General features: G+C 33.8%; 21 protein-coding genes and 1 non-coding gene across 30 annotated transcripts in view; 9 read left to right on the top strand and 13 right to left on the bottom strand.

Moving 5' to 3' along the window:
• Positions 1 to 1,420, top strand: part of LOC140982783 (uncharacterized) — a 5,305-nt gene extending 3,885 nt beyond the window's left edge. For all 4 annotated transcript variants that reach the window (XM_073449482.1, XM_073449481.1, XM_073449480.1 and 1 more), the window contains 4 exons: positions 131 to 304; positions 443 to 628; positions 793 to 906; positions 1,038 to 1,420. In XM_073449482.1, coding sequence (XP_073305583.1) covers positions 131 to 304; positions 443 to 628; positions 793 to 906; positions 1,038 to 1,367 — 804 coding nt within the window. In that variant the 3' untranslated portion in view covers positions 1,368 to 1,420. The remainder of the gene's footprint in view (positions 1 to 130; positions 305 to 442; positions 629 to 792; positions 907 to 1,037) is intronic.
• Position 1,421: 1 nt separating this feature from the next.
• On the bottom strand, positions 1,422 to 9,225 carry LOC140982930 (U-box domain-containing protein 45-like). The gene is made up of 12 exons (XM_073449720.1): positions 9,039 to 9,225; positions 8,455 to 8,543; positions 7,913 to 8,098; positions 7,575 to 7,682; positions 6,258 to 7,441; positions 5,264 to 6,049; positions 3,899 to 3,939; positions 2,848 to 2,969; positions 2,717 to 2,757; positions 2,374 to 2,472; positions 1,813 to 1,977; positions 1,422 to 1,704 (listed from the first exon to the last, which is right to left on the bottom strand). The coding sequence occupies exons 2-12, from the start codon at positions 8,503 to 8,505 to the stop codon at positions 1,689 to 1,691; spliced, it is 2,799 nt and encodes a 932-aa protein (XP_073305821.1). The 5' UTR covers positions 8,506 to 8,543; positions 9,039 to 9,225; the 3' UTR covers positions 1,422 to 1,688.
• A 7,524-nt stretch (positions 9,226 to 16,749) lies between these two features.
• On the top strand, positions 16,750 to 21,059 carry LOC140983663 (proteasome subunit beta type-5-B-like). Its single transcript, XM_073450802.1, has 8 exons — positions 16,750 to 16,905; positions 17,294 to 17,422; positions 17,536 to 17,665; positions 19,133 to 19,239; positions 19,734 to 19,868; positions 19,941 to 20,044; positions 20,472 to 20,572; positions 20,691 to 21,059. The coding sequence occupies exons 1-8, from the start codon at positions 16,765 to 16,767 to the stop codon at positions 20,816 to 20,818; spliced, it is 975 nt and encodes a 324-aa protein (XP_073306903.1). The 5' UTR covers positions 16,750 to 16,764; the 3' UTR covers positions 20,819 to 21,059.
• Positions 21,060 to 24,098: 3,039 nt separating this feature from the next.
• LOC140983236 (receptor protein kinase-like protein ZAR1) lies at positions 24,099 to 27,198 on the top strand. The gene is made up of 2 exons (XM_073450193.1): positions 24,099 to 26,118; positions 26,330 to 27,198. Exons 1-2 carry the CDS (start codon positions 24,585 to 24,587, stop codon positions 26,968 to 26,970), a joined length of 2,175 nt encoding a protein of 724 aa, XP_073306294.1. The 5' UTR covers positions 24,099 to 24,584; the 3' UTR covers positions 26,971 to 27,198.
• Positions 27,199 to 34,285: 7,087 nt separating this feature from the next.
• LOC140982816 (mannosyl-oligosaccharide glucosidase GCS1-like) lies at positions 34,286 to 43,697 on the top strand. Of its 2 annotated transcripts, XM_073449544.1 has the most exons (22): positions 34,286 to 34,626; positions 34,726 to 34,799; positions 35,335 to 35,586; positions 35,889 to 36,057; positions 37,089 to 37,175; positions 37,299 to 37,367; positions 37,479 to 37,575; positions 37,837 to 37,919; positions 38,888 to 38,995; positions 39,799 to 39,917; positions 40,089 to 40,196; positions 40,294 to 40,367; positions 41,052 to 41,177; positions 41,357 to 41,424; positions 41,875 to 42,021; positions 42,086 to 42,136; positions 42,281 to 42,337; positions 42,504 to 42,653; positions 42,746 to 42,837; positions 42,944 to 43,053; positions 43,135 to 43,198; positions 43,296 to 43,697. In XM_073449544.1, the coding sequence occupies exons 1-22, from the start codon at positions 34,342 to 34,344 to the stop codon at positions 43,438 to 43,440; spliced, it is 2,535 nt and encodes an 844-aa protein (XP_073305645.1). In that variant the 5' UTR covers positions 34,286 to 34,341; the 3' UTR covers positions 43,441 to 43,697. The 2 variants fall into 2 exon arrangements, 1 of the variants encoding a protein (XP_073305645.1); XR_012176355.1 differs by lacking the exon at positions 43,296 to 43,697 and having other exon boundaries at positions 42,504 to 42,636.
• A 1,256-nt stretch (positions 43,698 to 44,953) lies between these two features.
• LOC140982343 (signal peptidase complex subunit 1-like) lies at positions 44,954 to 46,685 on the bottom strand. Its single transcript, XM_073448824.1, has 2 exons — positions 46,537 to 46,685; positions 44,954 to 45,409 (listed from the first exon to the last, which is right to left on the bottom strand). Exon 2 carries the CDS (start codon positions 45,407 to 45,409, stop codon positions 45,128 to 45,130), a length of 282 nt encoding a protein of 93 aa, XP_073304925.1. The 5' UTR covers positions 46,537 to 46,685; the 3' UTR covers positions 44,954 to 45,127.
• Positions 46,686 to 47,599: 914 nt separating this feature from the next.
• Positions 47,600 to 49,515, bottom strand: LOC140982342 (large ribosomal subunit protein uL22y). Its single transcript, XM_073448823.1, has 7 exons — positions 49,378 to 49,515; positions 49,246 to 49,282; positions 49,121 to 49,161; positions 48,294 to 48,524; positions 48,118 to 48,220; positions 47,919 to 47,986; positions 47,600 to 47,804 (listed from the first exon to the last, which is right to left on the bottom strand). Exons 1-7 carry the CDS (start codon positions 49,378 to 49,380, stop codon positions 47,763 to 47,765), a joined length of 525 nt encoding a protein of 174 aa, XP_073304924.1. The 5' UTR covers positions 49,381 to 49,515; the 3' UTR covers positions 47,600 to 47,762.
• On the bottom strand, positions 48,784 to 48,916 carry LOC140983677 (small nucleolar RNA snoR74). Its single transcript, XR_012176470.1, has one exon. It is a non-coding gene; the product is annotated as a small nucleolar RNA snoR74 (small nucleolar RNA).
• A 1,148-nt stretch (positions 49,516 to 50,663) lies between the features above and the next one.
• LOC140982341 (uncharacterized) lies at positions 50,664 to 60,269 on the bottom strand. 2 transcript variants are annotated; one of them, XM_073448820.1, is made up of 21 exons: positions 59,914 to 60,269; positions 58,602 to 58,687; positions 58,391 to 58,492; positions 57,724 to 57,830; positions 57,539 to 57,639; positions 56,826 to 56,913; positions 56,083 to 56,171; positions 55,612 to 55,751; positions 55,347 to 55,512; positions 55,089 to 55,224; positions 54,832 to 54,928; positions 54,219 to 54,348; positions 53,729 to 53,788; positions 53,488 to 53,606; positions 53,176 to 53,300; positions 52,536 to 52,760; positions 52,238 to 52,398; positions 51,853 to 52,016; positions 51,552 to 51,634; positions 51,391 to 51,476; positions 50,664 to 50,974 (listed from the first exon to the last, which is right to left on the bottom strand). In XM_073448820.1, the coding sequence occupies exons 1-21, from the start codon at positions 60,127 to 60,129 to the stop codon at positions 50,831 to 50,833; spliced, it is 2,625 nt and encodes an 874-aa protein (XP_073304921.1). In that variant the 5' UTR covers positions 60,130 to 60,269; the 3' UTR covers positions 50,664 to 50,830. The 2 variants fall into 2 exon arrangements, with proteins under 2 accessions (XP_073304921.1, XP_073304923.1); XM_073448822.1 differs by lacking the exon at positions 58,602 to 58,687 and having other exon boundaries at positions 59,914 to 60,052.
• Positions 60,270 to 63,693: 3,424 nt separating this feature from the next.
• On the top strand, positions 63,694 to 68,376 carry LOC140983153 (peptidyl-prolyl cis-trans isomerase FKBP53). Of its 2 annotated transcripts, XM_073450075.1 has the most exons (11): positions 63,694 to 63,808; positions 63,909 to 63,982; positions 64,183 to 64,424; positions 64,587 to 64,720; positions 65,268 to 65,628; positions 65,828 to 66,022; positions 66,438 to 66,657; positions 66,762 to 66,846; positions 66,922 to 66,963; positions 67,045 to 67,093; positions 68,005 to 68,376. In XM_073450075.1, the coding sequence occupies exons 1-11, from the start codon at positions 63,697 to 63,699 to the stop codon at positions 68,084 to 68,086; spliced, it is 1,596 nt and encodes a 531-aa protein (XP_073306176.1). In that variant the 5' UTR covers positions 63,694 to 63,696; the 3' UTR covers positions 68,087 to 68,376. The 2 variants fall into 2 exon arrangements, with proteins under 2 accessions (XP_073306176.1, XP_073306175.1); XM_073450074.1 differs by having other exon boundaries at positions 66,922 to 67,093.
• Positions 68,377 to 74,209: 5,833 nt separating this feature from the next.
• Positions 74,210 to 76,212, top strand: LOC140982929 (uncharacterized). Its single transcript, XM_073449718.1, has 2 exons — positions 74,210 to 75,540; positions 75,810 to 76,212. The coding sequence occupies exons 1-2, from the start codon at positions 74,210 to 74,212 to the stop codon at positions 76,210 to 76,212; spliced, it is 1,734 nt and encodes a 577-aa protein (XP_073305819.1).
• A 1,752-nt stretch (positions 76,213 to 77,964) lies between these two features.
• LOC140983068 (AT-hook motif nuclear-localized protein 1-like) lies at positions 77,965 to 81,567 on the bottom strand. The gene is made up of 6 exons (XM_073449965.1): positions 81,270 to 81,567; positions 80,732 to 81,090; positions 79,735 to 79,802; positions 79,150 to 79,281; positions 78,880 to 79,041; positions 77,965 to 78,523 (listed from the first exon to the last, which is right to left on the bottom strand). The coding sequence occupies exons 2-6, from the start codon at positions 81,081 to 81,083 to the stop codon at positions 78,233 to 78,235; spliced, it is 1,005 nt and encodes a 334-aa protein (XP_073306066.1). The 5' UTR covers positions 81,084 to 81,090; positions 81,270 to 81,567; the 3' UTR covers positions 77,965 to 78,232.
• A 6,103-nt stretch (positions 81,568 to 87,670) lies between these two features.
• Positions 87,671 to 92,319, bottom strand: LOC140982283 (65-kDa microtubule-associated protein 3-like). Of its 2 annotated transcripts, none has more exons than XM_073448742.1 (13): positions 92,150 to 92,319; positions 91,454 to 91,541; positions 91,131 to 91,337; positions 90,539 to 90,790; positions 90,247 to 90,456; positions 89,995 to 90,150; positions 89,671 to 89,830; positions 89,439 to 89,584; positions 89,270 to 89,357; positions 89,081 to 89,154; positions 88,924 to 88,998; positions 88,497 to 88,800; positions 87,671 to 88,377 (listed from the first exon to the last, which is right to left on the bottom strand). In XM_073448742.1, the coding sequence occupies exons 2-13, from the start codon at positions 91,523 to 91,525 to the stop codon at positions 87,941 to 87,943; spliced, it is 2,181 nt and encodes a 726-aa protein (XP_073304843.1). In that variant the 5' UTR covers positions 91,526 to 91,541; positions 92,150 to 92,319; the 3' UTR covers positions 87,671 to 87,940. The 2 variants fall into 2 exon arrangements, with proteins under 2 accessions (XP_073304843.1, XP_073304842.1); XM_073448741.1 differs by having other exon boundaries at positions 89,439 to 89,590; positions 92,150 to 92,317.
• Positions 92,320 to 95,355: 3,036 nt separating this feature from the next.
• On the bottom strand, positions 95,356 to 97,312 carry LOC140983576 (putative pectinesterase/pectinesterase inhibitor 24). Its single transcript, XM_073450667.1, has 2 exons — positions 96,258 to 97,312; positions 95,356 to 96,085 (listed from the first exon to the last, which is right to left on the bottom strand). Exons 1-2 carry the CDS (start codon positions 97,282 to 97,284, stop codon positions 95,406 to 95,408), a joined length of 1,707 nt encoding a protein of 568 aa, XP_073306768.1. The 5' UTR covers positions 97,285 to 97,312; the 3' UTR covers positions 95,356 to 95,405.
• Positions 97,313 to 100,680: 3,368 nt separating this feature from the next.
• Positions 100,681 to 106,439, bottom strand: LOC140983086 (DEAD-box ATP-dependent RNA helicase 7-like). Of its 2 annotated transcripts, XM_073449989.1 has the most exons (15): positions 105,833 to 106,439; positions 105,087 to 105,221; positions 104,510 to 104,650; positions 104,302 to 104,413; positions 104,094 to 104,164; positions 103,820 to 103,974; positions 103,572 to 103,683; positions 102,459 to 102,560; positions 102,304 to 102,364; positions 102,040 to 102,208; positions 101,866 to 101,962; positions 101,687 to 101,781; positions 101,307 to 101,440; positions 101,036 to 101,155; positions 100,681 to 101,005 (listed from the first exon to the last, which is right to left on the bottom strand). In XM_073449989.1, exons 1-15 carry the CDS (start codon positions 106,325 to 106,327, stop codon positions 100,947 to 100,949), a joined length of 2,058 nt encoding a protein of 685 aa, XP_073306090.1. In that variant the 5' UTR covers positions 106,328 to 106,439; the 3' UTR covers positions 100,681 to 100,946. The 2 variants fall into 2 exon arrangements, with proteins under 2 accessions (XP_073306090.1, XP_073306089.1); XM_073449988.1 differs by having other exon boundaries at positions 100,681 to 101,155.
• A 3,175-nt stretch (positions 106,440 to 109,614) lies between these two features.
• On the bottom strand, positions 109,615 to 110,079 carry LOC140982928 (uncharacterized). The gene has a single exon (XM_073449717.1). The coding sequence runs from the start codon at positions 110,077 to 110,079 to the stop codon at positions 109,615 to 109,617; it is 465 nt and encodes a 154-aa protein (XP_073305818.1).
• A 2,127-nt stretch (positions 110,080 to 112,206) lies between these two features.
• Positions 112,207 to 116,171, top strand: LOC140983087 (cytochrome P450 704C1-like). Its single transcript, XM_073449990.1, has 6 exons — positions 112,207 to 112,740; positions 114,437 to 114,652; positions 114,748 to 115,035; positions 115,112 to 115,432; positions 115,514 to 115,717; positions 115,803 to 116,171. The coding sequence occupies exons 1-6, from the start codon at positions 112,459 to 112,461 to the stop codon at positions 115,992 to 115,994; spliced, it is 1,503 nt and encodes a 500-aa protein (XP_073306091.1). The 5' UTR covers positions 112,207 to 112,458; the 3' UTR covers positions 115,995 to 116,171.
• A 192-nt stretch (positions 116,172 to 116,363) lies between these two features.
• LOC140983088 (alpha-L-fucosidase 1-like) lies at positions 116,364 to 117,606 on the bottom strand. The gene is made up of 2 exons (XM_073449991.1): positions 117,351 to 117,606; positions 116,364 to 117,162 (listed from the first exon to the last, which is right to left on the bottom strand). The coding sequence occupies exons 1-2, from the start codon at positions 117,530 to 117,532 to the stop codon at positions 116,472 to 116,474; spliced, it is 873 nt and encodes a 290-aa protein (XP_073306092.1). The 5' UTR covers positions 117,533 to 117,606; the 3' UTR covers positions 116,364 to 116,471.
• A 240-nt stretch (positions 117,607 to 117,846) lies between these two features.
• LOC140982676 (cytochrome P450 704C1-like) lies at positions 117,847 to 121,811 on the top strand. The gene is made up of 6 exons (XM_073449317.1): positions 117,847 to 118,380; positions 120,077 to 120,292; positions 120,388 to 120,675; positions 120,752 to 121,072; positions 121,154 to 121,357; positions 121,443 to 121,811. The coding sequence occupies exons 1-6, from the start codon at positions 118,099 to 118,101 to the stop codon at positions 121,632 to 121,634; spliced, it is 1,503 nt and encodes a 500-aa protein (XP_073305418.1). The 5' UTR covers positions 117,847 to 118,098; the 3' UTR covers positions 121,635 to 121,811.
• Positions 121,812 to 122,003: 192 nt separating this feature from the next.
• On the bottom strand, positions 122,004 to 124,856 carry LOC140982675 (alpha-L-fucosidase 1-like). Its single transcript, XM_073449316.1, has 3 exons — positions 124,208 to 124,856; positions 122,991 to 123,230; positions 122,004 to 122,802 (listed from the first exon to the last, which is right to left on the bottom strand). Exons 1-3 carry the CDS (start codon positions 124,762 to 124,764, stop codon positions 122,112 to 122,114), a joined length of 1,488 nt encoding a protein of 495 aa, XP_073305417.1. The 5' UTR covers positions 124,765 to 124,856; the 3' UTR covers positions 122,004 to 122,111.
• Positions 124,857 to 133,393: 8,537 nt separating this feature from the next.
• On the top strand, positions 133,394 to 137,067 carry LOC140981980 (3-ketoacyl-CoA synthase 5-like). The gene is made up of 2 exons (XM_073448393.1): positions 133,394 to 134,452; positions 136,479 to 137,067. The coding sequence occupies exons 1-2, from the start codon at positions 133,493 to 133,495 to the stop codon at positions 136,974 to 136,976; spliced, it is 1,458 nt and encodes a 485-aa protein (XP_073304494.1). The 5' UTR covers positions 133,394 to 133,492; the 3' UTR covers positions 136,977 to 137,067.
• A 1,228-nt stretch (positions 137,068 to 138,295) lies between these two features.
• The window catches only part of LOC140983651 (3-ketoacyl-CoA synthase 5-like), a 2,762-nt gene continuing 2,657 nt past the window's right edge, over positions 138,296 to 138,400 (bottom strand). The window contains exon 2 of the mRNA XM_073450788.1: positions 138,296 to 138,400. This exon is cut by the window's right edge and continues 372 nt beyond it. Coding sequence (XP_073306889.1) covers positions 138,296 to 138,400 — 105 coding nt within the window.

Below are 138,400 nucleotides of genomic sequence, written 5' to 3'. Positions count from 1 at the left end.
GCTTATACAGTTGAATTACCTTCCCCTTACTTGTTACTACCAGGTGTTCCAGGGGTGAATTGGGCTCGTTATCTGAGTTTGAGAAACATATTTAAAATTCAAACGCTACAGAAGTGCTTTTTTCTGTTAGGTAATGGAGCAGTTAGTTAACAGATTGGACGTTGCGATGTTCAATGCTATCCTACGTGAATCCGCTGAAGAAATGCCAACCGATCCTTTTTCTGATCCCATTAGTGATTGCAAAGTCCTCCCAATTCCAGCTGGAAAATCAAGCTTTGGAGCTGGTGTACAGTTAAAAAATGCTGTAAGTGTAGAACTAACCGATCTTGGTTGCGGATCCTCATGGTTTGATATCAAACATTTCGAGTTCAGACCGAGCCCTTCTGCTTTCAATATAGAGCTTAAAATTATTGATTTTGCTTTTTTTTTACATTTATTGTAGATCGGGAACTGGTCCAGATGGCTCACAGATCTTTTCGGCATAGAAGATGAGTCGTACGAGGACACTAACATTCTTGTTGATGGCAACAAACCAAAATCTTTCAAGGCTTTCAGGCTCCTCCATGCATTAAGTAATCTTATGATGCTTCCATTTGGAATGCTTGCTGATGCGTCCACCAGAAAAGAGGTGACTCACCATCAAATCAAATAATATCATCTATGTTACATTTGATCACGCCCACATGATCCACATAGAGTGTTGGTGAAACACACATGCATTTCATGATTCTAGTGAACCCGAATAGCATAGAATCTTTGATTTGTAATCATCTATGGTTTGCTCATGTGAAGGTTTGCCCGACATTTGGTCCAGCCCTAATCAAAAGGCTTCTGAACAATTTCGTTCCTGATGAATTCTGTCCTGAACCGATGCCACGCAACATAATCGCTGCCCTTGATTCCGAGGTTGGTACTTCCTCGTATACTCATTCCATGTGATACCATCAAATTTTCATTGCCATGATTCAACACCTTATTGCGTGCATTCTCTAGAGGAGTACAAGTTTTTCTCAACTTGAGTTTTTTTCTCCGTTCAGGATATTTCTGACTGTCACGAAGATATGGTCACATCCTTTCCTTGCACCGCAACTCCCACAAAATATTCACCGCCCGCAGCAGCTTTGCTAACTTGTGTGGGAGAAGTTGGAAGCCAAGTGCTTCAAAGTAGCAGATTATCAACACTCAAGAAATCATACGCTAGTGACGATGAGTTAGATGAACTCGACTCACCGTTGACATCAATTATTCCTGATAGCTTCCTCACTTCTTCTGCTTTAGCTAAACTCAGCTTGATGCCAAAGGAAAAGGGTGGGAGGAATGTTGTCAGATATCAGCTGCTTCGGGAAATATGGAAAGACGTTGAATAGTAGAGATATCTTTCATTGTAAATTATGATACGTGAGTAAATATTATAAGACAATAAATTAATGTGGACTGAATTCGATCCAGCCCCTTCATCGTTCTTCGATATTCAAATGATCAAAGTGTATATTATCTCATAAATTGTGCATTTTAAGTAAGTCATATTTGAAATTTAATGACAAAGCTGTGTCAAGCAACTGGAGTTCGAAGTGTTTATTCAGCTTATGTTCGAATCAACAGGAAGCAATCCCAATTTTCCTTACAATTTTGCTTCCATCTTCTTTTCTGCTGGATTGATGCAACCTAAATTGGACCCGAGGATTGTTTCATCTACTTTTATTCCTGCAAAATTAGCAAAACGCAAAATGTGGCACGCGTTTTAACAAGAATAAACTTGTCCAGGGCATGTAGTTTGACATGAGAAAAATAGCTCATAAAGAGGAGAATTACATCTTCCACTGTGAACCATCTAAAGAGCTCCTTAACGCGTCATAGTGCCCACAACCAGAATACAATACGCGGATTGGATTCTCCTTCCCATATTCTTGGCCGTATTCAGCTATAATCTTGACAGAATTAGTCCTCTTATCCAACATGTGAACAGTTATTGGAACCCTGAAAATGTTTTTCCTTTATTGTAAACATTTTTCATCTAATAGCCCACACTGAAGAGTTTTTGCCTTTTTGTCAACTATTAGTGGGTTGCAACCATTATGATGATGATGATGATTATTTACCAAAAGGTTGAACAGTATAGCTACTTCATCGGCATGTAATTCATATAGTTATATTCTGTGGATGACTGGTTCTGTGCTCTTGTTAGCAAGTAGGACTATTAGCCGATGCACAATCGTAGAAAATAATGGATCCCAAGAGCCTAAAGATGTGGTGCAGTAATGAAGTAATATTCAAGAAGCTCGCAAGAAAAATTTTATTTTATTAAATTGAGTGAATTTTCTCCATGCAAAGAAGGAAATATAAATGCAAACAAAAAACTTTGAGAGCACGTACTGTAAAACATGTGATGACATGAGAAGCTCAGGTTCCCCACCCCATACATGGGGCTGTCGCATCTGTGCAACATAAGTATCAAAATCACCTTCTACAAACCTGAAGATGAAATGTATTGAAGTTGTTATTCATGGATAAACAGTGCGAAGTTGCTACTCTATACTCAAGATACAACATGCTCGACAACATATTATCAAAAATGTTGTTTTGAGTGTTTCACATTTGAACTACTTAATCTTACCTGGAGTTGAAATGCAAAGTTAATGGATACATAACCAACAAAGGTAAAAAAGTCAAAAGTTTTCAGCGCTAATCCTTGAATTTTCCATGGATCAAATCATACCATTCAGAATCCGCACGCCTCTTGATAAATTCATCTGCGACCTGCAGAACCAAGGAATCCCAAGTAAGACATGCAATTATAAGCAACTGAATTCCCTCAAAACAGCAGAGCAGAAAGAAAGGATTCTGTACCGCTGCTCTAAGCTCATCTGCAAGTTCCCTTTCACGGTTTTCTGTCGGAGATGCCTTTCCTGCTCGTAGACAAGCGCCATGAACCACCGACCGGAACAAACACCTTCCATCACCAGGTATACCTGCAGATAATGCAATTTACAAGTCATTTTAAAACCTGATTACCGACCTTCAAGAAATTATAAACTGTGCGAACGATAATTGCAAGCGAAAAAAACAAGGATTAAAAAAGGAAAAATGAATAAGAACGCATTATTTGATGCTTTCTTCTTATTCTTCAAATTCATCTACATTCATCCACTAATATTAAGATAACTCTTCTTAGCATACCAAAAAGCTCTATGCATGTCATTTCAAACCAAGATATTAATCATAAATTATGTCAATCAAATCTATATAAACGTCTCATCGACTCCAAAACTTCAAATTGTACGAAGCCAAAAATACCTCTTTATCAGTTCTATTGCCAGAAAAATATTGATCCAATAATTTGGACAAAATCCGTTCATCCAAATTCAACGTTCAAGAGCTTAATAAATGAATATCAAGTTATGAACATAAATATTCTTGATCATTAACTGAAAAAAGAAAAAGAGCAAAACACACATAATTTTGTCCAATTCACCAGCAGTAAACAAAACCCTTCCGAAACAATATATTCTTAACCAAAGAACACCAGATATTCATCACACTCCTGAGCCTAGATTCATGTTAATTACAAAAATTTCCAAAAGCCGACAAAGAAATGGTCCATTGTCGAGCTATAGATCATCAATAATGGAAAAAAAAAGGCTCAAAGACGAAATCCATGCAAAAGAAAATTGAACCCAACGAAAAGAATAAACCAACGTAAGCAAATGAACTAAGCTTCCAACAAGCAAACCAAATATAAAAACCAAAAAAAAAAATTTAATAAATACAAGAAAACCGTAAAACATACGAAAAGTCTTGAAACTGTTACCGAGTGAAAGGTTCGATTTAAGCATAGGAAATTAAAGCACTTAGCAACGAAGCAGCATAGAAATTACGAATCTTTTTTTTCTACGCATACATTTAAACGACGTTGATGAGTCTGATGAAGAGTGGGAGGAGCTTTCACACGACGTCGTGGAATTCGATCAGCATATTATTTGGCTGTAAAGCGGATTATTCAATCATTTTCAGTTGCAGAATCGAATTCGATTCACCGAAAGATGGAAGCTGTGCAAACAAGATGGATGAATGGACGAGTGAAAGTTCCCATTTATGTCAAATTTCTTTTGAAAGGACACTTTATTTTTATAATTTATAATTTTTGGGCATCACGTGGATTCTAGGAGCGTCAATTCGAGTTGATCGAGAAATTGAGTAAAAGTTGATACATTGTACTATTTAAAAATTCTTTCCAACTTAATTCAGTCCAAGAACTCGACTCCAACGTGAAAGTATAAGGGTAGAAAAATAAAATATATTTATTAAATTAAATAAAAAATTATTTAAAAAATAAAAATGTACAAAATAAATATTAATTATGAAAATTTATTATATATATATACAATAAATATGTTTTCAGAAATACAATATATAAAAATATAGATAATATTTATTAATTATATTTTTTTAAAAAAATTTAAAATTTTCGGATCAACCCATAATCCAATCGAATCCGATCATTTTTTCGGGTCAGCTATCGGGTCCAACCCGATCTGATCCGAACCCGAAAACCTCAAATCCAAATTTGATTTTTTTTTTTAAACCGTGTCGGATTGGTGAGTCAAATCTGATTTTAATACCCTTAGATTTCTCTAATGTTAACGTAAGTTTGACATAGTAGTTGTCAGATAGAAAAATTGATGATTTTCTTATGACAGATTTATATCAAAATGGTACATTGTCTTAAACCCATTTAAGACAAATTTTACTCAAATTTTAAAATAATAAACTAGTTGATTTTTCTTTGTGCAGAATTTGAAATATTCATGTCTGTTTTGGGATTCTTGAAATGTGATATCTTCATCTGCGACAATTTCTATGTGGGGTTGACTAACCTGTTGTACTTTGCTAGCCAAACTGAACCTTCCTAGTAATCGAATTATTCCACACGCACTCAAAGAAAGGCTCATTTCAAAACTTGGAAGAATCTTCAAGAGAATAGTAGAATATTTGAAATGGTGAGGAAACGAGACATTTATCACGCAAGCTGCTCATGGAAACTCTGCCCCGAAACAAAATCCAGAGGATTTACAACCAAATATTCACACCTAATTTTAGCTACATTTTCTTGAAAACATAGATCTAGGGACTGGAAACAATGCTAGATACTCCGGTGATTAAAGTAGCCTGTACATTTCTTCTAAGAGATTCGTGATACTAGAAAAGCCAAGGCATAAATTACAAGGGAGGACAACTCTTTCCAGAGATAAGGCAGCGATTTTTTCAACACTGGTACACAGAAAAGCTCTTGTTCTTCCACCAACTCAATGCTTTACCGACTTTTCGCCGCGAGATTGACTTGCATAATGGCTTTGAATTTTGAGAAGGCAAGGCGATCTCACTATTCTCAGGCATCGGTCGAGTAGGAACAGGTGAAGGATCTCGTTGCCTTTGCTCCCGGAATAGCATCAGAAGCTTTTGGGCTTTCTGTTTACCTCTAAGTGTCCCATTTACGGAAATCGACACTAATGAAGGTATCACCCCTTCTTGAAGAACCATTTCACAGCACTTGTCACTCGTATTACATAATATCAGAAGACAAGCTGCTGCTTGTTCTTGTTCTACAGGCTCACCGATATCCAAGATAGTAGCAAGCCCGGTAATAAGCCCAGGAGAGGCAATGATTTCATCTATTGCAGATTTACTCGAAGCTAAGTAAATTAACATGGCAATGCACTTCTCAGTTGAAGAGTGGTCACTGGGATGTGTGATAAGATTTTGAAGGCCATCAATGATACCAGCTCCCAGAAGGTGAGGGATATTGGTCGAATAACTGGAAATGTTGTATAGGGTGTGAAGGGCATCGATCTTACATTGTTCATCTGTTTCAAGTTTAAGGACGGAGATCAAGAAATAGACAGCTTCCTGTGTAGTCCCCATAATGGCTTTGGCCTCCTCGAGGCAGGAAAGATTTAGGTAAAGGGCAGTTGTTGCTCCAACAGAATCGGTATTAGCTATCATTTTTTGCAATATTGGAAGCACTCCTGAAGCCAATAACAATTCTTTGTTTCTGAAAAAGCATGGAAACTACGTAAACACGATGCTCATAAAATGTTATTTAAAGGCTATATAAATGTCTGCAGTAATACTGTATGTATAGCTCATAAATTTTTTCTGCAGTATCGAATAAATTTCAGCAACAATTGGTTGAAAATTCTTTAAAGAACTCAGGTTTTTCAAAGGAATTTCAAAATCACTTGATATGGATGCTCGTGAACCTGTTATTATTTACAGCAAGATTGAAGAGAGCCATTGCCCCGATTTCTTGAGCCATCCTGTTCCTGTCAGAGACAGCAGCGTCCAAGAAATGCAGCAAAGCTTCCACAAAACCATTAGCCCCCATATAAACCCTGGCTTCTTCATCATCTTTTAGCAAGTGCCTTAGCTGCTCCACCACTTTGCATTTCTCCATTAAGTCATCATCTTTCTCTAAGATGGCCAAACAATCGTGACATCGTTTGAAGGCATGATAATCTCCACAATCCCCATCTTGCGCGGAAGTGGCTTCCAGTTCATTTCCTTCAGCCTCCTCAATGATACCACTGTCATTCAAAGGTTCAACCTTAACACCCTTGAACTTGCATGATTCTAAGCTTTCTAACAACTTTGAGTTTGCAGAGTCGCTTTCGGACAACACTAGCCTCCAGTAGTTGAGATCCAGTGATTCTGGTGGACTGTCTGGAACAGGAATCTTATTGATTTCACACCAACTAGCCACCAATCCTTTAACACAGTAATTGGGAGTCAAAGAAAGATGAGGGAGCTGCTGCTGAGTTTTAGGACAAGTGTTGTGACCGTCACTAAACCATTTTTCTATACAAACCCTTTCATATGTTTGCCCCGAAGCTATGATAACTGGATCATACATAAGTTGTAACGATATAGGGCACCTTAACTCTTCAGGAGGCACGGGAATCTGATCTGATCTCCTGAAGTTTGGCTTGAAATTGAAAGAACTGAGTTTTGAAAACTGCCGATCAAAAGCAAAACCATTACGCCCAAGCATGTTACCATCTTCAAAAGATCCCTGGATAGTAGGGGAGCAAGGTGTTGATCCTTGTGAGTCATTGTCATCCGAAAACTCGCCCCTGAAAACCTTTGAGTACTTTCTCATAAGATGCATGAGATAAGCTATGATAGACTCCTTCCTTTTATCGTCGTCAGATCGGGCTCTTTCCACGAGTTTCTTCAAAGCTCTTCTCTCTCTAAGTGCTGCTCTTGAAGAGGTGATACCAAGCCTAGATGCAGCCTGATGAAAAGATTCAAGCTCCTCGTTGTCATGAGAATTACTGTTGAAATTTCTCCCTTGTTGAAGCAATCCAATAATGTCATCACCTGTTTGCTTCTCAATTGGATCAAGAGAAAACTCGATCCTTCCAAGTTCACCTAAAATCTCAGCAATCTGGAAAAAAACAGACTACTAAAATTAAACAATTTTCTAATGACGTAATGTACCATTTGTACCAAAAAATCCAAGAAATCTTCTCCGATACATTGTTTTTTAAAGTTAACAGAAGAACAAATTTCAGAATCACCTGACTGCCAATGGCTGGTGGAACGATGTCTTCCACCCGTTTTAAACTATCTTCAACTGCACATCGTGCTTTCTCAAATTTCATAACCACAGAATCTCCAGTTATTGCCTAATGAAGAAAAGGTATGGAGAATTAAGCCCCAACCAATTCGATGGAGGGATTGATTAACAAAATTCACATATTCGTATTAAACATAAAATGAGCTGACTCGATAAATTTTGATGGAATACAAAAAATGGGAGATTAGGCGGTGGCAGCTACCATTTCCAAATTCACATTTCTTTTTTTGCATGTTTCAGCTAAATAACCGTACAGAAGTTAAAAAGGGTGAGACTTACCAGGTAAAGTTTACTACATTCTGCGCAATGCTGAAGAATAGTCTTGGTCTTTTCAAGTGCTATGTGCAGAGCACATAGTGCTTGAATACCAGATGTGCTCCTTGGTCGAGCCGCCTCTAGATCAGGGAATATTGTCAATACTTTCGCATACACGGAACATAGGTTCTTGCACATCTCACCATGTAACTAAACCAACAAAACTAAGGTGAAAAAACCCACCAAAACTTTCCAACATATAACAAATAAATGGACTAACAAATGGCACAAAAAAAACTTGAAATCCAAAGTTTATTTGCCAATTGGCAAACAGCACGTCTAGGAAAAATCGAGATGTTCCTGCTGAGAATGCTGTTAAATGAATGCTTTATGCGACGAACGAGACAAGATTTTAAGATCAAATCAAGACTTTAAACTCCAGTATCATTTAATGCTTCCACATTCTTGTAAATAAAATCATTCGGCAATATTCAACCCCAACTAATTTCAAAAAACATGGTCAAAAAATAAAAAATTCCTCTGCATTTATGAGTCCTGATCCATACCTTCGGTTCACCAATGGAGAGTAAATTATCCTCAATCTCTGAAGCGTCCATGTCCAGCAAGATAAAACACAGGTGATCTTTATGTAGACCTGAATTTTTTTTTTTTTAAACACAAACAAAGAAGGAGAATATCATTACAACGAAAATATTCTATGGAATTTACCTAGAATGTAATAATTATCATTATTCTACGTTAACTAATTATTTGAAATAGCATCCCGATAATGTTCCCTATTACTCAGCATGACAGAGGAGATTCAAACAAAACCAATCAACCCAGGAGCATCAGCCCTCAAAAGAAAAATAAAGAATGCTGAATCAAAAATTCTAGAAAAAGAAAAAAGAAAAAATAAGAAAGCACGAAATAAGAAAAATAACATTTAAAAACCAGCAAAAATTAATGGCTGATTATTATTCGTACTCATTTTTATTTTCCGGAAAAATGGCAAAGCTTAATCTTCTGCTTCTAATAAATGAATTCAAGGAAAACACAAGCATTGAATACGAGATTAATGCAATATAAATTGTCAAAAAAATTCCGAAATCGTATAAATGCTTCAATTGTGCAATCCGAAAAAACATACCAGTTTAATGAAAGACGATCCTCGGAGGTTTCATGAAATTAAAAAATTTACAAAATGTGAAAAAAATCAACAGTAGATTCCTCGTACAGTCACAATATTTTTTCTAGATTTGGCATTCAGATTTTATTTTGGTGGCATAAAGAACAGAGGAGGGAGGAGGAGGATAATAACGAGCTGAAAATGGTAAGGCTATTATATAATATTGTTGATAAATAGAAGGATGGGAACGGAAATGCAATAAATTAAGTTAGGGGCAATTTGTTAAAACTTGATAAAATGTGGATTGTTTTGTGAATATGTTATCTTCGGAGGGCATTCTGCATTTATAATCCCGAGATTGGTTCCCGTATCCCCGGCCGACGTTGCCGGCCCCCGCTTTGTCTGCTTGTGGATTTGTAATGAATGCTCCCCAAGTGTCCCATTTGACCCCGTCGACTTACTAATTAATTTGACTCGCATATATATATTAAATTTACAGTTTATAATTATATATATTTTTATATCGAACATAATAATATCAGTAAATTTTTATTTGAAATTTTATTAGATTTTTTAATTTTCTGAAAATAATGGTATTATTGAAAAATGTACTCGGGGAAAGAAAAATTGGTGTTTTTTGGAATAAAAGTAATTAATATGAAAATTATCATTGATTCGCTTTATCTAACCTTTCTTATGATATAGATGTATATGTTGGTTGATTTGTCTCATCAATATATTTTTGAGTGAGCTTATCATACGAGATTTGTTTAGTATGATTTATGTTACTAACGTTATTTGCCGATTATTACGTTAGTTTAGTTGTTTATCTAATGTCTATCGAAAAATAGAGACGTTATAAAAAAAAAAACAAATGTAGATGTTAGAACTAATTGTTAATTTTCATTGTTTGACCGATGAATCTTAAACATAATTGAAATTGTTTATTTATAAATATATGAAAAAAATTAAAAAGCGAAACAGATCAGATTGTTACTACTATTATTATAATATATTTGAATTATGTAACTCATTCTACTATAGTCCTCTTGAAATTAAAATTATTTTTAAAATTTCATCAATTATATGTTAATATTGAATAACATTTCCACCACTTTTTTGTGATTGTAATTGCGGATGGCCTAAAAAATCTAATTCGGATGGGCAATTTTGCCAATGATCCTGTGGCCCTCACTTATCCACGTGGCGTTCGAATATTAGTTGTTTTTTTTCTTTATAATAATATAATTATATATTTGATTACTGCAATAACCACGATGTCCCCGATCCATTATTGTCGGAGGATTCTGTAGTTTTGCTCCAATCAGGTGAGATAGAGTCCGAAAAATCACGCTTTGCACGTGCAGAAATCAGAAATTGCCTGGTGAGATTAATTTTGGCGGTAGAAAACCAAACGTTCACTCATTTAGACTCGTCTCACGGATTTACTTTTTTATTAAATATATTTCGATTTATTGTATAAACTTTTTTAATTTATTTTTTTTATAAACTATTGATAATGATTACGTATATAACGCATATTGTATTTTTTAAATGACAAAGAATCAATAAATGTTAGAATAAATTTTAAGGAAGTCACCGGAATTTGGAGTGTGGAAATGTGGGATATGTTATTTAATGAATAATTAAATTTTATGAAATTATTTTTTTGAGTGCTTGTAATTTATTGAATAATATTTAATAATATAGTTAAGAAACAGAGATAATACAGACAACGAGTTAAGTAGAGATGAAAATAATAACGAGTGACAAACCTCAAAAGTTAGCATTTGATCGCATTCTCTTAAAAGTTACGTTAGCTCATACAATCTTGTTCTAGTATTTTACCCGAAAGAGGATGTATTTGGCTTTTCCACGTAGAATGGATTCAAAGGTTCATCATGAGCATAAAGTCCTTTTTTTCCTATGAAATGGTGGATCCAATATTATTACATAATCATTGATAATTACAGAATAATTCACCTAAGAATTTTGATAATGTTTGTAATTAAAATTACAGATTATGGATAAAATATGAATTAATCAAGATTGAGTACCACTACTTAAGCAAATTGAAATGTTTATTCAACGGGTAATTCGGAACTACAAAATAATAGTTCGTAATTGCTGAACAGGATCGGAACTTTCGAACCCATAACAAGACGTCCGAAAGCAACTCGGGGCTTTCGAAGTATCGTGTCAAATGAGTATTGACACAAAGAAGTTTGTACCTTCCGAACCTAGGATCGGACTTCCCGAAGTCATGTGCACATTGAGATGTCAATACGAAGGCGACACGTCACTGTATAACGAGTTTGGAGCTTCCGAACTCCACCTAAAAATAGGCTATGCAAGATTCAATTTTCAACAGCGACTCAGGAATTTAGCTATGAGCCTATCGTCCCCAAAAGACTAACTACGGACAAAGATATGATACAATTGTCTTAATTATACTTGTGGATATTAGTTAAGTTAAATCATGAATATAAATTTATATAATGTTGGTTATGATATCTAGGACGGAGGGTACACATCTAGTATTCTAAGACAATGTAGATGTATGTAAATACTAACTGAAATATTCAGCTAATTATGCATTATTATAATGTGTTTCATATTACTTGGCATATGATTATAATGCATGTTTTATATCATTACAAGAAAATCGCCAAACAACAATGAATTTTATCCGTTGTTTTTGTGTGAAAAAAATGTTGCTTAAAACAGTCTACGGTTTTTATCCATTGCAAAATCTTTGTCTTTTACTTAAAACATAATGGTTTTTATTTATTGTCTTTGAACGGAATTAAGAAAAAAAAAACTATTTTCAACAACAATTCTTTTCACACAAAGAAGACAGATAGGACTTTTGACAACATTATTTTAACAACAGGTTTTTTTTTTTTTTTTGCCATACAGACAATGAATAAAAACCGTTTTATTTTTATATTTAATTTTTTTGCTTTTAAAATATTAATTAAACTATTAGTTTAAAAATAGAAAAATGTAAAAAATAATAATGAGTACCAATTATTTTTATAACATACAAATCGAAGCAATAATTATTTTACATAAGCTAGACTATGACCCAAAAATGTTCAAAAAATACAGCCTTCGGTAACTAAATTAACACCATCAACATGACCACACAAAACCCATCCAACATATATAAACACTAAAAAAATTCCAAATTCCAAAATTTCGTCTGTCCTACCAAAACAAAATCGGCTTTCAACTCTCTCTTTTCCCAAAAGTTCACCAAAGTTTTGAAAATACTAAGAAATTTTGCAGATACTGTTAGGTTTGATTATTTAATAAGGTGGAGCCTACGTATTAAATAAAATAATAAAAAACTCTCATCTCAACATCAAAAGTTTTTTAACTTCGATANCTTTGTGTGAGTTAGAGAAATTATTTTCTCGGTATACTCGGGTTGGGAGTGTGAGAAATATTGAGTGTATTGGTGTATACACTTGTTGTAATATTTCTTCCAGTTATAAAAGTTGCAGTGCTCCGTGGACGTAGCCTATATTGGGTGAACAACGTAATTCTTTGTGTTCTTGTTGATTATTTTATTCCGCATTTTTGGGTACTATTATCATCGTGCACGGCATCGCTTCGATGTAATTCCCCAACAACTGGTATCAGAGCCTTGTTGTGAAAATTCTTAAGAATTCTGAGTATGCTATGTGGTTGCAGCTTTGTCTGATCTTCCACATCAGAAAAGATTTTTTAGATTTTTTGCTAAGGCTAGAGAAGTGATGGCCGGAGATGATGGATCGGGACCGAGTATCAACAAGTTCGACGGTACAGATTTTACGTTCTGGCGACTACAAATTATTGATTATTTGTATAGCAAGAAGTTGCATCAACCTCTATCTGGAAAGAAGCCGGAAAAGATGGAGGATGATGACTGGAAGCTTCTTGATCGACAAGTGTTAGGTGTAATACGATTGACCCTAACGAAGAACGTGGCACATAACGTGGCGGAGGCAAAAACAACGGAGAAGATGATGTCCATTTTGTCGGACATGTACGAAAAGCCATCGGCAAATAATAAAGTACATCTCATGAAGAAGTTATTTAACTTGAAGATGAGAGAAGATGCATCGGTGGCTAAACACATCAATGAATTCAACACGATTGTTTCACAGCTGACATCGGTTGAAATTAAATTTGATGATGAGATTCGGGCACTTATTCTTTTGGCGTCTTTACCAGACAATTGGGAACCAATGCGGGCAGCGGTTAGCAACTCTGTTGGAAAAAGAAAGCTACAATTCAATGATGGCAGAGATCAAATTCTTGCTAAAGAAGTTCGCAGGATGGATTCGGGTGAAGGAACATCATTGAGATCTGCTCTAAATATCGAGAATAGAGGAAGGGTAGAAGTGGCGAAAAGAGTTTTAACCAATGACATGGTAGATTCAAGTCAAGAAATGAAAAAGACAAAAGCAACTTTGAAAAGAATGTGAAGTGCTGGAGCTGTAGTGAGACTGGTCACTTGAAAAAGAATTGCAGATCAACAAAGAACGACGCTAATGTTGTTACTGAGGAGGTACATGATGCTCTGCTATTATCCATGGAAAGCCCTGTTGATTCTTGGGTTATGGACTCGGGAGCTGCGTTTCATACCACTGATAATCGTGATGTATTCGATAATTACATTGCGGGAGATTACGGAAAAGTTTTCCTGGCTAATGGAAAATCTTTGGAAATAATTGGTATGGGTGATATCCGGCTGAAGATGACAAATGGATCTGTCTGGAAAATTAACAAAGTAAGGCATGTACCAGAGTTGACACACAATTTGATTTCAGTGGGACAGCTTGATGACGAAGGTCATAAGGTGACCTTTGGTGATTGTTCCTGGAAAGTGAAAAAGGGAGCCATGATTGTTGCTCGAGGAAAGAAAACTGGAACACTTTATATGACTTCCAGTTTAAGAAATAAATTAGCGACTGTGGAAGCCTGGAGCTAATTCAAGTCTATGGCATAGTAGGCTTGGGGATACGAGTGAGAAGGGAATGAAGATGCTTGTTTCAAACGGAAAGCTACCGGAATTAAAAATCGTTGAACACAAGCTGTGTGAAGCTGTATTTTTTGGAAAGCAAAAAAAAGTGAGCTTTTCAAAAGAGGTTAGAGAACCGAAATCAGCGGATTTGGAGCTAATACATACTGAAGTATGTGGACCATCTCCTGTGACATCCCTTGGAGATCACTCAAAATATTATGGCACTACTGTTGACGATTCGAGCAGGAAATTTTGGGTTTATTTTGTAAAAATAAATCGGATGTTTATGAGACCTTTAAACAGTGGGAGTTAGCCATAGAAGATGTGATGGATTCACTGTCATCCAATCATATGTAAGAGTTGTCAGAACTTCTTGAAGGTAAAAAAGTTTTACATAGCAAGTGGGAGTACCGGCTAGAACATGACGGTAGCAAGCGGTACAAAGAAATACTTGTTGAAAAAGAAGTCATTGGTTACACTGATATTTTCTCTCTGGTGGTAAAGTTAACTACTATCAGGACTGTACTTGGATTGATGGTAAAAGAAGATTTACATCTGGAACAGTTAGATGTAAAGACGAGGTTTCTTCATGGAAAACTAGATGAAGAAATGAATAAATCACAGGGATTTGAAGTACGAAGGAAAGAGAAAATGGTGTGCAAAGTTCAGAAGAGCTTGTATGGTTTCAAACAAGCTCCAAGACAGTGGTACAAGAAGTTTGATGGTGTAATGAATAATGATGGTTTTCTGAGGTATCAGGCTGATCACTGTTGTTATGTGAAGCTTGATGGTTATTATATCATACTACTGATATATGTAGATGATATGTTGATAGCAGGAGCTTGTCTGGAACAGATTGATAAACTCGAGAAAGAGTTATCAAAGGAATTTGCTTTGAAGGATTTGGGTGCTGCAAAACAAATTATTGGAATGAGGATCCTTAGAGATCGGGTGAATGGATTCTTGAAGCTTGAGAAGATTCCTGGAAGCAAGAATCCAGCTGATATGCTCACGAAGGCTGTTATCATTGAAAAACTGAAGTTGTGTTTGACTTCAGTTGGTCTCCTGGACTAACAAAGGAGGTATGAGCTGCTGCACTGATGGTGTGAAGACATGATTGAAATCAAGTCTTCAAGTGGTAGAATTGTTAGGTTTGATTATTTAATAGGATGGGGCCCACGTATTAAATAAAATAATAAAAAACTCTCATCCCAACATCAAAAGCTTTTTAGCTTTGATAAAAAGAGAGTGCATAGAAAAAAAGAGTGTATTTTTTTCTTGAGTGCGGGAATTCTCTTGTGTGAGTTAGAGAAACTATTTTCTCGGTATACTCGGGTTGGGAGTGTGAGATATATTGAGTGTATTGGTGTATACACTTGTTGTAATATTTCTTCCAGTTATAAAAGTTGCAGTGCTCCGTGGACGTAGCCTATATTGGGTGAACCACGTAATTCTTTGTGTTCTTGTTGATTATTTTATTCCGCATTTTGGATACTTTTATCATCGTGCACGGCATCGCTTCGGTATAATTCCCCAACAGATACCACAACACAAATAACAATAATCGAAAGTTCTAAAATAAATTGATGTTTGCTTGTCTATATGTAATATATTAAACTTAAAATGTACATAACAAGTACAAGTGTCTCAAGAAATACTATCATATTACGACATATTTGTGAATTGTATATCCCAAGATTAATCAAGTCCGAATTCGAATTTTCGTGTACCATCTAAATTTCTATAGACATTTTTTTTTCAAAAAATATTACTATCGGAGTACATAGCGAAATCGATAATTGATTCATAAATCGAGTATAAGTAGGTATTTGATTTGAATTGTTTCGAATCTATATAAAAAAAAAAATAGAGACCAAGACAATTTAAAAATGGCACTCTACGAGCTTTCCAATGATGTTACTCCCAATCCAAAAAGTTGAATCGAATTGACAACATTGATATGAACAAATTAAATTTCTTGCAGGTGGCCGTACAATGTTGGACTTCGAATATTAAATACTATTTCACCTTATAATACTATTTTTTTTTTCGCATTCCCAAATTAAAATTTGAATTAATACCCAATTTTTTTTTAAAAAAAAAAATTGATTTGCCTTTACTCGAGTTATTGCCGTGGGGACATTTTTTATTCTACTTCAATCCACTAGTATTAATGTACATCCATTTGATCCATGTGATGCCTTAGAAAAAGTAGGTTGCATGCACCTTCTTGGCATGATTGTGCTTTCTTTTCTTTTTTTTTTGGGTCACAATGTGACATTATTATGGATTTAAATTTTATATATACAGCTATGTGCATAATTCGATCACTATAATTATTTTATATCCGATTCATTATGTATTAGATTTTTTATTATTTTTTTGGAAAAAAATTTGTTTGATTAAACGCTTTATCTTTGGATGAACGGACGATTTTAAAATCCATCGATACAATTTTTACTGATTAGTATTTTTATAAACATCTTTACAATTACACTAAACTTAGCGATACCAACCTCTTTATTTTAGTATAAATAAAATTAATTATAAAAATATTATACAGATATATAACGCGTGTGTCGGTATACTAGTTCAAATTAAGTTTTAATAGGAATACAATATTGGGGTCCAAGCCTGAAGTATATGGATCCTACAGAACACGTCTTACAGGATTGAGCCCATCGTAAAACGATTATTCAATATAGGCTCGGGTCGGATAAAATTAGGCCCAATATGAAGCCCATTTCTGAGTGTATTGCAGCGGAAGCAAACTTTTTGTTCTCCTGCTATACATTGCAACTAGATTTTCCATTTCGCCGCCAGTTATTTTCTTCATTCACAATCGATTCTTCGGGAGAAACTTGCAGAAATCAGGTAAAATTGGGGGCTAATTTTCTGATGATATATCCCGCAAAGTATTCATGTATTTTTAATTGCAATTAAATACCGATTAGGGCTTTTCTGCTTATACGCTGCTTGATCTTGATCCATGGGTTCATCGTAATTTTGCTACCTAGTATATTACTTTTTTTTTTTAGCTTCACGTGGTCCGATATTCGATTTGGATGAGAATTTAAGTTAGTGCTGACGATGGTCTCTTTGGATTATGCTAGAAGGTTTTAGGATTTTTTCTATGTTGAAGTGCTACTTAAGAAGTGGATTTTTTTACGGCTAGAGATTTTAATATTATGAATGTAAGGTTTTAAGCTCTGAAATTAAGAATGGTTAATTCTCCCTATTTTTTTCCCTTCTGTTTGTAAAGGGAACAATGACGAAGATTGATTTTAGTGGGCTTGATCCATCCGCTCCGATTAGGCGAAACGTGGATGAGGATGAGTTGCGGAACGAGATTCTGGGCACACCCTCTTTTAAACTTCCAACTACTGCTGATGTGAGTTAAATTTTTTATTTGTTTTAAACTTTATCTTGTGTTTTTGAAAATTTCATCTATAAGAAATGTTCAGTAGTTGAATTTTACTAACTAATGTATTTGTGTTTTCTTAGTTTGATGGCTTTCAGAAGGCCGCAGTACATATGGTGAAGCCAGCAAAGGGTACAACAACTCTTGCGTTTATATTTAAAGAAGGTGTTATGGTGGCTGCTGATTCTCGTGCAAGCATGGGAGGATACATATGTGAGCCCTAATCTATTTATTTATCTGATTGTTTGGTTGAGACATTGGTGTTAGTTGTAAGGGAATCCAACTTACTAATCTGATGATTGTTTCCAAGATTAAATGTTTTTTTACTCGGATTTATAATTTGCCTTGCATTCAAAACTGTGAATCTAGTGATTGAGCATAATTTCATGAAGCACCTCCTACATGGATACTAACACTCTGAGTAAGTGGTTGCTGTGTAAATGGTGAGGCTCTTGGTGTATTCCTAGATATCGGTTTTTAGTTGTTAGCTTTGATTCTTAAGATGATTGGATAAAATATTTTTAGTAGTTTATACTTTAAACATTTAAGGCCACGCACATGTTTGCTGAAATGAATTGTAATCCATTAGAAGTATATTTTTTTACTAAAGGAAATGATCAGATATTCTTAGTTTTGTACCTGGAAAAGTTTGGGAGTGCTAGAAATCATATTTTTGTGGAACTCAATAAGTTAAAATTCTTCTTAGCGTAATTGAACAATTTTTGCTTAACCTCTAGAACTGATAGAACTGCTGATTGGACCTTAATGTGATTTTTATTTGACATATATATTTGTGCATTTATGTTTGTGTGCTTCCTCTGCATTAGTCTCAATTCTGGTCTCTTTTTTGCCTTCATGGCTGAGATCAAGGTTAACGCTGGACTAAATGGACGCCCATCTCTTATCGTCGATCCTAAGACCATTGGATCCTCAAATGCAATCATCCATGTTTGTCGTAAATTCTCGATACCTTTTACCCTATTGAGTTAATAACAACCTTGTGATCCTCGTCCGATAATGAACGAGATTCCAAGACAGTGATTTGATAGGTATTACCCCTATCAAGGTGCATCTTCTTTTCGAGTGTTCATCGCTTAATAGCTTCAAAGTTAAGTGTGTTTGATTTAAAACAATTATGGGATAGGTAATTGGGAAGTTTCTCAAGGTGCGTTTGAGAGAGGACATAAACACGCTGCAAAAAGTGGTTGATATCTACAAGAATTAGAGGGTTATTTTCTGAGACCCGAAGGCGACTGGTGATGGTGCTTCTGACCAGGTGAGCCTAAAATCAAGGACAAAGTGCTAGAAGGGTGCCGAGAGGGTGTCCCGACGTAGCCTCTCCGACGCTCAAGTCAGAGCCAAAAATTATGAATAGAATAGCTAAGGCGACCACTAAAATGAAAGTAGGAACTATTAGTCTGTTTTTATTTGTATGACACATATTTTGAAGTTGGATCTTGTAATTTTCTTTTTTGTATTTTGTTGTGCACACGCAGTTAAAAAGATAAGATTCAATTGTTAAAACCATGTAAATTTTGTTGCTGATGTTGTGGAACCATTTTCATGATTTGATCTTGATGGAAATCTGTTCATCAGAACTCTTGGTGTTAAACTATGCATGATTCCTCTCCATTCAATGGCCAAGACTAAGTTTTTTTATCATTTTCATATTAATAACAGCATCACAATCTGTCAAAAAGATAATTGAAATAAATCCCTACATGCTTGGAACAATGGCTGGAGGAGCAGCTGACTGCCAGTTCTGGCACAGAAATCTGGGAATTAAGGTACTACTGTTAAATGGTTTCATCTGGTCATCATTTTAATAGTTTTGTTGCCAAGTTCATCTTTTGATGAGTAAGCAACGTGATATGGATTGTTTATCTATCATTTGACTGAATCAGGAATATTTATGTTGTGCTTGTACTTCTGCTGTTATTAAATCCTGTAAATTGGATCATAGATTATTGCATATGGACGTAAAAGTCTACCATATGTGGTTTTCCCTTTTATTTTATATTTTCCTTTCACTCTCTCTACTAAGCAAGAATGAGAAAAAAGACTGGCACAACATGAAAAAGATCTCATTTGCGGAGGGAAGGACCTGGTCATCCTGAGTTATTCCCTGCCATGGTCTTACTGCATTACAATACTGCTTACCATATCGGTTTTTTGAAAATATTCGTTGCGGAAATGTTTTTATGTGGGCGTTTTTTGTGTACTCCTGCTATTTGAGACCCCTATGTTAGAGTACTAATGAGAGTTTTATTTCATAATCCAGTGCCGATTACACGAACTGGCAAACAAGAGAAGGATTTCTGTCACTGGAGCTTCAAAGTTGCTTGCAAATATTCTGTATTCTTACAGAGGAATGGGTTTGTCTGTAGGAACCATGATAGCTGGCTGGGATGAGAAGGTATACGATGAATTATTGCAAACTGTTGTCCTTATCCTAAATATTTTTGTCACCCTCTGCTATTTGGTGCAGGGTCCTGGGCTTTACTATGTGGATAGTGAAGGCGGACGCCTCAAAGGAACTAGATTCTCTGTTGGGTCTGGTTCTCCCTATGCTTATGGTGTTTTGGACAGTGGGTGAGTTGTTCATGTCTTTGCTCAAATGTCGCTGTTCACATTTTTAATTCTTTTCAGATTATCTCTAGTTAGTCGGTGTAGAAGTATATGTCAACATCCACAAAGAAAGTAGCCACCCTCCGGTTGTCAGGGTGGTAGCTGCTAAAACTCATTTGGCAGATTGTTAATTGTCACTTTATTATATTTTTTTACTGCTGAATTATGGACTAAAGAACGCTGTGCGTGCATCAAGTTAATCATCATTCTACTCCTGTTGCTTATGTCCCAAGTTTTATGTTCAATTTTTGCGCGTGCGCATTGTTTCTTGCAATTTTATTCTCACTGATCAGCATAATGAATCAACCGTTGTGCATCTATTAACACATCTCTAAACATCACTTTCGCACTCTTTATTCTAATTGTGTTTCATGTTTTGTGCATTATTTAGATACCGCTTTGATATGTCAGTTGAGGAAGCTGCAGAATTGGCTAGACGATCAATTTATCATGCAACATTTCGTGATGGAGCCAGTGGTGGTGTTGCCAGCGGTAACAAACTTCGCCCCTACACCCCAAAGACCCTGTCTTTCCTCTCTCTCTAATGTTTACCCTTACTATATTTATATCTGACTCTGTTCTAATGACCATGACCTTCAATATGTTTCAGTATACCACGTTGGGCCAAATGGATGGAACAAACTATCCGGCGATGATGTTGGAGAGCTTCACTACCAATACTATCCTGTCGAACCCATGACCGTGGATCAAGAGATGACTGAGATATCCGTGTCCTAAAAGGGGGAGAAAGGAAGCAGTATATTCTCCACTTCTGAGCACTTGCAATGTAGTTTAATTAATCAGAATGCCATAGATAATCGCAGACAGGTTGTCCGTAACATTTTGTTTCGAATTAAACAACTTCCTTTCATCATGTCGTGCAAAACGATAGTCGTTTGAAGACTGTTGCGCCTGGAGACGTTACTTCATGCTTGCACACCGAACCATTCAAATTAAGAAATGTTTTTAGAACTTCGAAGTGCTTTCTCAACTAGGATTCTTTCCGATGTATCATTTTTTGGAACAAAAACTAGGATGCTCACGAGTCACGGATACCGTATATAAATTTTCAGATCAAAGATACGAAATAGAACGGACAGGACCAATATTGGTTTCTGTTTTCAGGAAAAACATAAAATATTGGTCTCAGTTTATGTGAAATGATAACGAAGGTGCAATCTGTGTCCGATACATTTTTTGTAATGAAATCTTAAATTTCAAATACAAGTTCAATTTCATTATGATGGCATGATTAAAGAATTGCAGTCCATGACTGGGATGGAATAATGTCCATGGTAGCCTTTGCTTGGTAGATAATTCAATGTACGTCCACCTAAATGAAGCCACTTACATATGAGGTCTCATAAAATCAAATGCATGCTCGGAGAAAAGTCTTTATCACTAAGTAAAATATATTTCCCCCTCCATATTTCCCTTTTACTTCAAGTTAATATAGAAATATATCAATCATTATAAATCTACTTCAAAATTAGTGATACTTTTCCTCATCCAAATTCTAATGTAATACTATGTATTGGTATAAAAACGCAAAAATTCACATGAGACAGTCTCACGGATCAATTTTGTTAGACGTATTTTTTAATCATTGACTATTATAATATTATTTTTTTATGTCAAAATATTATTTTTTTATTATTAATATGTATAAGATCGATCTGTCTCGTAAATAAAGATCTATAGGATCGTATCACACAAACATAAGAATTAGAAAGGACCATCTCTCATTTTTTTTAAATCCGATATTGGGATACAATAATTGACCTTATGGATTGAGCGATCGAAACATAGCTATTAGAATGATGTATAATTTTAAAATTTTGAGTTATATTATTCTAATCAACTACATCTTTTAATAAACCATTAAACGATAAGTCTTATCCTAAATTTACACGTAATAAATCAACATAAATTTTGAGAATCTATTGATACCCCGTTTAATCTGACACCATGAGTTGTAGTCTTCATCTCTGCTTATCATCACGTGCAATCCTACCCTAATTTATAAATCAATAATCACAGGTAATTAATTGATTTCTACATTCCCAGTAGCCATCACTCAACTACTCCCATGTACTCGCACAATAATACACACACTATCAAACAGAGAACACACACTGCTCACATACTATTGTTAGCTTCTAAGCATGTTTTCATGATTAATTACTCCACCTGATCGTTCTACTCCCCAATAAACAATTCAAATTTAACTATTACAATATAGTATAGTACTGTTATTATTAACCTTTTGATTAGGGGAAAATCGCCCCTCCTTAAGTTTATTTTTATAACAAATTAATAATAAGGTTTTTATATATAATTTTATTTAAAAAGATTTTATATCACTCTCTTTGAACATAAGACATTGTCATTTTTTCTAATGATATGAAACCCATAACCGTTAATCTTCTATGTATATTGAGTAAATATTCGAACTAATACTCTTGACCTATGGCCGACCATTTATTTTAACACCAATAGCAGCAGACCAACCACATAGGATTGTCATGACTCTTGAGTATATCTCTGAGTAACAATTATCAAAATAATTTTATGTTTTGTATCGATCTTTCTAGCTTAGAGACAAAAAATATCAATTCATAATGCATGAGCATTACTCGTAATGTTATTTCACTCATAGCAATGATCTTTTTCGATTTTCCCAATACTCGATCTCAGCACCTCCAGGTCAAACACATGTTATTGAATGTGAATAGCAATTGATCTATGTCCAAAAGATTAGTAGACTCATAATAATAATAATAATAATAAATGTTATCCCTATAATATAAAGATGATAGCAACACGATATATATAATATATGGCCCCCTTTAGCAAAAATATATGTACAATGAGGCCCAGCATATGGCCACACTCAGAGGTATCCCCCAATAGTAAAGACAACCCATAACCTATTACAACACTTCTACTCTTCGTCTTCTTCGATCTTTAGGGATTTTTTTTTCCAAACTTTTAATTAAATTTTTTTTCCAAATTTTTTATATGGACCACACCCTGACTTTTGGACAACTTACAATCTCGCCTTATCTTAATTTTTTTACACAATTGGTTTATAATATACACGAGATACTACCATTGCACAAACTTCGTTTATACCTTGCATTAGTGATGACGGTGTAAATCATGTTTAGGATCATCATATACAGATAGAATCGGACTTGATCAGAAATGATAATATGACCATGAGTACACACGTTATTTGCAAGCAATCGTGTGAAAATATCCGAAAGAGCGTTAGGCAGTACATTCAAACTTAAAGTTTTATTATTAAGTGTTGCATCTAGCAGCATGTGTGTGCAATTGAAATGGAAGAAGTTAAGCGCAACTCCAACAAAGTTGTTGACTTGATCAAGAACATTTCGTTTGAACAAGTTATGCTCAAACTGTTTTTAATTCCCTAAGGCCTCCCTAATGGAGGGGACTCTAATTTTTTTTTTTTTTTTCAGTGGACTCTCGATTCTTCGTTTAAATTTTGAAATCGTAGTCAATTTTTTGTACTTTTATTCCATTTTTTTAGCGAATTAAAATTAAGAGATATAGTCAATCAAATTTTGATGTCATGATCTAATTTTTTTAAGTAAAAAATAGCACCATCATTTTTCAAAATCAATTCATTTTTATATAAAAAATTATCATAAATATATAATATAATTTAATAAACATATAAATCACTCAGAACTACCACATTTCATCGACTTTTTACTTTTTTAAAAATTATTAAAATATTTTTTTCTAAAACTTTTAAATTTTTAAATAATCGTAAAGAGATTGGGGACACCAACATTGGTTATGATAGCCATGCATAGCTATGTGAAGATCAGATTAAAGCCAAAAAAAATAAAAAAAATAAAAAAAAAGACGCAAGCAAGGAAGAAACATAAATCCATGAAGAAGAGTTGCTTGTAATAACTTCAACATCATGGTTCCTTCGGTGCTGGAGGATTTAAATAAAATAAGTGCACACTTAACCCCTAAGGCTAAGACTGAAGAAGCAAATCTTGCTTTTCCTTCACCACTCCCTCCCTTCCACTCTCAATCCAATCCAATAAATAAATCAAGAAAATGTAGTCTTTCTGTTGGCAGATAAAGTTGTTTTCTTTCTCTGTTTTGGTTCGCAGGGACCCATTAATTGGACCCTTTCTCCTTCTCAACTCTTTTTCTCATAAATTCTTCAACTGCCTTCACCAAATCCAGCTCAACCTGAACGTTTGAATATTCAGAGCTCGATAATTCAACAGAAAAAAGAGTTCTTTTTTTTTTTTAGTTATGTAATACGGTGTTCTTTCCAAATTCTGGTTTTTGGGTTCTGAATTTTCTTGATAATGCAGGGGAAAAGGGGTTGCATTTACTTTTCGCTTCTTTAGAAAGAGTTTTTTTTGTGCTTGGAGTGTGTTTCTTTTTTCTCGAAATTTGTGGTGTTGTTTATGCCCATTAAACGCTGAACGCCTGCTTGTTTACATACATAATGCTGTGCTACAGAAAGCTACAATATTTGGCTCTGTATATGCTGAATTTCTGTTTATACTTGAATTCTGGCGTTTCTTTGACTTCCGATGGCCTCGCTTTACTGTCTCTTAAGTCTGCCGTCGACTCCGACGGCGCCGCCGGTTTTTCGGACTGGAACGAGGATGATGCAACGCCGTGTCATTGGACGGGAATTTCTTGCATGAACATTTCAGGTTCGTCTGACCCGCGTGTTGTAGGAATTGCGGTCTCCGGGAAGAATCTTCGGGGGTATATTCCGTCGGAGCTCGGCAGTTTGATTTATCTCCGGCGTCTCAATCTCCACGGCAACAGATTTTATGGGTCCATTCCGGATCAGCTGTTCAATGCGTCTGCTCTGCACAGCATCTTCCTCTATGGTAACAATCTCTCCGGTTCATTACCGCCCTCTTTGTGTAACCTCCCACGCTTGCAAAACCTTGACCTTTCGAATAATTCTCTCTCGGGACCGCTCCCGAAGTTTCTGCGCGACTGCCGTCAGTTACAGAGGCTGATTCTTGCAAGGAATGGATTTTCGGGTGAGATTCCAGTGGCGATTTTCCCGGAGCTTGCGAATTTAGAACAGCTCGATTTATCAGCGAACGAGTTTAATGGCTCAATACCGGATGACATTGGCGAGTTGAAGTCACTCTCAGGCAGTTTGAACTTGTCTTTTAATCACTTTACAGGTGAAATACCAAAAACTTTAGGTGATTTGCCACTTACTGTGAGTTTTGATCTTAGGAACAATGATTTGAGCGGCGAAATTCCACAAACTGGATCTTTCGCTAATCAGGGTCCAACTGCATTTTTGAATAATCCGATGTTATGTGGTTTTCCATTACAAAAGTCTTGTAAAAACAATCCAGCCGACGCACCTTCGGTTCAGAGCACCGGTTCAACTCAAAATGAGGGTGTCAATGATCGAAAACGGTTAAATTCAGGGTTGATCATATTGATATCCATGGCCGATGCATTGGGAGTGGCGTTTATAGGATTGGTGATCATTTATGTGTACTGGAAGAAAAAGGATTCTGGTGGATGTAGTTGCTCGAGGAAAGGGAAGCTTGGGGGAAATGATAAAACAGGACCATGCATGTTTCCTTGTATCCATTGTTTTCCGAGTAATGATTCCGAAGTGGAGTCGGAAAAAGGTCGCAGTGGTGGAGCTAGTGGTGGGGAGGGAGATCGTGCTGGGGAGGGAGATCTCGTGTCTATTGATAAAGGGTTTAGCATTGAGTTAGACGAGTTGCTGAGGGCGTCAGCTTATGTTTTGGGAAAGAGTGGTCTGGGAATAGTGTATAAGGTGGTACTCGGAAATGGCATTCCTGTGGCGGTGAGGAGATTGGGAGAAGGCGGAGAACAACGGTATAAAGAGTTTGTGGCGGAAGCTCAGGCGATAGGGAGGGTGAAGCATCCGAATATTGTGAGGTTGAGGGCTTATTATTGGGCGCCAGACGAGAAGCTTCTCATCAGTGATTTCATTTCTAATGGGAACTTGGCTTCTGCTCTTTGTGGTAAAATCTTGAATTTTTGCTTGTGGTATCGATACTTTGCATTTATTTCCCTATGTCATATATATGTTTCTTGAATCTTAGGTGTGGCATGAATTTTCATTTCTTGGTGTTAATGATTTTGAATGATTCACTTTTTAATCAACTTTGGCAGCAAAAGTTCTCTTATACATAAATGTATAGTTATTGAAAGTTTTCTTCCTTTTTTCTACAGGGAAGACGGGTCTGCCATCACCAAACTTAACATGGTCAACAAGGCTCAAAATCGCCAAAGGAGCCGCCCGAGCTTTAGCTTATATACACGAATGTAGCCCCAGGAAATTCGTTCACGGAGATGTAAAACCATCTAACATCCTCCTCGACCCTGATTTCCAAGCTCATATTTCCGATTTCGGCCTCAAACGTCTCATCTCAATCACTGGAAACAACCCTTCATCTTCCGGAGGCTTCATTGGTGGATCCCTCCCGTATCTAAACCCGACTCAACCCGAAAAACTAAATAACTACCGAGCTCCAGAAGCCAGGATCCCCGGTAGTCGACCTACTCAGAAATGGGATGTCTACTCTTTTGGGGTCGTCTTACTCGAGTTGTTGACTGGGAAATCTCCTGAGCTCTCGTCTCCCACAAGCTCGACCTCGACAGAGATTCTAGACCTCGTGGGGTGGGTGAGGAAGGGATTCGAGGACGCAATCCCGTTATCCGAGATGGTCGACACAATGTTGCTCCAAGAAATACATGCCAAGAAAGAAGTGCTTGCCGTGTTTCATATAGCTCTTGCGTGCACCGAGGGAGATCCTGAACTGCGGCCGAGGATGAAAATCGTCTCCGAAAATCTCGAAAAGATCGGAATTTGAGGATAAGGGCATTTTTTGCTGCGAGATTTCTGGTTATATTGATAAAATGTTCGTCATATACTAACTAGTTTCATTACATGATACGTGATGAACATTCCGTCAATATAACAAAGATCGTGGTCGTTTACAACCAAATCATGAATGGACAAATTGAATTTCCTATTCCTTTTCAATTTCACTGTATTTCTAAAAGAATTTGTTTGCCATTAAGTGTAGAAATTCCTACAATTTTCTTTAAATTTGTGTCCATTTCGGTGGAAGACCGGCTTATATATATACACTAGAAATAATGCACGTGCGTTGCACGTAGGAAACATATGTTGAAGTAATAAAAATTTGAAATAAAATTAGTTAACTCAACAAAAGATAATGATAATAGTATGGTAAATTTTGATAATTCTTGTTAATTAGCATATGTAACTAATTTGAAAAAACAAAAAATAAACATATTTTTTTAATTTTCAAAAAGATTTGAACTACTAAAATTTTTCTCATATCTTTTTTATCATATTGTTTTTTTTTTGTTATTTGGCATATTCTCTCAATAATGCATATATTTTATTATAATATTCAATTATTATAATTTTTTTTGACAATCAATGATATGAAATTTTTTATTTACATTGTTGTTTGATTATTATTATTTTTCATGTAAATTGACAACAATTTCTACTGGATGCTTTTACTTTCTTAGTCACTTTTAATTTATTAGACATTTATACTTGATAACATATCAACTACACATTATTATTAGGGGTGAGCAAAATTTCGGTTAAACCGAATTAACCGACCGAACCGAGTCAATTCGGAAATTCGGTTTTCAAATTAAAAAAATCGGTTATATCGGTTAATTCGGTTCGGTTACGGTTTTCAAAATTTTGAAATTGGCTAATCGAATTAACAGATAAAATAAATACTATTATTTAATAAATTTTTATTATTTATCGATTTTAATATATTTTTAAATTTTTACTTTTTAATTTTAAAATCAGCCTTAATTCTAAAGAAAAATTTGTGAGGTATGTGATTTTATTTTTTATGCATTTGTGTAAACTGTAGTGTTAAAAAAATTACATATATAATTAAAGTTAAATCACGAATTTTTTTTAAAATAATAGGTTAATCTGGTCACCAACCGAATTAACCGATTTTAATTTGGTTCGGTTTTCATCGGTTATGAAAATTAATTTGGTCGGTTCGGTTATTGCTAAATATTTCGGTTCGATCTGATTATGGCTAATTCGGTTCGGTCGGTAACAAAACCGACCGAATGCTCATCCTTAATTATTATAATAATCTATCATTACATAAAAAGTACTGATTGATTGATTTTAAAAAATATTGATTAAATGTTGTCATTTATTTGCAATTTATAATAATAATATTTTTGATAATAAATCATCTTTTTACTGACTCTTATGACACTTATTTTAAAATATTTCATATCAACTCATAAGTATAATTAGCACAATCAAATTACTAATGTCATATTGATATTACCTCCAGAAAAATAATATATTTAATTTTTCTAATTGTTTAAATATCTTAACGGGAACATTTGTGTACTCTTATCTTGAGAAAAATTCATTGTATTTATAAAGTTTGAACGGTAAATATAATTTTATAGTATACATTTAATTTGAAAATTGAATTCATAGTATGACAAACACTTCTTACATTTCTATTTTTTTGTGTAACCCAAAATTTTTAATATTTTTTCTCTTTTATCTTCTCCAACTCACTGTAAAAAGTTTTAAAAAAATATTTATATCTAGAAAAATATTTTTATTTATTGTTTTTCTTGTGTATATATTTTGTTATATGTGAACATGTATTCTACTACATTGTCTTAAATGTCATATATCTTTACTATATAATTTGTGTACATTGAAGATGAATAAGTTCATTTTGTAGTTTTTTATTATATGGACTTAAGTTGATATATTAATATGTGATATACATAGATATAAGAATTTTTAAATTCAATTTATTCACAATGATTTTTCATAACAAAAGCCAACTCAAAATAATAAAATTTAGGATTCATAATTATTTTAAATATGATATAAAAATAATATGTGGAGATTTTTTTTTGACATTTTAGTTGCAAATTACAGTGATAAATGCATGTAGGTGCACTATTTCATTGTGGCAATTATAACTTTATTTAAATATCTTATTTCTCACTCAAAGATCAAAATTTGTTTATTTCTTATTTTGATTATCGACAAACCCAATATTTCATTTAAACGTTTTTGTTAATAATATTTACATGAGTTTTATTTTTTATTTATCCAATTTGAAAGAGATAAATTATAATTCAATATATAATAATATTTGAAAACTGTAGAATGCTTCTAAATTTAAAAATCGAGTAACATGTAAGGGATCAATTCAAAACTAAAAGTTGATGCAACCTGTTTCTTCTAGCTTTACAATCGAATAATATAGGATCGAACGTTTGTCACTTTACCAAAAGCAATAACTGATGGTAACTATGCAAGTCAAATCTTTAATTAAATCACACAACAGCTCAAGCGACTACCCATCGTAGACAATTATTGTACCAAACAATCTATCTCCTAATAATTGCATCAATTGCAATCAATGAAAATCAAAGTCGCGATCTTGGCTCTGATACCAATTGTAGGCTCAAGCGTTTACTGTTATATCAAAACCTATAGATTATGGTAACAGTGCAAATCAAATATTTTAAATAGTACAACAGTTCAAGCACAACAATTTAATTACTCTACCCAACATGATCAATTATTGCACTCAACAAATAAGTTTATGCAAATAACCTTTTACTATATCATATGAATTTATAAGACATTTGAGTAGAATATATACTTGATATTCTACATAAGTAGTATGAAAAAAAAATCATTTTTCATTTATTTGAAAATTTATATCTTAAAATAAAAAAATCACACACACACACACACACACACACACATATATATATATATATATATGTCAAAGTACATCATTTTCTGATTCCGAATAACTATGACATTATTATTACGTTACAATGATAAATAAATTATTATTTTTAGTTTATCATCATAGTCTTTATCTCAATAAACACATTTTCGAATGTAGGATGTTAAATTTAATATTGACATTAGATAATTATAGTATTAATTCTAACATTCTTTTTTATTCTTATCAATATATTACTTTTTATATTTTCAAATATATTAATCTATTTATTATTGTATACAAAGTATAATAATTATTTGGTTAATTGATCACATTTAAGATTAGATATTTAGAAAAAATTCTAATATATCTTTAAAGACCAATAGATGATGAAATTAAATTTGAAATCAAGTGAAAAATTAAGAAAATGTAGAACATTACAGTGTATAAACTTTCGCTTTGTACAGTGACAAAACATAAGGTGAGACCAAGTGAAATACTTATATATACGAGTCTCATTCAACTTAGTCCCATTATAATATTTTTATTAACCAACTTTGTCTTTCGTTTTTATTTAACTAACTTTGCAGTGTGACTCATTCAAGCATTAACTTTTTATTTTTTTTGTACACAGTGGCCTCCACTCTCACCGACTTCAATCTTTAGAAGTCGTTATTAATAGTTTATAGGTAATAGACAATTATTTAGTTATTATTTTCTATCTTTTGATTAATTGTGTAATTTTTTATGATCTACCTAATTTATTTTTAGAATTTTTATTGAATTTTTATAATCATGATTAGAAGTGATGCACGCAAACAGTATAAAATTAATATGTTTTAAAATGTTAATATTGAAGTGTCGAATAAATGTATTAAATCATTATTTAAGAACTTTTAGAAAAACAATATACATCATAATTCAGATTTAAAGATTAACATACAAATAAAGAATTGCGATGAATATCTTATAAAATAAATGATGTTAACCCAAAAAGATTAAATATAATTATTGTAAATGAATTTTTCTTAATTAATTAGAAAATTTTCAGCAAATGCGCCAAATTAATTAGAATGTTTTCAATATAGTATGTCGATAAATGTTTTTCCATATGAGTTAGTGATTGAGTCCTTATGAACATTTAAAAAAAATGTTAGTAACGATGTCTTATAATTTAAAATATTAAATGAAACAAATTTTCAAGATAAAAAATTAATTAAGAAATTCAAGAATATGTGATTACTCAATTAGTTTAATTGACACGCTCTTTAGTTTGCTGATTTAATAGATGTTAAATCCACAATCACTGAGTTTGGCAATAATTTTTGTAGAATGAAATACAATTAAAATAAATTACTTGATTGTATATGTTATAAAATTTTGTATATTTCATATATGTATGATTTATTTCATTTATAAGGTTGAAATTTTATATATTATGATATAAGATTTGTTATGCATCTTAACCTCGATAAATTCATTAAAAATTTATTTGTTTATATTTTTATTCTTGTTACCACATAATTTTGGTTTCGCCCCAGACTTTGTGTATTCGTTTGCTTGAATCTACTGTTCTACATTTTGCTAAGACTCAGAATATGTCAAACATGAAAGTAGATATTAATTTAAAGATATGATAATACTTATTTATTTCAATAAATGTGTTTATTATTCACAATACTGATAAAAATAAGTTAAAAATAATATGTTTACGAACATATATATTGTCAAGAATCCAAAAACACATTTCAAATGTCAACTTTGACACTCAATTTTCAGTGATTACCAAAATATCTTAACAACCCACAATTTATGGACAAGATACTAACATCTTAATTTTAAAATCAAGATGATATTCTCCCTTTTACATGAAAAATTCATAATTGAAAATCGACAATATTAGATATATAGATATTTAATATAAACCCGTGTGAGCTCATTTAGGCCCACCTTTAAATAGGTTGACAAAATTTCAACCCAACCCATTTAAATTGTTTGGTAGTGTTGGCCAATCGACGGACCCAACTCAAATTGATGGGTCTAATCACAACGATCATTTACCTTGTTTTATTCAAATAATTTATAAATATAAACCGCCAAAAAATGTTGGTTGAAATTTTTTTTATTTAAACACATAAATTCTAGCAAGCGGTTATAAATAAAGAGATTTAAAAATTAGAAACTTTTTTTTTTTATAAAAATGGTATATTATAATAAATTTTTTAACCATATTTTATTAAAGAAATTTTAAATATAAACCTTTGCAAAAAAATATTTTTTTAACTCATAAGTTATAGCCAACGTCACAAAAAAAATAAAATAAAATAAAATAACGAGGACATGGAAAAAAAAATTAATAAGACATCAAAAAAATTCACAATTCAACAATGAACTATTTCTAAACTTTAATTAATTGAATTGATATAATGAAAAGAAAAATAAAAAAACTAAATCATTGGATTAAAATTAATATATTGTAATGTGGGTAGACAACAATAAAAGCAAACAATTAATAGTAACATCATAATTTTAAAATCAAGAAGGTAATCTCCCTTTTATATGAGGAATTCATGATTGAAAAGCGATAATAGTAGATATATTGATATTTAATACAAACTTGTCCGGGCTCATTTAGTCCCACTTTTAAATAGGTTGACAAAATTTCAACCCAACACACTTAAATTATTTGACGATGTGGGCCAAATAGACGAACCCAACCCAAATTGACGGGGTCTAATCACAACGATCTTTTATCGTGTTTTATTCAAATAATTTATAAATATAAACCACAAAAAATGTTGGTTCAAATTTTTTTTATTTAAACACATACATTCTAGTCAACTGTAACAATTAAAGAGATTTAAAAATTAGAAGTTTTTTTTATAAAAATGGTATATCACAATAATTTTTTTAACCATATTTTATTAAAGAAATTTTCTTTTGCAAAAATTTTTTTTTAAAACTAACAAGTTGTAGCCAAAGTCACCAAAATAAATAACGAGGACATGAAAAAAAAGTATTAATAAGACACCAAAGAAAATTCATAATTCAACAATGAACTATTTTTAAATTTTAAGTAATTTATTTGACGTAAGAAAAGATAAATAAAAAAAATCTAAATCATTTGATTAAAAATAACATATTATAATGTGAGTAGACATAAAAGATATCAAATACTAATTTACATAATAAAAAATAAATAAATAAATATAAATTGATAATGTAGGTAGATAACATTAAAAACAAGCAATTAATAAGATAGAAAACATTAAAAACAAACAATTAATAAAACAAGTAATTAATAAGGAGAAAAATGAAAATTCACATATAAACTCACATATTTATATATATAATAGATATGAAAACGGCTTATATATCAATATACGTGTAATTTATCTTAGTCTGATGAGTTTAGAGCGCTTGCAACAGCTTTTAGTGGTTAAATGTATAGATTACCAAGAAATGGAGAAAAAAACGTGGTTGGTGTCAATAACAAAAGGGAAAGACTTAATGTTTGATACATGATTGATTCTAGAGTAGGTTTTTATGAAACGGTGTCACAAATTTATATACGTGAGATGAATTGATCCGATTTATATTGACAATAAAAAATAATATTTTTAACATAAAAGATAATATTTTTAACATAAAAGATAATATTTTTTTATGAGTTAGTTAGGGTCGGAGATTCATCTCATAAATTTGAAATATGAGATTATCTTACAAAAGTTTTTGTGTTGATTCTAACACTAACATGTTACTGTAATAACTTTTGTAGAAACAGAATCAACATCCCACCAACATCTGTATTGCAATTAAATTAAGTAAAAACTAATGGAGAATCTGAGTTTAAAGTCGAAAGGCAATAATATTTTTTTGACTTAGTATCTTATCTTGCAAATGGAATTTAATATGTCTTCAAATTTGTTCTTGAGTACAAAAACAAATGAGAAAAATAAAGTGGTCAGTTACAAAGCCTGATTTGTAGTTCATTTTTTTCCCTCAAATAATTGATATTGATTATAAAAATTCTCCCATTATGAATACAATAATATTTTGTTATCAATTCTGAATTATCATATCTTAAAGTAATTAATGAAGCTGAAAAATCAAAGAAAATAATGTCTATTTTTTTGTTGTCTGTCCAAGCGCAATTTAAAAGACGTACTGCCATTTTCCACAGAAAAATAGAAATCGAATGTACAAAGCCACGGCCCAATTCAAGGCCCATACTTGAAAGGGGTACGTATGGATGCCCATTTGTGGCCCAAAAATAGGAAACGAACGAAAACTGAAAAAGTGATGAAGCAATGCCGAAGGCCAAAATTCAGTTGGGCTTAGCTCCAATAAATGGCCCAACAATCAGCTACAGAGACTTTACAGACATGAGGTCTGCATAAACCTCTCCTTCCACAGCTCTCCTGTTGCCCGAAACACAACCAGAATATGACCCGACTTTCCCGAAGGAACCCACAAGTCAGAGCAAGGTCGTCTCCGGATGTTGATTCGTCGTTCAATGACCATAATTCCGATCGGGAAAAGAGAAAAATCGGTGGTAGAAGCAGTAATTTGAAGTGGATAATAGCTTTGATCACCAAAATTTCGGTGCTTTTTGGAATTATAGTCTTCGTTATTTATTTTATGAAGGATTTCTTAAACCCTGTGAAGGAGACTGTAAAACCCAGAGTCATCACTCCGTTATCTGCCCCCAAGCTGATGGATCTTCCTATGGTAGTTTTTGTTTAAATCCTGGTTCATGTGAAAATGTAGGAAGTTTTGTCATTTTTACTGTTTATTATGCTCGTGGGTTTATTGAAATTTGTAATGCAGTTTCAAGGGGATCACAGAGAGAGTTTATACTGGGGAACATATAGGCCTAATGTGTACTTTGGGATTCGCGCACGGTAAGTTTTCATCAGCTGAAAAATGATTTCTTTTTAATTTAACGCTTGGTAGTAGTGATGAGCCATTTTTATTTCTTGCTAATACTTTAAGAATTGGAATGCTTTTTCATTATTTAGGGAAAAACTATGGGTGTACTGCTTGTTTCTCTTGAATCAGCAGTTTTGCTAGTTAGATTTGATTGAAGTTCTTCAATATTGCATTTGCCTCCGTATTTATGGAGTATAGGTGTATTTTTTCTGTTGGCAGCTGAAAGGCAGTGATCAAATTTTGAAGATGAAGTATTGGTGATCTTGAATTATCTCTTTTATTTGGTTTAAACTGTAACTAATTTATTGTCAGCAAGATAGTTGTTCCACTAGGTATAACCATGAGCTATAAAGTCTGTATCAAGCTGAAATCAACTAGGAACAACGCTAACCAGCTGACAGTTTCTGCTCAACTTTATTTGCTTATTCATAGTTTGTAATTCTGGCTGTAACATACTTTGTTGAGTGTGTGCTAGGAATATGTGTGACCAGTGGTTCTAATTTCCAGGACTCCGCAGTCTCTGCTTGCTGGTTTGATGTGGATTGGGGTGAAGGATGGAAGATATCTTATGCGGCATGTTTGTCAAGATTCAGATGAGCTATCGACTTATGGTTGGTCACAACATAATGGACGTGATTATGGACGTCAGGTATTGGTTGACCAAGATCTGACATTGACAACAAGTTTTTTAAAATCAAAGGATAAAGATAGTGCTTACGGAGGAGATTGGGGAGTGCGGATTGAAGCCCAAAGTGAAAAGTAAATTCCCAGATCTTTAAACAACCTTGCATAGTAAGATCTCGAACTTAATGTAAAGGGTGGCCTTGTCAACGATGTGTCTTTTAGCAACCAAATTGACATATTTCTTTGTGGACACTACATGCGAAGTCGTACAATACGATGCACTTTTTATGTCATGAAGGTGAAGTTGGAAGGCTTATGAGTAAAAGCAAAATTGAGTTGTTCTTTAGTTGTTGCCTTTATTTCTTCCATGAAATCAAGTTCGATTCACAGCACTATAATCACTTGCTAATATAACTTCCTGATTTTCTAAATGTTAGATCTGGTGAAGATATGGATAAAATCGTGCATTTGTTCTTTTACATGGCTGATGAAGGTGGGTCTGTTCTAAGTTTGGGTGGGAACAACATGGGCATCCATGACAACCATATCCTAGCCTTTGGTTCACGAAATGATGTTGGTAGTTGGCAGCTGCATTTAGAATCAAAGGTATCTTCTCATAAAAATTTAAGGAGAATATATCTAGAGAAAACACATTAACATTCAAAATGTGTAATTTAACGTTTCTAGACTTGTCCACCAGAATATACCTATTTGAAATGAAACTATTTTCTACTGTTAAAAATAATAGGATCTTGAAGCAGCTGATCAACTTTGGAACTCTTTCCAAATATCTATACTCCTCTTTTCTTGGTAACAAATCCAAAGTTTTTGCCTTTGGACTGTAGCTGATCTCACTTATCGGTATATGGAAGAGGATAGTAAAATAGAATAGAGATGCTTTTAATGCTGGAGGCTTTTTGAAACAAATATGCATTCGATATGAAAAAAATAGCCAAAATCCTATTGAGTTCCCTACGCCGTCAGCCGTCCAACTCATGGAGTTACACAAATATAAGTTCCTACTTTCTGGGCTTTTCTTAAACTCTTAAGTCTGCATTCCTTGCAGCTTGAGCCTTGAAGTTTTTACTGGTTAAAATTTATCCACGGACAGATTTTACATGGATTTACGGGATCTGAAACAATAACTAATGTATATTTTGGGGTTGCTGTACTCTAAAACAATATCTGATGTATATTTTGGTCAAGTACTATCGTTTGGGTTAATTGAACAAAAGGAATTTATTATTCTTTGAAAAATGAAAAATTAATACTTCTTATAATCCTTATCGTAGGCATGAAAGTGTTCTATGCGATGCTTGTGTGAACATGTGTTTTAAGTGATGTGTTAAAGGTTTTCTTTGATGGTGCGCTTTGGATAAATTTCAACTTTTATAATCTTTTTAGTGAAATCACATTTGGAGGGAGAGGAACTCTGCCTGCAATCATACTGTCAAAACTGTGCAATCCAGTTACTTTACATGTTGTTGTTTGCTTTTGTTAGTTGTTCCTAGGATCATACTCATCACCTTTTTTATGCAACATAAGAAAGAACTTTGTTTTGACGGTTTACTAGTTTTATGGAGTACCTGCTTATGGTAATAGTTTGGGGAAACTAATTTTTGAAGTTGCTTTTGCAGGATGAATTTGAGCTCCACTATGCTGGTTTCAAGACGCCTCACATTCACAATCTATCTGATCTTGTCCAAGTTAATCTTGGAACCCAGGTGTGCAAGCAACCAATTCGCTGTGTTTTTGCAAAACAACTTATTATTTTTGATATCATGTTCAGCCACTTATTAACACATCTTCATGCCACTCGTATGTAAAAATCCATTCTTTCTGTTTAGGCTAGAAAAATTGGTCGGTTACAGCTTTCAGATACATCTGATGATGCTCCAAACGTATTAGTTTTTCAGGTTTGTTATGATGAATTGTTAATTATCTTATCGTGGTGTATTTAGTATTTTAACATCAGTTTTATTTTGCTTCTATCTGCTTCGCTTGACATTTTCTTCTTTTTTATCAAGATAGCTGCCATGATTCCCTTCAAAGCCGATATTGCATTTGTATCAGGATCTAGTGGTTCTAGTTTAAGTACTGAAGAACGTGTCAAAAGCTTTATAGGTAATCATACATTTGTTTTACATTATTTTTTAATGCCACATATTCTTCAAAACATCTTTAGAAAGTAGATTTTAGCTTACTGATGTTACGAATTATGTTTTCCCAGGCCTTCAAGATTGTTTGAGTTTTCCTAAGCTTTCAAGATTGTTTGAGTTTTCCTAAGCCTTCGAGATTGTTTGCTTTTTTCTTGAAAATTAATCTTTCATTTGTTAGGCAACCTTATTTCCTCTCCTTATTTAGAACCATTTGTCCATTGTTCAGGTGACTCATTTAGCAGCCGTTTAGATCAGAAGAAGAGTCAATTTGAAGATAAATTCCAAGAAGTCTTTAACATGTCTGATGAGGTATGTATTTTCAGATGTTTCTTTTATTCAGATTCATTATTCTTTAGAGTTTATAAATTTATTTAGTTTTGAGATTTGGATGTTATTTAGGTCAAATATGAGTCTTTTAGGGGTTGAATCTTTGTTGTGTAACAGTAGGGACATAAAATATACAATTTGGATGTGAAAATCGTGAAATGCAAGATGATACATGCTTGTGATGTTTTCGGTTCTCATGCTTGTGTTTTAACTTCTTGTGATGTGGAAACATCTCTGAGTTGTTTTCAATCATTCTGTGCTTCTCATAGGTGGCTGTCTTTCTGTTACGGGCCTGGGGGCTTGAAGGGTTTGATGGGCTGGATCAAGGGTATTCTAGAAGGATTAGGGTGTAGGGCCCATGGGGAAAGAGAACGTGAAGGTGGAGAGAAGTTATTCATTCTTCTTGAGCGAGGTCACTGGCTTTGGCCAGAGTAAAGAGAGTTCATCTCTTGTACAAAGGATTTCCTCTGGGATCTGTAGTTTGCAGTTTATGATATTAAATTTCAGCTTATTTCCTTGTTTATTTTGCTGATTATGGTTGCTAAATGAAAGAAGCTTGTGGGTTTAATACTTTCTTGCGAAAAGGAATGAAGAATCAATTGGTCTTTTTAATTGTTTCACATGGAATTCCTGTTTAGTTTTCAGTGGATAGTGTTCACTACTTTATTTAGGAATTGTTTCTGGAATATGTTGAAGAAAACTGTGTGATGAAGATGCATCACCATGTTTGTAGCTATGCTAAATGACTCGTGCGTTTTATCTCATCTCATCAATGCCTATGTTTCCCTAATCTGGCCAAGCTCTTTGGAATTATATAAATCTGCCTCATCTATGTTCTCTTATACCATAGTAAATGCTATCACGTACCAACTGTTGTTATCTTTGTACTATTCGTAAAGTTTCTTCATCTTCCCATCTTCTGAATTGAGATGTAATGTGGTTTTTTTCAGCTTGATTCTGAAGCCATGACTGTGGGTCAAGCTGCTCTTGGGAATTTGTTGGGTGGGATTGGCTACTTTTATGGCCAATCAAAAATTTCACATCCACCTTACTCTACTGTATGTCGATATAGCTTAGTTGCTACTATGCTAATGTTTTCATTCGCAATGATACAAAATTTATTGCCTTCACCCTGTTATAGAATGTGGAATCATGTAAAAAGTTTCAGCATATAAATGCAATTTCTAAAGTTCAACAACTTGCCCTACCTGCTTTTTTGCTCCTTGTTACTGGAGTCGTTTTTCTGTTGTTAAATCTAAACTGTTCCTTTTATATCATAATAGCTTTCAGGATGTGTTTTTACAGGATTTTTAGTAATATCTCACTGAAAAATAGTTCGACTGGTTCTACTGAACTTGTAGTGTTTTATAAACAAGCTGGATGAAGTGTATAATTTCTCAAAATTGTGAGACTAAATAGGGCACTTGGAAAACAAATTCGGACTGACTATTGCATGGAACTTGTTTGCAACTTCATTGGCCAAAATATTCTTTAAATACATTACTTTCAAGGGATATTCCTGACATTAATTAGGTCAGCAAAAAGTGGTGCAAAGCACACATAAGATTTTGATGCGATCCCAATTGCTTGGTAGGTTCACAAACAATTAATTATCTCTTCTTTTTCATGTTATAAAAGTTTATTTATGTCCAATTCCTATTCACATATTAATACCCTACCGTTTTCAGTCCCTCTGCGCACTTTATGTTTTTAAATTTCATTTCCTTGAGTTCAATTAAGACAATTATCGTATTAGCTATGTTGGATAAAGTCAGTAATTTTATTGCTTCCTTCTATGTGTGTGCTTCTTTTCTGCTATTTGGATGCCTAACAAAGTCATTGATGCTATTATCTATTACAGATAGTTGGTGATAATTATATATTATATTGGCCAGCTGAACTGTACACAGCAGTGCCAAGTCGACCCTTCTTTCCAAGGGGTTTTTTGTGGGATGAAGGCTTTCATCAACTTCTGATCTGGTATGTTGCCTGTTAGCTCGTATGTTTCTTTTCCGTCTTTTTTCTAGTTATCCTGCAATCTTTCTCAAAACCCTGTATTTCTGGCATCAGCTTGGCATCACTAATTGTTTATATTAAATCAATCTACTATTTCTTGAGCTTATAAATTTTGTTTGGTCTCTCTGTGGAAAGGCGTTGGGATATTCACATTTCTTTGGACATCATCGGGCATTGGTTAGATCTCATAAATACTGATGGATGGATTCCACGTGAGCAAATTTTAGGTGCCGAAGCCTTAAGGTGATGGCATGTAGCTTCATCAAATCTTTTCCGCCAGCGTACTTATGTTAAATAACCCCATACGTATATATTAAATTTTGTTTTGCTTTATCTGCAGTAAGGTACCATCGGAGTTTGTGCTTCAGCATCCAAATAACGGAAATCCTCCAACATTGTTTTTGGTTTTACGAGGTTTACTTTTTACTGCAATGGGAGGCTTCCAGCATGCCATTTTATCAATCTTTTATGTGATATTAAAGATAGTTGGCTCATATTTATTTGTTGACCTCGTATAACAACTAAAAATATTAACATTTTTTTTTAAGTTTCCTTGTTAATAATGAGCTGTATCATGAAAGTGCAATGAACTCATCATCCTTAGAAGTACCTTATATTATCCCACATCTATCATCCTAAAGAAGAAAAGAGTAGTGGAAAATTTGTGGCATGTAGGCCTATTATGTTTCTGATTTATTATTGCTCGGGCTTTGTTGTCCATCTGATTGTTTCATGACTCTCATCCTTGTATGATCAAGATATGCTGAGTTGTTCAGTATCAAAAGAATTAATCAATGTTATTTGTTAGTGTGCTCTAAGGCATCTTGTTTTCTCTTGTTCTGGTCAAACACTTATTTGGCATGAAGGTTCGTTCCAAACAATGTTGTGCTATAATGTATAGCCAAATATGGTTGAAGACTTGAAGCTGAATATTTTTTATGCATCTCTGATGTTGACAAAATAATCTTGTTTGTTTCTTTGAATAGCTGATAGCATTTTGGCTACAAATTGCATCTCGTAAAACTCATTCCAGGTGTGGAACTTCTTGTAAATTGCTGAATCATTATCTATATGGTGATAGAGTTTTCTGTTTTGCAGATTTGGTTTGTGGCATGAAGAGAAACAAGTTTGCTGCTGCTGAAAGGAATGCCATCTCAATTTTCTTACAGCAAGCATTTGTTCGCCTTGATGCATGGTTTCAATGGTTTAATACTACCCAATCAGGTAAACACGGTAGAATTGATGGAAAAAATGTATTTCTGGCTATTGATGTGTGTCAGTGTTGGCATGTGAATCTTCATGTAGTTTAGATATGTCTGTGTTACTGGGATTCTACCTGGATTTTGGCTAAGCAGCAAGTTAATTGGCTTTTCGGTAATTCAAACATGACTCTTTATTTGTAGGAAAAGAAGTGAATACCTACTTTTGGCATGGAAGAGATGACACAACCATTCGTGAACTGAATCCAAAGGTTTTCATCCAGGCCATTTATATTCAGTTAAAACTACTCCCAAATTCTTTTTTTTTTTTGGGGTTTTGACGCTTTCCTCCTGAAGAGTAATATAAATAGTCATCCTTTTTTTTTTCTTCCCATGGTTTATTCGTACAATTTTGGTGCTGATAATTTCTTTCTTACTACTCACAAATATATATAGTTTATAGATTCTATTAATTAAAACTTCACTTCTAGATAATCTGCATTTCCCAGAACTAATATAAACTAATGTTACCATCAGCTCTTTTGGTTTCCTCAGTAGTACGCACCACTAGATCCTAGAGGTTTGGAGTAGAACACTACTAACAACGCATCAGATGTACTCCTGGAGGCATAAGCCTTTATTGACTTACAAAATTTTAAACTCAAGACAGTTGTAATTTGCTTCATTTGTCAAATTCACTGATTTATTTTTTGGCATCCCAGTCGTTATCATCTGGATTTGACGATTATCCACGTGCATCGCACCCCAGTGAAGATGAGCGTCACTTGGATCTTAGATGCTGGATGCAGCTTGCTGCAGATTGCATGCACTCCATTTCAGAGTTCCTTGAGGACAAAGACACTGGAAAGGTATGACAAAAGACATGGCTAAGTTGTTGGGTTATCTATTTCAAGCTTTTGTAAAATTGTGCAGGAGTATGGCTTGACAGCGAAATTGCTCTCGGATTTTGAGCTTTTAAACCAAGTAATTCCTTTGTTTCCCTTGTACTTATTTTCTTTGCAGATTTTTTTCATCATGACTCTGTCTACGAAAGTTGTATGACAGTTGACTTTATTACATGTGAGCAAGTAATTTGATATCTGTCTCGTGTGTTTTTTCCCTTTGCAGATGCATTTTGATTATGCTTATGGAGCCTATTTTGATTATGGGAATCATTCAGAGAAGGTATACCGTTGGCTTTTCAGATACTCCTGTAATGATGTTGGATTTCAGGAGTTTGAATAGTTACTATTCCGCTCGCTTTAACAGTGTTGCCTAGTGAGAAAGAAAAGAAGAGAAGAGAATGCTTGTTGTAGGTTTGTAATTGTAGTGACATTGCTTTTCCTATTAGGTTCGTCTAAGTTGGCGAATAGTAGAGAATGCAGGCAATTATCCTACTCGTGAACTTGTACGCGAAGTTTTAGAGAAACCTGAGTTGAAACTGGTTCCACATATTGGCTATGTCAGCCTTTTCCCCTTTATGGGTAGGCTTATACCACCAGTGAGTTGAGCTATCTTAATTACTGATGTTATTTCATCTGTTTGATGTTATGCCATTTTCTTGTTTAATTTTTTACGACATTTTTCCGACAGGAATCATGGATATTAGAAAAACAGCTTGATCTGATCTCAAACAAGAGTACTCTGTGGACGAACTATGGACTCAGATCTCTAGCCAAAACAAGGTAAAACAAAAAGTACCAATTACTTGGGCTCCTCATCTGTAATACATTAACTATTGAGGTTTTGATTTTTCCTCAATTAATTCATAACTTATTGGCTGTGTATCAGCTCAATATACATGCAACGCAACACTGAACACGACCCACCATACTGGAGAGGGCAAATTTGGATGAACATGAATTATCTGATTCTCTCCTCACTTCACTATTATTCAGAAGGTACATGTTTAAAAATAAGGTATTTTAGTCCATGTAAATATTACATTCTTTCAAATATGGTTATGTGCTCGATTGTTGTAGTTGATGGACCATACAAAGACCGAGCCAAAGTCATTTACAATGACTTGAGGAACAATTTGATCCGGTATATGCCCCCTTAATAGTTTAAAATTCAACTGAAAAATGTCGCCATTTACGGGGCATTCACTTTTATCTAATTTTTGTGTCTTTCCTTGTGGCAGAAATGTGATTAGGAACTATAATGAGACTGGCTACTTGTGGGAACAGTATGATCCAAAGAAAGGTAAGGGGAAAGGTGCTCGGCCATTCACCGGTTGGACAGCACTCATAGTTTTGATCATGGCGGAAGCATATACCGACTGTTAAGAGTTCTTGGCAAAGAACGAGCAGCCTCCAAGTTTTGGATCCCAAACAATATTCACATCGATCTTTAACTTGTGACCAAACCAATTCAAAATTATGTTCCAAATGGTAGTCTACCTCATGCACCATTTAATAGCAACATGACATGTGTCTAGTAAATCGTTTGTAGGTTTGCTTAAAGAACATGTGTCATTCACCTATTCACATGATAACATGAAACGAAACGCCATTTTTGGAACAGAAACTCGGACTTCATATGACCTCCGAGCAACAGAAAGAAATCGATAGCTTTTATTTATTTTATACTAAAATCTTCTTTGTAACTGTGACATGGTTTCTTGAGGGAACCCGTGAGAGTAACGACTTCAGTTACATTATGAACAAAATAAACATTCGCAGAAATCAAAATCGTGAGTAGCCATTACCTTAAATTAGCATATATGTTCTCTTAACATCTGCTGCTAACAGTTGGTTAAAAGTATGAACGACTTGAGAAGTTGAGCTTTTAAATATTTACCAACACTTATCATGGAAAAGCTTTTGCATCCAAATGAATCGATCAATCATCTACTCAACTGCCAATTGCTCAAAACTTGGCACGGTGTCGTCATCGACTCATCAGGAATGAATTTGCTTAATCTATATTTGCAAAAAAAAAAAATTCAATCATCCTACTCAACTGCCCAGTTGCTCAAAACTTGGCATGGTGTTGTCATCGACTCATCAGGAATGAATTCACTTAATATATGAGTACACATTAGACTTTCCATTTGAGTTGGCCCAATTTAAGAAAGGTATTTTAGAGAACGATTGAACCCCGTTTAAATGGTGGAACCTAAAGTCGAATACAAAATCTTAAGTCTCCTCAACTGAAGTGTTTTGATCTATAGGTATGGCATTAAAAAGATCACATGTCAGAATTTGAAATTTATACTTTAAATCCAATACATTTTAAGTTTATCATTTAAAATATAGCATTTCAATCCACGGTATATGTAAAAGTCGAAATTAATTCTTCTACCCCCATAAATTCAGATCATCTTCGCTTACATTTGAATTCAACTCAAATCATGCAATTTTATATCTAGACTTTTAATCATTCAAAATCCCAAGTCAAATCTACCTTCTTTCCCACCGCTAAGTTCTTATTGCACCACTGCAGTGATATTATTTGATTGACTAGGCTAGCAAGTTCTGACGTCTGTATGTGCTTATATTCAAGCAAGTTTTAGCTTGTAAATTGACCAAGATATCTATTGCGTGAACATTAATGGTATCACAAAATATAACTGTTTTTATCATAGACCCTTGTTTGAAATGTTGGTGACGATCAATGTGATTCTAATAATCTCACATGTGTGCATCGTGCTATGATCTCACATATCTATATATAACTGTTTTTATCATAGACCCTTGTTTGAAATGTTGGTGACGATCAATGTGATTCTAATAATCTCACATGTGTGCATTGTGCTATGGTCTCACATATCTATTGTAAACTGGAGGCACAACTTAAGAGCCCAAGAGTAGTCCATAGAACAGTAATAATTAACAAAAGGAGAACATATGCAGTCACGGCTACTTTAAATTGTAATCTTTAATTAATGTCAAGGCGCTGTAAATACTCATTCATCAATCCAAAACTTTGTGCTATGTGACTTAAGACCTTGAATGCTGAAACTTAGATAACCTACTTCTTCGATGTCTTCTTTTTTGAGCCAGAATTAGCAGCAGGCTGTGGCTTGGGATACTTTTCAGCTTCGTTTGGGTCTAACCAATTGAGAGGATGGCGGTTGAAGAATGGCCAATTGGGGATGGTAACAAGAGAAGTTAGCACGACTCCAGCTGTGTAGATAAGGATCATTGTCTGAAAAGACCCCAACACGTAACCTGCAATGAATGCCACAGCTGCAAAAATTACCAACATCAGCTGCATCAGCTGCTCTGCTAGCTTCTGCCCCTGCCAATCCATCTGCAAACCAAATTATTGAGTAACAAGATAGTTATGCTCCAATGAATTGTAGATGTGGTCGTGCTTAAATGATTTCAATTAAATGGAGTTGTAAAGTAATAGTTTAAAGAAAAACAAGAATGCATTACTTGAAATCATAAATAAATAGATGAAGTTTCATCCTTTAGTACCATTACTGTAAAAATTTAAGAACAAATCACACCCAAGTGGGTTGAATCATCAAAGCCAAAAATATGGAGTAGTAATGAGCCTCAAAATGATTTAATGGGTTGGCAATTTTTGAGATAAACAAGTTATAATGGCAGACTATTTAGCAATTACTGGGTAGGAAAACACACTTTGACCGCAAGTAATAGAGTCCATTAAAAAGTATTTTGAAGCAATTTGACTCCAAAAACAATTAAAGCCTACGCTCAAGGAAAGAACATGAATATAAACCTTCACTCAGAAGGCCTCAAACACGTAGGTGCTTGAATGCAGAATTGCTTGCCTAAGACAAGTATTACAGTTTTTTTAAACTACATTTCTTTTTAACATAATTTGAAACTCCCACTTTTTCTATAACTCGAAAAAAGGCCAAAACACCCACAGCCACAGGACATCGTCCAATTAACTCAAAAAACCAGCTGTTCTCTAGGATGGATCAACAAACATTACTCTTCTCCTACATACACAGAGCTCTGCAGCGTTGTTGGAAACAATTAGGGATTTCCGTTACATCGGCCGTTCCTTCCCGAATACAGCCAAAAACTTTCCATTCCCAAAAAAAAAAAAGACCATTCCGCCGTTATCACCGTCATCATAGGCGTTCTGGAGCACCTTCCGTTCTAGGAGTGAAATCCATCTCAGCCACCGCCGTTCCCGTTAAGCCCGCGATAACGGCGTTCCGGCGAACCATCAGACACCCAATCATTCCTCGAAAACACCCAACCACTCAAATCGATTTTTCCCGATAAAAATCGAGCAATCCATATAAATTAGCGAGATTTTCACCTATCATTCCTCAAAACATCTATTCATATACTCATTTATTATACACCCAAAAAAAGGGACATGATTACCAAAATTGAAGATCTGTGAAACTAAATAATTGATCTGCTGATCAATAGAAACTAAGTGAAACTTACCAGCAAGCAAAGCGACGATCGTGGGGTAAGATTTTGTCCGAAGCGAAGGAGAGGGGTTTTGGGAATCGAAGTCACCTCACACAGATCTGTTTATATTTGTGGGAGAAATTCCTTTTGGGTTGACCACCAAAGCTCTTTATAATTTTATTAATTAATGGTATTATTTTTTACATGTATAATTATAAAATATTAGTACTTTTATTCAAATTTAAAATTATCTTAAATATCTCTCACTTGGAGAGGTTTGGATTCTTAACTCAAGTAAAAAAAAATATATTAAAAAAAAAGTCTAATTTTACTCTCTATAATTGTATGTTTCTATTGATCTATCTCTTGACTGAAAATGATAGCAAACTTGAAAAAAGATTTTAGAGTGTCTATAATTAAGCCTGGAAGATCTCTTAACACCTTTTTTCTTTTCATTGGATTTATTTCACAAAGACTTGTCGAAAAATTTAGCAACAAAATAGAATTGAATGTATTTAAAAAAAAAAACGAATGTATACATGTTTGTTGTCTCGTGTTTATATTTTATATCATTAAAAAATATTTCATAATTTCAGTAGCCGGCACTTCTATAGACAATAAAAATAAAAATAAGCTGAGTTAGCCTCATGCATTAACTTTATCTAAAATTTTTTAGAAAACTAAAAACTCTTTTTAAGTTGAGATTTAGAATTGATGAAATATTTCAAAAGATAATTAATTAAGATTTAAAATAGTTAATTTCTTTAAACAAATCAATAAATTAATTATTTTAATGTTATATATTTCCATTAACACAATCTAAATAAAAACTTTAGTCATGAATAATCGTTCTTCAGAGATCTCAAATGCAAAGTGATGGCAATTTGTGGACCGCCGCAAATTCCGACTCGTTTTCTTTGAGGCTACTTTTTTTAATGATTTTCTTACAGAAAATGAGAAGCATTTTAATGCCGATTACAATTTAAAAAGAAATAAAGAAATGAGACTCACAAAATAAGTTATGGGGAAATTCAAGAGTAACTCCAGTCTAATGACCCTTGTTCGATAAGGGTTTGATTGGAAATGGTAGAATCACATGAAGGGCTAGAGGAGCAAATCTTACTGATCCAATTATATTCTAAATTCAAAATCACGGTATGCAAATAAACCACAACTGTCTCCAAAAACCGAAAGAGGAAGGAAGGGGGCATAAGCTCAAAATTTGGCAAACGATGATCTGGAATTCTTTCACCAAGAGCTCAAGCTTTCCTAGGCTTGCTTGCTGCCAACTGAGATTCAGGCTGCAAATCAAACAAAAAAATGTAACAATTATCAGCAAGAGAAACATAAAATTTGTGATTCAATGAACTCCGCTTCAACCAATCGTAAGTAAAGATTCAAGCATTCATGGTTACCTCCTTTTTCACAGGTTCTTCCTTTTCAGATAGAATCAATTCAATGTGGCAAGGAGATGACATGTAAGCTGGTAAGTAGATCATAATGTTAGTTCAAACCATTTTAATTATAAGATTCGATAAATAAATATATGGCCACAATGCCTTTCAAAGATTCATTCTCCCAAGTTTTCTTTATTAAATATAAGAAACATCATACGATTTATTCTCCCATGTGCGCGGTATGTACGACGCCTCTGCTTCTGAGCCTGGTTAACTTGAATGTGGGAAATGAAAAGCGCATCCACATCCAAGCCTTTCACCTGGCAAAGAAATCTTTGGCTATAAGATATAAAATATAAATTAAGTAACAAAAAAAATTGAATAAAGGTTTACCTCCGCGTTACTCTCAGCATTCTTCAGTAAATCCAAGATAAACTTAGCAGATTTCGCAGGCCAGCGACCCTGTCCATTGGAATGCCTGTTCTTTGCCTGAGCGGTTCTGCCAACACCACCGCAGTAGCGAGTGAAAGGAATGGCCTGCTTGTGGGCAAGGACATCCTCCAAATACCTTTTGGCCTTGGCTAGAGGCAGCTTTCTGATGGCATGGGCAGTTTCCCTAGTATTCTGCACAAATGTAAGAAGTCATTATTTCAATTAGCTATGAAATCATCTACAACAAGGATAGCACACCACAATGATGATATCAATAAACAAATCAAACATCTATTTCAGCATGAGATTTCTTGATGCGACAATACCCGGCGCAATGTCATACAAAACACATTTTATGGGTTATCTCAACCTTCAAATATCCATAGTTTAAATAAGAACTTTGAGGATAATCGCATATACTCCAACTCATGGCTTAATGCTGCTATAAAAACAATGTAGCATCGTTTACTGAACCATCAGTCATTGGAATAACTCAAGCGGTTCACCCAATAACATTGCACATCTTTTATCCCTGACGTATACGAGAGACTTGTTCACAAAAGGCAACAAGTCCCTGCTTTTTTCATCAGGTTAACTTCGTAATCGACCCAATACTCAAATACAAATAATGGACCTCAATTAACAGTGAGTATTCAAAAATCATGACACACAACTCATGCACACTAAAATTCAAAACTTTAAACAAAGCTGACTAAGAAACAACACAATTCAATTCATTCACAAAAGCAAAAATCTGGATAACAAACCAACCAAAAAAAGAAACACACCTTGAAATGAACTCGGAGATCAGATCCCCTAGATTTACAGGCTGCGGATCAACACATAACAAATGAGTAGAAACACTTCCAAGAAAAACCGAGATTTAAATCTTGCGAATAAATGAAAAACCTACATTTCGTGGCGTTATCAGGCTCTCTCGAGTATTTCACCTGTCAAGAAATTAATAACAAATAAAATTAAAAGTAAAAAATTAAACGATAAACTTGTAGATTGTGTGCTGTAGTGAGCGAGAGAAGGGATATACCATCTTTGCTTCAGGGAAAATGCTCCGTCTTAGGGTTCTTCGGTGAAGGTGAAGTAGGAGTTAGACGGTATTCGCTTATATTCCTCGCTTCGAAACCCTAATATCTAAGTGGGCCATAATGGGCTGCTCTAATTGTTTGGGCACAATGATTCTATTTTATTGAAGTTCCAGACTTGGGTCTACAGTCTCGGATTTGTGCCAAATTGATGTGTATATAAAAAAAAAACTAACAAAAAATTATTCTAAAAAAAAGTAATAATAATAACAAAAAGTTAACGACAATTAAAATGAATGATTTATAGTTATTTAATTATGTTATTGTGAATTTGGAGGGCAACATATATTTTAGAAGTGGATAATTTTTTTAAAATTCACATATATTTTTATTAGGGAATGCAGAAAATCAAGAAACCAAATAACAAACTGTGAATTTAGTCAAATTTCAAAATGTTTGAAGTTCAAAGTTTATGTAAAATTAGTAGTGCATGCTATTATTTATCTCGTTCAAAAAACAGAAAAAAAAAAGGAAAGCAAATGAAATATAGATCAATTAAGTTAACTGTTTTAAATAAAGCAATCATAAAATAATATATAGATATCTTGATTAAATTATAAATATATATGTGATGTAATAAAACGTTTATTATAAATAAATAATAAAGAGAATTCTAATAATATTTTTCAGTGTAAAGTTCGAATGTATACATTGGACGTGAATTATTTGTTTTGTATAAAATATGTTATATTATCTATTACTTTACTATTATAAAGCAAGAGGGATAGATAAAAATTGTTTTTTGTATTTTAAAGTGGATTTACAAAAATAACCCACAACTATTCACTAAAAAGTAAAAACTCCAATAATAAAAGGGTAAATTTATAAATTCATTTTTTATTCCACGTTTCTCCCCCCTCTCCAGCATAGGAAGTTATTTTCAGCCTTTTCTTTTGAAATTAAATGGTTAAAGCATATTTCCATGTTTTTATCTTTTTCCCAACTTCTCACTGTATCACCTGTTACATAAATGATTTATTTTGATGATATAACTAAAAAATATTTATCAAGCTAACTGATTATTAATTTTAATTTATTTTTTTTAATGCGTATCATTTTCTGATAAACACATAACATATATAAATTTATTTTATATACACGCAGTGTACTTTGGTCCGCTAGTTTATAATTAAGTAGGAAATTAGTCATTGAGAATTTACCTTTAATATATGTCATTTCATTATTCTTTAAAGTAGCTTCAAAATAAAAAATAAAAATAAAAATAAAAAAATTATTTAAGAAATGGGCATAGAAGCTGGAATCAAGCAACAAGGTGTTAAACGACTTACAAAAAAATTAGCTGATAACAAAGTAACTTAGAAAACTAACAAATTGTCCATAACTTAAGTTGTGCCCAAATTGTTTCCGTAGCGAAACAAAAATTGTAGAAAGAAACTATCAGAAGAAATAGGTAGAGATGAAAGTTGTAAACGTAGTAACATCCATCCAATTAGGAAAAAGGGCTTTCAACTTCTTCGTTGGCTCGGTTAAATGTAGGTCCACTACAGCAATCTCAACCTTTAAAGCTTCAGAATTACTTGCCTGTACAGAATTCATATTGAAAGGGTATTAGCATATGTACAGAAAAGATCATTTTCATTTCAATGGATGAATGATTGGCTTGGTTTAGACTGAGTCGAACAGCTGAAACAAACGAACAGAGTCGAATTTGAGTAGCTACGATTCATGTTCGAGTGTTCGTCTATCAACTTAAACTCAATTCATGTTAATTTATTTATTTAATGGTATGAAGGTTACCATAGCATGTCATTTTAAAAACATTAACTTTCGGAGCATCTGAAGAACTTAGTCATCTCCAACTTGTTTGAAATTTCTCGAGCTCTGTCAGCTCAAGATCGTTTATTGACTACTTGATCAAGCTTGAAGAGTGCAAGTTTCGAGCTTGATTATGTTTGTATCAACCCCTATTCCAAATGATTAAGAAATTAAAAGTTTACCTCCAACCAAAAGGTCCAGTTTTCACGGCCCGCACCACTCAGTCTGCATATATACGATGGTGGCCCATTCCCGAACTCCACCGGAGCTGTAAGAAATTCATAAAGATTTAATATACCGCAATAGAAAAAACTACTGGAGGCACCAAAGAAAACTGAATCACCTGGAACTACATTGTTTGCGAAAGACCAATTAGATAATGGACCTGTAATGTTAAGGACAGCAACCCACACCTGCTCTAAAGAACTGAGACAAAAATGTACAGAAAATATTAATATCTCCATTGCGTTTAATTTGAAACTACTCAGAAATATTAACACGGTCTAATTAATTTACATACAAGTAACAAAATAGTTCGTAATTATTTATAATGTGGCTCAGGTCCTAACGAAAAGTCATATTTTAGCTGGTATTAATATCCAATTCATTGTTTTGCAATGTGCATGCGTTCAATAAAATATTACCCCAAGGTGAATTCCAAGTAGACTCTCCGAGGTCCTCCAACTCGAATAAGCTGGTAATTGTCCGTTGATAAATATGGGAAATGACTATACTGACTCGAGATATCATCTGTTTTAGCAGGAAACTTTAAGCTTCTTGAGAACAGAGAAGATATTGGAAATATACCCTGCAAAAGAACATAAAATATGTATCATCACATGTCTTGTCACCCTACGAGGTATACTGGTATGGAACCAGCTAAATAAAGTGGAGTAATGAGCAATTATTTTGCAATACTCAAATGACGTATGGGAAACAAAAAGTCAAATTTTTAAACAATTACAGATTAAAATGCTGCTATTTTTAGGTTTCTGTCTTCTCCCATAGGGACGACATGCAAGATGGTACCTTCCATCTCTGAAAATTTGACTGATTCACAGTGTCAAAACTAATTTCTGGATTGGCATGAAGTTCCTTCACCACCGCTGGCGCATGTTTAAACACAAACATTAGGGAATTTGAGTCCACTACTGCAAAATCGAAGCTAGCTTCCAATATGTGGTTTGCATCTATAAATGAATCATTAAACACTTGTTAGAAGGCCTATCAAGACATATGTCCATGACTGCATAGAAATATCCTACAAAAGATAAGTCAAGAATAGTCCAATTTTAAATAAAATATCAATGAGAAGTCAGAAGAGTACCTATAGTTTCAATAGTATGCTGAAGTACAACTCTCTTAGGTGCATCTTGGCTATAGGGAAAAAATTGCGATGACACAGCCAAAGCAAGTATGGTAACTTGCAGCAAAAATCCGACAATTGATGATTTTGCTACCCACTTTTCAACAACAGGTAAAACAGGACCAACACACCAGCCAGTTACAAGTCCAATTAAAGCTGCAGCTATAACATCAGGAACAAAATACCCTGCAAATAGTTTGAGACTTCGTCAGAGTTACAGAAGAAACTCGCTACATTTCAGCCTGTATGACTTGGCAGCTTTAATTTCCTGTAATATGCATACAAGATAATCAAAAAAGGAAAAAAAAAATATAAATTCATCTCTTTTAGGTTGTTCATCATCAATTCAGTCAAGAACATAAATCGATTTCACTTGTTCTATGTACTAATTTGTCTCGATCCAGATGATCCAAGTAGAATAAGGAGATTTGGCCACAGCAACAGGTGAGATTTTCTGGGCACTTTACATCTAAAAATAAATGCATGCATCAGATCTCGGCATGCAAATTACCAACCAAGGATACTCAATAACTAGCAAAACCCACAAGTTTCTCCGCTTTTCAGTCTTAGACATGAACAAAAACCAAATTAGAAAACTGACCATAGGGGGGTGGAAGAGACCCTGTCATGCCCATTTTCTCGATTACAAACATAGCAAGAAATCCCCCAAAATAGACGGAGTACATCAAGCAAGGTATCAATGGGACGACATAGCATGCTGTTGACCTGACAAAACATCTTGGTCATATCAAATTTCCAAACACGTATTACAAACTCAACTGCTTGAACAAAGTAAACTGTTTACATATAAGAAACAGAACTGCCAACACGAACATGGAGTATTGGCATATACTGGATAATATTAGAGAAAATAAGTAACAGAACATCATCAAAGAATCATGTGCTGTAGTACCTGAGAGATTTGCGACCAAAGCACTTGACCGATAAACAAAAGGAGATCCATGCAGGGACCATAAAAACTGATATAAAGAATGTCATAAAACCGCCACTCAACCCTGATAAAAGGTACACCTATTTCGAATTTCAAGTTAGCAATTTAAGGCCTGAAACTACGAATTTTTAGGAAGCCAAAAGAAAAAACTTTTTCATTACAAAAAGACCATATTAATTTGATAACCGAGTAATTCCCGTACCAGGGTAATAAAGGAATAGAATCCAAATGCTCCCCAAAACCGAGCTTCATCAACCAATTCCTTCAAACGTGTCAAATCAAAACTAATAAAGAGAAATAATCTAAATACATACTATAACATTGCAAAATCGAACAAAGCACATGAATGAAATTCTATAGTTGAATATGGCCTAACACAGACCATATCATCTAAGCTTCTACCTATTTTAGCCTTTACTTCAGACATGTACTAAATTCAGCAGTGGTGCATCTGAAAAGCAGCAAGATAAGTGCCTTGTGACTTATTCAGCAACTACTTGGCCTTAGTTCAATGAGTTGTATAACTATTTAAAAATATGTCAGACAAGTTAACGCTTCTACTGTCAACAAAAAATTTTTTTGTTAGATATCTATAGCATCTCACAGTGATATTCTATGTCAACAGACCTGAGGGCTCAAGATAAGAATGATCCAATGCTATGATTAAATAAGATTCACACAGAATCACACACCTCTCTTGGTAATGAAAAGGCAGAAAACTCTTGAGAAAGAGGAAATTGTCTCCAAAGCACTCTTGGAACTAACAGACCAACAATTGAGCAGGGTACGAACATAAAAAACGCCAAGTGCGGATTAGCAAACCTAAATTGGAAAAATAAATGACAAGATCTGTGAGTTCAAAAACAAATGGAACAATATGAAGGACAATAATAGAGAAATCGAATATAAAAACAATCTAATTAGTAGTAGAATAACTTCTTGACTACTGAACTTCAATATGGGCACTAAACAGAGATAGTCAAGGCGTAAAATATCCAATCAGGCAGAAATGCTTGACAGCACATAACACAATCAAGTCACAGCTTTGGTCGGGAAAAAATTCGATACTCAGCCTGTATCAAGCAAGGGAGAGTATGCAGCAGGAAGGAGGAAATATGGAAGGTAGAGGACTCAAAGACATCATATCAAAACCATTTTTTGTGAACTAAAATTCCAAGTTATAATAGAACCTGCATCCATGGAGCTCTCATTAAGATAAAGCACAATATAAAAACAGAGAGGCTAATAACAAAAAAAAATGATATTAAAAACCAGAAAACGAAATTAAGGCAACTAAATCCGTACCAGTTCATTGAATGTTCACAGAATAGCAACCGCAAGATAGCAAAAGTCACAGGAAAAATAATGGCCAGTATAATTCCGCTCGCATGGTACAGTAATCCTGCATCATTGTCACTAAACTCATTACACATGGAACATCAAGAAAATTTACATCATTGTCACTAAACTGCATTATACATGGAACTACAAGAAAATTTACCTGTAATCTGTAACAAAAGGTCAGTAACACAAATTTGGAATTTCAGTAGCAAATTCATTACCTTTCAGGAAGTCATAATAGGTGGCAAAGGTACAAATTAAACCCCCAGTTGGCAAGCGCAATAAAAGAGGCATGAGGAGGAAGATAGCAATTGGAATACTGTGAAGCACCACCGCTAGCCTTCTTGAATAAAAGACCTGAAAAAGACTTGTGCATCAGAGTTTAAGTTAGCTCAAAACCTGGATTATTGCTGTTTGCTTATTTACTACAGCTAGAGAAATTATTGGCCAACTAAACCTGAAAATCAAATCTTGCATACCAAGAACTGTGAGAAGTAATCAAAGAAAACTGCTCTTTCACCTTCGGATGTGCCAGCAGCAGCTGTAAATGATACTCGCTCTTGGGCATTTAATAACTTAGAAGAATTAGCAAAAGCTTTCATCACACTAAACAAATTGTCCCCACGCGCTTGCATGCTTCCAGGTCTAAAAACAAGTGCATGCAATTTATAGTGAATCAAACAAGAAATTTGTTACTTAGAAAGCACATCCGGCGACTGTACCAAATTAGCAGTTGGTACATACATTATTCTTTCCACGGTATCTGAGGATGTGTGGTAAAAATAACCTCCAAGGAGAAAGATAATATCCAAACCAGGAATATCTCCATAATCTTTGGCAAACATTCTATAGTCTGTATCCCCAGGAATTGCGCCAAAAACATCCTGCAATGGATTGAGAAACATGAAAAACGAAAAGTTCAAATAAAATATACCTGCAAACAGTAGCAAGAAGTAATCAACTAATGGCGAGGATTCGCACGTCGAACATTATTTTATTTAATGTGGCAAAACCATGTTACAAGAATTTTTAGCACCAGACATAAACCAAAATAAAAACAGTATGAATGTCATGCATATCTATCTGCTTTTAAAATCAGCAGAACATCCACAGAAAATAAAGCGTCCAATAAACTTTTTTCGAGCATTTACATTTGAAAAAAATAAATAAATTAAACTAGCCTCTTTAATATCAGAAAAGACGAAAAGTAAAAACCTGAGCTGCACTGTTTGCCATTGGATATACTGCTGATTGGGCATAAACATATGAAGGCCAAGATCCGGGACCAGATTGGCACACTAAATCTGTCGATTGAGAAATATTACAATGAAAATCAACAAAGAGCTCAGCTCCTGAAAGAATTCAATCTCATGAAGTGAGGTGGAAGAGCACCCTCCATATAATTTTCCTGCGATTAATAGCAAAATAATACACCATAGAATGTTGAAAGTTTCAATTTCATTCCTAAAACTCTACCTATAAAATAAACAGGAAAACACTTTACATTGGAACTTGGTACTGATACAGCTATATTAGGTATAGTGGATGATCACATAAATATACCAGATGACGAGGCATAGACACACTCATTCCAATAATTGAGCACTTTAAGAGTCCAAGATATGTGAGCTAGAAACAATTAAAGGCTGTCATTGATTTGCAGTAAACAAAATCCAAATTAATCATTAGCATTTGTTTCTTCTATCAAAATCAAATCAAGATGTTGCATACATCATCATCCGTACAATGCCAGCTAGCATAAAAAAAGATGGTCATATCATTGTGGTATTAGCAACTTACAAGCATCAAACAAAGTAAATATCATGCAATCCCACATAAGGGTTAAGTTCCATCATCCACAAAAAAAATTTATAGAAGATGTCTAACAATCCAGGCGCAATTCCGGACCACAAATTGCCGCATTGTGACATTTCATTGCATTTCAATTTGAAACTCACCAAAGCCTCCTGTCCCAGATGCCTCAACATCGATAAAAGCTCCTATTGTATCCCGCCATCTATGTGTTGTAATGAAGCCATGTGAACCCTGATATATAATAAGAAAATCAGCCATGTTACGCAACTAGAACTTGAATGCAAAATTTGCATTCGAATTAAAAAACTATTTTGCACTCATTTCCACTGGTTTGACGTAGAACCTACGATGCCTTAAGAAGGTCCAAGCAAAGAAGTAATCCAACAGATTTATTTTTCCATATTATTTCACACATAAATGCTACCATAATCCCAGCGACCAATAAGTGAATTATAGAACAAAATCAAGTGAACAAACTATTGTTTTTGTAAAATGATATTTCTTATAGGAAGAAAATATCAGCAATTGATCAATCAACTTTATTTAGTGATTGCAAATTGAAACTTTGAGAATAATGCTTGGTTTAAAAATAGACTCGTTTTGTGCCATACATAGAAAAGAAAAAACAAATCAATTGTCAAGCCATGTTAAACAATACCGTAATTTGGTTTACACGTTTGATTCCTTGAACAGAAAAAGAAATGCATCATGATAAGAAAAACTGAACTTTACAGTACAATAATGAGAACATAATATCAACACATAGATGTACAATTATCGTTATAAAAACCAAACCAAGAATCTAGGACAACCATGTTAAAAGTACAAGGGCAAGGAAAATAATAACATTACTCACCAGCATAAATAATTCTTCTGCTCCATTAAATAAGAATATAACAGGCCTAGGAGGAATCCAACCAGAATCTACTGTGAGCCTTGCTAGTTCTAGTAATGATGCTGTCAATGAAAAACTAGTAAAAATTAAGCTATACTACTGCATCAATATAAACCAGAACATATTGTGCATTGCATTCCACCCACCAACACATGAACCACAATCACCAGCTCCTGGAGAACCAGGTGGGGTATCAAAGTGACCGTTCAATAACACCGACGAGTCAGTGTCTAGAGAATTTATCGATGAAATCCTGCACGTTGATTCAAGTTGGATTAAGTAACTTAAGACATCCACAAAGCATTTATTTTAGCAAACATTCAATTAAAAGGTATTCCGCAATACTGTGTGTTTAGTCTAATCATCATTTATATATTGGAGATATTATGGATTGCAGCTACCACTCAACACATCCAACTAGCTAATATATTAATTTCATAATAAAACTAAATAATATTTGGATGCCTTAAATGGGACAAGTGGTAGCACCAACAGAGAAGGAATAAGATTTTAAAACGAGAGAATATATAGTGCATTAGCAACAACAGAATTCTGCAAATCGAAACAATGGTCCTTTTTCTTCATGTGAGGAAATTACATAATATCTAAAAGATAGATTAGATGCCAAAAAGGCTCAATACAGCAACATACTTATGCAACAATAGGGACCCAATTGAAGACAGACCAAATATAATCATAACCAAACCCAAATTAAACTACAACCTTAAACTAATAATTTGACTCAACAAACTGGTCGAGGGTATAAACAAAAATGTATAGAAAGTGAACAAAGCAAAACAATAGGTAAAGTACCTCATTTGGATATTTGTATGATTTCTATAAGTTAGTGTTAAGCTCTGCCCCAAAAAAATCATATTGAATGAGCCATTAACTGTGGTTTCTTCGATCTCTATCCTGCAAATACAAAAAACAAATACTGAAGCTAGTTCTACACACGCCACCTTAAAATAGTGTAACAATCAATAAATTTATGTAGATTTCATATATCAATCGATACACTGACCTAAAATCAGATCCAGCTCTTTCTTTTATCATTTCTAACTGTGTTTTAATGTACTTTGCTGCCTGTCTTAAACCTGGACTTCCCTCCTACATGTAATAAAATCACAAAACTGTCACATTTTCTATGACACTTCATAACCAAACAGGAAAGTAAAAAAATAAACATTTGGTTCCCAAAACTACACAAAGTTAGGGAAACAGGAAATTTCTGCATTAAATTTTAATTCAAATTGAAATTAGAAAAAAAAAATTTATACATAGTAGCTTTTCTTTTTTTTTTTAGTTCACCAACCCTCCAAACTATCATTTCAAAAACATCAACCAAGTACACACATACATAAGCAATCAAGAAATGACAGAACAAAAACCTCAACAGAGTTCTACAAATAATTGTATCTAAAACGACTACAGAGATTGACCTAAAGAAGTGAAACACTGTAGCCGCATCGAGTTCAAGCAATCAGAAAAATAAAGAAACTTTACCTCGCTTGTTTTCAAAATGTCCCAAAAGCGCCAAAATCGATCAACTGAATCTCATAGTTGCATCAAATTCAACCAAATAGAGTTGAAGAATAAAGCAAATTAAAAACAGTGATATAAAATCATGTCATTTTCAAAAGAAAATCATCAGTTCATTGACCAAGTTCAATCATGCCAGACTCCAGAGGGGGAAAATCAAAAGAAAAATTAAAAGTAGAGTGTAGTTCCACATAATTACAGTAGAAAGTCGACAATATTTTCTGCTGGATTGAATCAATCAAATTTGAACATTTAATTCCATAAAGATTCCATAAAAAAAGAACGCCAAGAAAAATTCTAACTTCTAAGGTCTGACGCTGGATAACCTTCAGGAAATAAGCAGTTTTTTTTATAGGAATACTGGAAATAATTTATTGTAGAGACATGCTAATACAAGATCATGCCCCAGTACATTCATTATACATGAAATTCGTTGTTCATTTACTTGCTTATACTAAATCTACTAGGTACATACAAACAAACATCGTAGCTCCGATATATATAACCAAAAAATTACTGGAACGATTTATAAGCATGAATCATTCATTAGTTTGGTTCAAAACCATCCTAACCAATTACAATAAAAAGTCAACAAAGCATGGTGGTGGCAGTGGCACAGAGTTTGCCAAGCAGCCAAACAACCTTCAACATTAATTAACTTCGTCTAAATAACCGAATTCCAGTCCTCTAAACAACTGAATTGAACTAGATAAAGATCAAAGTCACATGCATAAAATTACTCAAAAATTCAACGGATAGATGCTAGCATAACAGACATGTCGTCGTTTGCTGACCTGCCGGCCGCCGATGTCTTCCGCCAAAACGCGAATATGCTCGATAGCTCTAGCTTCAGAAAAGCGATCCAGCGGTGCGTCAAAGCCGAGAGGCGTGATGAACTTCATTTGAATAACCAAGTAGGCGAGACATGAGATGAGCCCGTAGAGAACCACGAGAACGAAAAATACTTTGAATCCGGTGACATCGCCGGAGCTCGGACGGAATAGCGCCATTGTCTTCGATTTCGGAGCTACAAGGTGAGAGTCGCACAAGAACCAATCTGGCTGGGGCGGTGTTCAAGAGGCAACCGTTCGTTAATTGCGATGCTTCGAAACTTTGTTATGGCCCCAACTTATTGGTTAACTAGTAGAATCGAGCTCCCTATTATTTTAAGGTTAGAAAAGTTAATGTATATATATTTATAGAAAAGTTCGAAACGTAAGAAATGTATATATATTTATATTATATTAATAAAATATTAAATTTTATTAACGATTAGTAAACTATCGAATAAAATATTTTTGGCTTGAATTCGGCTAAAATAAGTTCGAAACGGTTCGAGTTCGGCCCGATTTTCATAAATTTAAATAAAAATCAATTATTTATTAAATCGACTAAAAAAATTCACAAACTAACTCAATTCGTTTATCGTCTTAGGCCCAAGTCCAACCCAGATTTCTACAATGATAAGATTAAAAATATAAAAAGCAAAAAAATAGCTATTAAATATGAAAACATAAAAAAAAATATGATAACAAATTTAAAATGTGGTATGTTCCACCTGAGTTTTATTAAGAATAATGTTAAAGATATATATAATATATCGTACATCGATATTTATATTGTGATTTTTTTTTTTCGTGAAATTTTGTGGACATATCAAGATATTTTGACAAATTAAAATTTTGAATTGGTTTTTTTTTATGTAAAATTTGATATATCAATATTGATATACATGTAACGTCAATTTATTAAACATATGCTTGGACAAGTAATAAAAAATAATGTAGCCTACGGCTTTTTATATTATATTGTTATGATTATATATGAATGGAATAACACACATGCTGGTATTCAATAACACATGCATAAGTGAATATTATAATAAATGTGACAAGTATTTATCCAATGAACTTTTTTTTATAAAAAAAAATAGCCTGCATCGAAAACTTCATATTAAAATTATATTTAGATTGATGTATTTAAGATTAAAATTTTAAAAATTTAGTGAGTCTCGAACAAATAATTTTTAAAAGTCAAAATTGAAAGGTTGATTTGTTTAACATAAAAGTACATGAAATATTGAGATTGTGTATCAAATTTTAAGTGTTGTGTTCAGTTATTGTAACATGTATCCACAACATGCAGTGAAATATATTAATTAAACATACAAATAAAATTTAATAAATAAAATAAGAAAGAATAAAACATGCACAAGTATAAAACATGTGTGGGTACTTCATTACAAAATATTTATATAAAATTATAAATAGTTTACAAAACCAATAATATTGACTATACGAAAAACAATATTCATTAACAAATCAAGTAAGTAAATTGCATTCCAGATAAACAAAAACACAGATGCATCGATTGTATTGCCAAAATCCGTAGCCACAAACTATTCAACCAACACGTTACACGAATGTTGTCTTCGAGTATCTCCAACACCTTACGTCAACACAGCAAACAACGTAAGTCGATCACGCGAAATCTTCACTAATACAATTCTTTTCTCGTCCTGCAATTATCGACAATCACCAATCAAAAACCACGAAAAAACCACCGCACCGTTGTCATGGTCTATCTTATTTATATCTTTATTTTGCCTCGTAGTTTATTCTTTGTATAGAATTCTACACAAATAAAAAAGCAATAATTTCATTAGAAAACAAACTATTTTGAATAATAATATGATATCTAGATATCTTATCATGGATATCGATAATATCACAATATTATTGAACAAAGAAAATATCAATATCATAAAAAATCTTATTACTTTATAAAAACAAAACTTCATATTTAAATATATCAATATTATCAACAAGAAAAAAGTTAATTAATTAATAAAATATCCTTTCAATATTTTCGAGATATGATTGAATTTTTCTCATTAGATATAAAATGGAAAACCATACAGGGAAAAAATTGTATCAATTTTTCTGAATACATGTTTTCTGCCACTTATTGAAGGAATTTATGTCGGACATGAATTGACATTTTGATAGAACATGTGACAGATAAACATATTTATTGAAATTGTCAAATTAATCTTGATCAATGATGTGATTTTAGTACTTTTCAAGAAAATAATATCAAATTTTTTACTGAAGAATATCAATAGTAAAAATAGAGCAAATGTTTGCAAGCTTCAAAGTCCCAAGTATGAAACATCCATTTGGATTATGATATAAAAAAGAGTTCGATAAAATTAAAATTATGGATGATTTGTGTGTATTCAAAAAGGTTAGTGGGAGCACAATCATGTTTCAACGCTTTGTGCAAGGGTCGTGTCAAGATTAATATGTTGTGCGAGTATTAATATCATTTCAACAAAATTTATCATGCAACAAAAGTATCTTATATGAATAAAATTAAATAATAATAAAATATTAATTAATATTTCGATTCGCATACCCCTAAATCTACTCTGATTAGTGATTTTCAATTCTTAAACTTTGTTTTTGACGGAATTCTTTATTTTAAAATATACTCTATCAAGCTATATGAACTAATTCAACAACATACAATAACAAAATAAAATTGTATTATTTTATAATTGCAATCGCATTAACGAATCGTGAAATTCTCTAGATTCTGACATATTGGACGATAATAATCAACATGTATCAAACACCACATGTTTATTAAAATTGTAGATTCATAAATTATGTTATCCTATCATATCATAAAATCTCATATAGGTCTCAGTTATATTACACAACGTCATTTCGAATTTAATCATGTTCCAAAAATGTAATAAATATAATCAAGTATGCTTGAAACTAAATTCAATATTTAAAAAGAAATCACGTTAAACATGCTCGGGCCGTATATGATTCTTAAATACCAACAAATAAAAGCAATATTAGGTGAAAAGGTTGCGTGGAATTCTTTTTATTCGCTTGCCGTCTTGTCCTCTTCTCCCCATTTATTTCAGGAACTAAGTAGTTGAATCGCGGTTGCTCCTTGGCGGCTCTCTCCCTTGATCCAACTAGGTTTTCACATTTTATTACTTTTATAAACGACAAAGATTTATGTGAGACGGTCTCACGATCGTATTTTGTGAGACATATATCTTATTTAGGTCATCCATGAAAAAATATTACTTTTTATGTTAAGAGTATTACTTTTTATTGTGAATATCGGTATGGTTGACCCGTCTCACAGATAGAAATTCGTGAGACTGTCTCACAAGAGACCTATTCTTTATAAAGTATGGTTTCTCTACCATTTTAATTTAAATAGTTAATTACCTAAATTATATGATTATAATATTATCTACTTAATATAAATATTTATAAGGTCTTAAGTGGGAGTTTGTGGAATTATAAAGTAATGCACAAAAACTCCTGTGAGACGGTCTCACAGATCAATTTTGTGAAACATATATTCTATATGGGTCAACCACAAACTTATTCTTCATAAATCTTATTTTTAGTTTCATTTTGGATTTTTTTGGAAATTTTTTTCTCGTAATAATCATAATATAATATTATTTTTTAAATCACATAATATGATATTATTGAAAAGATTAATTTGGCCAGAGCTCAAAACATAACATGGGTTGTAATACGATGGCTAAAATGAAATTTACAGTAAAATATAATTCTTTTAAAACCAAGGTTTCCTGCTCTAGGGTTTTAGGAGATTTTGAAGTGAGGCAGACCTCAGCCATGGCTTTCTGGGGTAAGCTTGATATTTTTCTTATGCGAATTTGAGATTCTAGCGAATTTTTTTCTACATTACAAGATTCACTAGTAATTTAGTAAGTTTTGTTCGACATCAGGAATAGAAATCAAACCAGGCAAACCATATATTCATAGGTACGATGATGAAAATGGAAGGCTTCATGTTTCTCAGGTTAGTATACAAGGATTGCAATTTTTTTTAATAGATAAATTGTGCTTGTTTTGGTTTGGTTGACACCCTTATTTTGATCACTTTGTCACGTGATTTTAAAGCTTAGAGATGCCCATTTACGAATATAAATAAAAAATAATTAATTTAACGCAATATTATTCCGTTTGATGGCGTGCTATTGATTTCTGCATGTTTTCTAGGCAACTCTTGGTGCAGTTTCGTCCACCAAGAAGAGCATAGTACAATGTAAAGTGGGAGATAAGAACCCAATTTACTTGTGTTCGTTGTTACCTGAAAGAATCGAGACTTGTGCATTGAATCTTGAGTTCAAGGAGGATGATGACGTCACGTTCTCTGTTAATGGACCTCACACTGTGCATCTGTCTGGTTTTTTCTTTGGTGAAGACGAGGATCAGGATAACATAGGGGATGATTATGGATCGTATCCTTATTTATCACGGCTTGATTTATATTATTCGTAAAGTTTGTTGTTTGGTATATGTAGATATTATTTTGTCATTTTACTGCTCGATGATCGACATTGGTGATTCTAGTCCAGTGACTAGTTCGAGTTATTATTTGTTTTCTTTTACTCTTTGTAAAGTGATCTTTATGAGGGGAATATAGTGGGAAGTGATTCCGAAGATGAGGATGATTCTGATGATGACGGAGAGTATGATGATTTAATTGAAGATGATCTTGGCATGTTCCCATCTTCTCCAATTCCCAACAGTGGAGGTAACTATACTATAAAAAGTTTATAGTGACTAGTTCTTGTTCAAAACTTCTAAGTTAAATCTTTTATGTTTTGATATTATTCAACTCCACCCCTATAAATCTTTAAGATTTGATGGGGTGGTGATACAGTCTGACATGCGAGCTATAGAATAAGTTTTTGTTGGGCCTGGATTTTGTTGATAATTTAATGCTGTAGTGATACTGTTAGAAACTAGGATTAAAAGCTCTATATGGTTTTTATGTGTAACAATTGCAAGAAAATGTCAGTAGCGGATGGTTTACTAAGACTTTTCAGAAGCAAATAGAGGTGGAAAGTTTGGAAGGTATCTGCAAAACATGATCTTGTTATGTTACATGGAATTGAAGAAGTGTTAGGATGTTATGTGTTTTTCCTATTAGAGATCAGATTTGCTTAAATGCGGTTTGTTTGCTGGAGAGAATTCCCTGTAACATGGGCTCATTGCTTTGCCAATATTTGAATTTCGGTATGTTGTGTGATTTAGCTTCTGAATTTTTTCTGTCCTTTTCTCTGTTCATTTCATGAAAGTGAAAATCGAAGAAATAGTGGATGGTAAGGAGATAACCAATGAAATTGGTCTCTCTAAGCAAGGAAGAAAGAAGAAAAATCAGTCAGACATATCTGATCACGATGGAAGCTCCAACCATCAGATTGTCGTAAAGGCTGGATCTGGCGTTCCTGTCTTGGAAAGTGAAGATGAAGATGGTTTTCCAGTTATTTCAGCTCGTGAAAGCAAATTTGATTTTTCAAACTCTGCATCTAAATCTGGCAAAACCTGCGAGAGGATGGATGACAAAACAAAGAGAAAGAACGAAACTGATGAAGTTGCCTGTGGAAAGATTCGGAAAAGGAAGAATGATTCCTTGGGTCAAGACAGGGAACCTGACAGGTAGGAATATTTTCGTTAAATGTGTCTGAAAACAAATTTAAATTCCAAAAATTCATACTGGGATATGTTATTTAATTTGGTTTAGAATTTTTATAATATTGCCTCTTGCCAAACCTTTGATGATTTCTGGCCAGACTTTGGTGGCGTTTCTTACATTGTATTGCCTATACCATATCCTGGCTCCATCTGATGTGTGCAGGGACAATGATGAACCACGTGGTTCTTCAGTCCAACCCGATGAAATAGTTCCCAAAAATGATGTAAAAAAGAACAAGAAGAAAAAAGTATCGGAGAAAGAAGACAGTGGTAAGGAAAGTGGGACACTGAATTCCAATGCTGTGGAGAAACTTCCAGAAGGTGAAATCGGAAATGATCTGGGGCCAAATAAGAAAAAGTGAGATTGTCAACACCTGCATTTATCTCATTAATTCTGTTTATTTGTAAATTTTTTCAGTTCGAACATTCTGAGTCTTGATGCATATATTTGTTTACCGTGACCTAACATTCAGTACAAGAGTATAATATTCTTTTAGCTTATTGGATTGCAATACAGAATATGTATGAACAGGCATTGATTGTAACCCCTTGTCTACTTTTTCTTTTTTATTCTCACCTGTTCCACCTTTACTAGCTGAATATATAATTTATTGTTTTCCCACCGCATTTCCTGTCTGTGTTTAGGTGTAGTGGCCCTTTGTCATTTGAAATTCATTAATGTCGGAGAATCAAGATTTTTGGTTTGACGCATTCATGGAACATTGGTTTTAAATTTTTATACTGATTTTATATATCATATCAAAATTTTCCAGGAAGAAAGAAAAGAAAAAGAAGAAACAGAGCAAGGAGGGAGAAAGTGCAGTTTCTGTTAAAGTAGATCAAACACTAACAAATGGAAAGGGATCTAGCATGGGGAAAGAAGAGAAGGAAAAATCTAAATCATCGCAAGTGAGGACATTTCCGAATGGATTAGCTATAGAGGAGGTATCGATGGGTAAACCCAACGGAAAGAGAGCTTCTCCAGGCACAAAGGTGAAATCAACTCTTGTTATTCACGTTTGAGTTTCACCATTCAGATTACGTGGATTGTACACTGCTTTGTGTTAAAACTAATTCATATCTTTTTTGACTTGCAGGTCAGTGTCCTTTACATCGGCAAATTGAAGAATGGAAAAATTTTTGACTCAAACATTGGAAGAGCACCCTTTAAATTTCGCTTAGGTATTTTTCTAATCAATGAATTGATGTTATTGCTGGAAATGTTTCCCATGTTAACTTAGTGTTTCTTGGTGGCAGGCATTGGCCAAGTTATCAAGGGATGGGATGTTGGTGTTAATGGTATTTACTTCAATAGTGAATTGAACAAACAGTTCTTCTGGTTTGAGTTTTACCTTGTCTTAAATTCTTTTGAAAATGCAGGCATGCGAATCGGGGACAAACGAAGACTAACAATTCCTCCTGCTATGGGGTATGTGATTTATTCATTTATTTTTATTTCCAAATCGACTGGTAATACTTCGTACTTAATAACTTTTGATAGAGCTTGAAAGCAGAATTATATCTATTGTCAAAGCAGTTAAAATGGCCAAAGATAATAAAACAGATTAATGCTCCTCCCTAAATTAATCCTTAAAAAAGGAAACGCAGTAATATATCCTTCATGATGAAAGTTTATTTTTAAATATATAGTTTACTTCTCATAATGGAAATCAAATAAATATCGTTAAATCAGGGAACTGAAATATCGTTTGGGCTTGTGCGAGCATTTAACATGATCTGGTTAAGTCGTTGACGGTTATTGGGATTAATTCAAAATTCATTGAATGCTATAATCTTGGACGGCATTTAGTTTTATGTGTTTATTATTATGCATAAACAGATTCAAGATTTACATGTTATATTTAAGAACTAAGAGAGCGGCATCACAGCTACCATTTGTACATAACTTCTGCTTTATTTGATGTTACTAGCTCTACTACACTGATTGAGTGTTCATTATGTGTTTCTAAAGTACGTGGCATTACGAACATCAGGCTAATATTTAAGACTTGTGATAAATATATGATTAGTAAAATAGAGTATATAGCACCAAGTGTAACTCTGTTTATGCATATTTGTGTCGAGGGACATTGCCTTTTCCTTTCTCTTTCCCCTTTTCTTTTGAGATGACCACCTTCTGGTAATGTGGTTTGAAATAGAAGATTGACATAATCATATTTTATATTCTTTGAATTTGATTATCTCAAAACTTGAGTAAAGTGTTCTAGAACCGGGTTTTTCCTTTGTTGACTAAAAATCGAGTTTATTGTCATTTGCATCTTCTAAAGGATGTGTGATGAAATACTAATAATATCCTGCCTTGTTTTTTTTAAATTCAAGTTATGGAGCCAAAGGATGTGGCCCGGCTATACCACCTAATTCTTGGCTGGTCTTTGATGTTGAATTGGTAGACGTAAATTGAGGTTACAGCGTCTTCCCCTTCTGCAGTTTTACTGATTCTTTCGTGGACCCAAACTTATATTTGTGTGGGCATGTTGATGCTGCAGTTTTTGGTGTGTAATATTTCTCTCTAGTTCATGGAAGGATGGCAAAGATTGGATTAAAACTCTGATAGTTCCAATCATACACATGTTATTGGAAGTTTCACCTGTATTTTTCTCTCAAAACTTGTAATATGTGTCGTTTAATTTTACTAATTGTTATTCAAAAATATTATCGCATGATCATATTTATTTTCTCAGTTTTCAATTAGTCTTATATTGGTTGCTTTGTTTTATCTATATCTATACTATTAAATAAGGAGAGAGACTAATACTTAACAAACCTTAAGTTTTTTATTTAAAAAAAAATTCCAAAATCACTACTCGCACAATTGATTCTAATGTATATAATTTTGTTCTTCAATTCAACACTTTCAAAAGAGAAATATGATTGTGTTTTGTTTATTAAATTATTATTTGTTACACACATGTGCCCTCGCTCTAATATTCAGATATTAGTTATACACTACATTATCATCGATCCATTTCCCAAGCTTGTTCTTCTGCTGAGATTGCTCCTTCAAAAAATAAAGCTCTGACTCGAAGATCAGCAAGAATTTCTCATCCACCATCTGTAATGGCAAGAAAAATAAAATAAAATTTAGGTACTAGTTAAATGAACGCACTCAACTAAGGTTTCTTTTTTTTTAAAAAAAAAACCGTGGTTCTATGTTGGAATAATCCGTTAATTATATAGACTATTAATTTTGTGGCTGTGACAGAGAGGAATTAATTGGATGGGGTTTTAGTATAAATTATTTTATGACGAATTTTTGTTGCCTTAATCATTTAGCAAGGGATTTAGATTGAATTTATATAAATTCTTTAGTTTTAGACTTTAGTCTATACCTAGGGACGAGTCATCCCTTAATTATAGGCAAATGATTGGTTGGTGACATACAACAAATTAATGGTGGTGAGTTCTTTTGAATGATTGACACATGTTAATGTTTTGTCATAACGATAGAAAATTTTGAAACAGAAATATGTATTCAGACGAAGAAGAAACATGTGTTCAAGTATGACATTTGAGTTTTTCTCTCATCTCATAGGTTTTGAGTACTTAGTTCTATTATACTTGTGAGATATTTGTTATTCTGTATTAAGAGTGTGTATTCTCACCATAAAATATTATAGTGAAATTTTTTTTCATTTTGTCCGTATTTTTTACCTTAATAGTTTTTAGGGGATTCTCACGTAAATCTCGTTATCCAATTTTATACTTTATTTTCATATTATTATCTCAAGATGTCGTACCTGAAACCGACATTAATTTTTGAAAACTCAATTTTTTCAAAACACATAGTTTTCTCTTTTCCTTAACAATGCAATTTGGGATGCACTAACACAAAACTTTGTTTAATTCTCACAGAGACGGGAAAGGGAGGAAATGTTCTATTAAACTCTCTTTGGGCTAATTCATCACCCTTCTAAATACTTTAACTTGGCACCAGACTTTACGCTGGAATGATAAAGAAAAAAAAACCTCGGACTATATTATCAAGTGTTGTGTTCAAATCCAAAATAAATTTAATAAATTAACCCTCTTGAAAATATTATAGTGAAATTTTTTTCGCTAATATGTGAATCTAAACAGACTAACCCGTCCTTCTTCAAAATATTGATAAAGATAATGTTGCTATTGAACGAGATCCTGGATTATGTATGGAAATTTGTGGTGTTCTATCTCGCAATTATCTTCTCGTAAAAAACATTCAAGGACAAGGCTATGAGGGACGCTAGTACTATGCATATTATGTTTACTGCTTGCTTTGCTCATCATTTACAATTAATATTAGTGGCGACAGCTCAAAGTGTTATACCTATCAAACATTTCTCACACTTAGCTGTTATAGTGCGGCAATGATCGATTACAAATTGCTCAGGTCACTCGAATTGCTATCTACTAATGATCTTGAAACTGGAAGAGGAAAAAATCAAGTCGGGACATCACAACGTCCAGGAGATACACGATGGGCTCTCACTTCGTAGTTTTCTTATTTTGTTTGATCCCGTTGTATCGTGTATTTAAGAACAAAACCAAACCGAGGTGGCTGATGGAACTTTTTGCTATCGACATTGGCGCAATCAACATTTTCAGAATGTGCGTGCTAACTCTTTCAAGAGTTGTGTCATTCATTGCGATAAGAAAACAAAAGAATTACTATCTTGTGGATCGATTAGACTTATTTTGATTCTGCCCTCAGAGCGTGCATTTTCATCAATGAAGATTGTCATTACGGAATAAGATGGAAGTTGATTTTGTGGTTAGTTCATTATCGATGTACATTAAAAAAGAGATTGCTCAAACTTTCACTTATGACTCAATCATCGGTGAGTTTGAAATCATGAAAAAAACATGATAAATAAATAAGTAAATATAAATTTTATATCTATTATTGGCATCATATGTTACTTTTATTTTGTGTGAGGGTTGAATTTTATTATTTTTTCTGGTACTGAATTAAGATTTAGTCAGGTCATCTTTATGTTGGAACTTAGAACTAATGGAAGTTAAAAGAAATGTTTTTTCAGCATGAATCGAAAAGAAATTAGAGAACAAGAAGAAATGAGTTTTTGTTTTTGTTTTTGTTTTTTTTTTTGTTTTTTAAGTTTTTTAAGGTGAAGGAAATGAATTTTAATTTGAATCCTAACCATGATACACGTGCTTTGAAGGCCGGAGACAAACAAACAACTCGGGAATGAGTCATAGTATTTGATGTTGATGATAATAATCATTGAAACACACCCAATCTATATATCAAACATCATACAATAATTGTACTACATAAATTATATATTGTCAATAAAATATCAACTGTCTACGATAAGTAGCAAAATCAACTGCATGTGCATTAAAACAAATGAATAACCGTTTTAAGTTATTATTTACTGCATCAATCTCACACAAACAGTTCGGCAATACCATCTCGATCTATCACAACATCCATTTTTTGTGTCTTGAATATCATGCTCACTAAAATTATCGCAAGCTAAAGACACGAATCTCGTGGTTCTTTCGTCGGATCTAGCTTCTCGGGGACTTCAGCGTCTGGAATCGTGTTTAATCGGGAAAGTGTTCGCAGCGAAGGAGGTCAATAGAGAAACTTTTCGTACCCAGATGCCTTGGATCTTTTCGTACCCAGATGCCTCGGATCTTACAAGCAAAGAAATGTATTAATATTGAAATGGTGGGAGACAATTTATTTTCTCTGGATTTCAATTCTAAGGTAGACAAGAAAAGGGCACTGCTTGATGGACCTTGGAACTTCTTTAAAGATTTGGTTATTTTTGTGGAGCCACAAGGGTTGCAAAACCCAGCTGATATGGTTTTCGAGGAAGTTCCATTGTGGATACAATTGCACAATCTTCCATTTGCTTTTAAGCAAGCAGATATATTACGTATTCTTGGGGAAAAAGTAGGGAAAGTGATTGATGTGGAAGCGGAGAACAGTGGGCTTTGTGTGGGAAAGTTTGCGAGAATCAGAATACTAAAAAATATTTCTGAACCCCTTCTCAAAGGATTATATGTGACGATTCCAAGCTCTATGGAGGAAGCGTGCATTGTCCTAATATATGAAAAGCTACCTAATTTTTGCTTTGGTTGTGGAAAATTGGGTCATATTATGAGAGATTGTGAAGATGGGTCAAAAGACAAAAATGCTCTGCCTTTTGGTAATTGGATGCGAGCCCCTATATCTCCGGCTTTACGCCGTCAAGGCATTAATCTATGGCGTAATACTGATACAAACTCTCAGTCGGATCGAGGTGATGGAACTGAGTCTCCTTCAGATTCTGAGCATGGGAACTATAAAAACCTGTTGCAAAATGGCCAGGTTAACTCTGATTTAGCGGGCGGTAAAGCAAGGGGAGATAATGAGTCTGAGGCAACCCCGAGCCAAGGAATTGCAGAATCTAATCATTCCAAGAATTTGGGATCTTATGGCCCAAAAAAGGAGATCAGTAGAATGCGAGAATTGGATACAGATAAAGAGTTGAAGGTAGGGGAATCTGAAGCTATTAAGAAAGAGAAAAAACAGTGGAAACGTCTTGCCAGGGGAGAATTGGCAAAAACAAAACAACAAAATGTTTTGGTGGGACCTGGAGGTGGAACCAAAAGATCACGAGAAGATCAGGAGATTTTGGATTCGACTAACAAGAAAACAAAGCACAGTCCAGGTTCTATTATTTTATCTGTTGAGGAATCGGCGGTGGCTGTTTCACAGCCCCGCCGAACATTATGATTTGCTTAGCATGGAATGCACGCGGGCTTGGGAACCAGCGTGCATTTAGAGATTTCAGGCGACTTGTCGCCAAAAGACGCCCATCTTTGGTTTTTATTTGTGAAACTAAGTTGTATCAATCTCAGTATGCTTGGTGGAGAACTTATTTTCCGATTAAGGGTCTTTTTGCTGTAGACTGTGATGGTAGGAAAGGTGGTCTAGTGTTGATCTGGAATGATCCTTTGGATGTTAAAATCTGCTCCTATTCGAATGGCCACATTGATTGTATTGTCAGTCATGACCATTATGTTTGGAGATTTACTGGTTTTTATGGCAATCCTATTCCTTCGGCTAGAGTTATTTCTTGGAACCTTCTCAAAAAATTATGTTATATCCCTGAGCTTAATCATCTACCATGGTTAGTGGGAGGTGATTTCAATGAAATCCTCTATGAAAGCGAAAAATTTGGAGGTTCTATGCGTTCTCTGTCTCAAATGTCAGCGTTTCGTGAGGTGATCAATTTGTGTATGCTGAATGACTTGAATTTTATTGGAGATAATTTTACTTGGAGTAACAAAAGACATATTAATGGGCTGATTTGTGAGAGGCTGGACAGATTCCTTTGTAACAATGAATGGCAATCTTTGTTCCCCATGGCCGAGGTCTTACATCTGGATTACTACAGCTCGGATCATAGACCCATCTCAGTAAACTTGAAGATGGGATGTGAGGTAAACTTCAAAAAAGGGCAGAAAAGATTCAGGTTTGAACATAAATGGATGATGGAGGAGGACTTTAACTTGATCATGGAAAACTGGTTGAGTCAAAGTGAGGGAAATGATTTACCCAGAACTTTGTTCAAGTTCAGTGGAGTCTTAAAGGAATGGGCAGGTTCTAGGTTTTCCGATCTTTCTCGAAAATTCGAGGCGTTAAGAAAAGAACTTGATGCTCTTATGAACCCATTGATGGCCTCTAGCAATGAAAGACGAATTATTGAGCTAGAAAACATCATTGAGAAGTTAGATATGCAGGAAGAGATGCACTGGAAACAAAGGGCTCGCACTAACTGGCTAGCACAAGGTGATGGGAATACCAAATTCTTCCATTCTTTTGCTTCGCAAAGAAAAAGATCTAATCACATTAAAGGGTTGATTGATGATAATGGTCAGTGGGTGGAGGATGAAAAAGATATTGCTGATGTAATGCTGAATTTTTTTTGCAAAACTATTTTCCTCAAACCATCCTTCTGCAGCAGATATTGAGGAAGCAACTAAGAATATTTCCCCTTTGGTGGACGAAGCTATGAATGAAATTTTGCAGGAGCCATACACTGAGAGTGATATCTATAAAGCTTTGTTTGACATGCACCCATCAAAAGCTCCTGGTCCAGATGGATTCACAGCTCTATTCTTTCAGAAAAACTGGAGTATTGTGGGTAGGGAAGTTGTATCTGCTTGTCTATATATTCTGAATGACAGAGGCGAACTTGATGGGTGGAATGAAACGAACATAACTCTGATTCCCAAAGTGGCAGCTCCTGGAAAACCGAGTGATTTTCGGCCAATAAGTCTATGTAATACGTGCTATAAAGTTGTGGCTCGAGCTATCACAAACAGATTGAGATCTATTCTCGGCAAAGTCATAAACCAAAACCAAAGCGCCTTTGTCCCTGGAAGGTTGATTACAGACAATGTTATTATTGGTTATGAATGCATACATTGGATCCGTAATAACAAAAGGAATAAGACTGGATTTGGGGCTCTTAAACTAGACATGAGCAAGGCATACGACCGAGTGGAATAGAAGTTTTTGGAAGCAATGATGACCAAGCTGGGGTTTGCTTCGAGCTTTGTGGCTCTTATTATGAGATGTATCTCATCAGTTGTCTACTCTATTAGAGTTAACCAGGCTGTCTATGGTAAAATTCGCCCTCAACGTGGTATTAGACAAGGTGATCCTTTATCGCCATATCTGTTTACAATATGTGCTCAAGGCCTGTCAACGATTCTCACTCAAGCGGAGCATGTTTCCTTGTTTCAGGGAGTTAAGATTGCATCTAATTTCCCTTCTATTTCCCACTTGTTTTTTGCCGATGACAGTCTCATATTTTTTCGTGCTTTGGACACAGAGTGTCTACATATTAAAAAGTGCCTGCAGATTTACGAAAAAGCATCGGGACAACTTGTGAATTATGATAAATCTGCACTCACCTTCAGCCCGAGTGCTTCAGCAAATACTATTAATGCGATCAGCAGAATCTTTCAGATTGCGGTGGTAAAGGGTCATGAGTTATACTTGGGGCTTCCTACATTTTCATTGCGAAGTAAAAGAATCCAATTTGCAGGGTTGAGGGAGAGACTTCTAAAGAAAATAAATGGTTGGTCTTCTAAGTTATTTTCAGCTGGGGGAAAAGAGACTCTTATCAAGTCCGTTCTACAAGCGATACAGTCGTATGCAATGTCATGTTTCAAACTGCTTGTTTCTCTGTGTCTTGAGTTGGAACAATGCTGTTTCAAATTCTGGTGGAAGTCCAACTCGTCTGGGGAAGGCATGCATTGGATCAAATGGAGGAGTATGTGCAAACCTAAACAATATGGAGGTATGGGTTTTCGGAGCCTATTGGATTTCAACCGAGCACTGTTGGCAAAACAAGTCTGGAGGATAATTTGCGATCCCGCATCGCTCATGGCCAAGATTCTTAAAGCTAGGTATTTTAGACATGGTGACATACTGACTGCTCAGTTAGGATCGAAACCTTCGTATATTTGGAGATCAATACTGTGGAGCCGTGGGTTGATTCCGAAAGGTGTTCGATGGCGGGTTGGGAATGGTCTTCGGATTAAAGCATACCCAGGTAAATGGATAGCCTCGTTAGCTTCTGGCAAAAGTTCTATGGAAGGATCTAATGAATCGCTGATGGTTAGTGAGCTAATATTACCAGACAGAACTTGGAATGTGGATAAGGTACGCAGTTTATTTCCTTCTTTTGAGGCAGATAGTATTCTGGATTTACCATTGCATAATCATAACACAGATGATATTAGATATTGGAAATGGGGTCGGGATGGCCAATATTCGGTTAAATCTGGTTACCTTCTCGAGATAGGGTGTTTTGATCCCCATGAATCTCAGTCGGGTTCTGGAATTGAGTGGTGGTGGAAATTTATTTGGAAATTAAATATTCCACAAAAGGTTAGGATTTTCTTATGGCGTGCTTGTAATGATCTATTGCCTAATGAAGGAAATCTTTTCATGAGACACATTTTGTCATCATGTTGCTGTGGCTTTTGCGGAAATTACATAGCATCTACCAGCCATAGCCTGATTTTCTGCCCCAAGGTGTGTGGGGTGTGGAAAGAAACCATTTTCTGGAGTAGATTGAAGGGCTATAAGCTTCTGTCTTTTTGTATTGTGGAATCAGTGTTAAAGATGGATACTCGATGTCTGAGTTTGAACACTTTGCTATGCTTGCGTGGGCTGTATGGATAGGGATATGCAAGGCTAAGCATAGTGAACACAGCTCACTACCTGATTTGAAAGTTAATTGGGCCATATCCTATCTCAGTCAATTCCAGGAAGCTCGCAAAATGAATGGGACTCTTCAGGAATCATCTTTAAAGACGAAATCAAAGTGTTGGGAGCCTCCTCCTTCAGGTCATCTCCGTCTCGATGTTGATGTAGGATTTAATGAGATATTGGGATTGTGTAGTGCAGCTGCTGTGATTCGCAACCATCGGGGTATTATCTGTGCAGCAGCTGCCGAGTGCTACCGATTGTCTGGCACGGTTTGGATGCGAAAATCCGGGCGATCAACTTTGGAATGACTCTGGCATTACAAAGCGGCTTTCACAGAGTGTGGGTTTTTTCAGATTCACTATCGGCAGTCCAGGAGGTGCACTTCAAGAAAGTTGGTCGTGATCCTCATGGTGTTTTAGTTTCCAACATTTTAGAAAACCTAAAATCTGGTAAATTCTATGGGGTTAGTCACATGTTTAGATCAGCTAACAATAGTGCTCATTGCTTAGCTATTTTTGGTTTGTCCCACCCTTCACCTGTTCGTTGGGTGGGTTCTTTGTACCCATCATGGTTGATGGATGTAACATCGTTGGATGCTATTAATGTTTAATTGTGTTTTCTCTCAAAAAAAAAAATGAAATAATAAAATAAAAAAGCAAAAAAAAAATCCAGTGATCCACCTTGTCCCAACCCGCCGTCCAAACAGGCTGATCTGTTTCGGCCATCCTCAAATATGTCATTAAATGACAACGCTTATTTTTCATGGCGGACGAGCTGGCCCGACAGACCTGACCCGTTTTGACTGCTCTATCAGCTCTCTACTACATAAATTATCCTCTCCACACGAGTATTCTAAGTTGCATTTTCTTATCTCAAATAGATGTTTGTTTTATATCTTGAAGCATAAATTCTCTATTTACAATTTTTTCACTACAAACAACGAAAATCTTTTTGTTATCTTTTTTACACATAAATACGAGCATGTTGTCTCAATCAAATACTTTTTAATATATTCTCTACACTCTTCATCATCCTTGAATGCTTATCCCTCACCACAAATACAACGAAACCAAGAATCTATGGAATTCATTACGAGACATCTTGAAGCTAGTCATCACTTGTGGAATGTGTGCGATCTTTTTCGACCCTTGCCAATTTTATAACCATAAAGTCGTATTAAACATTCAAGAACCAAGTTAATGAACGGAAAAAAGATATACCAGGAATTTTTAAAGTAGCTTCATATAAATGCGAGGATGAATCATATTAAGGATATCATAATCATCGTTCAAGGTCACATACATCTTGATATTATGTTATTGTAGAGTTATAGATCGACAATTAATCTCCTCATATTTTTTCCAAGACTAACATATATATTCATCAAACTACAATCACTGAAAATTGAAATCACAAATAGTTGTATATTGCATTTTCATGTACCAAAAAACGCAAGGTTTGAAGATGTTCCAAGTCCAGATTTCCATTCTCCAGAAAATCCATTAAAAAAAAAACAAGCTTCGGTGTCGATACTGGAGAAGGATTTCGAACAATAATGTAGAAAGTTGATGTGAGATGATTAATCTTGTTTCATCAATTCAAAGGATTTTGCTCAGAAAAACTTGATGGGAGGAAATGGTTCCTTCATTTGTGTTTTACGGAGTTGAAATAAAGAATGGGTCCAAGGAATGAGAACATTTTTGGGAAATTTACCCATAAAACAACCTTTTGGTTTATAATATATTTTGGGTTTTTATTCATAGTAACACTATTTGGGAAAATAAATATTTTACACTTACATAGTTGATCTTTTATTTTATTACACACAGTTGATAATTCTAAATGCACAACGATATCCAAAAATAGTTATAAAAATATCCATATATAAAAATATCAATCAAATAAAAAAAAAAATAACTAAAGTTGTGCTCTCCAAAACCAAACCCTTAAAAAACAGCAAAATCCCACAATTCAATTCGATTCAGAGAGACAAGATTCGATGCTAGAGTATCCTTGTCAAATGGGATTTTTTTTTTTAAATTATAAATTCCAACTAAAACTTAAAACAATAATTCAGTTTCATGCATACAACAATATTAATACCAAAGTTACACACCAGAAGAGAAATCAACAACTAAGCAGGAAAACTCCTATCCTAGTACTACTTAACAAGAAACCTAAATAACTTCGTTTCAAGTCAATACATCATGCTCTACTACACTGCCATGACTGCAAGTCATTTTTCTGTAACGGGTCAGAAGAAGTAAGCCTAAATATTCAATAAAACCACAGCTAAGATTAGATACAGCCACGATAAACACGTATCAGTCAGCAAGTTATTTCGTGGCTATGCTCTTCAGAATCTTCGCCAAATAATGAATCGTTGTTATCAATGTCTGTGATCTTGGAGCCTTGTATGGAGTTTATTGAAGACAAGTTGTTCCCTAGGAAGGAGACTGGGGGTGTCAGATTTGGATTCGGCCCGTTGAAGGATACTTCATATCTTTCTTGGGACATAGGGTTGGTGGAGCTGGGGGTAAATGCTATGGTGTTCTCACGATTTGGTTTCTTTGGCTTCTGCTCCAGCTGGTGCCCTGGAAGAAAGCTGCCGATTACAACCTGAAAAAAGAAAGAAAATGGTTGCAACATCGTGATTCTTGAAAGAAAATGGTAAACAAATTACGAGGTTAAGAATTCAACGTTCTTTAAAGTTCCTAGACACGAGCAGATCGATCATGTGACACTAATTCTAGAACATCCATTACTGCTATGTTGAATTGAAAATGGTTTCACATAAATAATACAGGCCAAGAATCATCTCGAGATTGTATTTATGCAAAACAGAAACATTTTACATGATAAAAACGTTACTTATTTTTCAAAAATTCAAATATAAATGCTCATTTTAACATTCAATTACGACAACAGTAAGACTACACTTGTATAATTTACATTTAATAGAAAAATTCTCAAACCTGAACAGAGCCTGCTGCTACCAGCATGCCAGCCAGGCTTCCCCCCAATACACGGCCATCAGGACCTGCCAGAGAGACGCTCATCCCACCGGTTCTGCTTTTCGTGAATCCATTGTCATTTGGCATAAACGAACCCGTCAGAGATAGTAATTCAAAATGCCCCTATGGATATCACAAAATCAAGATCCAAACCATAAGTGATAAGTATATTCCTGCATGATTCTTGCGAGCTTACAATTTCATAAAAGTTCAACAAAACATTGCCCCTACCTCGTATGTCATAGTACCGCCTGAAGAATCAGGTTGACGCAGGGTAACATTAGAGACAGCACCATTTGCAGCAAGAATGCAAATGGCTCTAGACCCTTGCTGAGAAAAGGATATTATCTTCATAGTAACATCCTGACACATAATAGAAAAGCTAAAAATTATTTTAAGCTATACTGGACATAAGATAGGTATGGAATAAGGTAAAATCAAATGCCCACGAGTAATGAATTGGACTGCCGACTGCTTTTCTGTAGGTTTAACAATCGATTATGGTTAATTTGAGAAAGCATTTAGTCAAGAATTTAGGATACGCCTTTCTTACGTAGGGTACGCAGGGCAAAATATCACAAGGCACACTGAAAGCTCTCTCAGATGATAAAGTATAAAAATCAAGAATTACTTTATTACTAAAAGTGAACTGAGATAAATTCCATTAGAACACATCAGAAAGTGATACAACGGCATATTTAGAAAACAAGTTTTAAGAAATTCTATTGGATATCATGATTAGACAAGCAAAGGTTTATTTTGTTGGTGAAAAATCAATGTAAAGAGGACCAAGAGACTTGTTCTCATTACAAGTACCTCGCCAGCATTAACAGTGATGACATGGGGTGTAAAACCCCCACCAACTGAATAAGCCATCGTTGCCCCTGCAAAATATAAAAGAATAAAGGGAAAATCCTGTTAAATTTTAAATAATCTTGAAGAGCAATCACATAAAAATTTTGTGATCAAATGCATTGATTTTTTATAATATTCCTGACATTTTGATCCACCTTGCAATCCAAGATTTTTATGTGTTAATCGAACTAACATGCATTTCATAACACACAATAGTAGTTAAGGAGGATTCTTCCTCTTCAAAATTTTTTGTCTCCCCTGGAAGCCAATGTAGATGCAGATGGTTAGTTCATCAATATGAACACACAAAAAAGGTGGTGACATACATTCTCGTTTACAAAATGCACAATTCTGCATACTATTGGTAAATCATCAACAAACAAAGAAAAGATAGACGTCCTAAGCTTTAACTGAGTAGCAGATAATGGTTGGTATCAATTGGTCAAAACAAGCATGCCTGATCACATGTTCACTTTAGCAAATAACATGATCAAAGATGCCTCATTGTTGCGAATTACTTCAATGTCACGGTAAATCCCGTCTTTCTAGAGTCAATGCACACATGTTACACCATACAATTCATATCCTCATCATTACTCGATCAAGTTCTTTATTCGTCCCTTGTTCTTTATGTACACTTCAATCATTGAGTATAAAGATAGATATGAGTGCTGTCACATCAGCTCAAAAGAAATCTCCAAAACATGGCTCATTCTCACAATTCACATGGCCCTTGTCCAGAGCATCAATAAAACGCAGTCCAACGTAGGTCCCACAAAATCCAATAGGGAGTTGCACATCACTGTGGTGTAGGCAAGTGCAACCAACTTGTTCGGGCCGAGTAATTGATTTCCAAGAATCTGAGCTCTACATACCTTATGTAAAATGTAATAAAAACAATACCTATTCAAATCATGCAAACTAAGACAATGCAGAAAACACCAAACAGATAGATTACCTGGATTCCCCAATTCCAACTTATTTTTCTTCTTGAAAGTGTTCACTTTTCGGACCCCACTCTGTTTCCAGGCTGAAAAATCGCCGGAGAGCGGAATTGAAGCTGAAATTGGCATAGGTGACAGTGCCACGATAGAACCATCTGGTGCGTACTTTCTCGGTCTTCCTCTCTTCTTCATCCCCGTTGGTGGCGCCGCCACATTTTCCGGCGTTGCCTCCGTGAGAGGCTGAGCAGTCGATCCACAACCATATTGGCTAGTATTTTCAACCCTTGGCTCTACCATGTAGCTCTGGGGAGCTTCATCACCTTTCAGTGTAACCCCAAAACCATTCAACCCTTCTTTTTCCTCCATTTATATACTAAGCAAACAGAAAGCAACAATATCCTTAAACCCTCAAAGATTCTTAAACCTTAACCTCACAAGTATAAAAAAGATCTTTACCTCAAACACTCAAGAGTAACTGAAAAAGCCACCTTTCAACAATAATTCTGGAAAAATAGAATCTTTCAAAGTAAAACAAGTTCGAATAGGAATTACCCAGAAAATTTTACAAAACCCCACTTCAGAAAATCTTGAAATCCAAGAATCAGGCTTAAATATTCTAAGATCACCCCAAGTACAACCGAGCTCTGTTCCAAGAATACCTTGTACTACAAATTTCTTAACTCACCTTGTCTCAATCTCTGCCATTGCAGAGCAAGGACAGAGCAGCATAAATGAAATGGAAAAAATTCAGAAAATTGGATGATATAAAAAAAAAAAAAATTTGTTCTTTTTTTCCTTTTATTTTTTTGCAGTCTTGTAAAAATTAGGGTTTTGCAAGAAAAAGTGGAGGAAGGAAAATAAAGTTGGAGAACATTAAATTTAAAATAATTATGAATTATTTAAATAATTGGAAATTAATTAGGTGGGTGGCAATATTTAAATTGCAAAATTCAAAGTATTAATTACGGTTAAGAAAATGGTTTCAAGTCCGGCTTTGAAAATTCAATTAATTAAATATTTTCAAAAATGACCAAATTATATCTAATCTAATTGAATATAAAAATAGGGGAAAAATTGAATTCTTTCTTTTTCTTTGTTATTTAAAAATAGATATTAATTAATTGAGTAATGCTTGACGTATGTCTTTGTGTACATTTTGGTTTACAATTTTGTCTTATCAATTACAAAATATATTTAGCTAACAAGATATTTATTTTTTTTCATGGACAATTTTGTATTTGGTAAGAAAAAATATAAATTAATGTAAATCAATGTGTAATATGTATATATAATATTTTTCTAATTAATTTTTTTAAGCAGTAAAGTTAACGTTGTAGAATACCATATTTTTTAATATATGACTCGTTCTTTGTCTTTTTAGGTAAAAAATAGTTAACTACTTAGAAAAACTACCTTGAATTTTGGGATGTTTTTCTGTAGATACAACTATGTGCAATTTAATGTTATGATTACTGTAAATGAATATTTTCTTACCACTCAATTTAGAAAGACCAAGCAAATTCATTTATAGGAAGCCATACAAAGAAGAAAAAATGGAATGATAAATAAAAGAACAAGAAAATTAATATATATATGATGGACACCTAATTGATTTCTTTTGCCACATTCCGACACCTAAGGAAAATATACGTTCTAAATTGTGCCTATCATGGTATGTCAAATTAAATTTTGTATGTGCGCTTAAACAAAATCACCCACCAACCTAATTAATTAGAAAATTCGGTTCAGTTTTATTAAGAAGTTCGGTTTTAGGATGTGTATTGGTTCTAAACTTTTAATAATTTTTGTGGAGTTTAAAAGTCTAGAGGTATTCAATCTAGACTTTTATATACTCTATAAAAGTTTAGTGGTATTCAATGTAAACTTCTGTAGAATTTTAAAAACTCATGTGATGTTCAAACTTGACTTTTAAAAACTCTGCAAAAGTTTATAAGTATTCAAGATGTCAATAGACCTTCAATGACTCCATAGAATTCTATTAAGTACAAGAATTAAAGCCTAAAATGTAACAATAAAATGTCAAAAAATGTTTTTGATTCAACCTAAAGATTTGAATGTATATTTAATTGAGAAATCTCTCAAACTCACATACTCAATATAAATACTAAAATTTTCATTCTTTTCTCTTCCATTTATTTTTCCTTTTATTTATGCTTTTAAAAAACATATTTTTTTTATTGCTAACAATAGTTTAAAATCAAAATTATTAACATCGTTCATTTTATTTTTGGAGTTCCAGTCACAAAACCTCATAAAATTTTATTTATTAAAATTTTTAAAAAATTATTACACTACATAATCAAAAATTATAATATTTTATTGACTATAAATTGAAAATAATAATTATTTTTAATAAGTAAAATTTATTTTTTTATTAATTATTATACAACATTTGATGTTTAATTATTTTCTATAATTTAGTTAATCTGTATCTTGATTTTGATTATAACTCAAAATTCTTGCACATGATATTTTTCATTAACTTTATATATATATATATTGAGAGAGTGAAATATTTGAAATAAATAAAAATTATTCACGTTTAATTGTTAGTTCAAATAAATTTAAAAAAATCACAATAATAAATTACAAAATCCATACGGTTCTATAATTTTTTTTACAAATGTCAATAAAAAGCATGCAAAATAAATCTACAAGATTATGTTAAAATCTTTAAAAATCTATGAGATTCTACAAAAGTAAGTAAAAATCTATTAACTCCACAAAAGTCTGTTATTTAAAAAAGTCAACAAATCTTTGCAATGAATACACCCCATTAATTTTCAAACATATTGGTTGAATCAGGTCAGTTTCGGTTTTTCTCGCAGGTGTTTTTCCTTTAGAATATCAGATAGTTTACGGTTGTCTTCTTCGATCTACATTCTTACAATTAGATCCTTCAAGTCACATATCATTTCTCTTGTACTCGAGATAATTTTGAAAAATGCTTCCATGATGACATGAGTTTCTCAATTATTGCATTAACTTAAAAGAGTTAACTTATTTGTATACTCTGAACATGCAAATCATGTAGTATCAACTGCAAGTCTCGGATTTGGATCAAAAACAGCCTTGAAATCCACATTTTGAAATTTAGAAACTTATCTACAATGAATTTCTTTATACCGGCATCTTCCGTCCTATATGTCTTTTCCAAATATTTCCACAAGTCCCTTACATTCTGGACTATATTATACACATTGTATAACGTCTTGTCCAAGCTATGGAGAATGTAGTTGCAACATAAAACTCACCGTTCTTCCATGTACCACATGCAACCCTCTTATATGCAACCATCTTATCTGTGTAGGTTCCCTCTTCGGAAATGGTTGGATCTTTGAGACCCGGAGTCGAAGAAGGCGGAGGGTGATCGCCGATGTCATGAGATTACATGGACAATGAGTGGCTTTTGATAGAATTCTAGGTGGAAGGAACATGAATGAACCGATCTTACACCGAAAAGAGAGGGATTTCAAAACTGTTCAGGTATGTGACTGTGCAGTTAAGGAGTACTTACAAGATTAGATATGTACAACTCATATCAATAAGGTGCATCTTCTTTTCGGGAGCTCGTCACATAAAAATTTTAAATTTAAGCGTGCTTGACTTGGGGTAATTTTGGGATGTGTGACCCCCTTGGGAATTTCTTAGGGTGCGTATGAGATAGGACATAAGCACGCTTGAAAGACGGTACAGTAGGGACAGTTGTTGAATCTGGGGCGTTAAAGTTGGTTTTCAAATTCTTCACGTTTTCTTCCAGGTTTAAGGTAAGTGAGCTTGTTTTGAAATTATAATTTCGTTTATGAATTATTTCGTTCTACGAAAATTACGGTCGAGTGCAATTCTTCTTCTACCCCTTCTTGAATTTGATATGATTATCATACGTTTTAAATTTTGGAACAGTGAGGATTCAACTTGATATGGGTGGGAATCCCAATATGAGATATATTTATGTCCCTTATACGGTTAGATTGTAACTGTTATACGACCTCACCCCCTTAGAAGAGTAAAAATTAGGGACTGATATCAGTAAACTATGGAAAGTAGAAAAATCTCAGTGCTTTGGCCAAAATTATGCTTATGGTTATGATGATGACATATTATGAGAATCATGTTATGCATGATATGATATGTGGTTTTCGAAATTTATGTATTTTTGTTATGTATGTGCTCGAAAGACCTCTGCTTACTGAGTGACGATCATATCACTCACCCCTTACTCTACCCTCCACAGATAAGTCAGAAGAAAAAATAGAGGAAGAAGAACCAGACATCAGTTTTGGGGCTGGTATTGTGACAAATGAATAAGTTAATTAAGTTTTGTTCTTTTAAGTTTTTAATTCAAATTGTAAATGCTTCCGCATATTCTTATCGTTTCAGAGTTACCGTTGTAAAAACGATTCTATTTGATGGTATTTATGATATAAAATGGTTTTGTGTTATACTGTACTACAAGACTTGTTGTTTGACGATCATGTGATTATTGAACAACGTCGGTATCGACCAACCTTGGTCTCGAGGCGTGACAGGATCCCTCTCACTCATAAACTTATGCAGAGTGGTGAGATAAAACATCTTTTGTTTCATCTCTGACACCCACAAACTTTTTCGGATTTTCCCGCATGCACCGCAATAACAGTTGGTTGAACATGAACAGTAAATGATGAAGCAATTTTAGAATGCATATTACAAATCGCTTTAAAATTGTTGGTACTGTAAGATATGAAAACCTGAAATTGTTGCTAAGTTGTTTTAGGATATGTTGTGATAAACTTTATAACAAGCCTGAGACTGGAAGTAAGTCGATGCTATAGTTGGATTTTATCTTTTTAAGATGAATTTTTCAAACACAAGTGCTGATGGAGTATGAAAATCATATCTCAAAGTAAAACGATTTTCATAGGAGAACTCCAAATTACAAAACAAGACGAACAAAAGATACTTTCGAACTTTCTGTTACAAAGAACGAAAATTATATACAGCAAAATGTATTGGATGAAAATATATGTATTTTTGAGTTTTTGGCAGTCTGAAAAAAATTCAATTGGCCTTTTGCATACAAGCGTCAATGTCACGCACGGGCTCGAGTACGATCAGTGCATTGAGTCTCCCTCATCCTCGATTGGCTCTCACATGATTTGACTTTAACTAAACATTCAAAATGAGCTTAATTACCAAGTTTAAATACATACAACTTTCCATTTCATTTCCTATATACATTAAAATTTAAAAAGAGCTTAATGACCAATTTTAAATAATTAATATCTCATTCACCTGAAATCGATTTTGAACAAATTAATATTTTAAATTTTTTACTCAAAACATAAATTTCAATTTTCAAGTCGACTTTCAATTTTATCCGGCAAATAACACTCGATTAATTTTTCGTCGAAACCAATTTAAAAAAAATTTGACTGATATTTTTACAAGCTAAAAATCAATGCATTAATCCGTACATATTATAAATGTCAATTAAGCACCATTAATTCCTAAATAGTAGCTGATAATAGTATCCATACCTTTGCAATAGATGACAACTACAAGTTTACAACCATCGACTCCCTTCACTTCTTATCAAATGGTAGGGTGAAGATCTAACCAAAAACTTGTATGAGACAGTCTCACGGGTCGTATTTTGTGAGACATATATCTTATTTGGGTCATCCATGAAAAATTATTACTTTTTATGCTAAGAGTATTAATTTTTATTGTTAATACCGGTAGAGTTGACCCGTCTCACATATAAATATTTGTGAGACCGTATCACAAGAGACCTACTCGAAGATATGAGCTTGGGATATGGATTTTGGATAGCCGTATTCATATTTTAATTAGACGATAATTTGATATCTCAAAACTTATTTTTTAAGATCTTATTTGAATATTTGTTAAAGACCAAATTATTTTTGTATATTTTACAATATCTCAATCATACCTCTATATAACATAACACATAAATTGATTAATAACCAATTATTATTTTTTATTTTTAATATAAATTCTAAGGTTTAATCAAACCTTCTCAATCTCCTTGGTCATGTACTGTTTTTTATGTTAATAAACATTCTGAACAGGAAATAGGAGTTCCTATATTAGTGATTAACTATAAACCCCTTAATAAGGTTTTAAAATGGATTAGACATCCTATTCCTAATAAAAAAAGATTTATTAGATAGACTTGTTAATGCTATTATATTCTCAAAATTCGATTTAAAATCAGGATTTTGGCATATTCAAATTAAAGAATATGATAGATATAAAATTGCTTTTAATGTTTCAATAGGACATTATGAATGTACATTTATGCCCATTGGAATTAAAAATGTCCCTTCAGAATTTCAACAAATTATGAATGATATTTTTTTTTTATCAGTATAGCAGTTTTATAATTGTTTATATTGATGATATTTTAGTATTTTCAAATGACATAGAAACACAGTTTAAACATTTAGATATGTTTAAAAATATTGTTATTCAAAATGGTCTTGTTATATCAAAATCAAAAATGATTTTATTTCAAACAAATATTAGATTTCTTGGTCATATGATTGAAAAATGAAAAATAATTCCTATACAAAGAATTATAGAATTTGGTTCAAAATTTCTTGATATTATAACTGATAAAACTCAGTTACAAAGATTTTTAGGAAGTTTAAATTATATTTCTCCTCATATTAAATATAAACTATATATTATTTGTATATGTTAAAAATAATTAGGTATAACAATAATTGTCATACTTTTTTGGAAATTATCATAACAGAAAATCTAATAGTTAAAAATATATATACATTTTTTAGTTTCATCTTGTTTTATCTAGATATTTTAACCATTTGTTTTTAAAATAAAACTATACAACCTATAAAACTTATAAGTTATTTTAAATAAATTTAGTCAAATATGTCTCGAACAATTTTACGAGACAATACCACAACATAAATCATAGTACATAAAATCATCATTACGTCTAGAACTACATGGCAACCCAGCCGATGAACAAGTTCTGCGAGGTCATTCTACATTGCCTCCACTAGTCATTTAAAGGCCGATTGCAAGGTGTGAAATAGTCCAGCATTCTCATCCACGTTTTGTTGTTATAAGACTATATACACGACAAGAAGAAAATTGAACAGGCATGTCTGGTCTCGATATCCAAGAACTAAACGAATACTGATTAATTCTAGTTATATCAAAATATATGCCTAGGCTTGTATCACATTCATTTGACGTGATCTGGTCAACAGAAATCCAGCTCTCCTCTCCTCAAAAGAGTATTCGATTTCTTCTTCAACTGACTTGGCCACAGATGGAGCGGGTGTTATGGCCATCTTCATTGGGACAGATATAGTTGAAGGTGTTGAAGGTACTGCTGCAGCAATTGTTTGGGGAGTTCTATTCTCTTCATCAGTGGTAGAAATCATTTTGGAAGGAGTACTAAACGGTGCGAGTATCTTCTGTGACATCACGTATTTTTTGTTCAGGTCTTCCATTGTATTTGTTGCGTTGAACTTTGAGGAATCCATGGAAGAAATGGGAGAAAATGGTTTTCGCATAATTGGCGACTCTATTTCACGAGCATTTGATGAGTTCAGGGAGTTCTTTTTTACTGGATGACAAGTTATTTCCATAGCTATCCTCCCTAAAATCAAGAAATGAAGAAAGATTAAAAAAAACAAGCAATTTTTCCATCCACGTCCACAAGTTAATTGTTTCCACCTTAAAGTTTAAAATTAGAGGAGACAGCAGATATCAAATTACCAGATACATCCAGAAACGAACCAGACGAGAGAGTTGAAAATCCATCATCCCTTTTTCGGTCTTGGTTTGTACGATCCCTTCTTTTAGCATTACGTGTATTAGGAGTAGCTTTTGCAGAATGTGGCATATCATCAGACTTTGGAGTTTGTAGCATATGTCCTCCAAGAGAGAGTCTCCTATTGCTTGCACCACCACATGACAATCGTGGAGCTTTCTTAACATTCTGGTTCTTCATAGGGCTTGGTTTTGAACCATAAAGAGCTTCTTGCTCCGTCAGCAACTGTCCCTGAAGTTTTTTCTGATCCTGATGTCAAATATGACACAAAGAGACCAAAAAAAGAAGTGAGTGGGCGTCCACACTGAGAACATAAATTGCTGATTTATATGCAGAAAGCTATAGAGTTCAAGAAAGGAAAACATATTATACTCTCTGTCTTTTGTGCTCAAGTTCTTTTTCTTGCCGTAAAAGTGTATACCCTTCAAGCATTGAAAGCAGACGAACCTGGACATAAATATGAAAATGAAAGGCACTTGTTACTTCCAATTATTACAAGAGATGGTTAAACCTATAAGGTAGTTCTTACGCCATCATAAACAAAGTCAACTCCCTTTTCATTTTCCCATGCTATTGTTTTTGAAGCCAATGCATCCACCATCGCTGTTCCACCAAGAAAGATACAATTACAATGTCAAATTTAAATGTGCATGAGCTACAGCAATTAATTAAGAATGTTGTAAAATGTTGGCCTCTCAATGTGATATACAAATCATACCTGGAAGTTTATTGACCAAGGCGCGAGCTCTTTCAGCTCGTTTCAGGGTAAGATGAGTACCTCTCCCAGCATTATAACGGTTATCATCCTGCATGGGGAAATGAAACATTAAACAACTGCATAGGTTCAAGTCAATCTGTGCCCAATGAAAAATATAAAAACAGCCTACCCTATTATACTCCTCAAGCCAGCTCTCTTCCTCACATGCAGCCTTCCACTTCTCAACCTTTTCAAGAATTTCCTTCCTGCCAAGAGCCTCTTCTTTAACTCTAGCTATTTGAAGCTCAATTTGTTCAAGTACATAAGCAGCATCAACTGCTCCTACGTAGATAAAAATGAAAAATAGAAAGTTAGAATAAGAATTATTTTGCAAGAGAGAAATAACCATGTTAGGTAACAACCAGATTCAATAGCATCTACGGCAATGTCCACTGTGCTATCTGATTCTACGATTAAATGTGTTTTCCTACAAATATCTTCTAGCTCTGCCTTCTTTTTCAAAACAAGCTCCTTCATTTTGCTCACTTTCAACTCTTCCAATCGAGAAACTTCTGTTTTGACCTGGCAAATAGATGATTAATGCTACATTTAGAGCCAGCGTCATCTTATATCAAATGGAACTTTTAGAGCCAACTTCACATATTTAAACCTTAAAATACCAAGCAAGATGTAAACATAAAGGAATTTTCATAACCAGTGCACAACAAAAAATACATTTGACTGACATAAGTAATAAAGTCAGTAGAAAGCATGTCTGGCTCGGTTATCTCATCTTCTGAAGAAGCTACGTTGCACGTAGCTTTCTGAAATAGCTGTTGCTCTTCAATGGGCGTGTCCATCAAATTCCAAAGCTCCAGAAGTGAAGTTGTGAGATCTTGCAACTACAGACATTGAGCAGTCAATAAATTCTGCCTCACGTTAAACATAAATAATGATTACTTATAAGGGTAAAACAACCTATCATTAAATCAATAAACCTGCTGCATTCTGTGAATTTTGGTCTCTCGCAGTCTTTGTATAGCAATCCCCAACTGTTTTATTGTGTCACTGTTAATATTTTTTGAAGCTTCAGAATCCCCCAAACTTGGATGAATCTCATTGACTGTATGCTTGAAATCTAGGCCAAGGACTGAGCACAGTGAGTATAAACAATTCATGTGGTCCATCACCAGCTTCAGGCGTCCATTCTGCAAGAAAAACTTTATATATCTCCAGAAACTTATAAAAAGATTATTTCCAATAGATGATTATGCAAGACATAGACTTAACCTTTTCTTCGTGAAGAACCTGCAGCTCTTTCTGCAATTCATCAAGCTTTCTTAAAGACAAATCAGTTTCATCCATTATAGTGTTAACAGAAGCAAATCCCATTGACCCATTGATTTCATTCTTAATACACTGTATCTTCTCCAGGACCTGTACAAATAGATTTTTGCGATCCAATTTCCTCTTCCGCATCTCCTCTATCTGTGGAAGAATTGCTCTGAGTTCAGCCTTCAAATTTGCTGGGATGTGATCAGACTGCACAAAGAAAGACCAACAATGACAGTAATTCGAATTTTCCAGGTTTGAAATTCATTTAGTTTCATCTATGCTTCTCGAATGCAAACTTTCTAAAAGCACTTCTGATTTCTTTTAGTACATGAGGCAATGTAGCTTGTGGTAAAATTTAATATATTTCATGCCCACATAGGAATTAAAAATCATAAAAGCTTTTGACGAACTCAACAGCTGTCAACTGTTGAGGCCAAGTAAAGATGTCCAAGAATCTAAGTCAATATTTGTGCATTCAACAAAGAAAGGAGCAAGTATAATCAGAATTTAATAACACACAAAAAACTTGGTGATCTCAAAACCTAACCTGCCTAATGTGTACTGGCCGCTCTCCCATTGCCGAGCAGATGGCTGCAAGCTCTGCTTCGGCATCAGCAATATCTTTCCGCAGCTGAGCTCTGCCCCTGTTTGCTTGATCCACTTTCCTTCTGTAGGCCTCTAAACATTCTTGTTCAAGTTCAAGTAACAATCTGTCCCTTTCAGCATCAGATTCCCCCACTTCATCCCATATTATCTGAAAGATTTGCCAACAAGTAAATATAGTTGAAATATTACTATGGCCCAGAGACGGTGCTATCTACAAAAAGACCATAATCAGATTATTCTATCTGAGAATAAGCCAAATAAAACCTGGAGTTCATTCAGAAGAGAGTCACACGTTGTTCCCATTTGTGTAAGCCAGTTGCTTTCACCCTTCAGCATTTTAAGGCAACTTTATCTGACCATCATAGACATTCAATAATAAGATAACAAGCACAATCCATCTCCTGTTATAACTAGTTAACCGTGTAAAAATTTTCAACAATCGGACCAAAATGACAGTGCAAATAAGTCCGATAGGTCAGTAATACATCGAGAAACATTCCTTCAAGAAATAGCAGCAAGCAATTATGACAATATCTATTATCTGAATATTATTTGGTTGCACTCAATTTCGAAGTCTAATAGCTTCGGTATCTTTATCAAACCTCCTGATGCAGACAAATAATACCAACAAGCAAGATGAGCAAAATCCAGCTGAAGACTGAACAAACAATATGCACTTGAGATTTTTAAAAATACATAATGCTTAATATCACTAAATTTACAATAAAACAGTAACAAAATCCCAAATAATCAGCAAAGGACGAGACCCTTCATGATTTGGTTTGCAGACTCTGTTGTATCCAAAATCAACTTAAACAGGTCACAACTATACCTGAGCATATAAATTTCGGAAAAAATAACATTCCATTACAATTAATCAATTAAACCGACAAAAAAAAACATCAACTAATCTTCAACAAAATTGCAAAAATAGCATCCAATTTAATATCAGAAACGAACCCAGATCCAATAACACAGCTCAAAATCAAAATCCAACAGCACGGGAATATTTGCTTGAGTATGATTTTCAGGACAGATTAAAAAGAAAATCGACCGTTGAATCGTAAGCACAACTGTAGGACACAAATGATAAAGGGTTCAAATTGGAGTGAGTGAAGTGGGCAAATGGAAAATTCAAATTTCAAACATTTTTGACTTCACCAGCCGTGACATTTAGTAGATGACAGGCGGGTAAGAATTTGCCACGTTGAAATAAAATCCACGAAGTTAGATGACAGTGAATACGTTTAAAATTAAATGGGCTCGTGAAGTCATGAACATAAGCGTTTGAGTAGGGATGTAAATGAAAATATTCGAGCACAATAGGACGAAAAATTTAAGATTGATTTAGTTTCATTCTATTTCTAATATGTTCGTGACCTATTTAAATTATTGTTCAAAAATAAATACTCTAAATACTCAAAAAAAATTATTTAATATATAATTGTATTATGTTAATAATATATTAAAGCTCGAAACTATCTAACAATATAATTTAGATTTATAAAATTTTTTTAGGCTTCGTACTGCTATTGGGAAGTACTGCTTCTAGAAGGCTTCATGGAATCTATGCCAAGGTATTGGTTCTGCTTTCAAAATGGGAGGTGAAATAGTTTTCCACCATTTTCTCGCCTTGATTATCTTCAAAAAGTGGAACGACAATGCCCACCTTGAGTTTTTCTATGACATCTAGCAGTTAGAGATGAGTCTCTATGTTTTTTAGCCAGTTTTAGCCAACTTCTGAGTCTGATTTGCTATCGAATATTTGGACTGGTTCTTACTCAAGGACTTAGAGTGGTACTTGATTCCGTTCGGTTGGGGTATTGGCGGTGGTGTTGGTTGGCATTTGAGTTTACTAACCTCGTAGTTTTGTCGCCACAATAGTTGCAATGACCACTAAGTCTTCTCAACTAAGGCCAAATCTTGGTGATGATAGTGGTGGTGGTGGTGGTCCTCGGTTTCCACTTATTTTCCCATCATTATTGTTATTGGCATAACACATATTTCAGTTATTCTTTGGTGTTCTTCATGTCATTTCGTACAAAGACACAAGTTTGTAAGACTGACAAAAAATAGATGTACGAAATATAAAAAATATTAATATGTTTAGAAATTCAAAGTTCAATACATGTTGAATGATCCAATTTTAATAATTCATAGTGAAATGATTCAAATTTAATAATTTTACGTTGACTCCAGTATATAAATAAACTGATTTCTTTATTGATTTCAAAAGAAAATTTATACAATCAAGGGATTTCAAAGGAAAATAGATTGAATATCGTTATTACAGTAGACGACTAGACAACACAACCTAACATAAAATATCTCAATTTCATAACTCTTCGTTATATTTTTCTTTCATGGGATCCTCCTCTAGATCTTCTTCGGGATCATCTTCTTCTTGTACATTATCCAATAGCTGTTACATATGCTCGAGTTCATTTGGTCGATTGATGATTTATTTATTACAATTGAATTCTTGCTGGAATTAGTCACCTCACGGCCTTTAAGCATGGTAATTGTTGAACCAGGTCTTAGACGTGGCTAACATTTGTTGCCAAATGATTGCAACTCTTTCTTGAAATCTTTGAGTTGCTTCTCCACAAAATTTACTGTCGAAAGAGATTCGTGTAAGATTTTGAAGGCCTAAAATATAGAATTTGGCTGGAAAACGGCTTACATCATGGCAAAGTGACGTGTATTGCTTGTTAGGACTTTTCAGGTCATAATGCGTAAGTTTTTGTCAAAAATTGATGTCGCCAAATTTTATATGAAATCCCAGTCGGATTATAAACTTGGTTTCGATCTGATACCACTTAAATGTTAAGTCCAGATTTCCAGAACATGACTCCGACAAACATTTTGTTAACATGCACCTACTAGTTCAATCCTTCCTTCGGAGGTTTTCAGTAGTTTTATAATTTCAATAATACTGTCATTTACTCACTATTATATGTGTTATTTGACCATAATGTGACTGCTTAATGAGGCTGTTTAATGTCTGAATAAAATGGCTGAGTAAATGTACAGTTATGGCTCTGAAATTTCAAATTCCTAGGGAATGGAGGAGGTTTAGGTCTCGGTTCTCACACATTCCGTATAAAATCAATGGTTCTTGTTCAAAGTATTTTAATGCGTTCTGGCGTGCCCATATTCCCAACAAAGTAAAAATTCACGTTTGGAGGGCTCTGTTTGATGCCTTACCACCGGGAGAACACCTTGCTGCACGAGGGATCCGGCTTCATACTATTTTCCCTATCTGTAATAAAGGGTCAGAAGACCGCAGCCATGTTTTTTGGGATTGTAAATATGCTCGTCAGATACGGCACTTGTCTGCGTTGTGGATTCTGTTGGAACCATTTAAAGGTGGGAAGTTTTTTGACCTTTTTTGCGGGTAGTGGACAATGGATCAGGGGAGGATGTTGGAAGTTTTGTGATGATCGTCTGGAGTATATGGCAGGCCAGAAATAAGGGTGTTCACGAGCACTTACGTTGAGGCATCAGAAACTTTAGCACTTGCTAATACTTTCTTGGGGAATTTCTTGCTCTGTAATTCGCTCATTGCTCGTTCTTGCACTTCAGTTCACAGAGCAGGTGGAGTCCTACTCCTAAATATGTCATTAAAGTGAAACAAGTCTGTCGGCTCCATGATCGGATGTGGGAGGATATCACATACTAAAGAAAGAACGTGATGGGAGGATCTGCCGTTCTTTGGAGTGGGCATTGTTGGGAGAGATGCTGATGGTTTGGTTCTTTTTGCACTTGGGAAATTTAAGCCAGGTCATTTTGATTCACTTATAGCAGAAGCTCATGCAGTTCTTGAGAGGTGTGAATTGAAGCATCCCTTCGGTGTGGCCTCCCCATAATTGAGATAGTGGAAACCGACTCCGTTTCTGTAGTGAATGCACTCTCGTCCATTGCTCCTCGCGCACCTGCTGCTCCAATCCTTCACCAGATTTCTAGCTTGGAAATCTCATCCAGTTCTCTCATCTAGATGTACAACGTAATTTTGTTTGGGACTTGGGAGTATCATCTCCCTTTTTGGTTTAGTTCTGTTCGTAACAATCGACCACTTTGACGATTAGTATACATCTTGTTTATTTCAAAAAAAATTACAAATAATGAAAAATGGGTATAAAATTATATATGAAAGAAATTATCAAGAAACAATAAAATGATAGCACAAAATTCTAACTGATCGATTGGAAAAACTTTAAAGACCCGATTTGTAAGTCACTCCTGTTGCCGGAATCCATTTGTCCCCTTGAATGAACGGCCCAACTGTAAACTTCTTAACCTGTCCAGCATTGAGATTCAGCTTCAAACCCTTCCAGTTAACCCTGTTCTTGGTCACAGCACCAGGCCCCGAGTTCTGAAACTCCGCATAATATATAGTGCTGGGTGCTGTTGTGCCAACCCAAGGCAACCACCCCTTGGGATCGATGAAGCTTCCGATCGAGTTTCCAATGTAAACAGTGGTGGAGTAGTTCTTCCATGGCCGACCCAAGTAACTGCTGACTCCGGCAAGGCTAGCAGCAGGTGTAATGTTGCAGTTCTGGATCGAGATACCGGTGTTCTGATTCGGGTCGAACTTGCCTTGGGCAGTTATCGTGTTCTGCTGGCCAGGCATGGGTTTCTTGGGCAGAATGCTGCAGTTTTGAATGACGACGGCCGAGTTTCCAAAGATGAAGTCCACGGTGCCATAGATATTGCATTGGCTGTAGAATTGGCGGTTGGAGTGGACGTAGAGTGTGTCTTGGAAGGCGTCCATGGTGCAGCGGTAGAAGATGGAGTAGTCGGCGGTGGACATGAGGGCCACTGCTTGATGTTTGGCCGGACCGGCGTTGTTGCGGAATCCCATATCTCTGGCCATGAAACCTTGCCCCAGCACAGCTTCCAAATTAAAGGACCACAAAAAAAAAGTCATTAGTCTCTGTGTTGATCAATTATTTATTACATTGATCATCAAATGTTTTTTTGATTTATGATTATGAGATGTCACAGTGAGGGTATTGTGTGAGTTTTGAACATATATTGAGTACTAATATATTCTCATGAGGTTTACCAAAAGTTGCCGATTGAAAAGTGGGAGTGCCATCAATAACGTTAAGACTCCCGGAAACAATGGTAACTTTCTCCCCATCACCAAACATCATCACATTCCATTTGGACTTCTCGACCTTCACATTCTCATAATAAACACCCTTTTTCACGTATATAACAAATCTATTCTTGCTTTTGTCAGGAACAGCCTTAAGTGCTGCCTTAATGGTCTTGTAGTGCCCCGACCCATCTTTAGCCACCACGGCGTCCGGCTTTATACTAGAACTCTTAGTTTGCAGCAGTCTCCTATCTCCAAAAGATAGCCATTCTGGTGCATCATCAAGATTCAGCAAACGACGTCTCCCGATCGATCCCATCGTAGCAATAGACTCAAATGAGCTAAAAATTGCAAGACTGTTGCTTGTGTACTCGTTTGAGTTCTTGAAGTTACCGTTCGTGAAGATCTTGACTTCGTTTGATGCATTCTCCAATTCATCCATGCATGTTTTCTGATAAGTTCCTGCAGAACTTAACCATGTTTGCAAGTCATCGAATGCTTCGAGCAGATTTGTGTTTTTCGTGGATATGGAGTTGTTGAGGTGATCTAGAGAGAGTGAGAACAGTTCTTCACAGGTTTCTATAGCGGAGAGTGTAGAATTATCTGTGATATTGAACTTTTTGCTGACATTTTCGGCGAAATTCGTGGAGGCTTTGGCGAGTTCATCTATAGCCACTTGGACTGATAATTTGAAAAAATCTTGAGGCTTGAAATTGTTAGATTTCATCAATGGTACCATGCTGTTGTAACATGAATCGGGATACAATGTAAGGTTGCACATGGCCTTGATAGGTGACGAAAGCGACGTATCTTCGGCTCCAGATTTCTTGTTGTTGGTTTCTGAAACTCCTACCACGGTTGCTACCACGACGGCGACAAGAACGATGGAAGACATGACAATGATTGCGATTCTTCTGCGCGTTTTCCTTCTTGCGACTAGCCTTTCTTGTTCGGCCTCGTCGAGCTTGTCATAAGGGTTGATGGGAACCATGGTACAAGAATATTCTATATAATTTTATGTTTTTGTTTTGGGGAAAATGTGGTTATGTTGGAATATGGTGAAATGATCTTTATATATATATGCAAATGTGGTGCGTGCATTTCTTCTGTATTGCAAACGCGGATTGATTAACGTGGGAGGCATGAAGGCATTGACCAAAATTCTAAGTGCTGCTCATGTTTTGAATTGTGAGTTTCTTCAGTATACATGAAGTTAAGTTAACATATAGTCAGATAGATTTATGCAATAATTAAAATTAACAATGATATAATTGTTAAACTAAAATTATAAAAGTTGTCGTAAAATGTTCTGTTTCAAAATTTGTAATTGTATCATTAAAATCTTGAAAGTTGAAGTTAAATGTAAATTTATCATGATTCTATTGTATAAAATATAAAAGTATAAGAGATGGATAAAGTTTTCATTATGAATTATTAAATTTGTTTTATTGTATATATACATTTCACAAAAACGCCGAAAAGTTGGCTTTTATGTTTCTTTAAAAAGATTAAATTATTAAGATAGAAAAAAAAGAAAATATCATATGTTTTATTGGACATAATGAGATATATATGAAGAAATTTGTTAAAATAATGAGATATAATTGTATAGAGATTTTAGATTTTTCATTTTGGCAAATTTTAATTGAAGATATGACATATTTTTAAATGAATCTATATATATATAAGAAGTTTACCGACTAAATTTATAGTTAGTTAATGTACAATTTGATTTTCTTAAATATGTGGCAGCACAAAACTCTATCTATATTAAACGACAATTTGACGTGAGAGACTACACCTAATTGAGTACCTATAGGTCGGGCTGTTAAGCTAATTAGTTCGATAAATGACTAGTCTCACTGTTAATACTATCTTATATCATTTATATATCGATCTTATTCATTTCATACCGTTAGCTCTGTCCCCAGTAGAGAGAATCTTATCATATAAGATCTGACGTTTTTTTTACGTCTCATCTGACCAACGAGATGAAAAGACGCAACACAACGTCTTTAAATTCTTCCCAGAATGAAATACATTCCTCCAAATTAAATTTTATTAATCCATATGCAACTTAAGAAATTTCATTGTGTATACTAAGTCAAAATGTTGGTCATGAACATGAAATAATTAAAACTGAATTATTTAATTGATTTTTATTTTAATATTACTTTTTTCCGATCATGAATAAGAATAAATGCTTTAAATTTATAAAAAGTCAATGAAGAAGAAACCTACTTATAGACTCCTCTAACTCTAATGAATTGAAACTTTATTCGACAATAATTTACGCGGATCCAGCGATTGCCGGGGGGGGTGGGGGGGGTGGGGGCGATTTTGAATAAACTTTACATTTATTATTCAATAATTTAAAACATCGATATGTCGTCCATTTAAATATATTGTGAAGTCAAACTATTGGTTAAATAAAAAGAAGAAAATTGATTAACATTGAAAGTAGAATATGCCAGTAGGGTCAGTGTTATCGGATTCGGGTAATTATAATCGGATATCCGATATATGACCAGAATAATATTAGATATCCGATAATCAGGTGTACGAATAATGTCGGGTGCCCTATAAACCTGGTATTTTAAAAATAATTTAATATCGTAATTTGTAATAAAAATAGAAATAGAAATGTAATCAAAATATAAAATATATTATCTATTGGTTAGATTTGTTTGAAGGGAAAGTAATTTATATATAAACAAAAAAATAAGTAAGTTTATAATTTTGATGATATTTATATTAATATACTTAAATATATTTATTGATAATTATGATATTACGGGATATTATATATTGTAATATTGACTTGTATATATTGATATAAAAATTAAAAAGAATATTTTTTTAATAAAAGTAAACGAGTTTGGTTTTTGTCTTGGTTTTGTTTAAATATCATGGTTTGGAAATTTATATAGTCGAATATAACTTCTATAATTTCATTATTTTGGTATAATATTAGTTTAATTCTTTATAATGTAATGTTGTGATTTAAAGTAGTGTTTATTATAATTAATTTATAATTATTGTATAATAATAAATTCAAAGCAATTAAAAAAAATTAAACTTTAATAACGCGAGTACCCGATAGAGAAAAATTTACCTGATTCGACCTGACACATATAATTTGGGGTTGGGTATTGCTTAAACCCGAAATTTTTGAAAAATAATCTGACCCGATCGGATCTGATCAGGTATCGGGTACTCGTATCTGAATCCCCACTCAGAGATGCCATATTTTGGAGCCAATTAAAACAAAAGAAAAAGCTTCAATATAACAAAGAGGAGGAAATGGATTAGGCAATGCAATTTAGTTTGTGTTTAGTAAAGGTATGTGTATTCAATTAATTAGTTACGAACCGAACATAATTTGATAAAATCGAATGTACCAAAATTTTTCTGAGTAAATAGAGCCGACCAATTTTGTAAAATTATTATTGTTTTTGTGTTTCCAGATATTATATAAACAAAAATAGATGGTGCCAAAAAAATTTTAGTACTCCTATATATGTCAATTTTTAATTTTTAGTTTGACCCAAATATATAAGCTTATATACATATTTAGCAATATTTCTTCTATTATTTTCTTAATATACCTCTATTTAATTTGAAGTCTTGCAATTTACTAACTATGAGATAGATAACGAACCATTTATATAAACATTCATTAAAAAAAAATAAAATTTGAATTTGTTTGTATAATTAATATTTTCAATGAATTTTCTAGTTTGTGTGGAAAAAAACATGCCTAATAATTGGAATGGATGTAGTATATATATTATATAGTTTTTAGGAGTTGGAGTGTTATAAATTGTATATTTCTATCCTTTCATTCTCGTCTTCTTCATATATTAATCTAGGTCTAATATTTACTAGTTGGGCATTATTTCAGTTACACAAAAATCAAATGAGACAATCTTACAGATCAATTTTATGAGTCAGATATCTTATTTAAATCACCTATGAAATTTTTTTATTTTTTATGTAAAAAATATTATTTTTATTATAAATATAAACATAATTGACTTATCTTACAAATAAATATCTATAGAACAATTTCACAAAATACCTGCTCTTTCGGTTAATAGACTGTACCATAGTATTTTTTTAAAAAATATTAAATTTAAAATAATTTTCAAAGCAGATAAAAAGCCCAAATAAACAGTTAACCAGAAGTGTTAAATTACTTCGAACATTATCAGAAGTAATCAAACACTTTTGATCAGCTACTTATTTGTTGTTTTTATCTGTCTAAGATGGTGAATAGACTAATATCATCTAGAAATATTTATAATTTAACATATTTATTTTAATTTTTGTTATAAATATTCAAACTAAAAATTAAAGATAACTAACAAATAATATGAGCCAGCAATTAACAAGTCTAACATGTTAAATACATTAATTTCGAGTACGAGTCGTAAAGGATATTGGTTTATGTTTAAATGGGCTGGGATGAGCCTTGACAAGTTCTTGGTATGGATAGCACTTGAATCTAATGAAAATCAAATTACCATAAGAAAACTTAGAACAAAATATGGAGAAAGAGCAAGACAAAATAATAATCCATAGTATATTCTTCAGGATGACAGATTCTATGCCCCATTAGCATGGTAGTGCTAAGTGAATAAGTCTAGGTTTTCACCATTTGCGGCCGCTATTTCCACGACCTCTTTGTCCACGTCTATTAGAAAATCCACCTCTCCCACCTCTCCCTCCAGAAAATCCACCATTTCTCCTACCCGAGTAGCCGCCGCCTCCAAATCTTCCGCCACTTGCCTGCTCTTTTTGTTGCAAACTAGGCAAAGATTTCACTACCTCTAAACTCACCCCAGCAGCATTTTCCTGGCCTGCAACCCCACAATGCAGAAAGCGTTTAAATTCCACTGGGATATTTGTAAACTATCATGGAAGTTCAAAATAATCACTTGAAAGATTTGAAGGATTCTTTAATTGTCAACGACTACACGAACAACAAAAATAAGATGGTAGGAACTTAACCAGCAAGGAACATTTCCAGGTCTTCGGCAGCCACATCAAACACCGCACCATTCCCATTAGATGTTAAAGAAAGTCCTTTAATTGACTCAACCTTCTTTTCAGGCAAAAATCTCCGTAGAACCCCGTATGCAAAACTGGCATATTATGGTGTTAGAAAAAAGAACAAAGTAAAAAATATATCAACGAAACTAATGAACTAGACAAGCACAACTGTCTTCTCAAGACAAATAATAAATATGTGCCACAAGTTGCAAACAAATAGAGAATATTGTTTCATCAAAAGTATCTGTCCAGTGAGGAGGCTTTCAACACGTTATAGTTCACATTATGTCTCAGCACACCAAGTATAAGTTAAAGAAAACGAGATAGCAAAAACTCACGACGGTGAGTGAATGGGCTTTCCACATTCGAGAAGAACGGTGACATTGTTCTCCATGGAAGTGAGAAGTGATCTACTCTTGATCTCGGTATAACCCTGCATAACAAAGAATAAAACTTGTGTCAACAGACAAATTGACCCAGTTTCCCACCAAAACAAGGAAAAGGAATGAAAACTTACGGCGGCCTTGGCCAGTGCCTTAGCTAGTAGTTCTGCTGGTGATAAATCAGATGAATTCAGCAGCTCCTCAGCAGCAGCCTTGAAAACGGGAATGACACTGCAAGTTGTAGAGTATATTAACATTGTGTTCAACATCAACAGTAAGCACTTACTTAAAACTTTCCTGGAGCATACCTATCAGAGATCTCAGAAATTTTTTCAGCAGCATCTGCACCAGCAGCTTTAGCTATATCTGCTGGCTGCGGAGCAGAAATGTGTTCAAATTTGACACCTGCTTCTCTTTCAATCCTAGAAAAGTTTGATTTCCTGGGATCATAAAGCATTACAGCAACACCAGATTTACCTGCAGGAAATAGCAATAAGCACCCTAACAATCAAACTCAAAATCAAAACAAATTCAGAATGCAAAGGACACAATATTTATATTAATCAACTTACCTGCTCTCCCTGTTCTTCCAGACCGATGAATATATGCCTCTACATCACGAGGAGGCTCACACTAAATCATAAGAAGTATTTTGTCAGATGTGATACAGAATAAAGCAATAAAAGAATATCCTTTATCTCTGGTTAAGATAAGAAAATATTGAAACCTGAATGATTAACTGGACATCATCAATATCCAATCCACGTGCTGCAACATTTGTAGCCACAAGTGTTGAAAATTTGCCTGACCTAAATCCAGAAAGTGTGACCTGAAAAAGCATAAGACAAAATACGTAAAAAAATGCTGGAGTGTGATCTTTAAATATTTTTTATGCATAGTGATCAAACGTGGCCTGGGTTATTACCAACGCGCAGAACTTGAAACCGAGGCATCCGAGAGATGCAAAAGTGTTAGCTTTAAAGAAGTGGCCACTATTTTGCAGGTAAATAAAAATTAACTCAAGCCCAACCAAGTTTGAAGCCCAATTAGCAAAGCCCATGTCTACTTAATGATAAAAAACCCTTCATGCATGACTTTTCATCTCCCTCGGCCTCAAGTTTTATCTGTTTTGCTCATTGCATTTGGCTCCTGTTTTTTCCAGCCCCATAATCTTTCACCAAATAATATCTTTATTCCTACCGAATATCATATATTACAGAGCGCTGCTACGTGAAGGACTGAAGGTTAGCAGAATTAATTTTGTTAACTTTGCTGGATCGGAGAGACAGAAACAAACAGGTGCAGCACTGCAGCTGGAGAAATCTTGAACGCTTTAAGCTATGTGAAGGTTAGCACTTAGTAGAACTAATTTTGTTGACCTTCCGTTCTCAACCACGAAGTAAAATATTTTCATGAAACTAGCTCCTATTTAACATTTTTCCATATAAACCAACATATTTATATTGTTTGCTATGTTTGTGAAAAATATTTAATTTATATAATATTATAATATAAATAACTTTATATATATTGAATTTTAAAATTTATGCAAATAATTCGATAAAGCGAGCACTCCGCCTTGTCCCTTGCGCCTCAAGCTCCAGGGTATCTCGCGCCTTGCAGCAGAGAATATCATGGTAATAACAATTCCAGTGTCTAAGTAGGAAAATCGACAAGCAGCAATAGTATAAAGTCCAGAAATGGAAGTATAAAGTCATTATCGGAGGATTATACTATACATGGAGAAACAACTAACGGTGAGGAAAAACAGTTTTTAACATCAATACTGACTTTTTAAGTAAATAACAAGAGAAATTGGAGACCAAAACAAGAATCTTACCTCACGTGTGGCCTGCTGTATGTCACCATGCAAAGCACGAGCTCCAGGCAGTAATCCAGAAAGCATTGAAGCAGAATCCTTGGTCTCCGTAAAAATAATAGTGCGTCCTCCACTAAATTAGTTATTCCATGGACAGAAAGGTGAGTGAAAAATAAAACGGAAAAGATGAAGACGCTTACAACCGACCAAAATGTTAGCTCTAAAAATATAGATAAATTATTTCTTAAAGTTTCTAGAAATAGACCTACCTACTGTAGCAGCTAATTATATCAGGTATAAGCTGTGATCTGGCAGAACTTGAACAAGGAAGAACAATATGCCTCACATTGGTGCTAGCCTTCATTTTCTCATTGCCAACAAGGTCGGCAGTCTTCTTACCCGGTTTTAAAAATTTAGTTGAAATCTGGCATACAAGTACAAGTCTTGTCAGAATACTGAAATAACAATATTAACAGAAAGTAATGTTGGCAATCACAATACTAATAAAGTAATGAAAAGATTTTCAAGGAAATAATAAAATACCTTCTTCACCCAGTCTGGTAAAGTGGCACTAAAGAGCAATGTCTGGACTTTACTAGCATCCTCTACCTTGCCTTCAAATTAAATAATAACGAGAGATAAGCAGTAAATAATTATATAATAGGTTACATCCCACCAAAGAATCCAAAATAAGAAGGAAATATGGGGCCTAAAGTATAGAACGTTTCCATCCCAAGTTTTTCCAGCATACCTAAAATAAGCTCAACGTCTTCAACAAAGCCCATCCTCAACATTTCATCAGCTTCATCAAGTACTCGAAATTTTAGTGCCCCGAAATCAAGATTTCCCCTTTCTATGTGATCCTGTGTGATGATTCCAGAAATTCAAAAGCAAATTTAAACTTGCATTATATTGTACACTAAACAATAATTTAAAAGATGCATTATTTGGAAGTATACCTTGATACGACCAGGAGTACCAACAACTATATCGACACCTCTTTTCAATTGAATCTGTTGTGGCTGGTAGGGAGAACCCCCATACAAGCAACATGAATTCAACCCTAATGCCCCACCATATACTTCGAAGTCAGAAAACACCTATGACCATATTAATAAGAAATATGGGAAGGAAAAAACATAAGACTGTGAAACTAAGAGTAAAAAAAAACTAACACAATTCTCAGGGAGTAGGGAAAATAAAGTAATTGCTATTGTACTCAAAGATATGTTTGGATCTGGGATTCAGAATTCAACCATGGAAAATGATGAAAAAATTAAAAGCAATAGCATAAAAAATCAGATCCCATCAATATTTCCTCTTAAGCAAAACATGGTTAACTCGAAATGAACTTCCATAATGTAACTAAGAATTATGAAAAAAATGTAACACACCAATGATTAGTAAATGTCCCTAGTAATAACAATTGTGAATGCATTTCGTCTTCGATTTCTTTTTAAACTAAAACAATAATCTTTTTCCAAATTTTCTTTCAACAAAAGTCAAATGTCTGAACTAAGCATATTAAATAAATACCTGAGTGGCCAATTCCCTAGTGGGCAAAAGCACAAGAACGCTAGGTGCCCTTCCGTAGCCAGTCTTCCGGGATGCTTTCGCAGGTCCACTTGTCAATGATTCCAACATTGGTAACACGAACGCCAATGTTTTACCCTATAAAAATTTCGGGATATGTTAAATAACTATTTTCAGAACAAAACCCAAAAAATATGTGACATATCCATGTGCCCATTCAAGGAGATCTCGGGTTACTTTCATACTTGGCAATTACAAAATAACATTAAAACAACTGACAAGATTTTGAGATTTTCTCATAAGCAACTTGTGTATTTCTGGGGATGCTTATTGATGAACAAGTAGACACCCCAGACTCACAGAGTCATATTCATTCAGAAAGTTTCCAAGTTGACATAAATCTACTATAGTTGTTCCAACTCATCATCTTAAAACCTCAAATTTTGGTTTTTTCCAGTAGAGATAAAAATAAAAATATAATGAAAGATAATGTTTCAGGTTAGTCAATGAAAATTACTGTCCAACATGAACCAACTATTAAAATCCAATATTTCTGGAATAACAAATAAACTTGCAACTGTGAATTCTACGAGAAGTATATCCTAACAAAGTAAAAAGCTGCCATAACTCAAATTGCTATGCAAAATAACATAAAAACCTTAACATAATGCTTCTTAAGAGGTAAAGATAATAAAAATAATCACAATCCATCCTATTCGCATAAAAAAAAACCAAAATAGAATTCCAACCTGACCAGTACGTGCCCTTCCAACCAAATCTGAGCCATCAAGAATAGTATCGAACGTCATTGCCTGAATAGGAAACAACGACTCAATCCCCTTATTCTTTAATGCCTTCCTCAGTGGTTCTGAAATCCGGAAATTCTTCACGGCAGTAGGGTTCTCTTTCTCCTCATCCTCATGCAATTTCATCTTTTTCTGCTTACCCAAATCATTGATGGGCTCGCCAATCTCCGAGCTAGTCTCGCTCCTCTCCTCCGTGCTATCGTCCATCTCGACTTCTAACGCCTTCCGCTTCTTCTCTTTGCTCTTTTTCAGAATGATATTGGAATTTGAATCATCGGGATCCTGCTCGGAGGTTTGTCTCGTCTTATTGCTGGATTTTTTCTCTTTCTTCATATTTTTCTTAACGGAATCATCACCATCCAAGGAGAAAGTTTCAGCTTTGTTCAATTTCTTCATCTTGGAGGAGGACAGTGATTCTGCTAAACCAATCGAAGGCATTGCAATCTATATCCTCACCTCCAGAGGAATCGGGCTCTCTGCTGCAAGGAATTTGTCAACGTCGCGCGGGAGCAGATGAGACCAAAGAGGAGGAAATAGGGTTTTAGTAGTAGGGTTCGCAAAGGTCGAGAGACAAAAACGGCGTCGGATAAAGTGTTGTGGTGAAATTGGGCCTGGATTATTAAACTTTGTTTTTATAATTCTTGGAAGCCCAATGATATTGGGTTGTCATCAGGCCCATCCATTTGGATACATTCTTCAAAAAAACAAAGCCATTCTTAATCTTTTTTTCTTATTTAAAATTAAAAAGAATTAAATGATTATAGTGACGAATTAAAAAATATATCGACATGGCCAACGATGTAGCTTGTTTGAGTCGGATATCGTGAGGGTTGTTATGCCATTTTGAAGGATACAATAAGGGTTATTTTGTAATTCTAAAAAATTAAGAATTATTTCGTATATAATTAAAAATGATGTTCATTAAAAACAAGCTAGATATTGTCCTATTGCTATGTGATTAGGTGAGCTCCAACATATGATCAAACGCAGCTGAACTGCTACTAAACCACATGGGGATATTAAGATTGAAACTTGGACATAACTCAACCCCAAAAATTAGCTCAAGGGGGGAGGATTGTCCAAGCCCATATATGCAAGTCACATGTATTTTATCCATCCGATGTGGGATAACTAACACACCCCCCTCACGCCCAGGAATGAATATCTGGAGCGTGAAGTTTGCAAATGACCCAACTATGGGCAGAACGGATGGTACAACACATAACGGTGGAACCTGGCTCTGATACCATATTAAGATTGGAACTAGGACCTAACTCAACCCCAAAAGCTAGCTCAAGGGGGGAGGATTGTCCAAGCCCATATATGCAAGTCACAGGTATTTTATCCATCCGATGTGGGACAACTAACAGAGGAGGGCCTGAAAGAAATTACTAATATATTATCAAATATATATATAGTTGATATGAAACTGGATATGTTTGATTTAAGTCGATACTCCGACGAGATAGAGCTAAAAACAAAAAAAAAAAACACAAATCTATTACATCAAGGCCCAATTTTGATGAGTTGGGGTAAAAAAAAAACTCAAAATTTAATTAATTATTTTCTCTCTGTAAGATTATATGTTAAACTTTATATTGTAATAACCCAAAGCTAATTAATTATATAAATTATCTGAGGTGTAGAAAAAAGTATCGTAAAATCCACGTTGTGGGAATCCCTTTTTCTTCTCGACATTTGTGAGAGGGGAGAGGAAAATTGAGAAAATAGATTTTCCAATCCAAATCCTGTAAAATCCTTGGTCGAAATTCAGATTGTATTTGTGATCCAGTCGAAAAGAATTATATTTTAAGGTAAGTATTTTGTTAATATATTGATTTTTCTCTCATAACACTGTTAAAAATGATATTTAAAATTATATTCGTGTCCAAAAATACTTGTTATATAGTTTCAAACTCGTTATAGTCTAGACATTAATTATTACGATGTTAATAATAATAATAATAATAGACACGAATCAATTTTGTGAGAGAAATATTATATTTGAGTCGTCCATGAAAAAATATTCATTTTTATGCCAAAGTATTGTTTTTTATTTTAAATATGAGAGAGTTGACTCGTCTCACGAATAAATATCCTCAAGTCTGTCATATAGGTGTTATAGGGTCCACATATATCTAGGATGGAAAAAATGTCTAAATGTTTAAACGCAATGTACTTTTTTGAATGATATATTTGAACGATCACTTGGCCTCCCTTAACCAAACATAGTCATTTTCGTCAAATTTCAAAATGAATGAGAACTCCAATATACAGATAATTTTATCATAAAAAATAATTTTTTTCAAATCTTGCACCATATATTCTTCAAATTAAAAAATGATTATTATTTGTAAAAATGGAAAAATTGGGATAGTAGGAATAACTAGCTCAATTAAACTTGATGGAATAACTATACCCATTACATAGAAATAGTGTCATTCCCATTCTGTTTCATTCCAATGGCAAATCAAACACAAGTGTCCCCTCGAATTGATGAACTTATTTTAAAAAAGTTAAAATGTTAATGTGTACGAGATTTTTTATTGTCAAAATTACCAAAAATGATATAATACTATGAGTTAATGTAAGTAGTAATATATATCACAATAAAAAATAGAATATAACTTTATTTTAAATTCAATTAAAGACAAAGTGAATATTTTTTTGTCAAAATTATGAGAGTTTATAAGCTATAAAATAACTTATAAGCTAAGTGAAACATCATCTTAGCATTAACCAGACCAACTCAAATGGATTGTGTCTCGGACTCTCATATGATTTTTTCTTGTGCTATAGTTAAAAAAAATTCAAAAGTTGTCATACACATTGGTAGAATCATGGTGTCACACTTATTTTTTCAACTATTACGAATGATGAAGTAATATATAATAATCAACTTTGGTTATAGAACTGATGAAGTAAATTATCATTTTTAGACTTTACGACTACATGCACCCTTTGAATTCCAAGTAAATGGTCCAAGTCTTAGTGACATAATTGTTTGGAAACAAATTTCCCAAGTAATCTTTTAGGCATAATTGTATGGTAACAAAATTTCCAAGTAAATGGTCGAAGTATTAGTCACATCCACTTTCGGCCATTGACTCATCACCAATACTCCACTACCATTTACTATATTAAAGACTTCATTTTTGTCGTCACAATGACAAACAACGTAAGTATATACTCAGATGACCAGCTCTATATTCATTCTTATGTGTTGTATATTTAATTTCCATATGATACATGTTTATATTGTCATGATGTATATGTTGCATTGCATGTCACGTTGAGTATGTTACCCTTTGGGATAACTTTGATCTAGTTGGGCTTCCGAGCCTTTTTTCTTGGACGATCAGGTACATGATCCACTCACAGACTCTACAAACCAATATGCTACAGTGATCCATGAAATTTCAGGTCGAGATCTTATCTAGTGTGAGAGACACCTATTGAATCTACAAATCAACGTGTTTCAAACTTAGATATATCTACACTGAACAAGAGGTTCTAGTGGATAAACCAGTTCAAGATTCATACATATTCATATTTATACTCTTTCTTATGTATCGGGAGATTTGGTCGATCACGTCCTTGCTCTTATCTTGAACCCTATTCTCACGAGACATGTTTCATATTAGACAGGCTAGGCAGACAAAGCAGTGGCTAGGCGCCAGATGATTGGTTTATATGTTTTTTTTTAAAATGAAAATAACCATTAATCAGTCATTGTTCCCACAATCGTGGTTGATTGACTTACAAATAATATCTGGAGGATGATACGTAATAAAAAGATTAGCAAAAGATATTGTCGTGTGTGCCAATGTGTGAGTCACCATATTTGCTTGTCTTCTAGCATGTTGGACTTTGAAAGAAGGATGAGCTTCTAGAATTTGGTAGCATACGGAGATGATCGATCCAAACTCTGTGTAGTCTACATTCTTTGTTCTTATTGCCTTGATCACCGTCTCTGAGTCCGTTTCAAAAATAACATCCTGGAGTTCCAAAGAGGATGTCCAATGAATAGCATCAAGAAGAGCGAGTGCTTCGGCCTCTTTAACTTCAAACAATCCACGTGTCACACAGGTTTTGCTCACCATGAAATTTCCCGTTGAGTCTCTTACCACAGTTCCAAATCCCACTGCTCGTTGTTCTTTAAACAAGGCTGCATCGACATTGCACTTCATATCTTGATCATGTTAATTATGTTTTTAAAATTATGAATGCGCTCATTAAAGGTAGGTGTCCCCGATAAAGGGGCTACAATAATATAATGCTAATAATCTTCTACTTTTGATAATGAATTATTATTGTTGTTAAAATATAAATATTATTAGCAGTAATCATAATTATTTTAATTAGAATATAATTTATATTGAAAATAATAGAATATTGAAAATAATAATATTAAATATTTTTTAAAATAATAATAATAAATATTTTTAAAATAATAATAATTATAATAATAACAATAATATTTGGCTATTAATCAATTTATATAAGGAAAATTGCAATTTTTTTTAAGTTTGTTACGTTTTCTCTCTTGTGTTAGTTCGCTATATAATTAATTTGCAGTCATAATCTTATATGTTTAATTTCTTTTAGCAATTTTGGTCCCATTTTGGCTGGAAAAATTCAGACTTGCAGGAATATGATGATTTGGCTTCAAAATTTGTTGAGTAGGTCTTTCATAAGACGGTCTTACGGATAATTCGTAAGACGGATGAATCACGTCCATATTTACCGTAAAATTAATATATTTGACATAAAAATTAATACTTTTTCATGAGTGACCCATATAGAATATCCATTTCACAAAATTGACTCGTGAGACCATCTCACACGAGTTTTCGTGAAATTTGTTTATGTGACATAAAAATCTAGGATCTTTCAAAGCGGTGGGAAAATTTTTCTACATGACACAAAATTATTCCAGCCAATATTTTATAAATTCCTATATAACAAATCATCAAATACTCTAAAACAATAAATGAAAAAATTAAATTAACATATAAAATAAAAATCAAGCAACCATTCAAGGGATTCAAAAGCAGCCTGCCTGCTTCTTATCCTTTCCCAAATGAACATTGCTCGAACCCTAAGTTCTAAATAACACCCAATAGAGATCGATCCACCATTCGATGGCCACATCTCTGTATGAAAATACTAGTATTTCCTTATATCTGAATAAACAATTCATTCAACTTTAAACATCTTCTTTGAAGAAATGAAAACTAAGTTTCATACCTAAGTAAATAAACATAACTAAGACTTTAAATTGACTATACAGACGACTAAAATCGCAAAATGACAAACATAACGGACTGAAAAACAATTTTTCCATTTTTATATTATGTTATAGGAGAATATATTTGAGATGTTATAAAATATAAGAGGATAATTTGGTATTTCAAAGACATTCAAATAAGATCTTAAAAATAAATGTGGATCTCGCCCACTTTTTTTTTTTTTTTAAAAATAGTTTATAAATTGTTTTTTAAAAAAATTACAATAAAATTTTCAGAGCTTATAAGCTTTGTAAAAATCTCATCTTAATAGCTTAATAATATCTAATATCGAATTCTTATTATATATATTTAAGTTCTCTTGAGCTGTGTTATATAAAAAAACCAGTGTTCTAAACACTTGCTTAAACGAAATTTAATCTCGTTTAAAATTTTTTTTGGAATACAAGTATGATATTATTCTAAACTACAAAGATATAATGTAACTGTCTGCATTATTGACGGGACTTAAGCATTGATCAGAGACTTGCTTATCTTGAGCAAAATAAATACAAAGAAACAACTAAGAATCTACCTAAATAAATTAAGAAAACTACCTTCAATCAGCATGACTAGAACTTGATACCAATAAGTCTCAGGATCTCAACCTTCACTATTGGATCGAGACCTCATTGGCAATCTCGTTTAAAGTTAAATATGCTTAATGCTTGATAAATATCCAAATTTAAATTTCAACAATTATAAAAGAGGTTCATATGATTTTATGATAATATATAAATATTGAAAAAAAAATCAAGAATATTTTATTTAAAAATATTATACAGTAATTGATAATGAACTTATTTACATTACAATAGAATTTTGTAGATAGTTTGGAAACTATTTGTAATATTAAAATTTTTATGTGTTTTTAGAACTTGAAAATTTACGCATTTAATCTTAAATTTATTTTAGAACTTATAAAATATAATAATTTTATTAATGAAATAAATATTAACAACATCATTCTATTAATACATATATCATTCTTGTTATTGTAATTTGCATCCTTTTTTCTTTTTCTTTTTTTCCAGGGAAATAGTGGGTCTCTATGAACACTTGGTGGAAAGGCGAAAAGGAACAAGGAAATTGAGGTCCGTAGACTTGGTGAGTGGCGAGTCAACAAATTTCTTGATTACTTGTGAAATTATTCGGTCAAAGGCCCACACGGCATTCTCCATCTTCCGCCCTTTCATTTCAGACACAGAGTTTCAGTCAGTTATAGTAGGAAAAGTTGTGAGAATTTTTGTTCATACATGCTCAGGAGCACGAAGTTCTTACATGAATCCTATGTTTCTCCCAACTTTTTCTGCAATTTTTGGGGTGTTTCTGATATGGGTTATCTTCAGATTTTCAAGAAACGATAAGAGAAAGTATCATCCATTCGGAGGCACGATTTTGCATCTGCTGTTTAATTTCAACAACATTTATGACTACCTCACTGAGTTGACCCGCAAGAACATGACTTTCAGAATCGTTTATCTGGATAATATTGAAATTTACACTTCTGATCCTGCAATTGTTGAGTACTTTCTCAAAACAAATTTTGCCAACTATGGAAAGGTAATTAATTTCTCCTCGCACTCTGTTTACTTTTGGAGTATTCCAGATTCTTTTTCGGGGCATTCAATTATTTTCTTGGTATTGTGACGACAATTGGCTGTGTAGAAGAGGATCAAAATATGTAGTCTGGGATGTTTTATGGTTTAGAAAATGCGAGTAGTCGCTTTGTCGTTCCTGTACATTACTCGACGCAAGCTTTATTCAATAATAATGAGTTTCTCAGCCGTCTTCAAATAGTTTTCGATTTGGTGGAGGAGGTGAGCCGTGAGCGCTTGGTCAATAATCTTGGGAGGTCAATAGTGGGATCTATTTCCATTACACTGGTCTTGTATATTGCGGTTTACCTAACTAGCATTGTTTATAAGCTACTCCATGAGCTTCGAAGTTTACGAGGTGCGCACCGAAAGATAGTCTATGTCATAAAAAAATGTTAAAAAAAGTTTTTGAGCCAATGCATCTCTTCGATTGTCTTTTGTTGCAAGTTGTGCAATTATTAGGAGTTTGGTAAAGAACAATTGTTTTGCTAGGGGACTTGTCGAAAAATTTCGGGTTGTCATATGATTTAAAAGATTTGAATTGCTTGGTTGTCATCCACTATAGTTTACTTGTGCTACATCCTGTAAAAATATGTGAAATATAAGTGAAAAAATCATTATGGTTAGGTTTGCTTCATCATTGAATGTCAAAAACATGTTTCTTGGTTGTGAAGAGTGCTTATAATGCGTCAATCTCTTTTGGTTTACTTTTAGTCATATGAAAGAAATGTGAAACTATCTTCAAAAAAAAAAAAAAAGAAGACGAAGTGTGAAAGTGATCTTACTGTTAGTGTTAAGGTTTCCAATGTAGCTAGGATAAATATTTCTCATAGATTATCAATTTTCATTCCACATCTGACACGAAGAGTGATAGAAATATGGATGGTTATTCAAATTTAGATTGCTAAATCATGTTCTTGAATATTTGAAATCAAACTTGGATTGAGACAGAGACAAAGAATTTGCAACTATAAACTTTTAATTTACATTTAGTCAATTTGGAAAAACAAAGGTTACCATAACTGGTGTACGAGAATATTTACTCTATGATCTCTCACATAGCATAAGATGTACTCCTCAAACACTGAAGAGTTAGACCTTTCCAGTTTCTGATGAATGAGCCTAGCAACAAGATGCGGACATCCCCCATGCCGCAGTTCCCTCAGGTCCTTTCTGGGTTTGGATCAGGGAGTAGTCGAGTGATTGCCTTTGCAGATCCAAACGTGCTCACAAGGCGCACAATAAGAATAAGACCACAAGAGACCTCCACTTCAGCTCCATACTAGGTCCCCTAAAATGTATCATATGAGAGCAATCCCCTTTTCTTCGAATTCCATTTTCGAGTTCGAGTTTAGGGAATTTTCTGTTGGCTTCTATTCAGTAAGCTTGGCTTTAGTAAGGCATTGGTTTCAGGAAAGTAGGAGTCTGAGCTTTCCGGCACTCAGCTTTGTGGATATTACTATCTGAATTGGATTTGATAAAAATATAGTCTGATGATCTTGTACAGGGTGGTGGTATCATCTATCCTTATATCCTCATACATATATTAAATGTGACGTAGGAAACTTGTATTTTTGTGCTCTTGATTTTGTATTGGTTTTACTACCAAGGTTTTCTCAATTCTCACCTTCTATAATGTCCCAAAAATTTGAATTTATCAGGGGTCGTTTCACCACGACATCTTGGAAGGTCTTCTAGGGGACGGGATCTTTACAGTTGATGGTGAAAGGTGGCGCCACCAAAGAAAAATGTCGAGTTATGAATTTTCCACGAGAAACTTGAGGGATTTTAGCAGCGGCGTGTTTAAGACAAATGCAGCTAAACTTGCTAAGATAGTGTCTGAAGCTGCGACCTCGAATAAGATGATAGAAATCCAAGTATTAATCATTTCTTGATATAAACAAACTATAAAAGAATCATTCCTAGTACCTTATTTAACAGGAAATGAATAATTTTCATTGGACATTTTCAGGATTTGTTCATGAAAGGTGCGTTAGACTCGGTTTTCAAGGTTGTGCTCGGTGTGGATCTAGACAGCATGCGTGGAACAGATGAAGGTACCCAATTTTCCAAGGCATTTGATGAAGCAAGTGAAATGACGTGTTACCGTTATGTGGACATGTCGTGGCCAATCAAAAAGTTCCTTAACGTTGGCTCAGAAGCCACATTGAAGAGATGTATGAAAATCGTGGATGCATTTGTTTACAAGGTCATACAAAGCAAGACTGAACAAATGAACAAGCCCAAAGACGACCTTCAAGTGAGTTAACTAAAAATATTATTGAATCCTTTCCAATTGATTAATGATGGTAAGAATATATATTTTTGGATTACAGGTGAATAGAGGAGATATTTTGTCGAGGTTTCTTGAAATGAATGAAACAGATCCCAAGTACCTGAAGGACATAATACTAAGTTTTATAATTGCCGGAAAAGACACGACAGCTAGTACTCTTTCATGGTTTTTTTACATGATGTGCAAACACCCGCTAGTAAAAGAAAAGATAGTAAAAGAAGTGCAGGAGGCAGCAAATCTTAAACAAAATTCGAGTATCGATGAAATAACGAAGAGTATTACGGAAGAAGCACTAGATAAGATGCAGTTCCTCCATGCTGCTCTCAGTGAAACTCTCAGACTATATCCTGCAGTGCCAGCAGTAACAATCGATTTTCGATTTCTGTTTAAGATTGCGTATAGGCGTATCTATAGGTTTCTTACAACATGGTTTCATTTATAGGATGGAAAGATGTGTTTTTCGGATGATACTTTACCAGATGGATTCAGTATCAAGAAAGGAAACTTGATTTCATATGTACCTTACGCTATGGGAAGGATGAAATCTTTGTGGGGTGACGATGCTGAGGTTTTCCTTCCTGAGAGATGGCTCGATGAAAATGGAGTTTTTCAGCATGAAAGCTCTTTTAAATTCACAGCTTTTCAGGTAAGCTTGTTCTTTGGTTCGATTCTGTTTTGACCGATCTTAATGCATATTGATTGGTTCACGAAAGCCAAGTTATCTTATACAGGCGGGGCCAAGGATCTGTCTGGGAAAAGAATTTGCTTACAGGCAGATGAAAATTTTTGCATCGGTATTGCTGAGCGCCTTCGTGTTCAATTTAGTTGATGAAACGAAACCGGTAAAGTACAGAACCATGCTAACGCTGCAGATCGATGGAGGGCTCCATCTACGTGCCCGTTCAAGGACAATCGATGCATAAGTTTGTGAGTAGGAAGTCGTTAATTGTCGACTGTGGATGCTTTTATCTGCATATGAAATATATTTCATGAAAACACTGGTTTCTATTCATAGTTTATCATGAAATGTTGTTGTGGAATATCATGGCATTTGGTGAACAAGTATCAACTGTCTAGAAGAAAATATATGCTTGTTTGATGCAACTTTTTTCATATATTTCCATCATCATTTTTAGATGTAAAAAAGACTCCCTGTTTCTAAGGAGAAGTCATCTGTTAGATGGGAGATGGTGTAAAAGTAGGTTAACAGAATTAGACAAAATCATCTCATAAAAGTTGGCAAAAACAGAGGGATAACCAGATAATTAATTACAAATATAAGTAAGACTAACGATATAATATAAATTTATATATTTTAATTTGAACAAATTTTAAAGATAGATCGTGAGAAAATTCATATGAACTAATAACACCACAAGAATGCCAACTTGGTGAATTATTTATGAATCCACTTCCCCTAGAGGGTTCCAAAATGGATCGAAATGCAACCCGAAAGACGAAATCAAAGGCACCCCCTTTGCTTTAACAATCTTGATCCTCACACTAAATGCTTCAACGGCACCCTTCTCCAATCTATGCAGCTTCTTGTATCCTACCGTGGTTCCCTTCGCAACCATCTCACCGTCGTCGACGTAGATCTCGTGTTTCTTGATCCTTTGGCCTAGTCCAATGGCTTCTTGAATCCTAACTACATTAAACTTGATCTTCCCCGTTTTCGCCCTAAACTGGATCCACTGACCCCTTCTCTCCCTTTCACTCGGAGCCCAATATGTCCACAGATGGTCATCATCGAGCACGTTTTCAGGCTTATAATCACTACTTTCGCCTCCGCGCTGGCTACTTGCATGGGCCGAACATTTTAAGGCCAAGTTCGAGGAAAAGATAGTGTCGATGGCTCGTCTGAATTGCTTCAATCTTCGCACATCGGACTCGGGTATTAGTCCGGTTGAGTTTGGTGGCACATTGAGGAGTAACACGCAGTTTCGGCCCACGGAATTGTAGTAAATCTCAAGGAGTTCACTTAGCTTTTTTGGTGACTGTGACTTGTGCCAAAACCAACCTGTTCGGATGGAAACATCGCACTCGGCCGGCAGCCAATCCGTCCCTTTCGGGTCACCCTTGTTGATATAGCTGCAGCATTAAAATTGCAAAAGATACCCATCAATTATTTTTCCTTGTGGGAACTTTGAGGCTTAAAACTTAAGTTTTAATTGATTATGAAAGTTAAAGCAATCCAATTAACACACATTATAACACTAAAAATTTGTTGACTTTTACTTAAAAAAGTGATAATATAAAATGAATTTAACTTTACTTACTCAACAATGCTAGCATTGCCGATTGATAGAGAGGTCCGATTGATGGTGGACCAACAAGTGCTACCGGCGAACCCTTTCTCGTCCCCGACCCACCGGACATCTGGTCCGGCGTCGGAGAATATGTTGATTGTACTTTGCAATTCCTTCACCATTGAAAACCAATCATTGAAGTAGTAAGTCATGTTTGGGGCATTTGGACCCTTTGCTCCATCAAACCATATCTCTTTAACACTTCCATATCTGCAAAAATTAAAGTTTTTTTTTTATGTTACATGAACTGCATTTTTTTAAGGTAAAAACTTGTGTGAGATGGTTTCACGAGTTGTATTCNACTTATAAAATATAATAATTTTATTAATGAAATAAATATTAACAACTTCAAAACTTATAAAATATAATAATTTTATTAATGAAATAAATATTAACAACATCATTCTATTAATACATATATCATTCTTGTTATTGTAATTTGCATCCTTTTTTCTTTTTCTTTTTTTCCAGGGAAATAGTGGGTCTCTATGAACACTTGGTGGAAAGGCGAAAAGGAACAAGGAAATTGAGGTCCGTAGACTTGGTGAGTGGCGAGTCAACAAATTTCTTGATTACTTGTGAAATTATTCGGTCAAAGGCCCACACGGCATTCTCCATCTTCCGCCCTTTCATTTCAGACACAGAGTTTCAGTCAGTTATAGTAGGAAAAGTTGTGAGAATTTTTGTTCATACATGCTCAGGAGCACGAAGTTCTTACATGAATCCTATGTTTCTCCCAACTTTTTCTGCAATTTTTGGGGTGTTTCTGATATGGGTTATCTTCAGATTTTCAAGAAACGATAAGAGAAAGTATCATCCATTCGGAGGCACGATTTTGCATCTGCTGTTTAATTTCAACAACATTTATGACTACCTCACTGAGTTGACCCGCAAGAACATGACTTTCAGAATCGTTTATCTGGATAATATTGAAATTTACACTTCTGATCCTGCAATTGTTGAGTACTTTCTCAAAACAAATTTTGCCAACTATGGAAAGGTAATTAATTTCTCCTCGCACTCTGTTTACTTTTGGAGTATTCCAGATTCTTTTTCGGGGCATTCAATTATTTTCTTGGTATTGTGACGACAATTGGCTGTGTAGAAGAGGATCAAAATATGTAGTCTGGGATGTTTTATGGTTTAGAAAATGCGAGTAGTCGCTTTGTCGTTCCTGTACATTACTCGACGCAAGCTTTATTCAATAATAATGAGTTTCTCAGCCGTCTTCAAATAGTTTTCGATTTGGTGGAGGAGGTGAGCCGTGAGCGCTTGGTCAATAATCTTGGGAGGTCAATAGTGGGATCTATTTCCATTACACTGGTCTTGTATATTGCGGTTTACCTAACTAGCATTGTTTATAAGCTACTCCATGAGCTTCGAAGTTTACGAGGTGCGCACCGAAAGATAGTCTATGTCATAAAAAAATGTTAAAAAAAGTTTTTGAGCCAATGCATCTCTTCGATTGTCTTTTGTTGCAAGTTGTGCAATTATTAGGAGTTTGGTAAAGAACAATTGTTTTGCTAGGGGACTTGTCGAAAAATTTCGGGTTGTCATATGATTTAAAAGATTTGAATTGCTTGGTTGTCATCCACTATAGTTTACTTGTGCTACATCCTGTAAAAATATGTGAAATATAAGTGAAAAAATCATTATGGTTAGGTTTGCTTCATCATTGAATGTCAAAAACATGTTTCTTGGTTGTGAAGAGTGCTTATAATGCGTCAATCTCTTTTGGTTTACTTTTAGTCATATGAAAGAAATGTGAAACTATCTTCAAAAAAAAAAAAAAAGAAGACGAAGTGTGAAAGTGATCTTACTGTTAGTGTTAAGGTTTCCAATGTAGCTAGGATAAATATTTCTCATAGATTATCAATTTTCATTCCACATCTGACACGAAGAGTGATAGAAATATGGATGGTTATTCAAATTTAGATTGCTAAATCATGTTCTTGAATATTTGAAATCAAACTTGGATTGAGACAGAGACAAAGAATTTGCAACTATAAACTTTTAATTTACATTTAGTCAATTTGGAAAAACAAAGGTTACCATAACTGGTGTACGAGAATATTTACTCTATGATCTCTCACATAGCATAAGATGTACTCCTCAAACACTGAAGAGTTAGACCTTTCCAGTTTCTGATGAATGAGCCTAGCAACAAGATGCGGACATCCCCCATGCCGCAGTTCCCTCAGGTCCTTTCTGGGTTTGGATCAGGGAGTAGTCGAGTGATTGCCTTTGCAGATCCAAACGTGCTCACAAGGCGCACAATAAGAATAAGACCACAAGAGACCTCCACTTCAGCTCCATACTAGGTCCCCTAAAATGTATCATATGAGAGCAATCCCCTTTTCTTCGAATTCCATTTTCGAGTTCGAGTTTAGGGAATTTTCTGTTGGCTTCTATTCAGTAAGCTTGGCTTTAGTAAGGCATTGGTTTCAGGAAAGTAGGAGTCTGAGCTTTCCGGCACTCAGCTTTGTGGATATTACTATCTGAATTGGATTTGATAAAAATATAGTCTGATGATCTTGTACAGGGTGGTGGTATCATCTATCCTTATATCCTCATACATATATTAAATGTGACGTAGGAAACTTGTATTTTTGTGCTCTTGATTTTGTATTGGTTTTACTACCAAGGTTTTCTCAATTCTCACCTTCTATAATGTCCCAAAAATTTGAATTTATCAGGGGTCGTTTCACCACGACATCTTGGAAGGTCTTCTAGGGGACGGGATCTTTACAGTTGATGGTGAAAGGTGGCGCCACCAAAGAAAAATGTCGAGTTATGAATTTTCCACGAGAAACTTGAGGGATTTTAGCAGCGGCGTGTTTAAGACAAATGCAGCTAAACTTGCTAAGATAGTGTCTGAAGCTGCGACCTCGAATAAGATGATAGAAATCCAAGTATTAATCATTTCTTGATATAAACAAACTATAAAAGAATCATTCCTAGTACCTTATTTAACAGGAAATGAATAATTTTCATTGGACATTTTCAGGATTTGTTCATGAAAGGTGCGTTAGACTCGGTTTTCAAGGTTGTGCTCGGTGTGGATCTAGACAGCATGCGTGGAACAGATGAAGGTACCCAATTTTCCAAGGCATTTGATGAAGCAAGTGAAATGACGTGTTACCGTTATGTGGACATGTCGTGGCCAATCAAAAAGTTCCTTAACGTTGGCTCAGAAGCCACATTGAAGAGATGTATGAAAATCGTGGATGCATTTGTTTACAAGGTCATACAAAGCAAGACTGAACAAATGAACAAGCCCAAAGACGACCTTCAAGTGAGTTAACTAAAAATATTATTGAATCCTTTCCAATTGATTAATGATGGTAAGAATATATATTTTTGGATTACAGGTGAATAGAGGAGATATTTTGTCGAGGTTTCTTGAAATGAATGAAACAGATCCCAAGTACCTGAAGGACATAATACTAAGTTTTATAATTGCCGGAAAAGACACGACAGCTAGTACTCTTTCATGGTTTTTTTACATGATGTGCAAACACCCGCTAGTAAAAGAAAAGATAGTAAAAGAAGTGCAGGAGGCAGCAAATCTTAAACAAAATTCGAGTATCGATGAAATAACGAAGAGTATTACGGAAGAAGCACTAGATAAGATGCAGTTCCTCCATGCTGCTCTCAGTGAAACTCTCAGACTATATCCTGCAGTGCCAGCAGTAACAATCGATTTTCGATTTCTGTTTAAGATTGCGTATAGGCGTATCTATAGGTTTCTTACAACATGGTTTCATTTATAGGATGGAAAGATGTGTTTTTCGGATGATACTTTACCAGATGGATTCAGTATCAAGAAAGGAAACTTGATTTCATATGTACCTTACGCTATGGGAAGGATGAAATCTTTGTGGGGTGACGATGCTGAGGTTTTCCTTCCTGAGAGATGGCTCGATGAAAATGGAGTTTTTCAGCATGAAAGCTCTTTTAAATTCACAGCTTTTCAGGTAAGCTTGTTCTTTGGTTCGATTCTGTTTTGACCGATCTTAATGCATATTGATTGGTTCACGAAAGCCAAGTTATCTTATACAGGCGGGGCCAAGGATCTGTCTGGGAAAAGAATTTGCTTACAGGCAGATGAAAATTTTTGCATCGGTATTGCTGAGCGCCTTCGTGTTCAATTTAGTTGATGAAACGAAACCGGTAAAGTACAGAACCATGCTAACGCTGCAGATCGATGGAGGGCTCCATCTACGTGCCCGTTCAAGGACAATCGATGCATAAGTTTGTGAGTAGGAAGTCGTTAATTGTCGACTGTGGATGCTTTTATCTGCATATGAAATATATTTCATGAAAACACTGGTTTCTATTCATAGTTTATCATGAAATGTTGTTGTGGAATATCATGGCATTTGGTGAACAAGTATCAACTGTCTAGAAGAAAATATATGCTTGTTTGATGCAACTTTTTTCATATATTTCCATCATCATTTTTAGATGTAAAAAAGACTCCCTGTTTCTAAGGAGAAGTCATCTGTTAGATGGGAGATGGTGTAAAAGTAGGTTAACAGAATTAGACAAAATCATCTCATAAAAGTTGGCAAAAACAGAGGGATAACCAGATAATTAATTACAAATATAAGTAAGACTAACGATATAATATAAATTTATATATTTTAATTTGAACAAATTTTAAAGATAGATCGTGAGAAAATTCATATGAACTAATAACACCACAAGAATGCCAACTTGGTGAATTATTTATGAATCCACTTCCCCTAGAGGGTTCCAAAATGGATCGAAATGCAACCCGAAAGACGAAATCAAAGGCACCCCCTTTGCTTTAACAATCTTGATCCTCACACTAAATGCTTCAACGGCACCCTTCTCCAATCTATGCAGCTTCTTGTATCCTACCGTGGTTCCCTTCGCAACCATCTCACCGTCGTCGACGTAGATCTCGTGTTTCTTGATCCTTTGGCCTAGTCCAATGGCTTCTTGAATCCTAACTACATTAAACTTGATCTTCCCCGTTTTCGCCCTAAACTGGATCCACTGACCCCTTCTCTCCCTTTCACTCGGAGCCCAATATGTCCACAGATGGTCATCATCGAGCACGTTTTCAGGCTTATAATCACTACTTTCGCCTCCGCGCTGGCTACTTGCATGGGCCGAACATTTTAAGGCCAAGTTCGAGGAAAAGATAGTGTCGATGGCTCGTCTGAATTGCTTCAATCTTCGCACATCGGACTCGGGTATTAGTCCGGTTGAGTTTGGTGGCACATTGAGGAGTAACACGCAGTTTCGGCCCACGGAATTGTAGTAAATCTCAAGGAGTTCACTTAGCTTTTTTGGTGACTGTGACTTGTGCCAAAACCAACCTGTTCGGATGGAAACATCGCACTCGGCCGGCAGCCAATCCGTCCCTTTCGGGTCACCCTTGTTGATATAGCTGCAGCATTAAAATTGCAAAAGATACCCATCAATTATTTTTCCTTGTGGGAACTTTGAGGCTTAAAACTTAAGTTTTAATTGATTATGAAAGTTAAAGCAATCCAATTAACACACATTATAACACTAAAAATTTGTTGACTTTTACTTAAAAAAGTGATAATATAAAATGAATTTAACTTTACTTACTCAACAATGCTAGCATTGCCGATTGATAGAGAGGTCCGATTGATGGTGGACCAACAAGTGCTACCGGCGAACCCTTTCTCGTCCCCGACCCACCGGACATCTGGTCCGGCGTCGGAGAATATGTTGATTGTACTTTGCAATTCCTTCACCATTGAAAACCAATCATTGAAGTAGTAAGTCATGTTTGGGGCATTTGGACCCTTTGCTCCATCAAACCATATCTCTTTAACACTTCCATATCTGCAAAAATTAAAGTTTTTTTTTTATGTTACATGAACTGCATTTTTTTAAGGTAAAAACTTGTGTGAGATGGTTTCACGAGTTGTATTCTATGAGACAGATCTCTTATTTGGGTCATCCATGAAAAAGTATTACTTTTTATGCTAAGAATATTATTTTTTATTGTGAATATCGGTAGGGTTGACCCGTCTCACAGATAAAGATTCGTGAGACTGTCTCACGAGAGACCTGCTCTTTTTTTAAACTATAACTAATATTATTCGGTTTTGATCTCTTGTTTCAAATAATATTTGATATAATTTTATATATCTAGGCGGATGATACATGTCCATTAAAAATCACGTGCTATTGATTTAAAGATGTAGAATTAATAGACAATTTTATTTTATTTTTATAAAATTCATCACAAATATTTTTAGAATTACTAAAAAGTACAGAAATTATGTCAAAATTTCATTTAAATTTTAATTTATTTNCATGTCACCTCATGAATTAAAAATGTAGGATGAAGTATGATTGACAAATTTGGAGCGTAAATATCACTCCTTTATTAGTTTTTGAATTAAAAAAGTTAGTTTGTGAAAAATTATAAGTTTTTATATTGATAGCTCAAATCTCTAGTTCATAAATTTTTGTGGTAAATATGCTTGTATGTACTTATATAGGAAATTATATAAAAATATATCAAAATTATAAATTGTCGAAAACCTAATAAAAGCTTAAATATATTTAAACATAAATATAAAATGTGTGTGTGTGCGCCTTATTTTATAGAACAATTTCTTGATACTAATATTTAATTTAAACCTTTTTGAGATCTATGAATAGGAAGAAAATGAACTTGATTTATTAGATTTATTATGTTATTTTCAACTTTTGATCACTCAAATTTGGAGTGATTAATTAATTAATTAATTAATTAATTCATAGTCCTCTAAGAAATTAAACCTACATACAAAGTATAATAATATACGTACCTCTTAAGAAGTTCTTGCAATTGAGCCAAGTAATATTCATTGTACTTCTTAGCATGTCCATATCTTGAATCATGTCGATCCCACGGCGACAGATACAATCCCGAATCAACATTTCGAGCCTTCATTGCATCGACGAACTCTCGAACCACATCTCCACGCCCATGTTTCCAAGGGCTTCTGATGACAGAATGATCAGTGTACCTTGAAGGCCACAAGCAAAACCCATCATGATGCTTGGCTGTGAGTATCACGAGGGAGACTCCGGCCTTGGCCGCAGCGTCCGCCCATTGGTTGGTGTCGAGTCCCGTCGGGTTGAAAATAGCCGGGCTTTCGTTCCCAGTGCCCCATTCTGAATCATTGAAGGTATTGACACCGAAATGATGGAACATTATGATCTCTCTTTGTTGCCATTTCAATTGGGAGTACGAAGGTAAGGGGAGAATTGGCAATGGAGGAGTTGTGACTTTGAGTTGATTAATATGTTCATTTCGTGATAAGATTAATTGCAAAAGCATAAAGAATGTGAAAATGTACGAGGAAATAATTGGCTTAGCCATACATAAAAAATTGTGGTTCTTTAGTTCTTGGTGGGACGTATTACATGATAAAGAAAATGGTGGGGACGAATGAAAAGATGAAGGGGATTCTCCAAGATTCTCTAAGTAGCCGATCATTAAAAAAAAAAAGAAAAAAGAAGAGATTATTGGATTATGAATTAAAAAAATAAGTTTTGTGTAGTTTTAAACTCAGATTCTGCGTTAACTTTTTCTTAACTTAATTGAAATCCAAAAACTGGTCATATGGCGATTTTGATTCTCCAAAAGTGATTATGCTAATAAATTAGAATTAGAATAAATTATTTATTGTACACTATCTAATTCTGATATTTAGTTTTATTTTTATTTTGATTCTCTCTCTCTCTTTTTTTTTTTTTGACAAATGGGTTTTTTAGATTAAAAAAAACAAAAAAAAATGTTCTTTAAATTTGAACTTTTTAAATTTTAATAGTTTTCCCAATTCCCTAAGTTAATTTTGAGAGATTGAAAAGGGAAAACTCATATTTTCAAATGACGATACAAATTATCATAGTGGAAAAACGGTGCACGCAGTTTTTGGACAACCCGCTATACCAAAATAGAGATGCCTTGGAATTGAAGCTTTTTGTTTCGTTCTATAAAAACATTTAACGTATGGTCCATTTATTTGTACGCTTCGAACAATAACTCACGGGCCGCCAATTTTCTTATTTCTTTTTTTTTTTAATAAAAAAAAAACACATAATAATGCAACTTTGCTTCTTATCAGACAAGATCAGCCAGCCCCTATGATGAAAAATCCAATAAAATTGACAGTGATGATGCTTCCATGCATGTTAGTTCATATTATTGGAATGCCTACTCTATGATCTAGACATTACAACAAAATGAATATATTACCAACTTTTTAGATTCGAATACTCATTTCCAGCTAGTTGCGTACTTTTTACACATTTCTAATATCATAACATCTTAGTTTTGATATCCTGCACACAGGGCCGATCCTAACAATATATGGACCTGAGTCTAACTTTTAAAATGAGGCCTCTGAATCATAATGTGTGTTCATATTTTTTTTAGTTCTATAGCAATTTTTCAAATTAAATCAATACGTTAAAGACAATATAAAAAACTAAATGAATAAAAATATCAAACATGTCCAAAATGATCACTAAAAAACAATCCGCCTAAGAGTTTTAGAGCTAAAAATACTAATCAAGTCTGTACAATCAAGTTGTTCAGTAATTTCTTTCTCAATCGATAACATAGCCAATTCATTCAATCTTTTTTGTGACATGGTTGATCGAAGAAAAGTTTTGATGAGCTTTAACTTTGAGAAATTTTCGCTCTGCACTTGCTACTATGACCGGGACAGCCAACAAGATTTTATAAGCAATATGAGCATTTGAGATTCTAAATGCAATCATTATTCATATGAGTATCACATAAAAAGACGATGATGATCAAGCGCAAACAATCTTTAGCCACATTAATAGCTTGAATGAATCTCCCACTTTTTACACAACTTAATATCTAGGAAAAGCTGTCTTACTCATCAACCAAATTCAACATCAAATATACATATCAGTTACAGCCAATCACCACACATTCTTGATACGCCCCACATACACATTTTCAACCTTTCACTTTTGAATTTTGATCTTAGCTGGACCATGATATGGTGAACGAATGGACTGATTCCATGGGGATTTTAAGGTTTTCAATTTTTCATCTCGTTATACTTTATATATATTGATATTTGAAATTTTGAATACATATTTTAAGAAGTATTTAGGTTTTTTCTATGCGCTTTCAAGCAAAGTTTCATAGCATGAGATTTCTTGATTTGGAAACTTCCTCGTGTATATATTACAAAAGCAAAAACAAAAGATAAGTCTCAAATCTTGAATCCCCGCCCCAGAAAGAGTGATAAATCATTAATTCGAATGTAATATATTATTGATTCTCTTTTTCCGATTTGTTCCGATTTTTATACTTGTCCTTAATCCGCCATGCTTCCCACCATTACTCCACCTCGATAAGAAAACTAGATTGGTTTGGTAAATCATACCAACAACTTATTGTCAGCTAGATTAATTCATCAACTCCTGACTTTGATTTCGAAGATGACCGATAATTTCTTAAAATTTTACGAGTGATTTTTTTAATAATAAAATTCATGTTTCGGTCGTACTAATTCTTCACAAACTGGATTTTTTCTTTCGCTTCCATAGATGCATAGTATTATATATAATAATTTTTTTTAAAAATTTTTGGGCCCCAAAAAAGAGATGGGCCTGAGTCATTGGACTCATTTGACTCCAAATAAGCACGGCCCTGCCTGCACACCTACCGTGCACACCTATGTGAGCACCGATGAGGTGTCACTCACCCATTGGATGCGCAAATTTTCTATATTTCATCACACCCAATAGGTGAGTGACACATCATCGGTGCTCACATAGGTGTGCAGGATATCAAAACTGCATAACATCTTACCCCCAAATTATTGTACTAGGGCTTTCGGGTTATACCGTCTCCCGTCGCTAATCCTTTGGGAATGCTCGTTTCGTTGACCTATCTTGGAGTTTTCGTCTACTCTGGAAGCGCTTCACCACTCTCCTCGACTATAGAATTGACTAGAAAAACCTAAGCTACTACGAGATTCGAGAGAGATAATATGTACATGGTGCAATTGAAATGAATCTCGAATGACCTATTTATAGACTTTCGAACTCTTCCGATCTGGTTCTTTGCTGCGTGTTGATTCTCATTCGACGCGTTGGCATTCGATAATAAAGATACATTCCGGATTGAATGCATCAAAAAATGGAAAAGCTCACATATCCAAGAACCAAAACTTACAATTTAAATAAAACCATAATTTCTAAAAATTTTCAATTAATTTTTAAAATCTTCATTTTATACTTACTATATTAAATATCGTATTAATAATAAATTAAGTTTTATGATATAGAATTTGAAAAATTAATATCCGGATAAAACATGTTCCTAAAAATAATTTAATGCACTTTTGGATCAAAAATAAAAAATGAATTTTCAAAAATCATAGGCCCAATTCTAAACTAGGCTAGAAAAGAAACTTTTTCATTTAAAGTTCGGCACTCTATCCACCAATGCCTTTTGCTGAATGGATTTAGTTGGGGCTGCGTTTACTTTAAGATTTGGATTCGATAAATAATCAAACTCTATCGAGTGTTTATTAGAAATTTTGCAAGTCACGATAAATCTACGAGTCTGGTTTAATTGTTATTAATGAATGATTAACATTACAAAAAAACGTTATTTTGAAGACGGTTTTTTAAATTAAACTTATCATGGTTATTGAAACTGTCGTTATCTTAGTGACGATTTGTCTAACTCCGTCGCTAATTAAATTAGAGACGGTTTATTTCGAAATCATCGTTAAATACGGAATTAGAAAAACAGTTGCTAAAATTAGCGATTGATCTAACATTCCGTCACAAAATTAGCGACGTAATTATTGGTAAAACCGTCGCATAACGTCCCTAATTGCTACGAAATTATTAAATCTTGATTCCGTCACAATTTTGAATTTTGAATTTTGAATTTTGAAAATCATATTTAAATTAGTTGACGGTTTTTGAATAGTAATCATATAATTTAACTCTAACTACACAAAAACTCTTGTTAGATTATATCACGGATCAATTTAGTGGGTTGAATATCTTATTTGGATCATTCATGAAAAAAATATTACTTTTTATGCTAAGAGTATTACTTTTATTATGAATATCGGTAGGGTTGACCCATATCACAGATAAAGATTCATGAAACTGTCTCACAAGAGACCTACTCTAACTATTAAAATTATTCATCTCAGCTATCATTACATTATTTTATATCAATTCTTATTTAAACTTCATCTATTAACATAAATTTTTTACTAAATAATTTATGAAATCGTATTGATCATAATTTACTTATACTTTTAGCCAAATTAAAATAGTAATATTTATAATGTAATGTGAAAAGAAATATTTACAAGATTTCTTACTAAACAAATTAGAAAAATAGATTACTACCAAAATTAAATGTAAAAATTTTATATAATTATTACTAATTAATACGCATGGTCTTATGTTTGATATAATGAACTATTATTAAATATTATTAAAAATATCAAGCACTTTAGTAAATTATTACGTATGTATTTATTTTGAATTAAACTTATTATTATTATTATTTTGAAAAATTAGGAACATCATAATTTAGTTAAGTCCTGGATATGTAACTGCTCAAGATATCATCTTACCGCCTTATGTAGAAATAGTCGATAATACACAACATATAGCTAGCTTGATCGAACCAATTCATTTTTGTATTGGATTAGAAATCGAGAGAAATCGTGGATATCTTATAAAAATGCCACATAACTTTCAAGATGGAAGTTATCCTATAAATGCTGTATTCATGCCTGTTCAAAATGTGAATCATAGTATTCATTCCTATGGGAATCAGAATAAAAAACAAGAGATACTGTTTCTAGAAATATGGACAAATGGGGGTCCTAAAAGTGAATGATAAACACCTATTCAATATATAATAAAAATGTTAAAATAATAGTTTTAATTATAATTATAATTTATTAAACAAAGTATAACGATGAAGAGTAAAATTGGAATAATCATTTAATCATAATATCAACATTTAATCAAATCAAACACATTATTATTTATCTGTCTTTATTTGAACACACACACTGTCAACCAAGCAATGCCTTGTCATATACCTCCAGCATCGACAGAGTGATGCCAAAACTGAGAGACAGTGTCAGGAAATAGAGGTTAGAGATGTTAGTTATCACATATCGGTTTGATAAAATGCATATGAGTTACATATATGGTCTTAAACAATCATCTCCCAAGAGCTAGCTTTTGAGGTTAAGTTAGGTCCAAGTTCCAATCTTAACATGATATCAGAGCTCAGGTTCCACCGTTATGTATTGGACTGCCTATAGTTAGGCCACCCGTTTTGCTCGTAGTTGGGTTATTTGTGAACTCCTCGCTCCAGATTTCATTCCCGGACATGAGGAAGGTGTGTTAGTTGTCCTACATCGGTTGCATAAAATACATGTGAGTTACATATATGGTTTTGGACAATCATCTCCTCAAGAATTTTTTTGGGTTGAGTTAGGTCTAAGTTCCAATCTTAACAAGAATCAAATTTTTTTTGTTGAAAATTTTAAGAGAAGCAGAGCACATATTAGAAAAGAAAGTAAAAAAAATATGTGATTGGCTTCGTCACTGTCAGAGCTATTTACGTGATTTTGGAAATTGGGTTTGAAAACATTTTTTACTCCAATTTCTATATTTTCTTGACTCTGTTATTTTCTGAAAATTCAGATACGATTAGCACAACTTGGAAACGATACATTATAATTAATTATTAAACATGAATAATAGTAAAACTATATGAATCAAAGCACAAGCTACTCCTACGTAAATTATATACCCATTGAAAGTATAATACAAAACCTTTTCGATCATAAAACTAAAAACCGTCGATTAATATAATGCATGCAAATATCGAATATTTAATGGTACGCGACAACATATGATATTGGTGATGCCTCGAGCCTAAAAAAACCCGACCAAATCTACGATCCCTTCCAACAATAGTGTGAATTGGTATATGATTGATTGTCTTCAATTAGAGATGTTATTCTAAGTTTAGGGTTGTGTATTTGTTCTAGCTTTGAATCCGATACGTAAAATGCGAAAAGAAAAGGTATATCGATCTAGCTTGTACGGAGATTTAGACCATCTCCAACCACAAAATCTATTTTGATGTAAATTTTACAATAAAATAGTGCGATTTCTGCGCCAAATACAACATCCATCTCCAATCCATTTACTTCAAATCTTACACAAAAAAGAATATTCTCGAAATATTCCTTCTATTTATATTATTTATAAATCATTAAATCAAATTATTCCTTAATTATTAATAATTAACATAAATAAATATTTTAAAAAATTATTATTTTAAATTTTTATGTTTAGTATCTCATTATTAAAATAATAAAATAATTGTATTATTATTTAAATAATATTAATATTTAAAAATAAATAATAAAATTAATACATATTTATAATAATTAAAACAAAAAATAATAATAAGTACCTCTGCGCCAAATTTGGCGCAAGAGGTATTTGGCGCAGAAGATACCTCTTGCGCCAAATTTGACACAGACGTGGATGCTGAAATAGCGCAGTTTCCATTGGAGTTAATTTTTGTACCAAAATAGTGTTATTTTGGTGCAAATTAGGGAAATGTCTTTACAATGGAAAGTCTTATAGAAAATTTGATATGATTTATTCCAAAAAACTTTTTTAATTTGTACCGATAGGGCCATATTGAGTTGATATTTATTAAATATATAAATATAAATTATTGAAGAATTTAAATTTGGACACCTCTCATTTAATGTACGGAAGATGTGAATATCATTGGTGAAATTTGGGTAGGCGGTTGGAGTGCATTAAGTTATAACATTAAATATGATGTCATCAAATGATAATAATTTGTCGGATCACACACTATGCTGTCATCTTCTTTCACAAAGCGCAGATGCAATACATGTTAACCACTTTTATTTCAGTATAGATATATATTTCTGTTATTAATTTAAACATAAAAGAGAGAATTTTTTTACATAATTTTGGTTTAATTTCTTTTTAAATATAATTAATAAATTGCGGTATGACACTTCATTAATATTTGCAATTATGATATTACTTTTATTTGAATATAAATCAAATTAATNTATAATTTTGATTAAAATAACAATTGTCAACTTCTGAATTAAAACCATCGATTTCAAAATTAGACTCATACCTATCCATCACGGCATTTTCTGCAGATATTGGTGCATTGAATATATATATATTTCAAAATCGATGGTTTTAATTCAGAAATTGACAATTGTGATTTTAATGAAAATTAGAGGGACATATCAATTATCAGCTCCGATATTTTTATAATTAATAACACATTATACGTCATATATTCGAATTAATTAATAGAAAAAAGAGTAAATTTTTAATTGTGGTTAAGATTGTGACTTGGACTTAATTCAACCCCAAAAATTAACGGGAGAGAATTGTCCAAATCCATATATACAATTCTTATAAATTATATCCAACCGATAGGAGACATAGTTTTAAGCAAAAGGGAATATATCTCTATGTATATAATAGGACATATTTGACTGATGAATTGATATTTTACCGACAAAAGAGAGACTGCATGTGCTAAAATAGTAAAAAAAATAAATAAATAAATTCATCATGATAACATTTTTTAATCCAAAATAAACTTAAATTGCCAATTGCCTTCTGGTTTGGAGTTGACGAAGTAAATGTGAAATGAACTCAAAAGTTATTGCCGTGGATGAGTATGCACGAAGTCAAACCCAAATTAATATAGCAATGAATAGACATGCATGAGTTTGAATTAATTCTGCCCACTACGTACATGCATAAAAATAAAACCCATCTTTCCTTTCTATAGGCTGACTTATGCTACAGATTTCTATATATCATATGGCGAAATTTGTCGAGATGGGTTCTCCAAATCGTTCTATTTTGAGATTTGATCATCTTAATATTAAAATTGTGAAATTTTAGCCTTGTGAATTGTTTTTTTTTTTTTTTTAAATTTTAGTCATGTAACATAAATATTTGGTACAAGTGTACTTTATTTTTCAACACTTATTTCCACGTACACTTTACTTCAATATTTTTCTATGTCTCATCTTCCATTGTTTCTAGAAAGTTTCACTAGAAGATTTTAATTTATACAAAGCTATTATATAAATCACTCCAACTGAAATACACTCTTATAAGATAGAACTCCGAGCATACTTAGTTAGTCACGACGAGAAGTCCTAATTGACGACCCACTATCGACCATCGAAACAACAAGTCTGGTGATCCAATCTAACATCTACAATCGTTATATTATTCTCTTTTTGATTCGAAATGCTGTGGAGATAGCGTCTTGGTGTAGCAATAGTTGCAGCAGGGCGACTATAATGATCCTTGATGATCTGATGTAGACTTTCAAGTCGTGCTCTGATTCTCGAACGTGCTCATTGGTTTAGCAGATATGTCGGTGATGCGTGAGCGTGAAGATGGATATTTCTTTGCTTGAGAGACTGTGCATCCATGGTGATTCGAGAACAATGGTTCATTATAATGAAGCCGATTAATCATTTCTTGTATACTCGATCACTCTTCTTTCATCTCAGAGATTTCTTCTTTTGTATTAGCCTCTTTCAACGGTCATATTTGATATTCTCGAAGAAGAGTTTGGAACCGATGACTTGTTCATGACTATTTTTGGATATATAAGTTCTTTGTTTTTTTCGAACTTTATATTTAATCAATTATCAATGATAGATTTTGATAAAACGACAAACACTTCTTCTTGCAAATATAATCTAATTTTATTACACTTACGAAATATAATTTTGGTAGATTATATAAATAATGATCTAGATGTAGAACAAATATTTAAAAATTAGTAAGAAATTTATATATCAAATATTAATCAAATAAATGTTTAAAAATTTCATAACGAAAAAGAGGCAAGTGGCAAAGGGAATTTATTAATAATAATTAGTTCATCATAGGCTTATAACCCGTTCTCGGATCCCTTTTCAAACCAAGATTTCAACCCTTTCCTTCAAAATCCTCGAGCAATGAACAAAACAAGCCAAACATCAACTTCCCACAAGTTTCTTTTTACCCAAATCCATTCATTTCTCACTGAAGTCATGAACTACACGACCCTAATAATCTTGTTTTCCTTACAAACCTTATCCATCCTGCAAAAATGGGATCCCTTTTACCAATTTCTCACCATCTCATCACTGCTTCTTGTAGCCATATCAAAGCACTGCTTTTCAAGACCTTCACCGGTATACTTACTCGATTTCTCATGCCTAAAACCTCCAAATTTCTGTAGAGTGCCGTTCTCAGGCTACATCGAGCATGCCCGTAAGTTGGATTTCCTCGACGAAGAAAGCGTAGCTTTCATGAGTAAAGTGCTGGTTCAATCAGGGCAAGGTGAGCATACCTATCTCCCTCCTGCTATAGCCTTCATCCCACCAGAATCAAGCCACCAAGAAGCCATAAAAGAAGTTCATCTAGTCTTGTTCCCTGTCGTCGAAGATCTTCTCTTGAAAACCCGGATTTCGCCATCAGAGATCGATATTCTGATCGTGAACTGCAGTGGGTTTTGCCCGAACCCGTCGCTTACTTCCATCGTGATAAACAAATTCTCCATGAGAGAAGATACAAAAAGCTTCAACATCAGTGGGATGGGGTGCAGCGCGAGTGCATTAGCTGTCGATATGGCTCAAAACATACTAAAAGCTCATGAGAATTCCACCGCTCTGATTCTGAGCACTGAGATCTTGTCCACCGGTTGGTATCCTGGAAAAGATCAGTCCATGATGCTGCTCAACTGTATGTTTCGTATGGGTGCTGCTGCAATTTTGATGACGAACAAAAAAGAAGCAAGAAGAACAGCAAAATATAAGCTGCTTTCCACTGTTAGGACTCAAACATCATCCGATGACAGCTCCTATTATTCAGCATTCAGGGAAGAGGATGCGGATGGGTTCACAGGGGTTACACTACGAAAAGACATAATACAGGTTATATCTACCTCCTTTGCAGCTACTTCGTATTTCATATTTTCTCAAAAAAAATATCCAAAATTCGTCGTATAAGTTAATACATAGAGGTTGTTTGGAGTTTTAACGGGTCAAAATTTGGTCTTAACACGATAAATTGATTTTGAGTACGTCTTTTGTGAGACGATCTCACGAATCTTTATTTGTAATTAGGTCAACACTACCGATATTTACAATAAAAAAACAATATTTTTAGTATAAAAAGTAATACTTTTCCATGAATAACCCAATTCGTCTCACAAAATACGATCTGTAAGACCGTCTCACACAATTTTTTATCATTGATTTTTTCACATTTAGTACCATTTTCATGGGAATTGGCAATCAGATTAGCGAGTTTGGATACACAAATTATAATTTTTAAAAATGTTTAAATAAGTCCAATTTTTAAAAATAATTTTATTAAAAAAAAAGTAAGTCGATTTTACGTTTTGATAAATGTTAAAAAATATTTTTATTTTTATTTTAAAATAAAAGTAAAAGTCTAAAAGTCGGAAGTTATGAGTTTTAAAAGAACAATTAAATAAGTGTTTTTTAAAAAAGATTTTGTAACCAAACAAATTTTTTTTATTAAAACAATTTTTTTTAAATAGGTTAAGTTGTAGATGAGAAAAACTTAATAAAACCCAAATGGATAAAATGAGACTAACACAATAGTCTACAAACTACGTTAGCGTAGTAATTGTGAGAATCTCATCCGAAAAATATTTATAAAAGAAATCATACGTCTTACTATTGAACAAATCCTCGCTTATTCCAGCAACACGAATATTTTCTGAAAGTTCTTTGGATTAATACATACTTTATGGCCTGTTAAATTTTATATATGTTGGATAATATAATAAAATGACTGTCATGATATTTAGCTTGGGAAATGGTACCATCTGACTTTGAAAATGTTTTATAATATTTTGATTGGAAAATTTTTAAAACTAGTTCGATATGATAATTTAAATGGTCTTCCAATCGAACAAAATTTGGTGTGTTTGTGTGTATATATATATATTAAAAAAAATTGAACAAAATTTGATATAAAATTTGGTATTCCACTGCTATGGCAGCACGTATCAGGAAGAAAAAAAATCATTATTAGGCGAATTTATTGGGCCTCATGCATCTAATTTTTCCTTGGTATTGCATTTTATATTAAAAATAATAGGATGTCTTGATTTAAAATTTTGTCTTTAATCTCCGATTCTAAGTGGGCTCCACATGTTATATCATGAGTAGATATTTTGTGAGACGATAACACGATTTCATATCGGTATGATAGGTTGACACAGTTCATGACTAAATTGAAAAAGTACTATTTTGACATAAAAATTAATATATTTTCATTAATTGGGTTTGGAGAGACATATTTCAAAATTGATACGAGAGACAAATTTACTTGATATTTTTTTTTTTATTATGTTGCATTGTATATAACCTCAACTTTAGGTTTCCTTCATTAATGCTTGGAGTTGGGAGACGAATATGGGCAAATATTTCAATTTTATTAAAAAATTTTTTGGCCCTTGTACATTAATTTTCGATCTGTCTTTGTCAACCTACATCTACAGAGTTAAGATCGCATTGGAAAATTTTACAAGAATCGTACCGGGCCGGTCTTGGGATTTAATGTAAATCTAAATTGAAATTGCTGTCCATCCACTGCGTAAAATGAATTTATCTAGCGATATGTCGATATTTTTGTAGCCAAGGGGGGCCCTGTCTACTTTGTCACACCCCCTAAATTTGAATATAAGTTTTTTTAATTAGACAATTGAAATCTTATTTTATTAACTTTTATTTTAATAATATTTTTAATAATAAGAACAATAAACAATGATACTTTATATTACTAATTGGATTACAATGATTGAAGTATTTTTTTCCCGTTTTTGCCAACTTGATTATTGTGAAGTATTGAAAACTTTAGTATTGTAAATTAATATGTTAAATAAAAAAAATTTCCCCTTAAGTTTGAAACTTGTATGTATTACAGATGGTTGGAGATACCATACAAGCTCATATATCTGTCGTCGGTTCGAAAATCCTACCCTACTCTGAAATATTATTATACATCATATCAATTCTCAAAAAGAAGTACATCGACAAGTCTATCAACGTTTACGTGCCGGACTTCAAGTCAGTGATCCAGCATTTTTGCTTGCCAACTTCCGGCAGGCCGGTGATCCGAGAAATCGGCAAGGGTTTAAGGCTTGAAGACAGTGACTTGGAACCAGCATTTATGACATTGCATAGATTTGGGAACCAATCTTCTTCTTCATTGTGGTATGAACTTAATTACATGGAAGCCAAAAAGAGAGTTGATAAAACTGATAGGGTATGGATGCTAGGTTTCGGAAGTGGGCTCAAATGCACTAGTCTTATTTGGGAGTGTGTTAGGCCCATTATTAGTGAGGCCCAAAATGGAGTTTGGGCCGATTGCATTGACAAGTATCCGGTTTCACGAGGTGATAAAAGAACTTCTTTGTCTTAGAACTGATGTTTTGGGCTTGGGGCATTTTATGACATGAAAAAATAATTCAATTTCTTGTGTTGATTATGGATTTGTTTTTGAACTCTTACGTAGTTTTTGAGATTCTTGATGTATACTTTTAATATTCGAATATAGTTAAGCAATTTTGGTCTTAATATTTGTTTTTTTAAAATTATTTATATTGTCAAATTTCAATTTAATTCGTTTTTTTTTTCAATTTTGGTCTTTGTTATTGTGATTTTTTTCCCCAAATCTTTTAACTCTCACGTGAATTTTTTTTAAAACTCACATAATCATTCAAATACATATAAATATGTAAATAAATAATTTTGAAGAGAGATCAGATAGGTGTGTTATCCAATTAATATTATTTTTGATATTTTATTGAAAAGCTAGTACTAATAACATTTATTTTAAAAAAAATTCAGTTTTTTAATTTTAATTTTAAAAAACACTAATCACTTTTGTTTTTTTCACTTGCCACTTGTCAACAATCTATAAATTATTTTTTTTCTTCTAAACATATAATATTTTGTAAACACTCCTTATGTTCGACCAAAGATGTCAAATACAATATAACATCCCAATTTATTTTCGTTTTTATACGAAGTTTGAACATCCCTAATTCTCATTATCTAATTATTTTTCTTGTTTTCGTTATTTTATCTTCATTATTTCAAAATTTCAGTTTAACACCTCAATAATTTTCATAATTATGATATGATTTTTTATTTAAATATACACCAAATTAATCATTAAAAAGACTCTACAAGCACACAACGAAAACTAAAAATCATTGATACTACATGATTGGAGGGTTGAATCAAAATACTAGCTACATAAATTTCGAATAATTTATTTATGAGGAAATTAAGATTTTAGTTTTATTTGTTTCATTCACACAACAAGCGAAATTGGAAAAGAAAAAAAAATGATTCGGTTTGTCATTTTCAGATTATGTTCCGTCTATTAAACCGAAACCGAACCGTACATATTTTATATGTTTCAAACCAAAAGAAAGACAAACCGAGCCGTACATATTTTATTTCAAATGAAAATGTTATTATATGAAAGCCAAAGAAAATTTAATAATTTTTGGTTTACTTGTTAACTGACCGGCTTAATAGATGCTACTTATATAAGTAGTGTCTTCATCCAATCAGCACATGACATGTGTTATGTGTGCTGAGTGATGAATCATAACCACTGCATCTATACATCATGGTTGAATGAGTTACCTTGATTTATCCACTGAACACATGAGTCATGTGCTGAATGAGTAGACGACTAGTAACGTTACCTATGTGGGTATATAACGATTAAATTGTTGAAACCGGATACTGGTCAATACAATCAGCCCAAACACCATTTTGGGCCTCTCCAATAATGGGCCTAATGCACTCCCAAATAAGACTGTTGCATTT

Source organism: Primulina huaijiensis, chromosome 8, assembly GCF_012295235.1.
Source record: "Primulina huaijiensis isolate GDHJ02 chromosome 8, ASM1229523v2, whole genome shotgun sequence".
NCBI lineage: Eukaryota > Viridiplantae > Streptophyta > Magnoliopsida > Lamiales > Gesneriaceae > Primulina > Primulina huaijiensis.
Note: the sequence above shows the minus strand (reverse complement) of the source record. Positions and strands in the feature narration are given on the sequence as shown.

Bases quoted from the DNA above. Each gene is read 5' to 3' on its own strand.
- LOC140982341 (XM_073448820.1), bottom strand. From the start codon at position 60,129: ATGGCGCTATTCCGTCCGAGCTCCGGCGATGTCACCGGATTCAAAGTA. The intron at 57,831-58,390 runs GTACTTTACCTA...ATCAACGTGCAG, and splicing joins CATACAAATATCCAAATGAG to GATTTCATCGATAAATTCTC. The intron at 53,301-53,487 runs GTACTACAGCAC...ATGTTTTGTCAG, and splicing joins TTTGGTCGCAAATCTCTCAG to GTCAACAGCATGCTATGTCG.
- LOC140982676 (XM_073449317.1), top strand. From the start codon at position 118,099: ATGAATCCTATGTTTCTCCCAACTTTTTCTGCAATTTTTGGGGTGTTT. The intron at 120,293-120,387 runs GTATTAATCATT...GGACATTTTCAG, and splicing joins ATAAGATGATAGAAATCCAA to GATTTGTTCATGAAAGGTGC. The intron at 121,073-121,153 runs GTAACAATCGAT...TTTCATTTATAG, and splicing joins TATATCCTGCAGTGCCAGCA to GATGGAAAGATGTGTTTTTC.
- LOC140982343 (XM_073448824.1), bottom strand. From the start codon at position 45,409: ATGGATTGGCAGGGGCAGAAGCTAGCAGAGCAGCTGATGCAGCTGATG.
- LOC140983088 (XM_073449991.1), bottom strand. From the start codon at position 117,532: ATGACTTACTACTTCAATGATTGGTTTTCAATGGTGAAGGAATTGCAA. The intron at 117,163-117,350 runs GTAAGTAAAGTT...TTAATGCTGCAG, and splicing joins GGCAATGCTAGCATTGTTGA to CTATATCAACAAGGGTGACC.
- LOC140982928 (XM_073449717.1), bottom strand. From the start codon at position 110,079: ATGAAGTGCAATGTCGATGCAGCCTTGTTTAAAGAACAACGAGCAGTG.
- LOC140982930 (XM_073449720.1), bottom strand. From the start codon at position 8,505: ATGGACGCTTCAGAGATTGAGGATAATTTACTCTCCATTGGTGAACCG. The intron at 8,099-8,454 runs GTATGGATCAGG...TTGTTGGTTTAG, and splicing joins TCTCCATTGGTGAACCGAAG to TTACATGGTGAGATGTGCAA. The intron at 2,758-2,847 runs GTACAGAATCCT...TTGGTTCTGCAG, and splicing joins CAGATGAGCTTAGAGCAGCG to GTCGCAGATGAATTTATCAA.
- LOC140983236 (XM_073450193.1), top strand. From the start codon at position 24,585: ATGCTGTGCTACAGAAAGCTACAATATTTGGCTCTGTATATGCTGAAT. The intron at 26,119-26,329 runs GTAAAATCTTGA...TTTTTTCTACAG, and splicing joins CTTGGCTTCTGCTCTTTGTG to GGAAGACGGGTCTGCCATCA.
- LOC140983576 (XM_073450667.1), bottom strand. From the start codon at position 97,284: ATGGTTCCCATCAACCCTTATGACAAGCTCGACGAGGCCGAACAAGAA. The intron at 96,086-96,257 runs GTAAACCTCATG...TTAATTTGGAAG, and splicing joins TTTTCAATCGGCAACTTTTG to CTGTGCTGGGGCAAGGTTTC.
- LOC140983086 (XM_073449988.1), bottom strand. From the start codon at position 106,327: ATGCCTTCGATTGGTTTAGCAGAATCACTGTCCTCCTCCAAGATGAAG. The intron at 103,684-103,819 runs GTAGGTCTATTT...TAACTAATTTAG, and splicing joins ATAATTAGCTGCTACAGTAG to TGGAGGACGCACTATTATTT. The intron at 101,963-102,039 runs GTATGCTCCAGG...TACAACTTGCAG, and splicing joins ATTTCTGAGATCTCTGATAG to TGTCATTCCCGTTTTCAAGG.
- LOC140982675 (XM_073449316.1), bottom strand. From the start codon at position 124,764: ATGGCTAAGCCAATTATTTCCTCGTACATTTTCACATTCTTTATGCTT. The intron at 123,231-124,207 runs GTACGTATATTA...TAATTTTTGCAG, and splicing joins TTGCAAGAACTTCTTAAGAG to ATATGGAAGTGTTAAAGAGA. The intron at 122,803-122,990 runs GTAAGTAAAGTT...TTAATGCTGCAG, and splicing joins GGCAATGCTAGCATTGTTGA to CTATATCAACAAGGGTGACC.
- LOC140982816 (XM_073449544.1), top strand. From the start codon at position 34,342: ATGACCCGACTTTCCCGAAGGAACCCACAAGTCAGAGCAAGGTCGTCT. The intron at 35,587-35,888 runs GTAAATTCCCAG...TCTAAATGTTAG, and splicing joins ATTGAAGCCCAAAGTGAAAA to ATCTGGTGAAGATATGGATA. The intron at 36,058-37,088 runs GTATCTTCTCAT...TTGCTTTTGCAG, and splicing joins AGCTGCATTTAGAATCAAAG to GATGAATTTGAGCTCCACTA.
- LOC140983087 (XM_073449990.1), top strand. From the start codon at position 112,459: ATGAATCCTATGTTTCTCCCAACTTTTTCTGCAATTTTTGGGGTGTTT. The intron at 112,741-114,436 runs GTAATTAATTTC...TGAATTTATCAG, and splicing joins ATTTTGCCAACTATGGAAAG to GGGTCGTTTCACCACGACAT. The intron at 114,653-114,747 runs GTATTAATCATT...GGACATTTTCAG, and splicing joins ATAAGATGATAGAAATCCAA to GATTTGTTCATGAAAGGTGC.
- LOC140983068 (XM_073449965.1), bottom strand. From the start codon at position 81,083: ATGGAGGAAAAAGAAGGGTTGAATGGTTTTGGGGTTACACTGAAAGGT. The intron at 79,282-79,734 runs GTACTTGTAATG...ATTATGTGTCAG, and splicing joins TCACTGTTAATGCTGGCGAG to GATGTTACTATGAAGATAAT. The intron at 79,042-79,149 runs GTAGGGGCAATG...TGATATCCATAG, and splicing joins GCGGTACTATGACATACGAG to GGGCATTTTGAATTACTATC.
- LOC140983153 (XM_073450074.1), top strand. From the start codon at position 63,697: ATGGCTAAAATGAAATTTACAGTAAAATATAATTCTTTTAAAACCAAG. The intron at 66,847-66,921 runs GTATTTTTCTAA...TCTTGGTGGCAG, and splicing joins ACCCTTTAAATTTCGCTTAG to GCATTGGCCAAGTTATCAAG. The intron at 67,094-68,004 runs GTATGTGATTTA...TTTAAATTCAAG, and splicing joins ACAATTCCTCCTGCTATGGG to TTATGGAGCCAAAGGATGTG.
- LOC140982929 (XM_073449718.1), top strand. From the start codon at position 74,210: ATGACCAAGCTGGGGTTTGCTTCGAGCTTTGTGGCTCTTATTATGAGA. The intron at 75,541-75,809 runs GTGGTGGAAATT...TTGTGGAATCAG, and splicing joins TCGGGTTCTGGAATTGAGTG to TGTTAAAGATGGATACTCGA.
- LOC140981980 (XM_073448393.1), top strand. From the start codon at position 133,493: ATGAACAAAACAAGCCAAACATCAACTTCCCACAAGTTTCTTTTTACC. The intron at 134,453-136,478 runs GTTATATCTACC...TATGTATTACAG, and splicing joins TACGAAAAGACATAATACAG to ATGGTTGGAGATACCATACA.
- LOC140982342 (XM_073448823.1), bottom strand. The intron at 48,525-49,120 runs GTGTGTTTCTTT...ACATTTGTGCAG, and splicing joins ATCTCCGAGTTCATTTCAAG to AATACTAGGGAAACTGCCCA. The intron at 48,221-48,293 runs GTAAACCTTTAT...TTTCTTTGCCAG, and splicing joins ATGCTGAGAGTAACGCGGAG to GTGAAAGGCTTGGATGTGGA.
- LOC140982283 (XM_073448741.1), bottom strand. From the start codon at position 91,525: ATGCTGAAGGGTGAAAGCAACTGGCTTACACAAATGGGAACAACGTGT. The intron at 90,457-90,538 runs GTTAAGTCTATG...TTTTTCTTGCAG, and splicing joins AGGTTCTTCACGAAGAAAAG to AATGGACGCCTGAAGCTGGT. The intron at 88,999-89,080 runs GTAAGAACTACC...ATTTATGTCCAG, and splicing joins TTGACTTTGTTTATGATGGC to GTTCGTCTGCTTTCAATGCT.
- LOC140983663 (XM_073450802.1), top strand. From the start codon at position 16,765: ATGAAGCCCATTTCTGAGTGTATTGCAGCGGAAGCAAACTTTTTGTTC. The intron at 17,666-19,132 runs GTGAGCCCTAAT...TATTAATAACAG, and splicing joins AAGCATGGGAGGATACATAT to CATCACAATCTGTCAAAAAG. The intron at 20,573-20,690 runs GTAACAAACTTC...AATATGTTTCAG, and splicing joins CAGTGGTGGTGTTGCCAGCG to TATACCACGTTGGGCCAAAT.